Source organism: Pinus tabuliformis, chromosome 1_1 (assembly GCF_031772625.1).
Source record: "Pinus tabuliformis cultivar Carrire ecotype Pingquan chromosome 1_1, CPIR1, whole genome shotgun sequence".
Lineage (NCBI taxonomy): Eukaryota > Viridiplantae > Streptophyta > Pinopsida > Pinales > Pinaceae > Pinus > Pinus tabuliformis.
Window position 1 is genome coordinate 28569629 of NC_142297.1, and position 123629 is coordinate 28693257.

Sequence of the window (123629 nt, forward strand, 5' to 3'; positions counted from 1 at the left end):
AATTTTGCATGTTTGCCCTTGTCTTCTCTTCGTGAGTCCCACCCTAGAACTTTGTTGCCAACACAGAAATCCTCAGCCTTAGCTCTCTTATCAAACATCCTTTTGAGCTTCTCTTGCAAAATTTGAGCTCTGTCATAGACCTACTCTCTTGTTTGCTGAAGATGAATGGTCTGGTTGATTCTTCGTTGAATGTCATTTGGTTCAGCCTGAATCTCCTGTAACAGTTTGATAGTAGGAATGCCCAAAGATGAAGGAAATCTGACCTCCATGCCATATACTAGATCATAAGGGCTCATCCCAATGGATCTCTTTGTTGAAACTCTGTCTGTCCATGGGGCATTTGTGAGCTTTTTATGCCAGTTCTTCTTGTTTTCTTCTAAGATCTTCTTGATAATACTGATCAGGCTCTTGTTAGATGATTCGACCAAGACATTACCTTGAGGGTAATAGGTTGTGGAGTGTCCCAAGGTAATGTGAAATTTATGGCAAAAATTGATCATCTTTTTGGATTTGAAGGCAGCGGCATTGTCAGTGATGATTTTCTCAGGGCAGCCAAATCTAGAAAGGATGTTGGTCTCAAGGAATTGGGTAATGATGGAGTCATTGGCCTGTCTACATGGGATGGCTTCAATCCACTTGGTGAAATAGTCGGTGGCTGTTAGAATCCACTTATGCTGGCCTGAGGAAGAGGGATGGATTTCTCCAATGAATTCAAGACCCCATTGTTGAAAAGGCTTCTCGGTTGAGATGGGTTTAAGAGGCAAGGGCAACAGCTTTCTTTTGCCCTCAAAGATTTGGCATTTGTGGCATGAAATGGCAAACTTCTTTACATCTGCAAACAAAGAGGGCCAATAGAAACTAGCCCTTAATATTTTATCAGCAGTGGACTTCCAATATAGATGTCCTCCACAGTCCCCTGCATGGAATTCTTTCATGACATTGTTAGTTTCATTCATAGTCAAGCAATTAAGCAATATGCCTTCATGATTTTTCCAAAACAATGCACCATCTAAGACACAAAACTTTAAAGCCTTCATTTTCAAAAATCTTTTCTTGGTTCTGGACAATCCTGGGGGAGCAAACAGGTTTAACAATACAAAGCATATATCAGCATACCATGGGGATTGCAAAAAGGTTTCACTGATCTGTGGAGTCGCCAGCTCCTGTTCATTGTCCAGTTGGTTAATGTATAAGGCTTGAAAGTTTGTTTCGAACATCAGTTTGGCTAAACCTTGTCCCTTTATCAGCTTGGTTGGTTTTATTTCTATGTCATACTCAAGGATGTTAGCAATCCACTTGCCTCTTTTGCCTTCTAACCCCTCTTGGGTTAATATGTCTTTTACAACAGCATTTGGCACATAAGCAATCACATGGGAGTATAAGATATAAATTCGGAAATCTTTGATTGCTTTAACAAGAGCATAAGCCTATTTTTCCATGATTTGGTACTTCAAAGGGGCATCTCTTAAGGCTCGGCTGAAAAATGCAATTGGCTTTTCATTTCCTTGGTCATCCTTTTGCAAAAGGACAACATCTATGGTGTGCTCAGATGCAAAAGAAAAAATGATAAAATCTTTGTCAAATTGTGGACTTGTGAGGACAGGGGCTTGGGTTAAAGCAGCTTTGATATTCTCAGAGGCTTGCTTGGTTTCAAGAGACCATTTTACCTTGGCATCCTTTTTTAACATGTTGCTTAACAGTCTTATCAGCTCGGCTAGATTTGGAATAAATCTCCTTAGAAAATTGATCTTTCCAAGGAATTCTTGCAACTCTTTTATGTTTCTTGGATAGGGTATTTGGAGAATGGCTTGGATCCTTTCCGGATCAATTCTAATGCCATCCTTTGATATGATGTGGCCTAGTCATTTTCCTTCTTCAAGGCCAAACAAAGACTTCTTGGGGTTCAAGGAAATGCCATATTTCCTACATGTCATAAATATTTGCCTTAAGTGTTTGAGGTGCTCTTGATCAGACTTGGAGAAAGGGGTAAGGTCATCAAGATAGACAACCAAGAAATCATGGATTTCCTTGGCAAAGGCAATGTCCATTGCCCTTTGAAAGGTGGCACCAGCGTTCTTTAGTCCGAAAGGCATTTTAACATACTTAAATGTTCCCCACGGTGTGGTAAAGGTTGTCTCGTCTTGGTCATCCGGGTGAACAAGTATTTGATTGAAACCTGAAAATCCATCTAGCAAAGAGATTCTAGATGACCCCACTACTCTTTGTAGGATGTGATCCATCTTGGGCAAACGATAGTGGTCTTTTAGGGAGACTTGGTTTAAATTTCTTAGGTCCACGATTCAGACTAATTACATTTTTTTTTTTTTTAAGTTAACAGCAAATACAACCAGAAAAGAACGCATTGAAATTTCAAATTTATTTAGCACACACATTCCTGACACTCATTTCAGGAAAACATATCATGACATTTACATATGTTTAACTAAGATCAATAGTAATGAAATACATGTGTACCGTTCACCAGAAGGCAAGACTCCACTTGCTCTGTTGTTGCTGGTATTCCCTTGTAGCTGGTCACCTCCGCGAGTGAATGATGACGCACTTGATCCGAATGCGAAGACTCACCGGTTAACCTCCCAGCCTACTCCTTGGGTACTCTTCTTCCCCGCGGACCCCCGAGCTGCAATGGGGTTGTACAATGGAGACAAGCACTAGCTAGTAGAGGAGAGCACACCTTGGCTCAAGAGTCCCCTCTCTAAATCCTCTACCTCACCAAACTCACTATAGCTTCGTAATCACTGCTCTCACAACATCTCATCCATCCAACAATAGGGTTCCCAAAAAGTCCCTTCTTCCATGGCTTGCCCCTTCTTTTATAGGAGTCCTCATAGGTGACACTTGTCATGTCATGCATAATTAATTATTTTTTTTATAATTCAATAGCTTGATTATTCACCCACCCATGTGTCATTCTCACATCAAGGGTCTCCCAAATTATTTACTTAAATTTTTATTTAAAACTAATATTTTCCTCACCTCAACAAGATTCCTATTTCTTCTCCTAGTTGTCTCTTTATTCCCCCCTTTTATTCCTTAATTTGTGTTCATTACTTGAAGTCAATTAATGAGTCAAGATTTTATCCCCAATCTACTCCCTACTTTAACTCAGGTTATCTCCTAGATGGATATTCTTATGTTGGTTGTTGACACATGGAACTTTTCTACATTTCTCTAAATTAATTTATTATTCTCATTTTAATTCACCTTCCCCTTTTCTTAATTAGGTTTAAATTAGTTTAGGATTAATCTTTATCCTTACCATTATGTTTGTCTTTCCCCTTTTTCCTAATTTAACCACATAATCTTCCTAGTATTTTCCAAAATGGGAAGGGTAGAGTTTTTAAGGTATTCTATTTTAATTCTTCCTATGATCCTCCGTATTCCAAGTTTTATTTTTGATTTAATTACATTGGTTTCTAATCATCATTTACCCTTGATGTAAATTTACCTAGTTTTCATTCCTTGCTTATATTTATTTATTATTATTTATTTTTAATGATTCCAAGGATGCCAAGCTTTGGTTGTGCCCTTCAAGAACTTCCCTAGAAGTTCCAAGGGTGCCACACCTAATAGCTTATTTGTGATGTCAAGGGTGCCAGTTTGGTTGTGCCCTTCAAGAACTTCCCTAGAAGTTCCAAGGGTGCCACACCTAATAGTTTATTTGTGATGTCAAGGGTGCCAGTTTGGTTGTGCCCTTCAAAAACTTCCCTAGAAGTTCCAAGGGTGCCACAACTAATAGTTTATTTGTGATGCCAAGGGTGCCAAGTTGGTCGTGCCCTTCAAGAAATTCCCCTGAAGTTTCAAGGGTGCCACACCACTTGCCCTTCAAGCATCCAGTGATTACGAGGGGAAAATATAGTGCAACGTCATAGACCACTATCATCTCTTATGTTGCCTGCTGTAGTGAGACTAATGGTGTCGGGGATCAAGGAATCCGCCTTGATGCGCGCCCCCCGGTAAAATCCTCATGAGCGGCCCAGCTTTGGAACCTGCCCTTATGGCATCGTGATCTTCAAGGCGAAGGTGCTTCAACCCTTCCAGCCCAAGTCACGGCGGGAGTGCTAGTGGGTGAGATCAGGGACTCTGTCCCACCCCTCCCATGTAGTTCCATCCACTTGTACAACCCCATCACCCATATGTGAGTCATTCGGTCAAGCAACTAATCTGTGCCTGCAACCATTAATATATCATCATAATATAGTTAAACATATATGCAGATTCCAAGATCGACTTAGACTTTCAAAGATAAAGTAATATAAATTTTCATCAAACAAGGTGTCATCGACATGTCATATGCGAGTGCCTCTGATGGTTTCCTGCCATACTCAATAATCATCAGTAACAAGGTTTCTCAATGTTAGTCAATTATCATAATAGCATCATAAACAATTCCTGGTCATTCACATCATTGTCCATTGTAAGTCTGAACTAAAGGAAGTAGGTAACATAGGGGACACATCCCTCATGGCTATCATCAATAATCATCAATGGAAACATACATATTCATTAAGCTATCAACATCATAACATCGTCGAAATATACCTATCCATAAAATTTATCCTCATTATGCTTTTAGTAGAGCCTGCTTACGCATCCTTATCAGTCGAGCTATCCTGGAGTAGCTCTATGTGCTCTTCTACGTTGTAGCTCGCTGTAGAGTAGGCCGTATCGATGATTGATAATGGGTACCTGCCCTGCTTCATATTTCAAATAGAGACCAACTTAACTATATAATATGGCAATCATCAGAATACTGATAGATAAGATACATAACCATTCATGCTACCATAATATCAATGGAAAGCATTCATAAACATCACAATCATGAATGTCTCAATCGCTAATAATAGTGTCATGGGTCCAGATCTTCAATCTGAGGTCCTCGAAGAATAAAGTGTCTAAGATAATGTCGTATTAGGGTCAGGAAACTAGAGTGGGCACTACATACACCCCCTCTTAACAATGGACTTCGTCCCGAAGTCCTTAGAACATAAAGGAGAAACGGCGACACATAATCTTAGGAACCCTTCCTGAAACTCTTGCCAACCTTCTGGTAACAGGTATCTCTGATTTTTTTTTAATTAAGCACATTTTTTTTTTGCATAATTTAACTTTAAGTAAAATGTCAATATGTTGATTTACTAGCACAAAAATGCAATTAACAAAGCACCAATGAAGAGAATAACATGCCTTAGTTTTCACTAGATCAAAACCTATTAGACTGTCATATATCCAAGAAACATGATATCAAGGTCGACACAAACTAATTGCTTTGAATTTACAACTAACTGAATTATCATCGCATTACACCTCTTACTTACTATACAAGTCCATGCTGACACTGATCATTTCAAAAGAAGCACGTGCATGTTCTTCCTATATTCTCAATTTGCAAAATGTAACATAAAATACAGATTCCTTCACAAGCACATTAATAGTCTCATCTCAAAAATTCCATTATTCATACCTTCAACACCATTCTTGAATTACTTCAGCATTTTCAAACGTATAGCTACTTCTTGTATTTTATAAGAAGACACTCATGAGTTATACAATCTTTTTGGGAGTCTTTCCTATCCTCTATAAGAACAAACACATAAGTTAAATGCAATCTCTCTTGGAGCTTTTCCTTTACTTAGTAAGAAAACGTACATGAGTTAAATAAATACGATCTCACTTGGAGGTGTTATTCATTCACCTTTGTTTCTCCCCGTTTTTTTCATTTTTCCGTTACTTATTTTTCAATTTTCGTAATGGTATTAGAGCTATTATTAGAATCTTAGAAGACACTAAGGTTAAGAGCAATTGAAAACCTAGATACTAACTTTTTTTTTTGTGACAATTTGAGGCTAGACATTAGCTTTTCAATGAGAATTCGAGGAAATGTTATTTCTTTGACACTTGAAGTTTCTTTTTAATTTGCAGTCCATATAGTTTTTAAGATAGAGTTAGTATGGATTGTTCGGTATAGATTTGAAGGTAACTATATATATTTTAAAATGATTTGCAATACAATTTTTATTTTTTAATTTGTTTTTTCAATTTGTATAGATTTTAAGAGCATTGTATGGATTCCAAGAAGAGTTAAACAATTTATCTAGGCAAATATTAAGCGCCATGTAATAATCCAATGACTGTCTTACTATCTTTCCATCCCATCCATTGAATACCATATTATTTCAATCTAATGGAAAAGATTGAAAAGTGGTGATCTAATCACTCATATACTCACTGCATATTGCTTAATATTTTTCATTTATCTAATAAGTCATCATGCAAATTTTTGATAAGTTGTCATTTTCTTTATCTTATTCATATATTGGGCTTTATGAATTTATGAGTTGTGATAAACCTCATCATAGTCCAACTTTTCTACATTTTGTTATTTTTAAACATATTTTTCAATGAAATTTGTCAAAATTTTGTAGGGATTTACTGGAAATTCAAGTTTGAACTTTGAAATCTCCACAATTTGATTTCTCCAAGAGCCCTTTTAAGATATTGAATCCATTTATATAAAAAAAATGATCTAACCACCCAAAATTGTATCACCAAATTTCAATTAAAAATGATTGTATTGTATGTTGTGTGTTTTGACAAACATATAAGATTATACAAGAACTGCATCATACATTTGATGACAATCCATCCTTTTTTTAAGGAGTTAATTCCTTTTTATTAACTTTTAATTTTGTTGATGATCAAATTTCAAAGAAAATCATGGTGATCATTTTGTCCATTGTTATGTTGGAAGGTAGTCCATAGATGTGTACACGATTTGAGTATAGGGTTATTGATGAAGATATATATGAGAGAGATAGATGTTGTCATGTACAATCTGAGGATGATTTTGTCATGTACTAGCTTTTAATTGTGCACAAGTTTCTTAACAAATATTTTGATAGAAGAATATGACTTACTATTATATCATTTATTAAAGATTAAAGAGTCTTAAATTTGAAAGAATATGCACTCCTCCCAAAATGTTATTAAACTTTGAATACCACTTAAAATGATGAGCTAACCTTTAATTAATCCAATCAACTCGGGAGCAAGTAATTTGGCAATAATAGTGATTATGATGCATTAGAAGTAACATTAGTAGCTAATTTTGAAGGAAAAGAAAAGGTGACATGACTACAACAGGGTAGAAAGAAAAATTGACACAAATAATTTGGTTGATTCAAAAACTAGAAAGTTTTTTTTTTTTTTTTGAAAAACTTTGTCATAAGGGAAATTTTTGTCAAAATAAATTGTAGGATGAAAATCACAAGTTAGGGGCTGGTTAAATCAACCAAAAGCATGGCAATGCGGCTAAGCATATTGAAGAGGATGAAGACTGACCATAGCTACAAAAATTCAACAAAAGACCACTTTTGTCTTTTTCTAGAGCAATTTAGCTGAGTACTCTCTTCTTTAGTGCAACTCCTTGATGATTTCGTGGTTAAGAAAGATATATTATGTTTGAGTAATAGTCAAATAATAAAATGTGGTTTACTCTTTGCAATTAAGCTCCTCATCTAGCTCAGATCAAATATAAACTCTTTAAAGAGTGGATCACAGGCTAACTGTTCTCCAAGTTGACAAGATTGAGTTTGAACTCTAATGCAAAATGCATAGACAATTGTAAGAATAGTAAAACGCCTGGTGATTTGATACTAAAGGCTGTACCTTAATAAAATTATGCTGTTAATTGCTAAGGAGAAAACCTATCATTAAACATTGCTTTACAAAAAGGACAGTTTTCTGTGATTCTGAGATAGAGATGAATTATGGGACCGTCCTTGAAGCTATGTAGAATCCATCATTGATTTCTACATTTTCTTCTAATCTTCTGGAATCTTAAAACCACTCACACTTAAATGATATCTGAGCTATCTCGATAATCCTGATTTCCATTTTTTAAATATAGGGGCAATTATTGAAGGTACTGTCAGAAGCATACACTTGGAAAAGTTCATTCCAACTCCCTATCCTGGTTTCACAAAAATGGGCTCCAAACCTTAGGAGATATTCACAAGACCTTATAATTTTATCTTTTCTGCAGTCTAAGCTGCGCAAGCTAAATCTGTGTTGTCCACCCACAATGATATGATCCTTGCAGCTGCGTGGTTGTTATTTCCATAAAATGAACTGAAACAAAAAGATGTTAATGTAATCTCATATTTCAAAAGAGAGGAGATTCAAAAGGTGAGGTGAGGAACTAGTGTGGACTCCCGAAGTTGTTTTGTATTTTCTCTTGAGCTTGACACTTATCCTGGTCACATGTACAATGTCTGAAGTCTCTAGTTCATCCATCTTTCCAGTTTTTGATTGCTAAAGTTCAAGGTTAAACATAGAAAGCACTCCCGCGTATATACAACTTGAAACATTCCTTCCAAATTCCTCATCCCATGGAATTCTCACAGCAAGACAAGTTTAATCAAAAGAACACACATAACAGTTCAAAGTCACATGCCTATGGGGAATTCCCATCATGTTTAGGCCTCTGCACTAAGTCTCTGAGCAGTGAGGGCCATCATCTTTCAAGCAAGCAAGCTAGGTATCAGACGCAAGATTTGGCAGAAAACTTTGCTGTCCTGGCAGTGTCTTTTTTTATGCTAGTGTACACTTCCAACACTAGGAGGAAAACCAAGCACCAAACTATTCAAGTTAACTAGAGCCCTCATCTACAAGCACTCTCTCGACTCCGGCCAATTCTAACCTCAATGAAGAGGGGAGGATCATCATCTATAAGGAGGTTCTAAACACTAAGTAGGTTCTAAACACTAATCATTTTATTTAGGATAAAGGTAATGACACCATTGTTTAGAGTGGTCTTATCAATTTCAATGGAATTGACGACATCCCACATCTCTAGGGCATTACATGCGGCAGGAATGGTAGGAGCTTGGCCCGGATGAGGTGGAGGGGCCACCTCCATGCCATGAAGTGCTCTAAGCATTTGTTCTCTATGATATGGTTAAGTCTTAAAGATATCCATGAAATATTTATTAGACGAAGTGTATGAAAGCTCATTAACAATAGGTGAATAATCAGTTATAACCTTCAATGTTCAAAAATGGTAGTTGACAAAGACGAGCATTAGTAAAAAAATAGGCTGCATCCATCATGCACTACAATCCCTGTTACACATGCATGGACAGTACAAAATATTGTTTCAATAATTGGAAACACTGCCAGTCATTAAAACTGCAGCCTAATATGGGAAACATTTATGTATTATATAAGTTGTGATACCACACCCAAGTTGAGATCCATCAAATGCATTATGCAAGCCGTCAATCCAATAGCTCGAGATTCTATTCCATCTTTGAAGCGATCACTTTATACAATTTATATGATTACCACAAATCAATCAATTAGAATCGCATTTGCAATAATGGCTCTGCACCATTAGATAACAAGACTTCTGATTCGTCTAAACCCAGTCAAACATTATCTGGGTGATGAAATTCTTTGTATACATGCATACACACTGTTTACGAATGTGATGGTTTGTTGAAGAAAGCGAATCCCTAAGGGCAAAATTGCCCTAGGACATTACACATTCCCTGAACCACTCTTGGGGCCCTTAAAAGTCCTTGGCTCATGACCAAGATGACCATGGTCTTAAGGGACACTTTTTCTGAAATATGAAATGGAGTGTCAATTATTCTTAGGCAAAAGGGGATCCTCAGGTATATCGAGGTGGTTGACCATCAAAAATAGTCTCACAATCAAAAATTGGTTACATCATCGTTGTTTTACTGATGGATATTGTGTGGAGTGATGCTGCTATCACACAACATTTCACAAGGTACAATCATCGTTCAGTTTAAGTGAAGTATCTGCAGTCCAGTCAGATTTGACTCTTGAGCTTTCAACCAGGATTCACATGTTCAGAAGGGATATTTATTCTTTGCCACTTGGAGCCGAAGTGAATATGTTGGCACTCCTAGCTTATGTAAGCCGGGGACTGCACCATCCTAAATATGTCAACCTTGATGCACATGTTTACTGAATTTTTATGAAACATACACTGCATTTTCAACCTGAAAATATATGCATTTATAATTTAACACTTCCTATGTAGTCGTAGTAATTAGTGCAATATGCACATTCCTGTTCAAACAATTCCCCGCAATCTTTCAATTAATTCTTAGTCATTCTTTCTTTTCAGATCAACTGTCTCAAAAGTTAATCTAAGAAATCATATCAAATATAAGGTTGATGATCAGCTAAGGGATGCACAATTACATGTATGCCAACAGCTTCAACCATATTTTAAAACTAATTCTCTGCTATGTTATTTGCTTGCATCAAATAATGAAAGATTTCTGAGGGAGGCCTCGCATAAGAAGCAAAATAGAGTGAAAAACATTATTGTTGCAAAGCTCCATGTTGAGCCATGGTTCCATCAGTCAGTAATGTAACATACAAAAACAAAATAGAGTGAAAAACATTATTGTTGCAAAGCTCCATGTTGGTCCGTGGTTCCATCAGTAATGTAACATAAAAATGGTAGGCCTCAAGTGATAGAATTTTATTATATGCTTAAAAATGAAAAACCATAATAGCAGTACACACACTTGATGACGTCAAGAAAAATGATTAGTCAACTAGCATGACAAAATTTCTCCTTCACCATAAGTTAGTACAAGGATCAGTATACAGAAACCCTTTCATTCGCAAGGTAATTACAGCTACTCTACCTTGTATTTTTTGGATAAATAAGCAGATTGAGGGATTCTAAGGAATGAACAGTCTTGTACAGTCAACTCACAAGGTAAAGAAGTGCCAGTTACCAGAAACCTATTTTCTGTAATTCCTTTAACAATTTGTATGTAAAAACTTAGAACAGAAACCTATTTTCTGTAATTATGGAAAAATTCACCTGGAACTCATTTAACATTCCCATTTTACACGCATCAAATCTCATCTCAGAAAACGATGGAACATGACAGCAGTCCCATTTTACACGCATCAAATCTCATCTCAGAAAACGATGAAACATGACAGAACTGAGGCATACTTGACTTGGCACACAATCTGAAAAACAATCAATCCGCCAAAGGAAGAGAATTCTAATACAGTTCTAATGAAGGGGAAATTCACAATCAAGGCCAAGTGTTGTGACTCAAACAAAGCTTAACTGTGCTGAGAGGCCAGTAACAGTAAATCAAGAGTACTCAGGATGGAGGTGCGAGACCAAAAATAAAAAAAGGGCATCCACAGTTAAGAGGAGATCTAGCAAAAATAAAAGAAAATAGTGAAGCAAATGGGCGAAATCAACAAGAAGGTGATATAATTCATAATAGAACTGTCTTTTCTGGTCTAAATTGGATTCTTACAATTCATTATGTCAAGTACGGACGAAATCAACAAGAAGGAAATGCAATTCAGAGTCATTCTCCACTTTTGTGGCGTTTTGCATTTCATGCACAGGTTTTTTTTTTCTTTTTTTTTTTTTTAAATCAGCTACTCGATCTTTTAACTCATCAAAAAAATAGTGCAATCGGTCCAGACTGTGGCTTCCTTCTGAAAGAAGTGTCACCCTTCAAATTGCTACAGCATTTTGAGGAGTTATTTCCATCTCTAAGCAAGATACGGGCAGGGAAAAAAATTTCGGTCCAGGCAGCATGAAACAGTAGACCAACGGTTTAGAAGAATAGATGACTTTTTACTGCAGATTGTGAGAAGTGCATCATAACTGCCTCACTGCTGCATTTTGAATCTTGTTTTGTCCATAGGAATGATGCTAAATGCTCTTTATCCTTGCAATAGTAGCTATGTGATATTTGAAAGGGACTGATGCCTGTAGATCCTTGTGAGCATATCATGGATGGCTGCAAAGTGCAATATCTGAACACCTTTGATTAGGATCTGTGCATGCACAGGGCCACCATTAATCGAGCAACTCCATAGTCTGAGCTGTTTATTCTTTATTTCAGGCCATAGGGTTTTAATTTAAATAATTAGGGCATGAGAATTTTATCACAAAATTTCCCTAAATCTACACAATTTCACAAGAGGAAACACCGACAGTAGAATAAAAATGTACAAACCCCAGGAATGGAAATTGCAACTCCAATACGATTTTTATTGCAGGAATTTATAAGAGGATTTTTACATAGTATATTGAGATGGAACCTGTCAATGAGCTCCAGAGAAATTGCTCGCCAAAAAAAAGTGTTGAAAACACACGTCCCTTCCACTGGAAAATTGGCCAGGCAATGCGGCCCAGGAATTATTTCGTTAAAGTCTCAGAAGAGCAACTTGGCCTCTGATTCAGCCTTCCTTATTCCAGCGATTTTGTTTTCCAATTGGCTTAGAAATTCGGCCTTAATGCATCACGTAAATCAGCTCTGAAGATGGATTATTAACCACTTTTCCTCACAACGACTGGAACTAAAATGATTGTTCATCCCATCATTATAATAAATCTACAACTAAAACACTGAAAATCAGATCTCCAAACACAAGTTGGGAGGGTAAATCAATCTCTTGATTTTAGAGAAATACCCATATATAGCAAACAAAACTAGTCAAGCATGCATGGGCCCATAGGCTTCAAGGGTTCAACTTGGCTCTGATACCAAATGTAAGGACCACGATTCAGACTAATTACATTTTTATTTTTTTTAAAGTTAACAGCAAATACAACTAACATTTGCACCACATGTTGCAAAAGAAACGCCTTAAGGCAATGGCATAAGAAACATTAGCAATTTTGTTTCTTTTTATCATATGTTATGTTTTAGGGAGATTCCAACTAAGATATGTTCAAAGTGAAGGTAATGCAGAACACTTCACTCCAAAGGATTTATGAAAATGCTCTTCATTAAAATTCTAGAACCGTTATAAGTAAATGTTTTAAATCAAACATGTTCTTATTCTTTGCACACGTCTGTGTTGGGTGCGAAAGCACTCGAGCTCAGGTGGCTTCTTACGGAATGCTTCATTGCATCTGCTAGTGTAACTTTTCATTAAATTTTTTAATAAAAGGTTACCGTTTTTTTCCTTGGAAAAAAAAAATATCACCTTAATTCACAAGGCAATGGATAATAGTTTTTGTTGATTAAAAATTGGCCTAATTTTATGACGAAAACTTAATAGAAAGGCTTTAGTAGTAAAGGGAACATTAATAAACTCCCTCATTATTTGTTATATAATGTTGTTAATTTGGCTACTTGTTGCTTCTTATCCTTATTTTAATCATGTAATATGTGAAAACTATAAAATAATGGTATTATTTATTCTCTTTGGACCATTGTATTATTACCTGTTATTGATTCATGAAATTTTGTATCCTCTCTTTTTGTTCTTTTAATTTGTGTCATCCCAAAAAAATGTTTCTCCAATAACCTATATTATTGCTCATGAAATTTTGTATCCTCTCTTTTTGTTCTTTTAATTTGTGTCATCCAAAAAAAATGTTTCTCCAATAACCTATATTATTGCTATCTTAGCAGTGACATTGCCATTAAGTTTGCACAACTAAGTTTGTAGTTTCAATTGCAAATTTAATGCCTCCATTTTTGTTATATATGAAATTGATATTCATATAAATTGATTAATATAGATCTTCAAATAATTTATTTAAATAACATGTTAAAATATTTTTGAGAAATATAAGGTTTAAACATCTTACTCACATCAACTCATATCTACAGATTCTAGCAACATTTTATAGTTACAATTTCTTATTTTATAGAAAATTCTATTTTAACTATTAAGACAACAAGTACACTTGTCAACTCAATATAATAAAATAACATCTATACCGAACAATAAACAAACAACCATAAAGTTTATAAAGTGATAACTTTGTATTTTTATTTTATTTCATGTTTGTATCACACTAATAAACATGTTTATATTTTAAAGAAATTATTTGTATTAACATATGTATCTAACAGATTTCAAAGTATAAGAAGCGAGCCAACAACGTGGTGGACGTAAAATTTTTCTTTAGTTTTGTTGTACATAGTTTTTCCCTCTATCATTATCACACCTGCTCATGCTCACGCAAGGAATTGTCATCATAATTTAATTCATAATATAGTATTTGAAAAAAATATTCATAGATTGGAAATTTCAACGAACATGGCATACGTCAAATATTAAAATTTGAATGCGCTGAAGCTCATATTCTATTAACGAGAGACATATAAAAAGCCTTTAAGGTTGAAATTAGCAAAGTATAAAATAAACAGTTAATTCACTGATAATACTCTTTATCTTCTTCGTGCTGAAATTCAAGTACAATACTTTCATCCTCATCATTATCAATGTTTCCCTCATCTTTCAAGCAGCGTGACGATCCCAATCCATTTTATTGGATTTGAATAGCTTTATCATCATCTTTGATATTCTCCTTAACAATGGGAAATGTTTCCCTCATCTTTCAAGCAACGTGACGATCCCAATCCATTTTATTGGATTTGAATAGCTTCATCATCATCTTTGATATTCTCCTTAACAATGGGCAATTATGTATGGTTACATTTTCAAGTTTTGATATTGCGTTTTCCTTCCACACACCATTTGATGATATGATGCTCTGTAAGTGCTCTAAAGACCATTCCTTTAACATTGGAAAATCACCATTTCCAATGTCCAACTCTTTTAAGCCATGACAACTCCGTATGTGTAATACCTGTAAACTAGGTAGCCACATTCCCGATAGTAATGGCAATTTTAGAAATTTCGTCGACACTCCCGACAACAATACATGGTCAACTTTTGGAGTTTGGACATGGATTTTTTATTACACGCGTTTGATGTTCTTGAAAGACTCTTGAACTAGATTTATGACTATATTACCATAAAAGTTAATACAGCGTCAACATTGATTATAAAAGACCACACCAATTTATGACCTACCCAACCCATCTCAATGCCCACTGACCCAAAATAGAAAAATAGAAAATATAATTACTCTTTCATTACGATTCTTATTAGTCCCTGTTGTCCAGGCATGGACTATAGTAATCGGAAATGAACACTTTAGCATTATTAGTGCTGCTTTTACTCCTCACTTATCAACTATAAACGAAGTTTGTAGCCTTATCAACTATAAACGAAGTTTGTAGAGACATATTGATAAATCATGTTATTTGGCCTTTTCCCGAGGACCGAAGCTAATCCTGAAGCTAAAGCATAAGTTATATTTGTGTTTGCATGATATTTTCAAACTGGTAAAAATACTAAATAATCTAATGTTGGCGTTAGTTCGACAGCACTAAATGTTAGCTCCGCTATTTTGGATTTCCATGGGCTGCATGGTATAATAGAGTAATAGAGGCTCCATTGAGGAACTATCAGCCCTGCTTGTATGCCAGGGTACACCTGCCAGCTTCTACGCCTGCCACTCCTGCCTGCCACAACTTCCAGGTGCCATCTCTTATGTTTGCATGTAAGGAGGTGTCCATCAGGTGTCCATTGAATGGATGAAGACATTGAATGGATTATGCGTGAGCTTAGCATTAGCGTTCCTGAGTTTCTCAGAGGCTATCGATGCAACTTCCTTCATGGTGCTTGCTTCACTGGCAGCTATGTCCTTAGTATTCCTACTATCCATTTCTTCCAATTCAACATTTCTTTTCTGTCTCTTATTTTTTTCCTTTTCTTCTAAGTCTAGGCACCAGTCACATACATTTAAGCTGTCTGATTCCAACTGATCAGAGTACAATTTGCTGCAATATCTGCAAGAGTGGTGGCATATGCACAAACAAGAAAAACAGTGTATCATATCCATGCAGAGAAAAGAATATTAGACGCTATGATTCTTGAAATTGCTGTGGAACAGAGACTCACATATGTGTTGAAATCGAAATTGCTGTGAAATAGAGACTCATGTGTTGAAGTCGGTGGTTGCATCTTTGGAATCATGCTGGAGTTTCCTCTGTCGGTTTGATCCAGTGTAATGCATCTGGTTCAGGTTGGTTGTGCTTATGGTATTACGCGGCGGATTTCGGAGCCTGCTCGACGTAGGACTAGCTTAGTATTTGAAAGAGAAATCTGTGTTCAAATTTCCAAGTAATGACTTTGTTGTTTCTTGTCTCAGAACAAATCAACAACAGCTCGACTTGGTGGCAAACTGTTTCGGCTAGAACATATTAGAAAAGTGAAAAATACTTCCCTGGACTGGGCAGGCGATCTCTCAGAACTAGGCTCCTGTCCCCAGTGCATGCAAAGTGGAAGTGTATTTAACTCAAGCTCCCTCTCTGCGGTGAGATACAATGAACAAGGTGAGACTTCAAACCTCAATGGTGAGGACAAGTGTAATACATGCAACAGATTTTAATAAGCGTTATCTCTCCTGTCAAAATGGCCAGGTTATTAGTCGGGCTTAGACTTCGCAGAACACCTGCTAACCTGTAAGCGTTATACCTACCATGCAACCTGCGTTATATTCCACCTTATTTCTCTATTTCTCTTCGACCTAGCTTGGCTGGCTCTTCTGCCCTGCGTCTGGTTTCCATCCTTCTATAAGTGCAATTGCCCAATACGCATGAAAATTACTTGATGGATCTTCTGCCCTGCATCTGGTTTCCATCCTTTTTGTAATTGAGAGAAAATTACTTGAGGGATCTCAAATATTTTTAGCAAACAGATGCCCAGCACAGTAGCAAATCGCTGATGCCCAGCGCCTACCTTCTTCAACCGACCCCTCCCTTATTTCTTATCTAGCTCGAGCATGCTTGCATTTTAGCTAGCCTACACCCCCTGGTTCTACAGCGTGAGCGTGATCCAGTTGCCATCAATAGGTATCACCGTGTCAAATAGTGATATGTATGCATGTTGGTGCTCATCACTGATAGATACGTGGTTGTAACATGGGCCAGTTTTTACATTTTAATTCATATTTAATTAAATTAATATATTTCCTTTAATATACATGGTTGTAACATGGGCCAGCTTTTATATTTTAATTCATATTTAATTAAATTAATATGTTTCCTTTAATAACTAGTTAACTGTAACAATTATCACCATGCACTCTGTCCGATATTAGATTTCGGATGCATTGCAGGGTCTCACGACTACATGCGTTAAGTTTATACATGCACTCTGCCATATGTATTACAGGGTCTCGTCACCACATGTTCTGGCCAACATGATATTCTGGTATGCCAATGTCGATGGCCTAATATACCGAAAAATGATGGGATAATTCCCATTTGTTAACAAATTTTTGGGAACATTGGGCATCAGGGGTTCTGCGTGGATATTTCAATGAAGTGCCAATATTTAACTCGGTCAAGTACTAATAAAGCATTTTTACAGGTTGACTGTTCTATACAATGGGTGTACATCCTACAAGATGCAAAGTAAGATTTCCATTCTTTCACGCTTCTGTGTCTTTTAAATTCGGTTTTTTATGGAACCCATGTGTGAAAACCTCATCCTTGAAGTAGATTTTCATGCGTCTTAACAAGTCTGTCCTTGGCCATCTCCACACTTCGATAGATGAATGGAGGTACAGCATAGCCTTCCTTCCATCTATTGAATATGCACCTTGGGTGCCTTCTGATGTAGCCCCTACCTAAACTGGTCTAAATCCGCTTAGTACAAGCCATACCCCTTCGTATCTAAAATTAGTACATTCAGGTGTAAATCAGGCGGTTCCTAAATGGTTAGGGTAGTGGGCATCCTCACTTTTGTATCTGCGATTCTCATGGTCCTCTTTGGAATGTTGTTCCAATTCAACTTTTTACTCAAGTACAGCTTCTCAACTTTTTTACTTTTGTTCTTTCTCTTTCAGTTCAACGTGGTGAGGACATGAACATCCATCCCAGTTATTTTTGAACTTGCAGAGTAAACACTGATTTTCTTTTTAAAAAAATGGACTGAGAATTGGGATGGGACAAATTGGTCATCCTAATGTTGTCACACTGAATGTTATTCATGAAGATGCAAATACTTTGTATCTTGTGGTTAAGCTATGCTCTGTGGGACGCCTGATCAATGACATGTCCAAAAACAGATGCTACTCTCAACATCAGGCTGTAGAATTGATCAAAAACCTAATTTCCACTAAAAACGCAAAGGAGTACCGTCAGTCGGTAAATGACATCTGTTGATAAGTAACAGTGAACAATGACATGCTTTCAAAATTATGTGTATAAGAATATCTTTATATTAGATTTCCACCAGCATCTCTTGCTTGAGCCTTTTAATTTTCTAAGTCTTTTTGCTCAGCTTCAACTCCAACTCCATTTCATTTTTGATAGTGGACTCGTTTTGAATGTTGGCTTATAATTGAAATGCTTTTGTTGCATTTTGGTATCACAAAGCAAAGTCCTGGAAAGGAAACAAGGACAGAAGTACTGCGTAGAGGTGTATATTTCCTTTGCTCTATCCAATAGAGGGGTGCTTTTTTTTTGTGTCCCCTGATGTGAGATTTTAGCCCTTGGGCCCTGAACTCGTAATATTTTATGGAATCAAACTTAATACCATTTTTAATGTGAAGGAAAAAGAGGATTTATGGTTTTTGTTTTTGTTTGGTGCTTCTTATTATGTGAGCAACTTGTGTTTCAGCCCTTTTATATATTCTTATGCATAGCATATCTCTCTTATAATTGGAGACCTTTCTAGCCATTAATTCTTGCTTAGTTTTCCAATAGCTAAAGTTTTGGAAGATGGAACTTCAATAACAAGGTATTTGTCTTTTAAGAAGTTTTGCAAAAACTGATAGCAAGTTGGTGAGAGTCAGATTGCTGAATGGTCTCTTTGACAACAGCCATGGGTGCAACCCATTGAGATGCTACTTACACATATATGTAGATATAGATATCAGAGTCTAAATAGTGGAGACATGTAGAGCTAGAATATTGAGCCCCCTTTGATGAAGATTTTACTGTGTGATGAAGAGTTTGCCATTTTGAGGGCTCATGTTTACCATGCCTTATCCTTCAATTGTTTCCTTAATAAATACTGAGTAGTGACAATAAACTGATAGGTCTCTTCTACTGAGCATGCATTTTCTCTTGAAAATAGAACAAAATGATGCCCGAGATACCAAAATATCTTGGATAAGTGCCATATCCTAACCATTTATTATGCTATAATCATTCATCAAAACATCCCTTGAAATCTTGGAAAAGTAAATTGAAAACAACTCTACAGAAGGTACCATTTCCTCGCCATGCAATCATTCATCATGATTACACTTGAATGAGCTTAGGGTTAGATTCTATAATTGGTAAAAATATCCCTCAAGTACTTAGCAGGAGGCCAAGTTCTATGTATATGTGTAACCATATATCATTGTCAGATTTTAGGTGTACCTTACATTACAGAGCAGAAATAGCAACTCTGCCATTACAACCAACTATTTCAAGTAACATATCATACACAGATTTGAGGTAAAACCTATGTAAAGATGCATGACAGGGTGGCAAAAAGTAGGGAATATTTCTAATCAAAGGAAACATTCCCGTTGTCATACAATGAACTGATATGTTGCCAATATTATGCACAATTTTCTTTAGTACAAGCATGGTGAGGCAAATGCAAAAAACAAGTGAGAACAATCAGATTGCTATGGGGCTAGCCTGTATGCTACCCCTAGCATCTACAAAATACATACAATATCCTCTATACTAGGTATATGAGAACTTTTGGCAACCCTCTGACCATAGAGTTAATAAAAAGGGGTGTCATCCACATTTCTTACTAAGAAGCAACCACCACTGGCTTCTATTAGAAGAAGACACTCCCACTGGCTGAACATACTCCCTCAACTCATACATAGATAGCAAGTTGGTGAGAGTTAGATTGCTGAATGGTCTCTTTGACAACAGTCATGGGTGCAACCCATTGAGATGCTACTTACACATATATGCAAATATGGATATCAGGGTCTAAATAGTGGAGACATGTACAGCTAGAATATTGAGCCCCCTTTGATGAAGAGTTTACTGTGTGAGAAGATTTTACCATTTTGAGGGCTCATGTTTACCATGCCTTATCCTTCAATTGTTTCCTTAATAAACACTGAGTAGTGACAATAAACTGATAGGTCTCTTCTACTGAGCATGCATTTGCTCTTAAAAATAGAACAAAATCATGCCCGAAATACCAAAATATCTTGGATAAGTGCCATATCCTAACCATTTATTATGCTATAATCATTCATCAAAACATCCCTTGAAATCTTGGAAAAGTAAACTGAAAACAACTGTACAGAAGGTACCATTTCCTAGCCATGCAACCATTCATCATGATTACACTTGAATGAGCTTAGGGTTAGATTCTATAATTGGTAAAAATATCCCTCAAGTACTTAGCATGAGGCCAAGTTCTATGTATATGTGTAACCATATATCATTGTCAGAGCTTCAGTTGTACCTTACATTACAGAGAAGAAATAGCAACTCTGCCATTACAACCAGCTATTTCAAGTAACATATCATACACAGATTTGAGGTAAAACCCGTGTAAAGATGCATGACAGGGTGGCACAGAGCAGGGAATAATTCTAATCAAAGGAAACTTTCCCATTGTCATACAATGAACTGATATGTTGCCAATACTATGCACAATTTTCTTTAGTACAAGCATGGTGAGGCAAATGTAGAAAACAAGTGAGAACAATCAGATTGCTATGGGGCTGGCCTGTATGCTGCCCCTAGCATCTACAAAATACATACAACATCCTCTATACCAGGTATATGAGAACTTTTGGCAACCCCTCTGACCATAGAGTCAATCAAAAGGAATGTCATCCACATTTCTTACTAAGAAGCAACCACCACTAGTGTTACACAGTAATTTATCACTGCCTTCCTGTCAGTCACCCTGCTGTGTCCAGAAGTCACAATCACTAAGTGTTTGATCCCTGAACTGGCTTAAAAACCCATTTTTCCAAAGTTTTGTGCATCAGCGCGTCTGTTCCTAAAATAACCGCGATGACCAGCGCCTCACAGTGTATTTCGTGCGCTGCCATCGCGGAAGAACATCACTTTTCCGCGATGACGCACAGCGCGGCTTTCCCGTGTTCTTCCGCGCTGACATGACTTGTTCAGTTATTGTTATGTGCTGACAGCGCGGCAGTCTCCATATAATCCGCGCTGATCCAGTTTGGGCGAATTTGTTCAAACAACCAGCCTTCCAGATCTCTCCAGGCTTGGTTGTTAGCTTTGTGAATATCGACTCCCTTCTATGGCATGTCTGTTCGACCCTTTGCAACTACTCCCCTTGAAGATAAGCTCATCCTTCCACCTTTTTAGGAGACTCCTTCTCCTATATAAACTTCCACCATTACCATGAGCAGCTAGTTAGAAACTAGTGGGAACTAGCTAGACTTAGCTTGGATTGTACAGAGCTTGTAGTGCTCAGATTGCTGCTATAGGTTTGGTGTGTTAGGAGTGGAAGTGATTCATTGCTTGGGGAAGTTTGTTTGTGACATTTGTGTGAGAGAGAGAGAGTTGTTTGTCTTGGGAGAACCATCCTCAAAGGTGAATGCTTGAGATACATGCTGACTGATCCCTCCTGAGAAGTTTATCGACGTCAGAACATTTGGTTGTACTCTTCTCTATTCTGATTAATAATAGATGACTGCTATTATTGTTCCATTCTCGTTTGTTTATGCAATGGATAAATGTGAATTATGTCTTTTCTGACTGGCATATAGTTACTTTTACTAGATTTCACGCTTGCGTTTGCCTTCTCTTCGTGTGTGCAGGTGTCCGTTCGCGGGGATCGCGGAGGACTGTGACCAGCCGAAGCGAAGGGGCGAAGGAGACATCTCTTCGTCCAACGACAGCGCAGGAATCCAAGTAGGTGCTCTTTACTTCTTGTTTAATTGTAACTAGGAACATGCGTGGCAGCATTGTGTGATTGTTGCTAGACCCCTATTGGGCTAGTAGGGATCGCCTCTATCCATAGAGGGGATTTACCTCTCCAACAATTTGGCGACTCCGCTGGGGATCAGCCTTTTTGTCTCTTGAGTCCACTTTTGTGTTTGGCTTTGATTGATCTCTTTTCGAGTTTTTGGGATTGTCTTTTTGCTTATGAACTTTCTGGGCGTTTCTGGGAAGCATTTTTATCATTGAAAAGCTCCTGCCTTTGGTTTGGGAAGTTTTATTTCGGTTTTCCTTGTTTTTTGCTCTCAGCGCGTTTTATTTCGGAACAGTCGCGCTGACATCGCGACTCTGTTCTTTGGTTTTCTCTTCATCGCGCCTGTACGTCTAACAGCCGCGCTGACCTCGTTTTCAAGGGCAGCGCGCTTTATTCGTGTTCTTCCGCGCTGACATCGCGCCCACTCTTCTTTGTGATTTTGGTCGTCGCGTCTGTGTGCCTTATATCCGCGCTGACCTCGTTTCTTCTAGGGCAGCGCGCCTTTTCCCTGACTTTCCGCGCTGACGTCGCAAAGTTGCTAAAGGCCTCCCCCTGTCAGCGCCAAGTTGCTGAAGGCTACCCGCGCTGAGCCTGAAAAACTCATTTTTGTCCAAATTGACCTCCTAAACCTCTTGCTGTGACTTTCCCTTCTTCTCCCCACTTGTCTGATGACTTGTTTTTCACTCTCTGAACTTTGAACTGTTTGATTACGGAGCTCAACTCCATAGGGTTTCGTTTTGCTTGGTTTTGAGTTTGCAAACAACTTCCCTTCTCGCTGCTTGGTTCGTGTTTTCATCCTTACTTTTGCGATTACTGGATTGTGTTGGGTCTCTAATTGACTGGTTGCGACTCTGGTCCGTCGGATGTTTGCTTTTCTCTATTGATTGCGCACTCTGAACCCTAGGACATCTAGTGGCCGTGTGTGTGTCAAGCCTCCCATGAGGATCCCTGTTTGCTTGATTGACCAGCTCGTTCTAGACTCGTTTTCGCATTTTTTCAGTGATTGTCAGAGTGTATTGGATTGTGCTTCCAAGTGGTCTTTTTCGCTTCCTCCTTGCTTGCGATCCTTGCTTGTTTTGCAGAGCTTAGATCACATAGCTCGTGCATTGCCTTGTTTCCTTTTGATTTCGAGACTTTGGTTGAGTGTTTTCGGGAACTTTGTGTGCTCTCATTAAGTAGTTTACTTGGTGTTCAAGTTCCTCCAAATTCCTTTAGGTGTTTTATGTCACTGAAAAGAAAACGAATTAGTAGCTTGCTTTAAAATTCGAAAAGGAAAAGAACATTTCATTGATTTGCATTTTCAAAAGAAAAGTTTCCTTTCCTCGCTTTAGTTGCATTTAGCTGCTTGTTTGTTTGTATTCGTTTTGTTTAAAAAATTCTTTGCTCTCTCGTAGCTAGAATTCATCGAACGAAACGAAATTCTTTTGCATATAGATTGCATCTAAGTAATTGTGAGCGAACATACGATAGAGCTTGAAATCGAAACTTAATCTCAAGATCAACTATAAAATGAACCAAATGAATCTAAAAACGCATTGGAACTAAACGCAAATATTTAGAGGTCTAGGTTAGAGACGTGTTCCGGCGTCTTAAAACATAGTCACTGTTGTTTCACATTAGGTTGGGTGATTCCTCCTTCTGTGACTCGATAGTGGTCTAATACGGACTGCGCTCCCACATACCGTCGAGTATATAGGGAGACCCCACTAGGCTTTTATCCTTTATCCATAGGAAGCCGAGTCGGCCGCCCTACAATTCGCAATGCAGTGAACACAGCATTCACGAAGATTGACCACCCGTACCCTAAAAAGTATTCTGTGGTTTTGCGAAGAGTTTGGCACACCCTCTACCTAGAGTTCCAGAGCAGTCGCTTTTGATCCTTTTCGGACTCCCTAAACGAAAAGGTGCCTATGAGCGTCTTGTCACTTCGTGCTCATTAAACATTCGAAGGAGACTGGAGTCATCTTTTCGTCCTTTTCTCGACTCTTGAAACATGAAAAGGTCAAGTTTGGTTCCTGTGTCTTAAAAATTTATTCGGCCTCGATAACATCACCTGGTTAGATCTTGTGTGCGTCAGCTTGAGTAGGTTTCGTTTTCGTTTGCTATGGCAACTTTTCCAGGATTCGCCAACACAGGGTCCCCCTCTGATGGGAATCCAGGACAATTCCCTCCTCTTGGGAATGTTGGTGCTCCGTACATGGCGACGTTGTCCCTACCAGGGTTAACGGTCGGGTTGCCTGTATGGTTGTTTTCAACCTCTTTGGTCTCTACCGTATCGGCTGTTAGTCCATCAGTCCCTCCACCTGAACAACATCATGTTGATCCTAAGGTGGATCTCTCCCCTTCGACGCCTACTTCTATGTCTTCCTCTTGTACTTCGCCTGGTGAAACTCTCGATGTGGGTAACCAGGTGGCTAAGAAGAAGAAGAAGAAGACCCAGAGGAAGAAGTCTCATAAGGGAGAGCGTACACACACAGTCCCCCTCTCAAGTCCAGCTATCCACTCCAGTACACCCGAAGTCGGGTCACCTTCTGCTCCTCCGCGGAAGGTTAAGTTTCCTTGTCGATTATGCAGGGAGGACCATCTGCTTCGTGATTGTCCTGGCATTCCCAGGGTATTAGAAGTTTGGTCCCATGATCCGGCCTGCCCTTCATCGTCCGCTGAAGATCATGGCGATGCTACCTTATCAATTGGGAATGGTAAGGGAAAAGGGAAGATTCGAATCCCTTGTCGACTTTGTGAAGGAAAACATCCCCTTCACCTTTGTCCACTCATGGATAAAGCCTCTGCTGTGTTGGAAAGTCTTGCTGCTCCCCCGAATCCATTTCCCGCCGGTTATCAACGTCTTTCTACAACTGTAGATCGCGCCCTTGCTGACAAAGAGATTGCTTCAGATTCCTCTCTTGTCCAGGCTCCTCTTCCCGAACCTGGCTGTGTCCAGTCTGTTCCAGACCCGTCGTTGGTCGGAAAGGGTGTTGATTCGAGTTCACCTCCTCTCAAGCACTCTGTTTCGGAAGAGCAAAATTCTCATGTTCTTCTCGTCTCCTCAGATTCTCCTGCGCTTGATCAAGGTTCTCCTGAAACCTCTCCGGAGAATTTAGATTCGGTTCTTTCCGAGCAGGGGGGCAACCATATGGTTCCCCCACCAAGTAGTTCGGTCATCTCCTTTGATTGGAGTCGTTTGACTACCCCTCCCCTTCCATCCCATGTGCCTTTCTGGGTCACCGCCTATGCCTCCCATATGGCGCTGCCTGGCACTGTATTGGATGAAGGCGCATCGGTTAGTCTTATGCCCGTTACTACTTGGCAGGCTTTGGGTTCCCCATCGCTTGTACCTGTCGCACCGAATCTCACCGCCTTTGACGGAGGAACGAGTCAACCATTAGGGATCCTCCCGAAGTTTCCTATTACTTTGGGGGGCAAGACTGTCTATATAGACATCTCAGTTACCCAAGGTTCTTTAGACTTCAGTCTTCTCCTTGGTCGTGATTATGTGTATGCCATGGGAGCCCTTGTTTCTTCACTTTTCCGTGTGGTTTGTTTTCCACACGATGGAAGAATCGTGACGTTCGATCAATTATCGTTCGTTCGTCCACAAGCCCCTCCGGCGCACTCGTCCTTCCCTCCTGGCTTTCATCCACAAGTTGCATCTGCCTCGCCACAAATCAACTATGTGGCCACCTACCCTGTGCCCGTATCCAGCAATGTCGCCATCGTGCATAGTGTCCTGGGGCATTGGATCCTGACTTCCGAGATATTGACCTCCCACCGGGAGCGCCACTCTTGGAAGCCCCGACTTCCTATTCATTATGATGAAGTTCGGGTGGAGCATAGTTCTTTTCCGGTGTCAAGCTCCTTAAAAAATGAAACTGGGTCTGGTTCGAGCATAGTTCCTTTCCGGTGTCAAGCTCCTTAAAAAATGAAACTGGATCTGGCCGAGGATAGTTTTGATCTTGTGGCGACCTCGTTAAAAAACGAAACAAGGTGGTCGGAGCATAGTTCGCTTTCCTGTGTCAAGCTCCTTAAAAAATGCAACTAGGTGTCCGAGCATAGTTCCTGATCTTGTGTCAAGCTCGTTAAAAAATGAAACAAGGGTTATGAGGATAGTTCTTTGGCTGTGTCAACCTCATTAAAAAATGAAACACCTCCCTTTCCAAATCGAGTCTTTCCTAGATCTCGAGAGTGAACCTTCATTCCATCCACTTTGTTGAATGCAATGAAGCTTGGGGGGCATGTACCTCGTTTTGCGTCATTATGCTGGGGGCATGCGAACTTATAACAAGCATAGTTTTTCGTTTCAAGCTTGTGTAAACATGAAACCGAATCCAAGCAAAGTTCTTCACGGTTCAAGCTTGTGTAAAAATGAACCCATACCCGATTTACATCTCGTGATTGCCATTTTTATCCGCTGAATTCTGCTAGATGAGCCTTGGTTGTTTCATTCCATCGCCACCATCTCTTTGGCCGATCATATGCTCTCACTTGGTTCTTTATCCTTTCCTGAGGAACCGCAGCGATGAGTGGTTTTATTAGCCAGCCTCTTGACCATTACACGTTTTGAGCAGTTCCACCATTGCCGGAACCAGTTGCTACCTTTTATACCACTCGTTCCTCTAGGACGAGTCGCCTTTAAGCTCTTTTCTGACTCGTAAAATATGAAAAGATTGCCGAGTATTTTTCCCTTTTTGACTCGTTAAAGAGAATAAAAATGGAGGTCTTCTTTCAGCTCTTTCCCGACCGTTTAAAGATGAAAAGATTGCCGAGTCCCCCTCTCGACTCGTTAAAAGGAACGAGAGGCGGTCGCTTTTAAAGCTCTTTTTCCGACTGTTTAAACTAAAGAGATTGCCGGGTGTTTGTCGTTTCGCACTCGTTATTGGCTCCAAAACGACGTGCTTCTGACTGCTTTTTTACTTTTTCGGGTCGAAGAACACTATTTACGAAAAGTATTCCTCGATCGTAATGGTCGGGCGGTTCTTTCGAGCATAGTTTTATACTTTTTCGGGCTCGAGAGACACAACTGTACGAAAAAGGACCCCCCTGGAGTCTTCTTTTTTGCTGTCTTTTCAGGCTCTCTAAACAAGAAAAGACGCCGAGTTTTTCCTTTGTCAGGCTCGTTAAACATTTGATGACATCGGGTATTGTCGAAATGACGCTCCTCAAGCATATGCTATCCCCGTCAAGCTTGTCATCCAAAAATAATCGGGGTACCTGCCAGAAATGGTGGGGAAAATGGAACTGTAATCGTAGTCGTGTCGGCAGTATGTCGCTCTTGAACATGGCACTCTTCTGCTTCGTGTCTGGGTGGGACCATCTCATCTTATCTTTCACTGGCCTCCGTGGGTTTGGGTTATCCTATTTGACCTCTCATCTGCTTATTGCCCTGTCACCATGACCCTTACTCATTTGATGTCAAATACTGCCAGGCCCGCCACAGTGCCGCCGATATGTTCGAGAGAAGTTGACCTCTGCAATAATACAACCTCATCTGCTATCTCATACAAATCATTTTTCCTCTGTCTCGCGTCGATGATGTGGGAAACATTATGGCCCACCTTCGATCAAGGTCCCTTCCTGTCGACTTCAGCTCATTATCCGGGAAGGTGACTTAGAGACTCCCTTCAGGTGCCTTAGAGCCTGCATGCCTCAATGGCAGGTTCTTCGTGTTCGACGCGAGGTTTACATCATTGGCCTCCGATCGAATGATTCCGTGGGTGTTCGACACCAGCTCATTGATTCACATGCCGCGGATTGTACCTATAGTACCTTGAGGGCCATTGTCATTATTGGTGGTACCTCTCGCGTCTGTTAACGGTTCTCATCATTGGCCGGTAATCAGACGATGTTCATGCATGTTCGACTCCAACCCCTGTATTCACATGTGTGGACTTGTACTCTGTTCGGGTCGAGATGGAGCGCAAGACCCTGGATCCTTGCTCACTGTGGTCCAGGTTGCGATTTTGTGGATAATCATTACATGACTCATTGATGGATGGCTGCGCCCATACCTGAGTCTTCATGGATGGCTGCGACCATACCTTGTCATTATTATGGTCTCTTTAGCTGGGTGGCTGCGTCCATACCATAGACCAGTCTCGCATGTCTTTTGGATGGCTGCGCCCATGCCTAGACTGCATGTATATGATTGTCAAAGATTTTTCGGTACTTCCCGGCGGTATTCCAGTTCGGCGTGTGTTGTAAAGCATTTCACCCCTCCCACTCTCTCGATCTTCATGCTTTAGGGGGCATCTGTTACACAGTAATTTATCACTGCCTTCCTATCAGTCACCCTGCTGTGTCCAGAAGTCACAATCACTAAGTGTTTGATCCCTGAACTGGCTTAAAAACCCATTTTTCCAAAGTTTTGTGCATCAGCGCGTCTGTTCCTAAAATAACCGCGATGACCAGCGCCTCACAGTGTATTTCGTGCGCTGCCATCGCGGAAGAACATCACTTTTCCGCGATGACGCACAGCGCGGCTTTCCCGTGTTCTTCCGCGCTGACATGACTTGTTCAGTTATTGTTATGTGATGACAGCGCGGCAGTCTCCATATAATCCGCGCTGATCCAGTTTGGGCGAATTTGTTCAAACAACCAGCCTTCCAGATCTCTCCAGGCTTGGTTGTTAGCTTTGTGAATATCGACTCCCTTCTATGGCATGTCTGTTCGACCCTTTGCAACTACTCCCCTTGAAGATAAGCTCATCCTTCCACCTTTTTAGGAGACTCCTTCTCCTATATAAACTTCCACCATTACCATGAGCAGCTAGTTAGAAACTAGTGGGAACTAGCTAGACTTAGCTTGGATTGTACAGAGCTTGTAGTGCTCAGATTGCTGCTATAGGTTTGGTGTGTTAGGAGTGGAAGTGATTCATTGCTTGGGGAAGTTTGTTTGTGACATTTGTGTGAGAGAGAGAGAGTTGTTTGTCTTGGGAGAACCATCCTCAAAGGTGAATGCTTGAGATACATGCTGACTGATCCCTCCTGAGAAGTTTATCGACGTCAGAACATTTGGTTGTACTCTTCTCTATTCTGATTAATAATAGATGACTGCTATTATTGTTCCATTCTCGTTTGTTTATGCAATGGATAAATGTGAATTATGTCTTTTCTGACTGGCATATAGTTACTTTTACTAGATTTCACGCTTGCGTTTGCCTTCTCTTCGTGTGTGCAGGTGTCCGTTCGCGGGGATCGCGGAGGACTGTGACCAGCCGAAGCGAAGGGGCGAAGGAGACATCTCTTCGTCCAACGACAGCGCAGGAATCCAAGTAGGTGCTCTTTACTTCTTGTTTAATTGTAACTAGGAACATGCGTGGCAGCATTGTGTGATTGTTGCTAGACCCCTATTGGGCTAGTAGGGATCGCCTCTATCCGTAGAGGGGATTTACCTCTCCAACAACTAGCTTCTATTAGAAGAAGACACTCCCACTGGTTGAACATACTCCCTCAACTCATACACAGATAGCAAGTTGGTGAGAGTCACATTGCTGAATGGTCTCTTTGACAACAGTCATGGGTGCAACGCATTGAGATGCTACTTACACATATATGCAGATATATATATCAACGTCTAAATAGTGGAGACATGTAGAGCCAGAATACTGAGCCCCCTGTAATGAAGATTTTACCATGTGACGAAGATTTTACCATGCCTTATCCTTCAATTGTTTCCTTAATAAATACTGAGTAGTGACAATAAACTAATAGGTCTCTTCTACTGAGCATGCATTTGCTCTTGAAAATAGAACAAAATCATGCCCGAAATACCAAAATATCTTGGATAAGCAAGTTGAAATACTGAGCAGTGACAATAAACTCATAGGTCTCTTCTACTGAGCATGCATTTGCTCTTAAAAATAGAACAAAATCATGCCCGAAATACCAAAATATCTTGGATAAGTGCCATATCCTAACCATTTAATATGCTATAATCATTCATCAAAACATCCCTTGAAATCTTGGAAAAGTAAACTGAAAACAACTCTACAGAAGGTACCATTTCCCAGCCATGCAATCATTCATCATGATTATACTTGAATGAGCTTAGGGTTAGATTCTATAATTGGTAAAAAATTCCCTCAAAGTACTTAGCACGAGGCCAAGTTCTACGTATATGTGTAACCATATATCATTGTCAGATTTCAGGTGTACCTTACATTACAGAGAAGAAATAGCAACTCTGCCATTACAACCAGCTATTTCAAGTAACATATCATACTCAGATTTGAGGTAGAACCCGTGTAAAGATGTATGACAGGGTAGCACAGAGTAGGGAATAATTCTAATCAAAGGAAACATTCCCATTGTCATATAATAAACTGATATGTTGCCAATACTATGCACAATTTTCTTTAGTACAAGCATGGTGAGGCAAATGCAGAAAACAAGTGAGAACAATCAGATTGCTATGGGGCTGGCCTGTATGCTGCCCCTAGTATCTACAAAATACATACAACATCCTCTATGCCAGGTATATTAGAAATTTAAGAATGATTGAGTAGAAAACAACTGAAATCACTCCAGATTCCCACTGCCAAATGCGTTCGAATGAGGCGCCTACATTAACTGTACTTACTACTTATGCATGGAAAAGTACTCAAAATAGACAAAGGATCATGGGATTGCTATGCTGAGCTCTGTATGAACCCTACAAATTTGTCATTATCCTTTTCTTTTTCTACAATTGAGAATCTTGGGCATTCCAAGGAGGATAAGTAGGAATTATCGAATTTACAAATAGTCCATAAATACAACCATGAAGGCCATTATTAAAATAAGGACAATTAAGAATTGTTTGTTGCTTCATTAACATCGTATTTTCATAGCCGTATTTCTACAATATTCATATTTCTTGCCAAAACATTAATTGACCACTCAATGCTAATTAAATGCGGTTGCATGTATCAATGACTGAATTCTAACTGTTGTCATTGGTCGTGAGTGAGTCAGTCGTACCATGTAACATCCAAAAACAGACCAAATGGAGGCCATACTATAGCATTTCCATGACCTTTTGTATTATAACATTAGTATACAAATAACTATTTCAATAAGATGTACATGCCACCTCTCCAATAAGTTAAAGATGTACTACATGCAATCACCTTTTGTTAGATGCAGCTTGCTGGTTGCTCTTTGTGTAAGATGCACTTTGATATTACTGTTTTGGTAGTATTGGGGATGTTGGTTGCAAGACCAGTGTTAAAGTTTAGATATAAGATATGCTATTTTAGCTTTAGCTTTTGGAAATGCTACCAATGACCTAATGCCATGCCTGAAGAATTCTTAATAATTCCTAATGTCAATGGTGTGCAATTGCATCTCTAATGATGCATTATGAGATCACTGTGTCCACAGCTAACTTGGGACCTACAAAGTAGGCTTACTATATATCAGAAGCAGACAGTGGACACCATGTTCATTCCATATTAAGAGAGCAGACAGTGGAAACCATGCTCATTCCATATTGAGAAAGCCATAAATCAGAGCAATACCCCTACTTATATACCGTCTTGTATAGCCTAGCAGAGGGGATACCACCGTATTAATTCATGTGTAGTAGTTAGCAAGGTTACGCCAAGTTATTAGTCAGCTGTTAGAAGAACGATTGGTTACTTTATGGATCTTCTTGAAATTGTCTTTTATAGTTCGTGTTTAATTATGTTAGAGTGATAGGTTCATTGGCTTATAGAGGAAGTATGTGAAACTTTTAAGACGCTATCTTAGAGGTGGATCCACCGAGATATTGTAAAAGACCAATTGAAAATAATAAAGTCAAGTATTTTTCGAGACATTGTTATCTATATGGAAATAGTAAGGAAGATAAACAAAAGTGAAAGTTATCAAGCCTAAGCGATCATACCTTGTCATGTGAGGAGACTCGGGCAGATTAAATGCTGACAGCGCTTGTCGAGTCAACGTTTTTTTGAGAAGGGCACTTCATCAGTATGAATATCATCATGTTGGTGAATCACTAATATTGATGCACTGATTGGAACAGTTGGTGAGGCCAGCAAATCCCCAATTGGACCTAGTTCTAGACAGTCCGCAGTTTGATCCGCCAAGTCTGCCACTAGCGGGGATGGAAAATGCCCCCTTCCCACCAAAAACAGGTCGTACTTGTTGTTCTTTGCAATTGCCAGAAATGAATGCACCGTGTTGCTGATCACCTGCTCTTCATACACAATGGGTTTCCCTGCATCACTACCATCAGATGAGTGGGTTTTCTTCGTGATAGGGACTAAGGCATCTTCATCCAGAATACTCTCATGCTCTCTGTTCATTTCTGCAGTGGAAAATTTGTACTGTTGTTGTGTCTCACGCTCATGGGCGGGCAGAGGAGTAAGGTTGACGAGAGTGTGGTTGAATTCTGTTCCAGGCAGGAACCTTATGACTGTGAGCGCAATGCCTGGATGCTCTGCCATTCTTCTTCCAAACACCAGAGCCTCACGATCATCTGGACCTCTGAAGAAGAGAACCGCAATGTTATGGTCTACATTGGAAGGCACCACCTGGGACTGATCCCCGAGGACCCTATCCACCAGGATGCCGACTTAGCAGGGTGAGTTCTTCAATATTTTCTCGTTCACCGTCCTGAATCCTAGGTTCACAGACTCCAGGACACCATCAACGCGCTGGTATTTGTGGAAAGGGAGGACGATCATGGCGGCCCGTTTCTGGTCCGCAATTTTGCAGATATCCTCATGCATGTCCTGAAATTGAGAAATTGCTATCATGGGTCTAACCGCCACTTTGTTCAGCTGTCCATACGCCTCGAATGCAACCACAATCTAGTCTTCTTCTGATCGGTTGTGGTTCGAAAACGGAAGACCATTTTTCCTTGCCTTTTGAACCATCATGATGGCAGAAGACCTTTCGGACAACTACACTAGGTGCATAATGTAGAGGCGCAGGGCATATTTTCCAACCCCTCTGGAGGCCTCTATTAGGTTTATCATGGCTGGGATGTTCCTCGAACCATGTACACAGGCTACAATTCTCAACTCATCTGGTTTATCTCTTTGTATCTTTCTGTGCTTGTATGGGACTTGTTTCCATGCTGGTTTGTATATGGCCATTACTATTGGGATCGTGATGAATGTCGTGACCAGAGCCATCAATACAAGGATTGCAAATGTTTTGTCATTCAGCACCTGTTAAAATAAAACAAACTAGGAAATGATAGTCTTGTCCAGAAGATATGGAAATCACAGATCAAATATATTGCTCTGTTAAAGAAATAGATGATAGGCAACTAATACGCAATTCATTCATCGCAGAACCTAAAAGTAAAATAAACTCCAAAAGATAACCTCAGGGATCATACTGGGAAAAGATGGTGCTCTGTATGTCTCTACCCATAATACTGGAAAAACTAGTAATAATTTAACAGAAATAAGAGGCCATACAATATGGGAGGATGCTGAAAATTTCTTCTGTCGCTCATTCAACTCTTCCCTGGGTGCTCTGCCTCCGAAAAAAACCCAGTGAGGGTTTCACGAACCCTTCTTACTGCTCAGGTTTCTGGTGGTCTTTCCTCTTTCTTCAAACCAACAAATCCAAAAAGCCTGTAACATGCATGATGAAACTGAAACGGTATTGAAACTGAAACTGAAACGGCATTTAAACTGTTAAAACTGTGAAAATGTATTAAAACTAAACTATGAAACTGTATTAAAACTATATTAATCTGACGGCACATTATTCTTGAATCGTCTAACATTTGATCGGATGGTGCAGACTTGTGCCAAGTGGCAATTTTGGGTGTTCATTTCAGAGGGAAATGCCTTACGGCGTAACCAGAAAAGAACGCATTGAAATTTCAAATTTATTTAGCACACACATTCCTGACACTCATTTCAGGAAAACATATCATGACATTTACATATGTTTAACTAAGATCAATAGTAATGAAATACATGTGTACCGTTCACCAGAAGGCAAGACTCCACTTCCTCTGTTGTTGCTAGTATTCCCTTGTAGCTAGTCACCTCCGCGAGTGAATGATGACGCACTTGATCCGAATGCGAAGACTCACCGGTTAACCTCCCAGCCTACTCCTTGGGTACTCTTCTTCCCCGCAGACCCCTGAGCTGCAATGGGGTTGTACAATGGAGACAAGCACTAGCTAGTAGAGGAGAGCACACCTTGGCTCAAGAGTCCCCTCTCTAAATCCTCTACCTCACCAAACTCACTATAGCTTCGTAATCACTGCTCTCACAACATCTCATCCATCCAACAATAGGGTTCCCAAAAAGTCCCTTCTTCCATGGCTTGCCCCTTCTTTTATAGGAGTCCTCATAGGTGACACTTGTCATGTCATGCATAATTAATTATTATTATTATTTTTTATAATTCAATAGCTTGATTATTCACCCACCCATGTGTCATTCTCACATCAAGGGTCTCCCAAATTATTTACTTAAATTTTTATTTAAAACTAATATTTTCCTCACCTCAACAAGATTCCTATTTCTTCTCCTAGTTGTCTCTTTATTCCCCCCTTTTATTCCTTAATTTGTGTTCATTACTTGAAGTCAATTAATGAGTCAAGATTTTATCCCCAATCTACTCCCTACTTTAACTCAGGTTATCTCCTAGATGGATATTCTTATGTTGGTTGTTGACACATGGAACTTTTCTACATTTCTCTAAATTAATTTATTATTCTCATTTTAATTGACCTTCCCCTTTTCTTAATTAGGTTTAAATTAGTTTAGGATTAATCTTTATCCTTACCATTATGTTTGTCTTTCCCCTTTTTCCTAATTTAACCACATAATCTTCCTAGTATTTTCCAAAATGGGAAGGGTAGAGTTTTTAAGGTATTCTATTTTAATTCTTCCTATGATCCTCCGTATTCCAAGTTTTATTTTTGATTTAATTACATTGGTTTCTAATCATCATTTACCCTTGATGTAAATTTACCTAGTTTTCATTCCTTGCTTATATTTATTTATTATTATTTATTTTTAATGATTCCAAGGATGCCAAGCTTTGGTTGTGCCCTTCAAGAACTTCCCTAGAAGTTCCAAGGGTGCCACACCTAATAGCTTATTTGTGATGTCAAGGGTGCCAGTTTGGTTTTGCCCTTCAAGAACTTCCCTAGAAGTTCCAAGGGTGCCACACCTAATAGTTTATTTGTGATGTCAAGGGTGCCAGTTTGGTTGTGCCCTTCAAGAACTTCCCTAGAAGTTCCAAGGGTGCCACAACTAATAGTTTATTTGTGATGCCAAGGGTGCCAAGTTGGTCATGCCCTTCAAGAAATTCCCCTGAAGTTCCAAGGGTGCCACACCACTTGCCCTTCAAGCATCCAGTGATTACGAGGGGAAAATATAGTGCAACGTCATAGACCACTATCATCTCTTATGTTGCCTGCTGTAGTGAGACTAATGGTGTCGGGGATCAAGGAATCTGCCTTGATGCGCGCCCCCCGGTAAAGTCCTCATGAGCGGCCCAGCTTTGGAACCTGCCCTCATGGCATCGTGATCTTCAAGGCGAAGGTGCTTCAACCCTTCCAGCCCAAGTCACGGTGGGAGTGCTAGTGGGTGAGATCAGGGACTCTGTCCCACCCCTCCCATGTAGTTCCATCCACTTGTACAACCCCATCACCCATATGTGAGTCATTCGGTCAAGCAACTAATCTGTGCCTACAACCATTAATATATCATCATAATATAGTTAAACATATATGCAGATTCCAAGATTGACTTAGACTTTCAAAGATAAATTAATATAAATTTTCATCAAACCAGGTGTCATCGACATGTCATATGCGAGTGCCTCTGATGGTTTCCTGCCATACTCAATAATCATCAGTAACAAGGTTTCTCAATGTTAGTCAATTATCATAATAGCATCATAAACAATTCCTGGTCATTCACATCATTGTCCATTGTAAGTCTGAACTAAAGGAAGTAGGTAACATAGGGGACACATCCCTCATGGCTATCATCAATAATCATCAATGGAAACATACATATTCATTAAGCTATCAACATCGTAACATCGTCGAAATATACCTATCCATAAAATTTATCCTCATTATGCTTTAAGTAGAGCGCATACATATTCTTTACTACCCTCATCATAATTTCAAATAGAGACCAACTTAACTATATAATATGGCAATCATCAGAATATTGATAGATAAGATACATAACCATTCATGCTACCATAATATCAATGGAAAGCATTCATAAACATCACAATCATGAATGTCTCAATCGCTAATAATAGTGTCATGGGTCTAGATCTTCAATCTGAGGTCCTCGAAGAATAAAGTGTCTAAGATAATGTCGTATTAGGGTCAGGAAACTAGAGTGGGCACTACACATTTGTTGTATGATTAAATTGGAGTCACCTAGAATGAACACTTTTGTAGCTCCTAGAACCTTGAGCAGTTTAAGGCCTAAAAGGAGAGCCTCATACTCTGCCATGTTGTTGGTGAATTTGAAGTTTAGTCTGTAGGCATGGCCTTCTGCATGATTGTTATGTGTATTGTGAATCCATACACCTGCCCCTGCTCCCAGCTTATTAACAGAACCGTCAAACTCCAAATACCATGTGATGTCTTGCTTGTGGTTAGTATTAAAAGTTTCAGTCATTTTAGGATTGGGCAGATTTGAATTTTCTATTTGGGGAGGTTCTTCTTGTATGCTGATTGCATCAATTGTTTCCGTAGTTTCAAGGTTATGGACTATCGATTCTTCATTTATGCTTATCTTTTGTTGTAAAGCCAAAGGCTTATCATCAGTTAGAGGACTTGTTTCATCATTAAACAAAATAAAAGAATCCATAGCAGAATGGATTGAGTAAATTGGAAAGTTTTGGGGCTTTTCCTCACTACTTACCACATATTTCATTAGTGTTTCCCTATACAGTCTCTTTAGGTGCCCAAAAACAGATATAGTGGCATAAGAGAGGTCTAATTGGAGAGATCCTTAAAGTTTTGCTCCCCATGATCTTGATAGGAGCATACCATACTTTGGTGGAATGTCAGCGACCACTACGTCCATTAGGATTGTCTTGTTGGGAAATTGGACTAAAGACACACAAAGGTCTTTGATTAAGCCTAAACACTTGACCTGACTTGAGTCAAAGGAGAATAAGTCTTTGTAGGGTCTTGTAACATCAAGGTTTAGTTTCTCCATTACAGCTTTGGGCATAAGATTGTGTGAGGCACCTGAGTCAAACATAGCATTGTGCAATACTTTATCATGTATGTGCAAACTGATATAAAAGGGTAGAACAGATCCATATGTTGATTTTTCGTTAACTTCAGGGCCAAACAGCAATTCAGGGGTATCATCTAAAACATTTACATCATCCTTGACCTCTGGCATCTAAAGTGACTTTGAATTTGTTGCCTATACACATCATGTTTAGCAAGTTCAGATAAAGGGACGGATATCTTAAGTTTGCCAATCTCTGCTTCTAAGTTAAATGGTTTCTCCAATGGAGTCTTTGTGTTAGCAGTAGCAGATTTCTCCTTTTCAAGTGTATTTTCTGCGTTTTCCTTTTGATTATCAGCGTTATGGTGAATGATACCTTGCGGTATTTCTGTTTTGGGAAGGTTTTTAGGAGTGTTGTTCAAATCTTCTTTTGAGGAAGAAGGTGGCAGAGGCTGATCAATAGAAGGCTGCATGTCTGTTATGTCCTCTACAGTCACTTGATGCGGGTTTGGGACAGTTACCTCAGTTGGTTCTGTTATAATAGCCTTGCCTTTAATCTTGTTGGGTTGTTTGCCCTTCTTTGGGTTGCTAGGTTTAGGAATATCAATGGTTCTAGTTCTCAGCTTATATTGTTTGTGGACCTCATACACAGCAGAATCATAGCCTTGTTTAAAATCAAAAGACTCTCCAGACTTGGTCTGAAATTGATTAACATCATGGTAGTCTTGGTCTTCTTGGTCTTCCTTTGATAGGAAAACTTGTTGGTCATTTTTCAAACCCATTAGGTTTATGTGAGTGTCTTCTATTGGTTCACTAGATGTGGATGCTTCTGTGTAGTTTTCTTGGAAAGGAGGCCTAATATCATGGTCGGGACTAGCCCTTCCAACATTTTGGTTTTGATTCTTTCTGAAATTTAGGTTCCTTATGGTATTTGGCTGTTGTCCTTCCCATGATGATTTCCTCTCAACACTCTCTACTCTGTCTCCCAGCCTATGCATGCCATTGATGATAGCGTCTAGATTTTGATCTAAGGCTGAGGGTTCTTCCTTGAAGGTGGTTCTTCTCTCAGTTCTAGCTCTGTTTCTTTTGGCAATTAAATTTGCCTCCACAGTGACAGCCACATTTTGCATTTCGGCAAGGCTGTTAGGGGCTCTTTCCTTTAACTGGTAGGCCATATCTGGGTCGAATCCATCAGGGAATTTATACAAGGCAAGGTCAGGTGGAGGCCTTAAGTTCTGTGGTATTGCATTATAGACATTATTGAATCTTGCACAATAGTCCAAAACAGTCTCTTGAGGGCCTCTTTTAATTGTATCGTATTCAGCTAGTATGTGCAAGGGGTCTTTCTTTTTCTCCCATCTGTTGATAAATGACTGGTATAAGGCTTCTGGGTCTGCTATGGAATTGGCTGGGAGTGCTCTAAACCAAGTCCTGACATCGCCTGTCAAACTTTGGACAAAAATCTTCATTCTCACACTATCATCGTCAATCTCATAGCTTTCAAAGTAATCCTGCATTTTCTTTGTATGTTGAAGGGCTATGCAGGCACTTGTGCCATCAAAATAAGTTATTTTAGTCTGGTAATCCTGAGGCATAGCCCCGGGATTAGCAGGCAGTTGTAAAGGTGCATATCTGTTAGCCATATTCACAGGGATAAATGGAACAACAGGGATAAATGGAATAGCTGGAAGAAATGGGATAATAGGAGTAGTAGTGGTAGTATGTGTAGTGAATGGAGGTGTGGAAAAGGTGTTTGGAGAGGTGGATGAAGAATAAGGGGAACTAGGCGTTGAACGAAACAAAACTTTGACAGGGGTTGGAACACAGCTTGGCTGAACTATTTTAGGGCTAGAATCAGCAAAATCTTCTTTTCGCTCTAATTTCCTGAGGTTCCTTGGGATTAAATTCAGATTTTCAAAAGCAGCTGGGGGATTTGGGTCTGGATTTGACCTGGTATAATGAGTTTTCCTCTTGGGAGCCAGCTTCTAGCTTGTTTTTGGGGATTTTTCTAAGAATATATCGGTTAGAAAGGAACTTTTGAAGGTCTGGTTCTTTCCCAACGGAGCTTTCCAACTTGATTTGTGAAATTATCTGAGGATGATCCCCAGTGGAGTCGCCATTATGTTATCACTCAGGTTGTCCCTAAAGCTCCTTAAAGGGATACGGCCGAGGTAACCACAAACCAATCTTCGGACTGCAGGTTCTAGCCCACTTGCAATCAGAGAGGGCTCTCTCTTAATGATTTAGCTTTGTTGATGATGATTTTAGGCTAGTTATTGAGTTCAAGGGGTTTTGTTTGTGTTTTGGTGGGAAGGAGGATGCTTTCAAGTAGAGAGGTAATGCATAGTGTGGTAAGTTTCAAACCATTGGGCATGGAGTCATGGAGTAGGACTGCTGGTGCATTTTCTTGGTCACAAGAGAGAAATATGGAGCAAGCTAGCTGCACATGAAACAATGATTCAAGCTAAAAGGATGGAATGAGGGCTAAGGAATGAGAGGCAACAAAGAATCTCTCATTCAGCTTAACAGCAGGAAGGTGAAAGAGCTCTATCTAGGAGCAGTCAAGAATCCCTAGATAACTGTCAAACATGGGTGAATTAGAGGAAAAATGAGCCAAAGGGAATTCATATTCATTACTAATTCAGATGAAAACATAAAGAAACAGCAGACATTGAGCATAGAGTGCAGCCAAGCAAGTTCTAAGCTAATCTTTCTTTCTGCTATTTAGAAGGTGATACATGTATAATATGAGCATATATCAATGAAAACAGAGGTAAGAAGCACTTATTGAGTCATATTGCAGCACAAGAATTCCATATTCATTCTTCAACCATTAAACAAACATCAAACAGTCCATCCTCCAGGCTTTTCAGCAGTCTTTGATTAAGGAAAACATCCAGATATACAGAGCGAGTCTCTAGTAGAGTGAATCAACCAACAAACCCTTTAAACAATGAATTAGGGTCGTTTATATAGAGAAAGATATCCAAAATATCTATTACAGCAGACCTTAAACAGGTCTGAGGGAAATGAGTTTTTTAACCTAATCTTATCCTGAAATTAATGCAAGAAGATATTTATTTGAGCTGCGCTGGAGGCAGCTGCGTCAAAATGAGTTAATACTACGTCCTTATGGCTCTGTGTTGTTCATTTAGCCATAACTATGCTTTGGGCTTTGATCCCCTGCTCTTGAGTGGTTTTGATATGCATTAACTGTGATTTGAGAGCCCTAAATGGCTTCACCGCTTTCTTTGACTTTGCTTGAAGGCCTTTAATGTTCACCTGCTTTAGAAATAAAGGTTTCCACTAAGATACTTAACTGATACTCTCTGTTGCAACACTGATACTCTTTGACATGAAGCTGGGCTTTATCTCTCCTCTGATACTCTTTGTCGCTTCAATCGGGCCACTTCCTCTCCCCTGATATACTCAAAACTGTCAAATCGCCTCTTTCTATCCCTTCCACGCAAACATAACTGCTGCAAATGCTTTTCATGGCTTTTTTAGAGTGCTATCGGCGCTGGCCGACTGAATATGAACATACATGAAGAAATCCTGTCAAATAATGGAGGAGGAATGCAACCTGCTAACTGTGCTGGACTGAGGTTGGCTTTTAAGCCTTCCATTTTGATCAAATTTTCTTAGCGATGCGCGATTAGCGGAAAACTGCCTTAGCTTTTCATTCCGGGCATCCTTTGTTGTGATTTTCGCCCTTCGTGCCTTTTTCGGTGATGACGTCAGCAATGGGTCCCGGTACGGCAGGGTGACGACGTGGCAGATGACACGGTGGCAGGGAGACAGAAGGTGGTTTGTGGTTTTATCGGACCGCCTCCTGTACGAAAACGGTATTTGTCAAAGCCCTTCCGATGCAATAAAAAGCGGACAGGTGTCTTTTGTATGGCGGAGAAACCGCTTCGCCATCGGAAGCTAACGGTTGAACGTCGGGTTGCCTCCGAAATCGCCGAGAGTCGTCGGATGGGGAGGGCCCAATCCGACGGTGGACGGAATGGAAAGCTGCGGCTACAGTAATGTACGAGGCCCACTCGAATATTTAAATCGCTATATAATGCAGCGGGGGTTTAGACTTTGGGTGTATGGGTTTTATATGGTTATGCGTCGGGGGTAGAGTATTAATCATTTAATCAAATGTTTAAAACAGAACCCGAAAATGTGAGCGCGCGGGATAAAACAATGAGGTTTATGGGTAAAAGGGGGAGGGAATGGTTATTAACTTAACCAAATGTTAAATTAACCCCAGGTTTGAACTCGGAAGGGTTCATAATAGTCCCAAATGGACTATTATTCCCCAAGACTTGATTATATGGCTATAGCGCCAGGGGATGGGAATATGTAATATTTTTGGGATTTTATATAGCTTTTTGTATAATAGGGGATAAGGAAATGATCTAGGGAGCTAGATAATAGAGTTAGGAGTTGATATGAATTTGTGAGGTGAAGTGTAGGGGAGAGGCTAAGTTTGTGAACTGAAACTTAGACATAGGAAGTGAATGAACTGCGGAGAAATGACTTTTAGACGAGAAATGTGGCTTCTCTTCACTGAAGAAAGTCAAAGCTTGACTTAGTTTTTTACAACAATGAAGTGATAACAGGACTGGTTAGGCAGATCCCAAGGTCCTCAAGGGGATGTTAGTGAGTGATTTGGGGAATAAGAAGAAGGGGGAGTTAGACATGCCCGGCTTGAGCTCCTCCAAATGAAAAAAGTGCCTCATAATTGTGATCTGAATAAATATAACACTTGAAAACATGAAATGGATCACATAGCTTGATTCTGCAACCACAAAACTACTTACCCAGCCTACTTACCTAGCATTTTTTCTTCCTTTTGGTTTGGGTGCACTTGAACTAGCAAACCAAACTTTTCATTCTTTTCTTTTTACTGTCCTCCTATCTACATGTACGCTTATTTCATCCAGGAGCTCAGATTAAGCTGTTGAGCACCCTTGTTTCTCTACCTATCTACAAATCTGCCAAGATTAAACAGTTTGGACAGATAATGATTCTCTATATTCTACAACAGGAAATTGAAACCTAGGGAGACCAAGATTAAGCTGTTTGGCCTTCCTTTTAACAGAAAATTCTTCAAAAATGGAATAACTCATCAAAATTGGAATACAGCAGTGGCATTTAGACTAGCACACTTTCATGGCCTCTTCTTTGGCCTCTTTTGGAAATATGGAGCATTGCAGCATGCAAAGATGACATATTTGGCACTTTCAACTGTCAATCATGAAATATGAACACCTTTCGCAATAGGAGGCTAACATCCTACATATATTACAAAACGTTTAAATATGCGCGGGCCCCTGTCATTTCCAAAACCCCGCAACTTTAAACGTCCCGACCGCCGTCCGATCCAGGACCTTAAATTTAACGGTGGGCGGCGATATCGGAGCCGCCAATCTGCCGGAGATTAGCATCTAGGGGATTGGCGGTATTACTGTCGTACCCCCGCCACGCGTCAACCTCCTGGCGTGATCGGAGGCCCCCCTCACAATACTGCCTCGTGCTAAAAGCGGTGCAGGGAAAACCGTAAACCGCCCTCCACATGTCCGGTGACGTCAGGTCCCTGTCACCCTGTGACGTCACGACACGTCGGCCCGCCGCTGCCCTGTACCGCTGCCATGTCATCCGCTGACATCAGCGCCCCGCCACCGTGTCACATGCCATGTCACCTTACGCGTCACATGCCACATCACTTTCCGTACCCGCTACGTGCCAAAATACGTCATGTTCACGTCATCCCCGAAAAGCGCCAAAAGCGCTAAAATGCCCAAAATACATTAAAAAGTTGTGAAAACGACTATTTTGTTCATTTTCTATTATGCGCTAGTGGAGCTGCTTGCATGTGTTTTTTCAATCAATCAGCTATAAACGTGCACAGTCTGTCACCCTGCGAATTGGTCTCCATAGCTCGACCCCTCAGTTCAGCATTGCGCCTATCAGTTGCCCTCCGCGCCATAAAAACAGGTATTTACCCTTTATTTACCCATAAACCCTATTTTTCCGCAGTTCTCCATTGAAATCGATTGAACATCTGCAATTTCACACTGCATGCACTCCAGCCCCTGAAATTCCACTTGTAAACTCACTGGTTGACCCCCTGTTCAAGAGTAACCCGGCAAATTTGCCCTCCTCTGCAAATTCACTAAGTAAAACGCATCTTAAGCTCGTTTCTGCCGGTAGAGTCTCCAAGATGCCTATCAGCTAAGTGCATTGGTCAAATTTCTCTGCCAAGAGTCCCTTTTCTCTGTATAAACTAGTCTCCTAAGTTGCCTTTGCATAATGTGTTCTTCCTGAGAATTTTTACCCGGTGAATCTGTTTCATATCGAAATTCAATCCACAGATTCCTTGGGAAGAGTTTCATGATCCTTGTTCTATTGTCAGTAGTTGTACTCAAGCTAAGTTTCAGGTCATAGACACTCAGAATTCCAGAATGGCCACTCCAGCAGCCTTAAGCATCACTCCTCTCAATGCACCTCACAAGGAACTTGAGGCATTGCCTTTAGCTGATAGGGACCACTTAATTCAAGATTTGGTTGGGGACAGAAATCACTTACAGTCCTTCTGTCAGCTGAGAAACAGTTACCTGAATAACAGGATACTTATGGCATTTGGGAATCAAACTTGCCCATCTACTTCCTCCCTTCTGTCAATGTTTTCCCAAAAATTATTCGCCTCTGCTGTGAAAACTATGACCCAAATCAAAGAGCAGTCAAGTCTCCATCTGGGAGCATCCTCTTTCAAATAACTCCTGACTCCATCAACCAAATGTTAAAATTCAAGCAAACTTAGCTCCTGGTCCCTCTCTCTATGAAATTCCTGCTTGATGAAGGTCCTAAACTCTCCAGCTCTGAGATAGCCCGAATTGCCAAAGTATTCTTGAGAGCAGATCACCGGCCTACAAGGCCACCTCCTTTTCTCTATATAGATTTCAATGAAGTGGGCAAATTACTAGTTGATATGATATCCTATGTACTAGGTTTCAAAACAAGTGAGCACATTGATGTAACTATATTGGTCTTCTAATCTGCATTGAGCCCAGGACAGCCCCCTGCTATCAAGTACAATTACGCCAAATTCATCTCCAATAAGATACATGACCAACTAGTGAAACTGGATAGGGAAGGAGTCTTCAAATACTCATCTTACATTTATCATCTATTCATGTATTATCAGCCACACAGTTTTCAATGCCCCATCAAAAGATTGGACTCCAAAGGAGAAAAGAGGTCTGTGATTTTCTGGACCTCGGTCTTTCATGAAGTCAAGAACTCCCCCTACTCTTACTGTGAGTTTATTGACCTGTTTGTCTATCCAGTCTCTTGTCTCCTAATGAGAACTCCTCCTACCAGGCTATCCTATGACATGCAGAAAATATTGTAGCTTTCAAAAAACTACAAAATAGGTGACTGGTACTTTTACCAGGATCACACTGTCATTAGGATATATGGCTGTGAGCTCTATCCCTACAGGCTGCCAAGATATGTACCAATGAGACTGTTTGCCTTGGAGTATTACAGGAAACTCATCAATTCAGATTTAACTCATTTTCACAGTGCCAAGAAAAAGGCTCGCTTGAAATTCAAAGACCAACTAGGCCCCTTTCTCATGAACAAAAAAGAAGGGTGGCAAGAGGCTGATAAGATATTGACTAAAAAATTCAGATTAAAAAGGAGTTTTTGGTGGGTCCCTTATGACCTAGATGGCTTTATCAATGCCAGAAAAATAAAATATAGGCTATCAGCCTATGAACATTGCAGAATCCCACATATTGAACAATATGCAAACCAAGATGAGTGGCTGGAAGGGACACTAGTTGAAGAGCTCACCCAAGAAGAAATAATGGAGAAAAATATGAAAGATTTGGAAAAAATTCTTGACTTGGGTTCTGTTGAGCAGATGATATTCAAACTGCCACAACAAGTTGGAGAAGGCTCATCAACTGCTGCAGATCTACAATCTGCCCAAGAAAGGTCTACACCAGCAACAGGTACATCAAAAGGCAAGGAGCCAATGGAGGCAGAACAGGAAACAATGACAGAACAGCCAGCCACCTCAAAGGAGCAGGGTCAAGGGCAAGCCCCTCCACTAAAAACAGAGGCACCATAGATTCCAGCGTTGCAAACTCCTCTTAATGAGGACAGAGGCAAGAAGCGGGATAGGGAAGAAACTACACCTGCTAGTGGCTCAACACAGCAACCCGAAACCAAAAGACAAAGAGTTGATCCTCAAGTTGATGACGAAATAAGTGAAGAAGTCATAGAAATCCTAAGGAGAGAGAGAAACTAGCCAGCATACACCTACTAGCTCATTCCAGCAAGCACAAGAGAGGCAACATGGTATGGAGGTGTCCTCCTCAAGGCAGCAAAGTGCGCAGCAAGGTGCATAATCATCTGGCATCAAAGGAACCTTTATGGAAATCAAGGCCCAAAATGAGTTGCTAAGAGTACAGCTGTATGACCAATTCCTCAAGACAACACCCTCCAAATAGTAGAGATTGATGGCAGCCTATGATCTTAAGGAGGAAAAGATGATTCTCAGTCATTTTAAGCCTAAGGTGCCACAGCCACAGACAGCTGCAGATTACATAAAGACAAACCTGGAGGTCCTTGCCAAGGACATACACCCGATGGATCAAATAGAGCTACACAAGCAAACAGGCGAAATGGTCTATGCCACCCTAGCAAACAAGGTTATGCTGGCCCATCAATTGAAGGAATCATTGAAAAATACAAACACTCAATTGGATTTGGAGAGAATGTCTTCCTCGGCCAAAGATAACAGAATAAAGACATTGGAGGAAATCATTGTGGAACTAGGACATGATCCTAAGAAGGATGCCAAAGGCATCCAGGCCCTCATAAAGAAAAAAGAGGAAGATATTATTGCACTCAAAAAACAGATAAGGCTACCTACAACCATGCACCCACAAACTGCAAAACTGGTACAAGAAAAAGAAAGTGAAGATACAATGGATTTGCTGATCAGGATGAACCAAAGAATAATCCAAATGGAGCAAGAATTGGAGAAGGCATTGCAAGGCAAGCAGGGAGAGTCGACCTCCCAGCCACTAATAACAGCTCCAACAGTTGCCACTCTTCCTCCCACACAAGCAGCAGCAATCCCTCCTCTTATCCCAGCATCCACAACAACTACATCAACTACAGATGCTACAGCAGCAGCAACAACAACAACAGCCCCAGAATCTAGCATGAGTATGGAAGAAATGATGAAAGCAGTCAAAGAGCTAGAAGTTCAGGTGACAGAGGTGAAAGAGACCAAAAAAAAGTTGACCAAGCTATAGCCAAGCTATGACAAGTCCAAGATGACAGTGGCTGAGAAACAAAGGGAAATAAAGGCCCTGAATGATAAAATAAAAGCCTTAGAGAAGGAGCTTACCTTGGATAAAACTCTAGCTGAAATCAAGAAGATTTTGTGGGCCAAAATTGGCCAGTCAATCACTGACCAATGGTGATCAATTCAGGCCATACATGAACAAATAGAATTGATAGGCCTAGCTCAATTTGAGACTCAAAGGGCTAGAACAGCATTGGGAACTATGCCTGAGCAGGCTAATAGAATGATTCACTTCCTGAACACTCATACCAAAGAGGAGTTGGCAGCATTAAAAATCGGTAGCAGGACAGATACTATTCTGATAGCAAAAAGGGTGCTGACCCTGAGGAGTTTTGTGCAGACCCTAGAAAGAAAGTGCCAGGAAATGCAAGCAGACATAGATGATTTCAAGCTAAAGCTAGCAACATTGCAGAGAAGAGGATTACCCAGTTTATTAACCAGCACTGGAAGGCTATTATCCTATGAACACTATATTAACAGAGTAAATAATTATGTGTCCAATCAAATTACAGCATCCTCAAGTACCTCAGAAGAAACAGGGCCTCCCTCTGGACAGAGTCTTTATGACAAGCTAGAAAATCTGTTCTACATTGAACATGAGATAAATCACCTGTTTGAGGTTCAGCCCAACTATTATAGATACACTGAAGCTGATGAAACACTCGTAAAGATACAAAGACATCAGCTGCCTACAGAGGATTGGTGGCAGGCAATGCTGGAAATTCTACCCAGGTAATTTGATTTCTGTTCCTTTCTTTTTGATCAGCTACAGGTCAGCAAATGTGGGCACATGGGTCACCTATCAAAGAGTAAAAAACAACAGAAAAAGAGAGTCATTCTATGACTGCGGTTCATTAATGCAAAAACAAAGCACTGATGACAAGGCCAGGCAGCTAAACAGCAACACAGCTACGCAGCAAGACAGCACACACAAGCACACAGAGTAAAGACGCGGCTCCAGCCGTCTCACTCAGTGTAAAAAGTCAAAAATCTCTGACAAATGGGAGAGCTAGCTCACCAACAGTTACTGCAGCATTTATTTATCTCATTCACTTCTTTTGAAGAGTTGGTGAAGAAAGTTATTGCATGAAGACTTATCTACAAGATATTTTGTATATCATTTTTGTATAAATACCTCCCCATAGAATGTATTTGGGGTTGGTGATTTTCTCTCTGGACTGCGCTGTAAATTCTGAGACCCTTTAAATACAAATGGCTGTTGAATTTCACTGTTTCTGGACCGTCTGAAGGTGGATTTGATGTTCTGGGACCTGCTACAGAATTCCTGTGTCTTTCTATGGATCAATAAGTTATTCTAAACTGTGTTTTGTGCTTTCTGTGTTTGAAAATTTCATATATGTTTCATAATCTTAGTGACAGAGAAAAAGAATAGCCCAGAATTTGTTTAAATACACTCTGTGTTCAATCTCTGCTATTAACTATGTTTTCTTCAGAGTTAGTCATAAATAGGAATTCTTAGTTGCTCCTATTTCCACTGATTCTTTCATTTTGAACACTGCTTAGGAATTCTTAACTGCTCCTAGATAATATTCAAGCACCTTCCCTCTGCCAGCATAATGAAAGATTCTTTATTGCCTTTCATTCCCTGACCCATTCCATCAATTTCCAGATTTTAAAATTTTTCCTAAATCGATTATCTTGCTCTGTAGCATTGCCTTTTATCAAAGAAAACACTCTCAGCTGTCCATTTTCATTGACTCCATTGCCCAATGGAATAAACTGTTTTACACTTGCACCACAGCTCTGTTTGAAATCACCATCCAAAAAATTTAAAACCAAACCCTGTTCATCATAACTAGCCTAAAATATCTCAAAACAAAGTTAAATTATAAAGAGAGAGCCCTCTCTGATTGTAGATGGGCTAGAATCTGCAACCCAAAGATTGGTCTGTGGTTACCTCGGCCGTATTCCCTTTGAGGAGCTTAGGGAACAACCTGAGTGATAACATCATTGGCGACTCCACTGGGGAATTGAATGACTGTTTGTTAATGTTGTTTATTTTCTAAAACTGCAGATGGAGCCTGAAGTCAGCCAGGGAGCCTCTGAAACTGTTCTTGCTTTGCATTTACAGGAGTAAGTAAAAGCTGCTTCAGTCAATCTCCAGCCTAGTTTTAGTCTTAAAACAGCTGTCTCAAAGGTTGGATCAGTTTCCTTGTTTCAACACATCTGAAGGAAATTCAAGCTCCTATTTTTCATAACCTTCCTTCAAAACATTGTAAAATGTTGCATCCTTTCAAGATATTTCCTGATAATACCAAAAATAAGATTTAGAAGCTGGCTCCAAAGAAGAAAACTCGGTACACTAGGTCGAATACTGATCCAAATCCTCCAGCTGATTCTGACAATCCAAACTTGATCCTAAGACATTTAGGAATCAAGAAAAATAAGAAAATTCTGCTGACATAGACCTTGAAACAGATCAGCAGAATGTTATCCAAACTCCTACTAAAGCATCAGTCCGTCCTCACTCTACTGCTGCTTCCCCTAGTTCTTCATCCACCTCTCAAAGCACCTCGTCCACTCCTCCATCCGCTCTACATATTTCCACTCCTTCCCCTGCTGTTCCAGCTGTCCCACTCCTTCCCGTTGTCCCATTTATCCCTGTAAATATGGCTAACAGATATGCTCCCTTACAGTTACCTGGAAATCCAGGGGCTATGCCCCAAGATTCTCAAAGTAAAATCACTTACTTTGATGGTACAGGTACCTATACAGCCCAACAACATACAAAGAAAATGCAAGATTATTTTGAGAACTATGAAATCGATGATAATGATGTGAGAATGAGGATTTTTGTACAAAGTCTAACCGGAGATGTAAGGATTTGGTTTAGAGCACTCGCTGCAAATTCTATAGCTAATCCCGAAGCCCTTTACCAATCATTCTTAAACAGATGGGAGTAAAAGAAGGATCCTTTACACATATTGACCGAATATGAAAACTTGAGAAGGGGCCCCCAAGAAACCATCCAAGACTATTGTGTCAGGTTCAATAATGTCTACAATGCTATTCCTCAGAACCTTAGACCTCCACCTGATTTAGCCTTGATCAAATTCCCTGATGGATTTGACTTCGACATGGCATAGCAGCTGAGAGAAAGAGCCCCTCCAAGCTTAGCAGACATGCAAAATATAGCTATTAGTGTGGAGGCAAATCTGATTGCTAAACGAAATAGGGCAAAAGCTGAAAGAAGAACGACTTTCAAAGAAGAGCCGTCTGATTTTGAGCAAAAATTAGATGCCATCATTAAAGGCATGGATAGATTGGGTGATAGAGTGGAAACCATTGAAAGGAAATCATCCTGGGAAGGGCAGCCAAGTAACACAGTAAGGAACCCAAATTTTAGAAAAAACCAAAGTCCAAATGTTGGAAGGGCTGGCCCGGATCAGAACATCAGACTTCCATTTCAAGAGAACTATGCCGAAGCCTCAACATCTAGTGAACCAACAGAGGACCCTCACATTAACTTAATGGGTTTAGACAGTGAACAATAAGTCTTTCTAACCCAAGTAGACCAAGAAGCTCATAATGTCAATCAATTTCAAACTAAGTCAGGAGAGTCATTTGACTATAGAGAAGGTTATGATGCAGCTGTGTATGAGGTCCATAAACAGTACAAACTAAGAAGTATAAACAGTGGACGTTCATGAACCCAGCAAACAAAAGGACTCCAAGCTACCCAGAAAGGCTAAAATCAGTGACACTCCTAAACAAATTCTCCCTAAACCAGCTCCCAGCCTAAACAGCACAACTGTTGAAGATATTTCAGACTCACAGCCATCAAATAATCAACCAGATTCCTCCTCTTTTCTAAAATAAAATGCAAACAGATCTGCTGAAAATAATTTCAAAACAGATTTAGTTCGGACCAACACTCATGATGAAGAGAAGGTCACTCAAAATTCGGCTGAAAAAGAAAAGTTAGTTGTCCATAACACAAGAATTCAAATGGAAAAACCTTTTAACTTAGAAACAGAAATAGGCAAGCTGAAAATAGTCATTCCTCTATCTGAATTGGCTAAACATGAAGTTTACAGACAACAAATCAATAGGTCACTACAAATTCCGGAGAATAGGGATGCAGTCAATGTTTTAGATGACCAACCAGAATTGATTTTTGGTCCGGAAGTAAATCGTAAATCGGTAGATGGAGGAGTTCCTCCATTCTATGTTAGCCTAAACATTCATGACAAAGTGCTACATAATGCAATGTTTGATTCAGGAGCTTCCCACAACCTAATGCCCAAGTCTATGATGGAAAGACTAGACCTGGATATAACAAGGCCCTACAAAGACTTGTTCTCATTTGATTCCAGCCAGGTCAGGTGTCTAGGCCTAATTAAAGACCTTTGTGTATCTTTAGTCCAATATCCAGCTAAAACAATCTTGATGGATGTGGTGGTAGCTGATATTCCACCTAAGTACGGTATGTTTTTGTCCAGATCTTGGGGTGCAAAGCTCCAAGGGTCATTGCAACTAGACATGTCCTACGCCACTATTTCAGTCTTTGGACAGCCAAAGAGATTATACCAGGAAACATTGATGAAATATGTGGTTAGCAGTCAGGACAAACCCCAAAACTTCCCCATCTATTCTATGCATTCCGATATGGATTCATTCATTTTATTCAATGCTGACATATGTCCTAAAGCTGATGTCAAAATCCTGAAAACAGCACAAACAGAAAGCATAAATGAACAATCTATTGCCCAAGATCAAAAAAGTTTTGATGTGATTGATACAACAAAGCAAAATGACATATCATATGAGTTACAAGAGCCAAACCTTCCCACTCAACAAACTTCCAAAACTACTAAGGCTAGTCTTAACCAAGAAATCTTATGGTACTTAGAGTTTGATGGGTCTGTGAACAAATTAGGAGCAGGGGCAGGGATTTGGATACACAACATGCAAAATGACCATGCTGAAGGTCATGCATATAGGTTAAATTTCAGATGCACAAACAACATGGCCGAGTACGAAGCCCTTTTGTTAGGACTCAAACTGATCAAAGGTCTAGGGGCAACCAAGGTTTCAATTCTAGGGGATTCAGATTTGATTATCCAACAAATGAAGGGAAATTTTGTTACCAATGATCTGAGGTTGAGAGCTTACAGAGGGGCAGCCATTGAAATACTTAACACATTCTCAGAATCTCAACTCACCAAAATTCCAAGAAAGCACAATTTACATGCACATAGTTTGGAAACTTTTGCCAGCACTTGCAAGCTTCCTTTTGAGCCCAATCACCACTTTACTGCCGAAATCGAACACAGACCTGTTGTACCAGATAATGTCAAAAATTGGCAGGTCTTTGAAAATGATACACAGATCAACAATTTCCTCACTTTGAAAGAGGAATTCTCAAGTATAAACATTGATACTAGCACCATTGATGATCAACAGCAAGTAGACAGAAGTGAGCAAAGTATATCAGCTGAAACAGCAAATCTAATTTTGCATCCAACAACCTTTGACTGTAAAAATTTACAAGAGCTGAAACAAACAAGTTTTAATCAAATAGTTGAGGAAGAATCTGAAAAAATTGATCTGAAAGATAATTTTCTGCCCACAGGCTTAACTCCTTTAGAGGATATATTTGATTCAAACGACATTCCTAGAAAGCCAAAAATGCAACCACTAAATGCAGAAATTGAGGACTGCAACATTGGGACCACAGAAAATCCCAAAATGGTAAAACTGTCCAAGACATTGCCACCTGATAAAAAGCTGAAATACATTGAGTTGTTTAAAGAGTTCCAAGATGTCTTTGCTTGGAGTTATGAGGACCTAAAGTCCTATGACACTTCTGTCATTCAACACACCATGCCCTTGAAACCAAATCAAAAGCCTTTCAAACATAAATTAAGAAGAATCAATCATGTGCTCCTTCCCTTGATTGAGAAGGAAGTTAAAAGGATGTATGAGGCTGGAATTATTGCACCCATAAGATTCTCTGAATGGGTATCTAACTTAGTGCCTACTAGGAAGAAAACGGGAGAGATAAGACTGTGTGTTGACTTAGGAAATTTGAACAAAGTCTCTCTCAAAGACCATTACCCTTTACCAAAAATGGATCATATCTTACAAAGGGTAGTAGGGGCTTCTAGGATCTCATTATTAGATGGATTCTCATGATTCAATCAGATTTTGGTCCACCCGGATGATCAAGACAAAACTGCCTTTACAACACCTTGGGGAACCTTCAAATATGTCAAAATGCCTTTTGGACTCAAAAATGCAGGGACCACATTTCAAAGAGCAATGGACATAGCCTTTGCAAAAGAGATCCATGATTTCTTAGTCATATACCTTGATGATCTCACTGTTTTTTCAAAATCAGACCAAGAACATTTAGAGCATCTGAGACAAGTGTTCCTAATTTGCAGAAAATATGGCATATAATTGAACTCTAAGAAATCACTGTTTGGCCTAGAAGAAGGCAAACTCCTAGGTCACATAATTTCAAAAGATGGCATTAGAATTGACCCGGACAGAATTCAAGCTATTATCCAAGTCCCTCATCCAAGAAACATCAAAGAACTACACGCCTTTCTAGGTAAGATCAATTTCCTAAGGAGATTCATTCCCAATTTGGCCGAGCTAATAAGACTGTTGAATAATATGTTGAAGAAAGATTCTAAATTCAAATGGACCATAGAAGCTAAGCAAGCCTTTGAGGACAGCAAAACAGCCCTAACAAAAACACCAGTCCTCACAAGCCCCAAGTTTGATAGAGATTTCATGATCTTTTCCTTTGCCTCTGAACATACTATTGCTGCTGTCCTATTACAAAAAGATGACCAAGGGTGTGAGAAACCCATTGCTTTTTTCAGCAAAGCCCTCAGAGATGCTCCACTAAAATATCAGATCATCGAAAAACAAACTTATGCCCTTGTAAAGGCCATCAAGGATTTCAGAATTTATATCTTGTACTCACATGTGATAGCTTATGTCCCTAATGCTGTGGTTAAGGACATTTTGACTCAAGAAGGGATCGAAGGTAAAAGGGGCAAATGGATAGCCAACATTCTAGAGTATGACATTGAAATCAAACCTACAAAACTGATCAAAGGACAAGGACTAGCCAAGCTGATGACTGAAACTAATTTTCAAGCTCTTGACATAAATGAACTGGATAACGAACAGGAGATGGCGACTTCACAGATCAATCAAGCCTTTTTACAATCACCTTGGTATGCTAACATGTTTTTTATTGTTAAACCTGCAAGCTCCTCCAGGGTTATCCAGGACTAAAAAGAGATTCTTAAAAATGAAAGCAACAAAGTTTTGTATCATAGATGATGTGTTGTATTGGAAAAATCATGAAGGTATTTTTCTTAATTGCCTAACATTGGATGAAACTAACAAAGTACTTAAGAAATTTCATGCAAGGGACTGTGGAGGATACTTGTATTGGAAGTCAACAGCTGATAAGATTTTAAGAGCTGGTTTTTATTGGCCCTCCCTGTTTGCTGATGTGAAAAAATTTGTAGCTTCTTGCCATAAGTGCCAGATTTTTGAAGGCAAGAAAAAGTTGTTGCCCTTACCCCTCAAACCCATTTCAACTGAAAGGCCATTTCAACAATGGGGTTTAGACTTCATTGGGGAAATCCACCCTTCATCCTCTGGCTAGCATAGATGGATTTTGACAGCCACAGATTACTTTACCAAGTGGATAGAGGCCATCCCTTGTAGGCAAGCCAATGACTCAATCATCATGCAATTCTTAGAGACCAATATTCTTTCTAGATTTGGCTGTCCGGAAAAGATAATAACAGACAATGTTGCTGCCTTCAAATCCAAAAGAATGATCAGTTTTTGCCACAAATACCACATTACCTTGGGTCACTCCACAGCCTATTACCCTTAAGGTAATGGCCTTGCAGAATCCTCCAACAAAAGCCTCATCAACATCATCAAAAAGGTCCTGGAAGAGAATAAAAAGAATTGGCATAAGAAGCTTGTAAATGCACTATGGGCAGATAGGTTGACCACTAAAAGATCTATTGGAACCAGCCCATATGAATTGGTTTATGGCATGGAGGCAAGATTCCCTTCATCTTTGGGGATCACAGTGATAAAGTTGTTGCAAGAAATACAACAGAGCCTAATGATATTCAGAGAAGGATCAATCAAACAATTCACTTGCAGCAGACAAGAGAGGAAGTATATCAGAGAAGTCAAGTTCTACAAGAAAAGCTAAAAAAGATGTTTGAAAAAAGAACCAAAGCATAGGATTTCTTCATTGGGGACAAAGTTTTAAAGTGGGATTCTAGAAGAGAGGATAAAGGGAAGCATGGAAAATTTGATTTCCTTTGGAAATGACCATTTGTCATTCAGGCAGTACAAGGTAACAACACTTATTTTCTGAAGAGTTTGGATGGCACAGAAGCTGAGGATGGGCATATCAATGGGTGAATGCTCAAGCATTATTTTGATCCTGTCTGTTGAAAAAATCAGCACTGTATTTTGTACATATTACTGTTTATTTTCTGCACTTTATTTTACAGCAATAAGATAAGGAATATGAAGCAGATTTTGAGGAAAAGGCTAAAGACTGTGTTACCTTTGGTATTACATCTTGAGTCCAGCAAAAGGAGTGAAAAAGAACAGTGGGGATCTGCAAATTAATGACAAACAGTCAAACAGAGACAGAGCCGTAATTTTTTCAATCAGCTTGTGGGAAAAATATACATATTGCAGTGATACGGTTTTGTTTAGTTACAGCAGAAGCAAATTTCAGATTGCAGCAACAGCTGAACACAAGGCAATCTGACCTGCTGTTCTTGGCTTTTCATCTGGAAAAGCCATCCCCAAGTGGAGCCACTGTTAGGTTCCTATACTAATAGGTTTCATTTTTCATGATTGACTGTGGAAGTGCCAAATATGTTCATCTTTCCATGTTGCAAAGGTTCCATATTTCCAAGAAATGAAGAAAATTTAAAAAATGAAAAGAGGGTATGCCCTAAAAAAAAATCAAAGGGCAGGAAGAATGAATTGGCCAGAAAAAATGATAGAAATGAACCCCAACTAAAAGGCCAGGAAAGTGTGCTAGCTCAAATGCCACTACTGTTCCATTTTTGAAGAGTTGCATTGTATGCAATCAGTGATTTAGTCACATTTGATGGATGGTCCAACACCTCAATCTAGCCCAGTCCATATTTGAATTTACTGTTGTAGAATAGAGAATAAAGATCTGTCCAAACAGTTCAAGCTTGGCAGATGACTAGATAGGTAGTGAAACAAAGGAGCCCAACTGCTTAATCTAGGCCCTTGGAAGAGATAAGGGTAGATTTAGATAGGAGGGCAGCCAAAAGAAAAGAGGAAAATCAGGGTTTGCTAGTCCAAATGCACCCAATCAAAAGGAAGAAAAAATACTAGGTGTAGGCTGGGTAAGCAATTTGAGGTTGCAGAAACAAGGTTATGATCACTTTTTGTCTTGTCAAGAAAGGCTCATCTCACCAATGACTTTGGTACCATGGCAGTTGTTTGGTTGCAGAATAATGGAAGCATGACTAACTCCCCCTTTCATTCCCCTAGAAATCACTTACTGACATCCCCTCAAGGACCTTGGGATCTGCCCAATAGTCCTGTTTCACTTCATTCTAGGAGAAATACTAAGTTAAACTTTGAGTTTACTTAGTGAAAAGAAGCCACATTTCTTATGTAAAAATCATCATTCCACACTTCTTTCATTTCTTATGTCTAAGTTTCACTCCACAAACTTAGCATTTATCCATGTTGTTTCATTCCACAAGGTCATATTAACCTCTAACTCTATTATTTAGCTCCCTCAAACATTTCCCTATCCCTATTCTACAAAAAACTATATAAAAACCCTAAAAAATACTAAATACCCCCACCCCTTGGCACTATAGCCATATAAACTAAAGTTTGAGAAACATTGGTTCATTTGGAACCTATGTTTAACCCTTCCGCGTCCAATTACTTGGGATTAATTTAACATTTGGTTAAATTAATAACTATATTAACCCCCCACACATAAACCGTACCATATTACACTCCACGCTCATATATTTCGGGTTTGGTTTGATATTTGATTAAAAAAATAAATTATATCCCCAGCGCCGAACACACAACCCATATAACCTATGTTTTATACCCCGCATATATTACAAAACTTTTAAATATGCGCGGGCCCCTGTCATTTCCAAAACCCCGCAACTTTAAACGTCCTGACCGTTGTACGATCCAGGACCTTAAATCTAACGGTGGGCGGCGATATCGGAGCCGCCGATCTGCCGGAGATTAGCGTCCGGGGGATTGGCGGTATTGCTGTCGTACCCCCGCCACGCGTCAACCTCCCGGCGTGATCGGAGGCCACCCTCACAATACCGCCCCGTGCCAAAAGTGGTGCGGGGAAAACCGGAAACCGCCCTCCACATGTCCGGTGACATCAGGTCCTCGTCACCCTATGACGTCACGACACGTCGACCCGCCGCTGCCCTATACCGCTGCCATGTCATCCGCTGACATCAGCGCCCCGCCACCATGTCACATGCCACGTCTCCTTACGCGTCACATGCCACGTCACTTTCCGTACCCGCTACGCGCCAAAATACGTCATGCTAACGTCATCACCAAAAAGCCAAAAGCGCTAAAATGCCCAAAATACATTAAAAAGTCGTGAAAACGACTATTTTGTTCATTTTCTATTATGTGCTAGTGGAGCCGCTTGCATGTGTTTTTTCGATCAATCAGCTATCAACTTGCACAGTCCGTCACCCTGCGAATTGGACTCCATAGCTCGACCCCTCAGTTCAGCATTGCACCTGTCAGTCGCCCTCTGCACCATAAAAATAGGTATTTACCCTTTATTTACCCATAAACCCTATTTTTCCGCAGTTCTCCATTGAAATCGATTGAACATCTGCAATTTCACACTACTGATCAGGAGCTCAGGACCAAGTGTCGTAAAATGGTTAAAAATCAAAGTGCTCAGAACTGATTTAAACCTGAACGACCGGATAAAGCTCGTCTTCCTGATTCTTTTGCCGCAAACAGTTCGAAAAACGGTCGCCGTATGAGAAAGTTATGCCAAAAACAAAATCGCCCAATAACCCTTAATTTTTGAATATTTTTCAAAAAAATATATATATTAAAAAAAGATTATTCCGCAGAATATTCTTTGGAATATTCCATTTGGGCAGCCAATCACAGGCTGCCACGTGGCAGGTCTAGAGGCTGCCACGTGGCCCAAGATGACGTCAGCAAGCATGTATGGGCGCATTTCAAAATTGTTGGACGGATGGAGGATCGAACCCGTGACCTCCTTCCCACAAGCCAAACGCCTTACCAACGCACCAATGGAATCAGATTTGACTTGTTGGCAGAGTTAAATATATTAAAAGGTTGTATTGCGTTTGGGCCGGGCACCGAAGGGGGCCAGCCCCTAAGGGCCATCCCCCATACCACGTGACCTCAGGCCAAGAACCAGGCGCCAGGATTTAACCGTTGGCACGGAATCCCATGCAAACAGCCAACCCGAAATTTGCGGTCACATGCAGAGTTAAACTGCAGTTAGCCAGCGGTTATGGCAGATTTAGCGGATCTGTTGGTGGTGGCGCCAAATTTGGCGGCCGCCCCATATTTAGCGGGGTTATCTGGCAGTTAGCCAGTTTTAGCTGGAGTGATTTTAGGCCAAACTGGCAGTTGGGAGTAAATGGCCATAACTTTGGCTAGGAAAGTCCGTTTTGGACAATTTGTTTTTTGATTTTGGGTCTCTTCGACCTTCTGAAGCCATTGGCATAGGTTTCACAGCCATCTGAGGTCATTTGCAGGTGTTTTTTCTTTGTGGAAGTTCCAGGAGCCACTAGGGCCAAATTAGTTTGGGAGCTGCATTGGGAATTGTGCAGCCAATGAATGTGGAACGAAGGTCATTCCTGAAGTTTTCCAACATTCTGAATCCATTTCTTCAGCTCGTTTTTCCTATTGAGGCATTTTTTTCACTGTTTAGCTTCAGGGAAGCTTTCAGGGCCACTAGGGCCATTTCAGTGCTTGAGCTGTTTGGGGGCTATGTTCATCCATTTTTGGTGATTCAAAAGCCTATGTCTGCTATTTTCGACCTTCTAAGTCTAATGGCAAAGGTTTTAGAACCAATTGAGGTCATCTTCACCTCAAAATTCTCCATTCAAGTTTAAAGGGCCACTAGAGCCAATTGTGGAAAGTATTGTATAAGGTACAAATTCATTGTTTAGTGTTTGGGAAAGAGCATGTTTAGCTAATTCCTATCTTCTAATTCTGTATTTACAGTCGAATCTGTCTTTCGAGACCCTCATATTCTTGTATTAGCCTTTGTAGCATTTTTAATACAAGAGGACAAGCCTAGTTTGAGAGGTTTGGTCCAGCAGATGTAGCCCAGAGGGGGTGAACTGCTTTATCATTTTGATATATTTATTTGCTGAAGATGATATGATAAACAAAACTGATATAAAATTTTAAACATCAAATATATATAACTTGCATACACACATAATCACCTATTCAGCTGCAGAAAGTTATTTGTCTTATTCCGCAAGACCTTAAACTTCAAGTATGTGTATGTCAAAGACTTCTAAGTGTTTACTTTGTTATTTCTTTAGGCAGAGCCTGTAGAGGGCCAGGGAGCCTCTGGAACTCATCCTCTCTTTAGAGGTGACATGTCCAGTGAATGCCCCTACAGTCTATCTCTGTATAAGAAATAAGAACTTTTCACATTTTCAGAGGTCACTTGGAGTGTATAACTCACATTTGAAATTATGGGAAATGGATACCTTGCACCCTTAAACAAGTACATTCCATTTTCAGATCAAGATGGTATCAGAGCACTAGGTTTGCTTGACTGACATCACTAGCTTGATTGTGTAGCTTGAAAGGTGTCTTAAGCAGTGTTGAAGATTGACTGCTTTATTATTCTGCAAACTACTTGTTGTTTGAGTTTGTTGAAGCTCTTTTGTTCATTTTTATAATGACAACTTCCATAAGTGAGTTCTCAAAATCATCCTCCTTCACAAGATTTTTTGATGAAGGCTTGAAGCAAGAATTTTTCATCATGATGAATATGGTGAGAGAAATGTATGAGGATGAAAGAAAGAGCTCTAGACTTCAAGAGCAGTTGAATTCCATGAGGGAAGAGAAGCAGTTGCTTTCTGACCAATTGCAGGAAATGGAAAGCCAACTTCATATTGCAAACATGAATCTGGAAAGGATGCATGAATTGGAGACACAACTCCTTGTTGCCAAAGAAGCCTTAGCCAAGTATCAACTTGAAGAAGAGGTAAACAATTCTAGTTTGTCTTCAAATTCTTATAAGAATGTTTATGTTGGTTCTTTTGAGAAACATACCAGAGGCATAGGGTCCAAGTTGATGTCCAAAATGGGATATGAAGGAAAAGGATTGGGCAAACATGCACAGGGTATAGTTGAGCCAATAATGGTTGGGGTAAGGCCTAATAATTTGGGTCTTGGCTATGGACAAGCTTATGGAGAATGTTCCAAAGCAACCATGAAGGCAATTGAAACAGTTCTTAGAAGGAGTTTCATTTCAGGTTCTCTATCTCAATGTCGTAAAGGTTGTATCCTTGAGGAATGCAATAGTTTGAAACATGCTTTGCAGGAAGAAGGTGTGCATAAGCATGCACTTGAACAAGAAAGTGGTGAAAGCTCTAAAACCATTGAAGGGATTGATGGTGTTCCAAAAGGAGCTTCTTCTTCATTTGATTCACCTCCTCATGAAGGTAATGAAGGTGAAAGAGAAAGGTATAAATCTGATTTCAATCATATTTCTTTTGATCGTGTAAAGCATGGAAAATTTCCACATAAGCATTGGAAAAGAATTGCCTGTTCTTTTTGTGGTTTGTTTAACCATAATGTTTCTAGATGTTGGAAAAGAATGGCAACATACAGGAAACTTTTGAAGGAAATGAGGCAAGAAACCAAAGTTCCATTAAACAATGCAAATCATGCTGTCAAGAAGATGAACATGTGTTGCACTTATTGCCATAAGCAAAGACATACTGCTGAAAGGTGTTGGACTATGAATCCAACAATGCTTCCACGAAAGTTGAAGAAATTGGAGAAAGAGTATGGCAAGAATGGGAAGGAAGTTTCCATCATTGATATGTGTCAGGATGATACACATGTTGATATCGATGTGCAGTTAAAGGAAGCGCCTTTGAAATGGATTGGTAAGAAATGGTTAGAATTCTTATCCAATTAAAGTTGCATGTCTTTTGATTGAATTCATTTCTTGGTTAAGGGAATGCAAGTTGCAGGATGGAGAAGTTGAGTATGAAACGCACTCTATCGTAATGAAAGTTATATTCATTTCAGCTTTGAAAGTACATGTACATGTGATTGAGGATCTTGTACTTATGATTGTATTTAAGAGAAAGTTGAAGGATAAACTGCATGCATGAGAATGATATGCATGAGCACAGGGATCATGATGATTTCCTTGTATTTTAAACATGTATGTGTGATTAACTTGAAGGGTTGATTACTTTGTTTTTAACCATGCATGTAATGTAATATTGACTTGGAAAAAGTTAATTTGATCTCCAAGATTGTAAAGAGGAGAAATGATGAAGTGTTTCATCTTTGTAAAAGCCTTCTCATTTGGGAGGCAGCTCTTCTTCTGGAGCGGAGGTGCCATGGATGGGCATCGTGACAATTGATAAGGCTGAACGGAAGAGGATATTTCTGTTCCTCAAGTGTTGTACAGTTTAGTTCAGAGATTCAGTAAGCTTTTGGGGACCAAAAGCCTTCTCATTTGGGAGGTGTGATCAGGAGCTCGGGACCAAGTGTCGTAAAATGGTCAAAAATCAAAGTGCTTAGAACTGATTTGAACCTGAATGACCGGATAGAGCTCATCTTCCTGATTCCGGCGTCGCAAACGATTCGAAAAACGGTCTCCATATGAGAAAGTTATGTCAAAAACAAAATCGCCCAATAACCCTTAATTTTTGAATATTTTTCAAAAAAAAAAAAAATATTAAAAAAAGAATATTCTGCAGAATATTCTTTGAAATATTCCATTTGGGCAGCCAATCACAGGCTGTCATGTGGCAGGTCTGGAGGTCGCCACGTGGCCCAAGATGACGTCAGCAAGCATGTATGGGCGGATTTCAAAATTGTTGGACGGATGGAGGATCGAACCCGCGACCTCCTTCCCACAAGTCAAACGCCTTACCAACGCACCAATGGGATCGGATTTGACTTGTTGGCGGAGTAAAATATATTAAAAGGTTGTATTGCATTTGGGCGGGGCACCGAAGGGGGCCAGCCCCCATACCACGTGACCTCAGGCCAAGAACCAGGCGCCAGGACTTAACCGTTGGCACGGAATCCCATGCAAACAGCCAACCCGGAATTTGCGGTCACATGCGGAGTTAAACTGCAGTTAGCCGGCGGTTATGGCAGATTTAGCGGATCTGTTGGCGGTGGCGCCAAATTTGGCGGCCGCCCCATATTTAGCGGGGTTATCTGGCAGTTAGCCAATTTTAGCTGGAGTGATTTTAGGCCAAACTGGCAGTTGGGAGTAAATGGCCATAACTTTGGCTAGGAAAGTCCGTTTTGGACGATTTTTTTTTTTTTGGGTCTCTTCGACCTTCTGAAGCCATTGGCACAGGTTTCACAGCCATCTGAGGTCATTTGTAGGTGTTTTTTGCTTCGTGGAAGTTCCAGGAGCCATAGGGCCAAATCAGTTTGGGAGCTGCATTGGGAATTGTGCAGCCAGTGAATGTGGAACGAAGGTCATTCCTAAATTTTTCCAGCATTCTGAATCCATTTCTTCAGCTCGTTTTTCCTGTTGAGTCATTCTTTTCACTGTTTAGCTTCAGGGAAGCTTTCAGGGCCACTAGGACCATTTCAGTGCTTGAGCTGTTTGGGGGCTATGTTCATCCATTTTTGGTGATTCAAAAGCCTATGTCTGCTATTTTCGACCTTCTGAGTCTAATGGCAGAGGTTTCAGAACCAATTGAGGTCATCTTCACCTCAAAATTCTCCATTCAAGTTTAAAGGGCCACTAGAGCCAATTGGGGAAAGTACTGTATAAGGTACAAATTCATTGTTTAGTGTTTGGGAAAGAGCATGTTTAGCTAATTCCTATCTTCTGATTCTGTATTTACAGTCAGATCTGTCTTTCGAGACCCTCATATTCTTGTATTAGCCTTTGCAGCATTTTTAATACAATAGGACAAGCCTTGTTTGAGAGGTTTGGTCCAGCAGATGTAGCCCAGAGGGGGTGAACTGCTTTATCATTTTGATGTATTTATTTGCTGAAGATGATATGCTAAACAAAACTGATATAAAGTTTTAAACAGCAAATATATATAACTTGCATACACACATAATCACCTATTCAGCTGCAGAAAGTTATTTGTCTTATTTCGCAAGACCTTAAACTTCAAGTATGTGTATGTCAAAGACTTCTAAGTGTTTACTTTGTTATTTCTTTAGGCAGAGCCTGTAGAGGGCTAGGGAGCCTCTGGAACTCATCCTCTCTTTAGAGGTGACATGTCCAGTGAATGCCCCTACAGTCTATCTCTGTATAAGAAATAAGAACTTTTCACATTTTCAGAGGTCACTTGGAGTGTATAACTCACATTTGAAATTATGGGAAATGGATACCTTGCACCCTTAAACAAGTACATTCCATTTTCAGATCAACTACATGCACTCCAGCCCCTGAAATTCCACTTGTAAACTCACTAGTTGACCCCCTGTTCAAGAGTAACCCGGCAAATTTTCCCTCCTCTGCAAATTCACTAAGTAAAACGCATTTTAAGCTCATTTCTGCCGGCAGAGTCTCCAAGCTGCCTATCAGCTAAGTGCATTGGTCAACTTTCTCTGCCAAGTGTCCCTTTTCTCTGTATAAACCAGTCCCCTAAGTTGCCTCTGCACAATGTGTTCTTCCTGAGAATTTTTACCCGGTGAATCCGTTTCATATCGAAATTCAATCCACAGATTCCTTGGGAAGAGTTTCATGATCCTTGTTCTATTGTCAGTAGTTGTACTCAAGCTAAGTTTCAGGTCATAGACACTCAGAATTCCAGAATGGCCACTCCAGCAGCCTTAAGCATCACTCCTCTCAATGCACCTCACAAGGAACTTGAGGCATTGCCTTTAGTTGATAGGGACCACTTAATTCAAGATTTGGTTGGGGACAGAAATCACTTGCAGACCTTCTGTCAGCTGAGAAACAGTTACCTGAATAACAGTGATACTTATGGCATTTGGGAATCAGACTTGCCCATCTACTTCCTCCCTTCTGTCAATGTTTTCCCAGAAATTATTCGCCTCTGCTGTGAAAACTATGACCCAAATCAAAGAGCAGTCAAGTCTCCATCTGGGAGCATCCTCTTTCAAATAACTCCTGACTCCATCAACCAAATGTTAAACTTCAAGCAAACTCAGCTCCTGGTCCCTCTCTCTATGAAATTCCTGCTTGATGAAGGTCCTAAACTCTCCATCTCTGAGATAACCTGAATTGCCCAAGTATTCATGAGAGCAGATCGCCAGCCTACAGGGCCACCTCCTTTTCTCTATATAGATTTCAATGAAGTGGGAAAATTACTAGTTGATATGATATCCTATGTACTAAGTTTCAAAACAAGTGAGCACATTGATGTAACTATATTGGTCTTGTTATCTGCATTGAGCCCAGGACAGCCCCCTGCTGTCAAGTACAATTACACCAAATTCATCTCCAATAAGATACATGACCAACTAGTGAAACTGGATAGGGAAGGAGTCTTCAAATACTCATCTTACATTTATCATCTATTCATGTATTATCAGCCACACAGTTTTCAATGCCCCGTCAAAAGATTGGACTCCAAAGGAGAAAAGAGGTCTGTGATTTTCTGGACCTCAGTCTTTCATGAAGTCAAGAACTCCCCCTACTCTTACTATGAGTTTATTGACCTGATTGTCTATCCAGTCTCTTGTCTCCTAATGAGAACTCCTCCTGCCAGGCTATCTTATGACATGCAGAAAATATTGCAGCTTTCAAAAAACTATAAAATAGGTGACTGGTACTTTTACCAAGATCACACTGTCATTAGGATATATGGCTGTGAGCTCTGTCCCTACAAGCTGCCAAGATATGTACCAATGAGACTGTTTGCCTTGGAGTATTACAGGCAACTCATCAATTCAAATTTAACTCATTTTCACAGTGCCAAGAAAAAGGCTCGCCTGAAATTCAAAGACCAACTAGGCCCCTTTCTCATGAACAAAAAAGAAGGGTGGCAAGAGGCTGATAAATTATTGACTGAAAAATTCAAATTAAAAAGGAGTTTTTGGTGGGTCCCTTATGACCCAGATGGCTTTATCAATGCCAGAAAAAAATATAGGCTATCAGCCTATGAACATTGCAGAATCCCACATATTGAACAATATGCAAACCAAGATGAGTGGCTGCAAGGGACACTAGTTGAAGAGCTCACCCAAGAAGAAAGAATGGAGAAAAATATGAAAGATTTGGAAAAAATTCTTGACTTGGATTCTGTTAAGCAGGTGATATTCAAACTGCCACAACAAGTTGGAAAAGGCTTATCAACTGCTGCAGATCCACAAGCTGCCCAAGAAAGGTCTACACCAGCAACAGGTACATCAAAAGGCAAGGAGCCAATGGAGGCATAACATGAAACAATGACAGAACAGCCAGCCAACTCAAAGGAGCAGGGTTAAGGGCATACCCCTCCACTACAAACAGAGGCACCACAGATTCCAGCGTTGCAAACTTCTCTTAATGAGGAGAGAGGCAAGAAGCGGGATAGGGAAGAAACTACACCTGCTAGTGGCTCAACACAGCAGCCCGAACCCAAAAGACAAAGAGTTGATCCTCAAGTTGAGGAGGAAATAAGTGAAGAAGTCATAGAAAGCCCAAGGAAAGAGAGAGAAACTAGCCAGCATACACCTACTAGCTCATTCCAGCAAGAGCAAGAGAGGCAACATGGTATGGAGGTGTCCTCCTCAAGGCAGCAAAGTGCGCAGCAAGGTGCACAATCATCTGGCATCAAAGGAACCTTTATGGAAATCAAGGCCCAAAATGAGTTGCTAAGAGTACAGTTGTATGACCAATTCCTCAAGACAACACCCTCCAAACAGTAGAGATTGATGGCAGCCTATGATCTTAAGGAGGAAAAGATGATTCTCAGTCATTTCAAGCCTAAGGTACCACAGCCACAGAGAGCTGCAGATTACATAAAGACAAACCTGGAGGTCCTTGCCAAGGACATACACCCGATGGATCAAATAGAGCTACACAAGCAAACAGGTGAAATGGTCTATGCCACCCTAGCAGACAAGGCTATGTTGGCCCATCAATTGAAGGAATCATTGAAAAATACAAACACTCAATTGGATTTGGAGAGAATGTCTTCCTCGGCCAAAGATAACAGAATAAAGACATTGGAGGAAATCATTGTGGAACTAGGACATGATCCTAAGAAGGATACCAAAGGCATCCAGGCCCTCATAAAGAAAAAAGAGGAAGATATTGCTGCACTCAAAAAATAGATAAGGCTACCTACAACCATGCACCCACAAACTGCAGAACTGGTACAAGAAAAAGAAGGTGAAGATAAAATGGATTTGCTAATGAGGATGAACCAAAGAATAATCCAAATGGAGCAAGAATTGGAGAAGGCATTGCAAGGCAAGCAGGGAGAGTCGACCTCCCAGCCACTAATAATAGCTCCAACAGTTGCCACTCTTCCTCCCACACAAGCAGCAACAATCCCTCCTCTTATCCCAGCATCCACAACAACTACATCAACTACAGATGCTACAGCAGCAGCAGCAACAACAGCAGCCCCAGAATCTAGCATGAGTATGGAAGAAATGATGAAAGCAGTCAAAGAGCTAGAAGTTCAGGTGACAGAGGTGAAAGAGACCAAAGAAAAGTTAACCAAGCTAGAGGCAAGCTATGACAAGTCCAAGATGACAGTTGCTGAGAGACAAAGGGAAATAAAGGCCCTGAATGATAAAATAAAAGCCTTAGAGAAGGAGCTTACCTTGGATAAAACTCTAGCTGAAATCAAGAAGATTTTGTGGGCCAAAATTGGCCAGTCAATCACTGACCAATGGCGATCAATTCAAGCCATACATGAACAAATAGAATTGATAGGCCTAGCTCAATTTGAGACTCAAAGGGCTAAAACAACATTGGGAATTATGCCTGAGCAGGCTAATAGAATGATTCACTTCCTGAACACTCATACCAAAGAGGAGTTGGCAGCATTAAAAATCGGTAGTAGGACAGATACTATTCTGACAGCAAAAAGGGTGCTGACCCTGAGGAGTTTTGTGCAGACCCTAGAAAGAAAGTGCCAGGAAATGCAAGCAGACATAGATGATTTCAAGCTAAAGCTGGCAACATTGCAGAGCAGAGGTTTACCCAGTTTATTAACCAGCGCTGGAAGGTTGTTATCCTGTGAACACTATATTAACAAAGTAAATAATTATGTGTCCAATCAAATTACAGCATCCTCAAGTACCTCAGAAGAAACAGGGCCTCCCTCTGGACAGAGTCTTTATGACAAGCTAGAAAATCTGTTCTACATTGAACATGAGATAAATCACCTGTTTGAGGTTCAGCCCAACTATTATAGATACACTGAAGCTGATGAAACACTCGTAAAGATACAAAGACATCAGCTGCCTACAGAGGATTGGTGGCAGGAAATGCTGGAAATTTTACCCAGGTAATTCGATTTTTGTTCCTTTCTTTTTGATCAGCTACAGGTCAACAAATGTGGGCACACGGGTCACCTATCAAAGAGTAAAAAACAGCAGAAAAAGAGAGTCATACTATGACTGTGGTTCATTAATGCAAAAACAAAGCACTGATGACAAGGTCGGGCAGCAAACAGCAACACAGCTACGCAGCAAGACAGCACACACAGGCACACAGAGTAAAGACGCAGCTCCAGCTGTCTCACTCAGTCTAAAAAGTCAAAAATCTCTGACAAATGGGACAGCTAGCTCACCAACAGTTACTGCAGCATTTATTTATCTCATTACTTCTTTTGAAGAGTTGGTGAAGAAAGTCATTGCATGAAGACTTATCTACAAGATATTTTGTATATCATTTTTGTATAAATACCTCCCCATAGAATGTATTTGGGGTTGGTGATTTTCTCTCTAGACTGCACTGTAAATTCTGAGACTCTTTAAATACAAATTGCTGTTGAATTTCATTGTTTCTGGACCGTCTGAAGGTGGATTTGATGTTCTGGGACCTACTACAGAATTCCTGTGTCTTTCTATGGATCAATAAGTTATTCTAAACTGTGTTTTGTGCTTTCTGTGTTTGCAAATTTCATATATGTTTCATAATCTTAGTGACAGAGAAAAAGAATAGCCCAGAATTTGTTTAAATACACTCTGTGTTCAATCTCTGCTATTAACTATGTTTTCTTCAGAGTTAGTCATAAATAGGAATTCTTAGTTGCTCCTATTTCCACTGATTCTTTCATTTTGAACACTACTTAGGAATTCTTAACTGCTCCTAGATAATATTCAAGCACCTTCCCTCTGCCAGCATAATGAAATATTCTTGACTGCCTTTCATTCCCTGACCCATTCCATCAATTTCCAGATTTTAAAATTTTTCCTAGATCGATTATCTTGCTCTGTAGCATTGCCTTTTATCAAAGAAAACACTCTCAGCTGTCCATTTTCATTGACTCCATTGCCCAATGGAATAAACTATTTTACACTTGCACCACAGCTCTGTTTGAAATCACCATCCAACAAATTTAAAACCAAACCCTGTTCATCATAACTAGCCTAAAATATCTCAAAACAAAGTTAAATTATAAAGAGAGAACCCTCTATGGTTGTAGATGGGATAGAATCTGCAACCCAAAGATTGGTTTGTGGTTACCTCGGCCGTATTCCCTTTGAGGAGCTTAGGGAAAAACCTGAGTGATAACAGATACATTGGTAAGTTCCTTAAGGAATAGACAATGGATATGAGGTTTAATCAAGAATTTCCAATTAAGGTCAAGATTGACCTTAGTTAATTGGTCAATTCTTTTAACAATTTCAATCATTTCTTCAAACCATTTTTTTACAATTTCTCCACATCTAGTAGTGAATCATATGGACAACTAGATATCAAACTTGATTCAAGTAAAGATTCTATAACAGACTCTACTAACGTTATAAAAATCATGTGTATCACTGACCATCTTCTTTACCAAACGAATCTTGACTTTCTAGATTTTGAAAATAATAGGCTTCTGCATTTCATCAATTTCAGGAAAATCAGATTTCTTTCCCTCGATGTTGTTATTCCATTTCAATAGTATTTTTAAGTCTCATTTGGAAACATCATAGTAGGTATCCATCTCAATTAATTCATCAGTTAACGCATCTTCCATCTTGCACTATGATTGTATCAAACTCAGCTTATCACATAAAATATTTTGTTTTTTTGGAGCCGAAAATTAAGTTGATAAGCTTGTTTCAATTTGGCTAAATGAGGGGTTCTAGCATGCATTTGTTCTATATTCTACTGTAAATATTTCACCTATCCATATTTTACCTTCATATTTTTTGCATCATGGATTTGGTGTGTATTAAATTGTCTTTGCAACTCTGTCAATTTGATATCCCTTTTATTTAGTTTTGCATGTAATTGTGGTTTCAATTGTTCCCTTTCTTTTAAAAATTCTTGCTCCATGGAAGCTATTTTTTCATTCTTTTACTTTACTAATGCATGTACCTCTACTGCTTTTTCAATAGTTGTAGAGGCATAGGTACCTATAAACTAAGTCAATTTACCAAGTTCATCACTAGGGGTGGTCGATGATCCTTACCAAAGAACTTCAAGAGAAGTAGCGTGAGGAGATTTTTCTAAGACCAATTCTTGAGATGCTTCTAAATTTTTATTTTTCCATCTCCTTCTCACTATATATTTATGAATTTGGCTATAGAAAACATCCATAGGAGGAATCTTCTCAATATTGAGGAAGATTTCAAAGGTAGGATTGATAGGGATAATTTCCACACCAGGATTAGTAGCCAAAGGTGTTTTCTCTAGTGTTGATTGTTCTAAGAGAGTCTCTTACACAATACTAGAAATATTTTGTGAATCTTGTTGTTGGGAAGAAATCGACTTCTCGTTGTTTGTGATTTCTTGTGCGCCTTCCCTTGGCTTAGCAATGATTTGCTCAAATCCTTCCCATACCTTTTGTAATTTTGGGTCTTTTGTGTGAGCTAGCACTTCAAGCTTTATAGAACTTGTTGTCCCTATTTTTTCTTGTTGAGTGGAAGCCATAGTGTTTTTCAGGGATGTGCCCTTTTCTAAAGGAACCTACAAGAAATTCATAGGAAAAAGGGACAACCTTGAATTCCTGGAAGTCAAGAACTGCTCCCACTCTTTCACTAATGGTTTTCATCAACACTTTTAGGATTGTATTATATGAGAAGGCTTTAGCAAACAAGTCATAAAATGTATATTACTTATGAAAAAATCACCTACTAGCAATGGCAAGAGGGATTTGACGTGCTACTCCATCGGGATCATATGCTCTAGCACGAATGGTGTGCAATTTTAAAGCCTCTATGGATGTTATTTATTTTTATGAATGACCATAATTTCTCAGGTTATAAATTCTGATGGGAAGAGGACACTGAAGCCATACCCTCTTGTTACAATCTTTTAAAGCTTTAATTATCCCATTGGCTATTGTTTGGTAATCCACCTTTATGCATAATAATTTGTCATGAATATAGAGGGGTAGGACATATTGTGCACTATAGCTTCCCCAAACTCTGAAAGTAAATAACTCTTCAGCGAACCAATTCTCAATTTTCTTGAGGCTATTTATGGTTTCGGGAGAAATTCTTGGTGGCATTGCTTCAAAAAATATTTCATAAGTAGGAATAACAATCTGATCACAGATTTCGTAAAAATGATCAAGAAAATTGGATTCCCAAATAAAACTGTGATAAATGTGAATTATGATAGGATTAGAAGGAGCCCATTTCCATCCCATGGTCGGGAAATCCAAAGAAAAGCAAAGGCAATCCATGATGTAGGCAAACATATAAAATGGGGGAATCATGTTTTCAGAAACATTCTAAGAGCTACAAAAGGTTAGAATATGTTTGCTAGAATATCAAACAATAGAGTGTCCCAATTAAAAATGTAACCCTCAAATGCCCTATCAATTAAAGAAAAGAAAGCATCGGGAAATACAAAAACATTGGGGTAATAATATAATCTGCATATCATGGTGGAAATTTGATTGAAGGCGTAGAAACCGTAGCTATAAAATGCTTATTATCTTCCTCTATTTTGTGTTTGTTTATCTATTTCTTCCATTAGCTTATGGAATCAAAAACATGTCTATGCTTCTCGACGAAGTCTTACACACACTATTTGTTGAAACTGCAATGGGTTCAGAAAAATGGTACATAAAATGGAGTTCTTATGGCCTGCAAGAGATAATCACGATTCCCCCTTTGGTTTGAATCCTTAATTCTCTAATATTTGCAGTCTCAACTAACCACCTAACCATATCAGTGTAGGGCATTAATCTAGGCCTTGTTGCAATTCTATGCAATAAAGATTTTACTGTGTCTTGAGGGGTTGCCTCTGAGGTAGGTGTTTGGTCGTCATTTGTAGCAACCTTTATTGTAACCTGAGCTCTTCATCCTAAAATTATTTGTAAATATGATCCCATTAAGAGTTTCCTAAGTCTCTTGTATAGACCGTTTCTGTGAAAAGAGATGCATTTGGAATCTTTTCATTTACAACTTCACTATATGAGCCAGAGGGTTGTTGTAGAGGAGCCTTTTTTTTTTTTTTATATAGTCATATTCATTTCTTAAGAGCAAGAGGTATCAGAGCTCACCTACAAGAAATTTTGGAAAGAACTGAGAAAATTAGCTCGTAGGAGAGAAAATGGGAGAAACAATGGAAATGATTTCTTAATTGGCAGTTTTTATTTTCATTAAATTAACTAGCTCTTATCATAAATTTTCAATTGCAAAACTATAATTGGAGCTATTGATTGATTGGAAAATAGATATGCAGTAGGTTACATGAAAGGAGCCATGTTAGGGTCCAGGATTTAAGTGCCCTAAAAGAACTGTAAACTGCCATTTTATAAAATAGTCATGTTTTTGGGCTTATGAGTAGTAGAGGAGACAAAGTGGACATAGTAGTCTGGAAGGGAGAGCCTAAATACAATTAGAAAAAGGTTTTGGGCATGAGATGTGTGGGGTGCATAGAATGGAGAGAGAATTACCCAGAGTTCATGTTAATTTGGAAGCTCAGTGACAAATTCCAACCATGAGACGAGATTCCTCTTTTTTAGAGGACTAATTTTGACTATTGAAGCCCTCAAATTGGACAAGGGAAAGTGTATTTTTGAATTAAAACCCACATGTGCACATTTGATCAGGTTGAACCTAAAGAAAATTGGGCACCCTTGGAAGGTTATAGATACAAGTGACCGCAATCTCATTTGGAAACAATCATTATGGTCATTCTTCTTCTTTCTTTGGTTTTGGTTGCACGGTTTTAAGATGGTTCGTGGAAATTTTTCTCTCACAGGTATGAAATTGCAGGGTCTGAAGCTCACACATGTGTTCTAGGGTTTTGGTTCCTATCAGAAAGCATGAAATAAGGAAATTTTGGTTGTAAATATAGGCATGAAGGCCTATGTGTGCATTTCAAGGGTTCTAACCGCACACACGACATTGTCTCCATGTGGTTGGGACCTAGGATTTTGTTTTATCAATTGACTGCAAATTTTTCTCATCGACTACAACGTTTGATAGTTGACCACATAAAATGAAAGTTGATTGAATGATTCTGAAATAGGGTTTTGGTTATTGGCATTTGTTGGGCACGGGATCCCCCAAGGGAAGTTTTAGGGTTTAAAGCCCAGATTTTGACCAAATCCGATGTAAAGACTCCGCATTTTGTGGGCGCGGAGCGCAAGATTGTAAATGAGTCATAGGGTTGTCCACCCTCATATTTGTAATGTAGTGTCAGCGTGAGAGTTCTTCCCATGGTCCGCAGACCATGGGATTGTATAAATAGAGCGACGCTCTAACTTGTAAAAGTAGTTAATGAAATCAAATAAGGAATGATGGAATAGAAGAATTGGGTCTGATCGAAGTGTAAAGTCGTGTCTTTGGGTCATAGAGTAGGAGAAGGCTCTGCAGCTATGTGCGCAGAGGCCTAGTAGTCCACAGTTGAGTGCGCGGACCATTATAGATGAGTGCGCAAGGTGAGTCGAGTCTATAACCGTTGAAGAAGTAATAAAGAGGAGTTTCATATCATTTATGTGTATCTTTTTCTGTTTTATGCATTAAAGTATATTGGGTACGAATTGTGAGTTTACTGTTTAATTGTTGTGCGAAATTATATGAATGTGCTAAATAAGCGAATATAAGATAAGTATCTGTTTATGCGAAGTTAACTACATTTATAAGAAGATAAGTAAGATCCGCAATGTGACTTAGGGAAAGAGCGCAAATCGCTGCATTAGCAGTGTGAAATCACCTCAGACCCTGTGTCATGCGGAAAGAGTCAATTTTGCGGACAAAACCGACCTCCCTAGAAGCTAAGGCTTTCTAGTGACAGACAAGACAATCAAGCACTATCTTTCCCTAAATATGCATTTAAAATAAAAGCAACCAGGTGTTCAAGTCTTACCTTTAGTCCAACGCTGTTTGTAGCAACCAAGCCTCTTCGATCCAGATGAGCCCCTTCTCCTTGAAGCCTACATTCACTAACAAGCAAACGATTACATAGCACCTGAATAACTCATATAATAAAACATATTCATCATAAAGACCAAGGAGTTTATGAAACAAATTATATATAACAACTTGTTGAGAAAAATGAACTTAATTGTATTAATTGGAAACAAAAGAAACCTTACAACCAGTGCCTTGGTGTTGTGCAGGTCCCTCCCAGGGTCCAGCAAGAGTTCTCCTCTACTTTGATCAGCTCACCCACTTCCAAATGAAGCTAAGAAAGGATTGGAATCTCTCCTCTCAAGCTTTATAAGGGAGTCCTAATTTCAGCAGCATCTACCCTTAGGAATGTTCAGCTTTCAACCTCCCCTCCCTCTGGCCCAATGCTTGTATTTATAATGCTTTGGAGGAAGTTAAACAGGTCCACCATCAATGGGATAAGCCCCTATTTCAAAGGGATAGTTCCCCTCTTCATGGGATAAGTTCCTCTTTCATTGGGATGCATGAACCATCTAGAGGCGCTCAATCCACATCAAACCATCTTCTAGAATGCTCTAGAATCGACCGCAAGTAAGTTTTTTGAAGTAAAACTTGCGCCTTTTGACGTTTATAGGGGTACGCACCCACCCCTTTACAGACAGAGCATACAAGTACGCAGGTATTATGAACTTGAGGTGTGTGCACGCAGGTAAGAGTAAGAGAAAGTGCGGAACCAGAGTTATATTGAGTTTTTAAAGGCTTTCTCTCTTTTTTGGAGTTTGACATGAGGAGCAGAGGTATAAGACTTGCCAAGGAGGATAGTATGGTTGTTGATGGAGCCATACTGACTGCAATAGTCATGGTGACAAATTTTAGTGTAACAGATTGCCCCCTAAAGTGCGAGGTCTGTAGTAGATTAGGGTTTCATATCATCTAGGAAGGGTGAAGCACTTTATCATTTCGAGGATTATCTTGTGGAGAGCCCAGTTGGAACCTGCAAATATTCAACACAAAATACATATATGAGATCATATCATCGCTGAGGTAGGCATTCCCATACTCAGATCAAAAACTTAACTAACAAACTAACTACTGCTCTGACATAGGAATGATTTCGCAATACATTATAATCATAGACACATGTAAACACAGTATGGACGCAGCTATCTATTTATGATTATTCTACTGTATAATGAATACAAAACTCCTCGCAGCCTGGATGGCGGAAACTAGATCCAGGGTCTTCATTTCTACTTCCCGAAATAGTACGATTCTATCCATGCGAATAAATGAGTTGATGTCGAACATGGTAGAAACCACTTGATTACCAGTCAATGATGTAAACTGTTAACAAGTGTGAGAGAGACCACCAGTGATGTCAATGGTTCTCAAAGTACCCAGTACAATCCATGAGATGTGAATGAATGTGTTGATGTCGAACATGTCACGGAATCCTTCGATCGAAAGTCAATGATGTAAACTGTCGTCAAAGGCGAGAAACCTGCCATTGAGGCATGTAGATTTCAAGGTACTGATGATTCCTAGATCATCTTTCTAGATAATGTGCTGATGTCGATAGAAAGCGACCCGTTGCAGGCAAGCCCACAACACGAAATCATAGATCAAGTTGAAGAAATGTAGCTGTAAGGACTGACTCAGGGATGGTCAAGATGGATGACAAATATTTTGCAGATGAATGGTTTATTTGCAGTGACCTTTTGAACACATAACGACACAACAGATGGCTTGGTGACAATTGACCCAAAGTTAATACCTAGAAACCGGCTGAAGACTTTCAATGTGGTTTGATCAACTGTTAGGCAAAGGATTTCCCAACCCAGGTGAATGAAAAGTGTCGTGTTCAAAAGTGGTGATAAGGTTTTTCCGAGACAAAGGATAACAAATAGGCTCATTTTCCTCTCTTTCCCCCACCATTTCTGGCAAGTACCTCTTTATCTTTTACAAGCTTGAGGAGGATAACATTTGCTTGATTATAAGCTCATCCTTCGGATGAGTCCAACTTAGTTTAGATTCAAACCCTAAGAAGGAGTGGTCCGTTCCTGTTTGTAATCGAACAGGTCCTTTACTGTGAAATTTTAACGAGTCTAGTATAGGAGAAACTCGGCGTTTTTCAATTTTAGAGTCTGAAAAAACTTAAGAAGACTCCAGGGTTGACCTTTTTCGTAAATTTGTGTCTCCCAAGCCCGAAAAAGTATAGAATAATACTTGAGAGAACCGCTTGATCTTTACGACCAAGGAGTACTTTCATAATTAGTGTCTCTGATTTGAAAAGTAAAAAGCGATCAAGGACACGTCGTTTTATTTCCAATATCGAATTTGAAACGACAAAAATCCGGCAATCTTTTCATGTTTTTACGGTCAGAAAAGGGTTGTAAGAGGACCGTCTTTTAATTCCATTTTAACGAGTGTAAAAGAAACGCTCAGGTATCTTTTCATGTTTTAGGAGTCAGAAAAGGGCTTAAAGATGACTCTGATGTTTTTGTTTGTAAAAAATGACAATTTTCCCTGAAAATCCTTTATCCTGCACAAAAACCAACACATTACTCATACCTGTTGAAGATAGATAAAAATACTTTGAAAAATACTTTTTCATGGTGAAAAATAAACAAATTTACCATTTATTTACCCAAAAAACCTATAAAAAGGGCTTTTACCAATTCATTTTTACCATTTTACTGTTGAGGAGAGAAAAAGGGCTTTTGGCAAGAAACTTCCCGTGGACATTGCGGAGAATCCGACCATCGAAACCGAACGTCGTCTCTTCCAGGTAATTTTCAACATCCTCCTCTTTAATTTCATCCGTTTAGAATTCTTTTTAAGGCCCCAGATTTCATTTTTGGGAGGTTTTGGGGTTTCAAAGACCGCCTCTCGGCGTACGCAGGCACCACACTAGGGACCCGCGTACCCCGACATTTTCTCAGTTGGAAAAATGTCGGGGGTACGCACCTTGCCTTCAGGGACCCTGCGTACCCACGCTCTGTTCCTAAAGGCGGGGTGCGTACTCCGCGCAACAAGTTTTTAAACCCTAAATTCTCCAAAAAGGACCAAAAATTTTTGATTTCATGGAATCTAATGGATGTTTTTTGTCATGTAGATTGTTCACCATGCTCGATTGGCACGAGAGAGAGCACGAAGATGTTGATTTGGCCGCCATTAATCATCAACCATCAATCGATGCTTTGAAGGCATGCGGCCTTTATAAATACTGGGCCATACCTGGCATGAGGGCCCAAGTGAGCTTTCTAGAGTGGCTGGTAGAAAGGTGGAACGTTCAGGACTAGTGTTTTTATATTGGAGGGCACCAGCTTGAGATGGAGCCGGCAGATATCTACTTTCTCATTGGTTTGCCCAAGAGAGGCGAACACTTGACTCTGTTCGGGACTAGGCCAAGTGGCCAGTCTGTCGCTAGTCTCCGACAAGAGTGGTGTAACACTCAGTCTCAAGAGAAGGGGATAGAGATCAAAACTATATCCCGTCCTGAACTTATGGTGATTGTCTTTACAGTTACCAGACTTTGCGAGGCTGCCACTTTACACATTGCCACTGGATCCCAGATACGGATGGTGATTGATTGCTATCGAGGTACCATTTTCAACTGGTGTGATGCTGTGTTGGCCAATGTAAAAGTCCAACTGACTAGAGCCAAAAACGGACAGCTAAAGACCTTTGGTTATGGGGCTTTAGTTGTGAGTTTTGGCTTAGAGAGGGTTCTGATGCTGATCCCACAGCAGCTCACTGTTGAGGCTGGGCTTCCTCGAGAGCCCAAATTGATGCGTTGGGTTGCGGTTATGGCCCGTCATCCTGATGAGGGGACGGAGGTTGTCCGATTTACTCCGGAGTACTTTCACTGGTTAGAAGACCAGATCTTTTCTATACAGGATTTTCCTTATGCCGGAGTTGATTTTCGTGGAGATCCAGACATGGTTCTTCCACCGGGAGAACAATGGGATGATACAAGTAATTCATTTTTCACAAGTTTTTTAAACTATCTATTTTTTTGTTTGTTTTTATATCGTCTCAAAAATTATAGTAATAATTTTCAAAATGCAGATGTAGGTCCACGACGTCCAGCCAATCTCCGGCCTTACGAGAGGAGACTACCAGTTGCAGCAGCACCGGCCCCACAGGACGAGGCCACAGAGACTTTGGCTGAGTTGGAAAGTGACCTAGAGCGTCTTACAGCAGATATACCGGAGACTACCATAGATGACATTCCAATCAGGCTTCAACGCTATGTAGTCGGGGTCCCAGGACCTTTTAGGAGGTTCTTGTGTAGGGTGGCCCGTGCAATGGTGTCATATAGAGATCATCACCAGTGATTGGATGGTCGTTTTGTAGACACATGTGACATTTTGGTTTTTTGTACTTATCATTTTTGCCGATCATAAGGTGTTTTTCAACCTATGATCGAAGACGATGTATTTTTTGACACACTCCTATCTATATATATATCATTATTACCGGCTTATCTTGTAAATCATGTTATGAAATGGTTTTAAATTTACATGTATGATTATTGCAAATGTCTATTTAACATTCGAGAAGCAATTGCATCTGCTAATGTATTTAAAGACCTTGGAATATGTTGATATTCAATGTAATCAAACTCACGTTCCAAGAGACGCACTCTCAAAAATAACCTTAATAACACTGGATTTCTAATGGCATACACTCTATTAAGTTGTAATACAACGAGTTCAGAATCTAACCTCACTATCAAACTCCGAATCCCAAATGAAATAGATTCAGACAATAACTCAATCACTGCACTGTATTCCGCAATGTTGTTTGTTGTTTGACCGAGGCTCACCCCATGCATAGAAACTAACTCGTCAAAGGGCGAATAGATAACCCAAGCTGCGGAAGAGATATTCTGTGTACTACGACAAGCACCATCAGCAAATCCAATGTATGTTTGGAGAGGCATCGACATCTGCAATATCAAGAGTAAAACCAAGATAAGCCAGAATAACGACGAAAACACACTCTCTAAGCTAACACACTGTCTAAACTAACAAACACACCAGCTAGAAAGAAAAACTAACCTAACTAAAAATCTCCATACCCATTCTTCTAAGCATAATACCTCTTCAAGTAAATACCATTTCTGGGTTTACCTAAAGAGTCCCCGTCAAAGTCTACCAACTCATAGGCCCCTTTTGCTAGCTTTCGCTTGACAATGTAGGGCCCATGCCACATAGGAACGAATTTTCCAGCACCTAATTTATCATTAGCTTGATCATACAATAACACTAGGTCTCCTTCCGAAAAATTTCAAAGGGTCACATTTCGATCATACTGAGCTTTCATACGTTTTGCGTGAGTCTCGATCGCCAATGCATCATTACGTCGATTCTCATCTAATTGAGCTAAGTATAATAAACGCTTTTCCTCTTCGGAAGTAGCTAGAAGTAACTTGATGGCCATTTTCAGTGACGGGATTTCGCATTCAATGGGTAGCATAGCTTCCAAACCATAAACTAGTTGGAAAGGAGTGAACCCTGTTGATGTTTTTACTGAGGTTCGGTACGCCCAAAGCGCTGAAAATAACATGTTGTGCCAATTCGATCGATGAATACCAATGATTCGTTGGATCATGATAACTAAAACTTTGTTGATAGATTCAACCAGACCATTCGCTTGTGGATAATAAAGAGTTGAACTATCGTGGCAAACCAAGCTGGCCGGTAAGTTCTGTCATCATAACGTTTCGAAAATGGCGCCCATGGTCAGTGATTATCGCTTGTGGGACACCAAACCTAGCAATTATATGATTGAACACGAAAATTGCAGCTGTCTTGCCGTCTGCCTCGAATGTAGGCATCGCCTCGGCCCACTTAGTAAAATAATCTACCGCAAGGATGATATACACATGCCACCCGGCCGAGTGAGGGTTACATGTAATAAAATCGATACCCCATTTGGCAAAAGGACCAACGGCAATTATAGGGTGGAGAGGAGCAGGTGGAGCGCGCATCTTTCGATCAAATACTTGACAGTTGTGGCATTTTCGGACCGCAATAATACAATCTTTAAACAAGGACGGCCAGAAGTAGCCAGCGCGCAATATGTTTTGGGTTGTGGCATACCCAGACATATGACTGCCACACGCTCCAGAGTGATAGTCATTCAAAACCATTTCAGCTTCCTCATGTGTTAAGAAACGTCGAAAAACCAAGTCCACCCCACGGCGATAAAGAGTATCTCCAATAATTTTGTATTGTTGGGACTGGAATCGAATTTTCCGATGTTCCGACTTTGAAACTTCGGGCTGAAAGAATTGGGTTTGGAGATAGACGATGATATCCCCATTCCCCGGATCTAAAGTGCTGATTAGAAACAAAGATTTGTCCGCAATGGGCTCCTCTGCCACAGTTTCCGTGTCAGCACGCGGGAAGTCACACATTAACTCTGCAAAAACTAAAGATTTCTTAGACTTAGATTTCTCAAACTCCAAGTCGAACTCCTGCAGGATAACAATCCATTTAGAGTACTTGCCCCCTAGCAATTGTTTGGTCAAAATGTAGATCATAGGGTTGCAATCCGAAATGACTGTAGTTTTACGTAGTAAAATGTAGTGACGAAAACGTTGGACATCCTGAACGGCTGCCAATGCCAATTTCTCCACATGTGAGTATTTTAGCTCAGTTGGATTTAACGTCCGACTAAGGTAATATATCACATGTTCCGTTCCGAATTCATCTTCCTGAACTAAGACCATTCCAATGGTGGAATGGGAGGCGGCGAGATACAAAAAGTAATCCTGGTTGTAGTTGGGAGGATGCAGCAATGGTGCATGGGTCAACGCGTGCTTGAGTGCATCAAAAGATTTCTGAGCTATCTCATCCCAAGAGAATTGAGCGTTCTGTTTCAACAACCGTGTAAAACCATTTGTAACCTCGGCATAGTTAGGAATGAATCGTCGTAAAAAGTTTGCTTTCCCCTGCAAACTTTGGAGTTGGCAAAGACTTGAAGGGGGAGGCAATTTGATGATAGCTTCGACCTTCGACGGATCAACGCGAATGCTGGCTTTTGAAACTACAAACCCCAGCAACCGACCCGTTTCTATACAGAAGACACATTTGTGTGGGTTCAACCGAATACGATAATGCCTACACCTTATAAAAATTGCACGTAAATGGACAAGGTGATCAGCTCGATGTAATGAATGAGCAGGCAAATCATCGAGATAGGGTTGCACAATGTGCTTGATGTCATGAAACGCATAAGACATCGCCCTTTCAAAAGTTGCTCCGGCATTCTTAAGCCCAAAAGGTAATTTGCAATAAGCAAATGTCCCCCATGGACAAATGAAAGCCGTTTTTGGTTGATCGGCAGGTAGAATATTGATTTGATTGTAACCGGAAAAACCGTCCATAAAGGAAAATATTTCACTGTCGGCACAATCATCAATGATTTGATCGATATAGGGTGTTGGGTAGTTGTCTTTTGGACAAGCTCGATTAATGTCCCTATAATCGATGCATATTCTTATTGTTCCCTGTTTTTTGTTAACCGGAACAATATTCGATACCCAATCCGTTAACAAGATCGGATAAATGAAACCTGCTTTCAACAGTTTTTCAACTTCTGCTTTAATTGCAGCCGCTTTTCGTGGGTGAATCTGACGCAAACGTTGCCGGACGGGTTTAGCGTCCGGGTAAGTCTTGATCTCATGAACAACAATCGCGGGATCAATTCCTGGCATTTCCTCATAGGACCAGGCAAACACGTCGTGGAATTCTTGAAATAGGGCCTTGTATGTCTGAATTTCGTCATCTGTACACAAGGCACATATATGAATGTTCTCAACAATTCCAGGCTTAACTGAAATGTCAATGGGAATAGTTCGAGAGATGTTTCCCAAATTTAGCTCTGAATCAGGATGTTTCATGGGATTCTGAGCTTCCTTGACATATTCAGCTGTAAAAATTGATGAGAAATCATTTTCAAAACGATCATCCTCAAGTAAAAACGAAGATCTGTGATGGAGATCTTCCCATGGTAAATCATCTACACATAGGACTTCACGAAGTTTCTCGTCAGATGAAACAACTTCGGGAAATGTTATTAACTCAGAGGTTGATGTGAAAAGTGATTCCTCACGGACCACATTCATTAAGTCTTTTTCGATTGAACGCGGATCGGTAAAAGATTGCACGGCTTCATAGGCAATTTCATATGGACTCAAAGGCATAGCATCACCAAATGAGTCTATCTCAGATTCAGAAGGAACGATCCAAGGATCGTCATAAAAAATGGTGTCTGATGTAATCATATGAATGGATGCAAATGAATACAATGCGTTGATAGGAGGAAAAGGAAAAGTTCCCAGTAAACCGGCATCTTTAACTAATCCTACTCCAACATCCTTATATGGGATAGTCGTTTTACCGACATGCTGAATACTCTCTGAAGAGGCTGGGTCGGATGAAAAGTAAGCCAGCTGGTCTATTGTTACGATCTTGCCATTATGTGGAAACTTTATTACTCGAAAGACCGATGAAACGACCGCTGTCATAGCGTAAGACCAACTTCGACCCAAGAGAAGGTTGTAGTCTAAAGGGGCATCAACCACCTCCACATCTAGACTAACGGTTTTTCCTTCAACCCCTATAGGCAAATCCTGTAGAATGCCAAAAGGATGAAACCCACGGCCATCAAAGGTCTTAAGAATTGTCGGGGATTGATTTAGTGAAGGAGAACCAAGCGATCTCCAACATTGTATCGACATAATACACGTAGAAGCTCCCTCATCAATTACAGTCCGATGAATAGGCCTGTTTTTTACTATCACTGGGATCTTGAAAGCCATTTGATGAGGCAAATGCGGTGTATTGTTTTCTAGATCAAAGATTATTAGGTTCGGGTCCTGAACATCAACAGCTCCTATAGCCGACAAAAGTAATTTACGCTGTGCTGAGCATGATTGCAGCACTTCCAAAGCCGACATTGCTGAGGGTGAAACAGCTAAGTCCTCAACAATGTTATAATTCTGGGCCGCTCTCGCATGTGGATTGAAAGCAGACTTTCGAAGTATACCCTTGGTGGGCGGTTTGATTACTAAGTTTGGATTAGGCTTCTCGATCTGTAGTGGATTGGAACCGGGAGTTGAGGTTGATGGATTAGAATGAGAAGATTCTGCTTCTTTGCCATCAACAGGACTTTTACTACCATAATCTTGCGATCGAGTCGCAATCCTTACATGGGACATCATCAATATGGGTTCTTCATTGGCATTCGAGGAAGAACCTATCATCTTGCTATCTTGATTTGGAAATGGATCCCTCAAAACAGCAGGAGTTTGGGAACCTTTGACAATATTCGCAACCTCTGCTCGATGAGGGCAGTCTCTTGTAAAGTGTTCCTCTTCACAAATAAGACAAGGATATCGAGGTTTGCGTTTTTCGTCATTGGTTTCCGATTTTTCAGTTTTCTCCTTTGGAGTTTTGTCTGCTTTATTCTTCTTCTTTCCTTTCTTCTTTCCACCGGATTTTGATTTAGCTGTAGATGACTCTACAACGTGAACATCGGCGGAAACCTCTGCAGAAGAATCTCCTGTCGGGGAATCAGGCAAGGTTATGATAGGAGAAGAATTCTTGGAGGATTTCTTCTTGCTTTTAGTGTTCACCGTACCAATCATGCCATCAGCAGCATGAGACCCTGACGGAGCAGCAGCTATTTGATTTGACTTGGGAAGATCGGGGATCTTTTCGTGTAACGTACCTGACTGAGTATAAACTAAGTCAAGGTACTGTGCTTGAGCAATCACTTGCTCCTCAGTAACTACTCTGGCCTTAGCTACATCTTCAGTAATCTTCGGTAACAATGATTTAACAAACCATTCAGCTAAGATCTGGTCCGGGATAAAAACTTTCACTAACCGCCTTCGACGTCTCCATTCATGAATATGATCGGAAATATAAGTGGACGTCGATTGCTTTAATGAAGTTAGTAACTCCATGCCATTATCATATCTGACCGGCAACTGAAAATGAGTTAAAAACGAAGTAGCTAACTGGCTAAAATTATAAAAAGAGGCCCGTGGTAACTCGATATACCACTTGGCCGCAAGACCAATGAGAGTGCGCTGGAAAAGACGTAAGCGGATCGAATCATCCGAGATGGAATTGGAGGCACACCAGAGGTGGTAAGTCATCACATGGTTCGACGGGTCCTCTCCAGATTTACCTTCGAACTTGGGAATGTCACTGGGCAACTTATTCGGCATTGGCGGCCAAAACGGAAGATAATTAATTGGATCGTTCGTTAGGCGCGACAAATCAGGCAAGTCCAAAGTTGCGATAAACGGTAACTGCCGATTAGGATCCCTAAAACTCTGGGTCACGAGACCAGCCCTAGGAGGAGGATATCCGGGATAACTTGGAATAGGAATCGCGTTCGGGATATTGTATCCTCCCGGAAAACCAGGATTAACCGGACCGTACTGGGGTTGTTGTGGTTGTTGATAAGTGTACCCAGGATACGGTTGATACTGATAAACTGGCTGCTGGACAGCAGGACCGAATTGGTACTGTCCCTGGTACGGTTGATAAGTGAATTGTGGTTGACTTGTGACAACCGTACTTAAACCAAGTTGTCCTACAGGCATCTGAACCGTAGTTTGAATCGTGGATCCAGACGATGGTAAAGATGTCTGAGGAGTAGATACAGGAACAGTAGAAACCGGAGCTATCGATACTCCAGAAGTAAGTGGGGTAGATTGAACAAATGTCGCGGCAGTTGCAGCAGTCATTTGAGATGGAGTACTAGGTGCAATAGGCCCAGACTGAGAAACTACCGAAGGTACAGAAGTTTGAATATTAGACTGGACTGGTTGCTGGGGTGAACCAGAAACTAAGGGTTGTCCAGTTTGAGATGACAACTGTACATTTGGCTGCAACACCTGTTGAATTTGCGATGGATCCCACACTATTTTCATTCCAGGGTATTGACCCATAACAGGTTGAGGATATTGAGATCCATAACCGGGTTGAGGGTAGGATTGATAATTGAAAGGTACATTTCCCGTACCTTGAACATAAGATTGACCTTGTGGTGGTTGGAAACCTTGATTCGAGTACTGACCTTGGGGTAGATACCCTTGAGGCATGTACTGATACTGGAGTTGACCTTGAGGTATAAATTGATACTGGGGTTGACCTTGGGGTACATATTGAGTCTGGGGTTGACCTTGAGGAATGTATTGTACCGTAGGCACGTACTGTCCTTGAGGTTGCCCCCCAGATGCAAATTGTGTACCTTGAGGTTGCCCCCCAAGCGTTAATTGAGGCTGCCCCCCAGATGCAAATTGTGTACCTTGAGGTTGCCCCCCAAGCGTTAATTGAGGCTGCCCCCCAGGCGGTAACTGGCCACCTTGAGGTTGAGAATTGGGAATAGAACCTGACATCATAAGAACGCCTTCTACGCTCAACGGCTTTGCACCATTGCTTCCAGTGAATAACCCTTGTTCAATGGGTTGAGGAGATGCTCCCGAAAAAGTACCAGAAAGTGCCTGATACCCAGAGGGAACAGAAGGACCGCCGTACAAAAAAGATTCAGGCGATTGAGTAAACATGGACGACTGACCAGACATATTTACAAGAGTATAAAGACCTCTAGGTGGATAAGGAGCACGAGGTGGAGAAAAACTTAACCCTGGGTTTTCCAAATAATTAGTTAAAGAAAGATACCAAGTAGTACTTCTGGGTGGACTGTAAAAAATTGATTCACGCTCCCTTAGATCAATAACAGGTTGATTTTCAGGGATAGGGATGCCTATTTCTTCTTCTGGAGCAAGTTCTTCAATAGCTATCAAACCAGAAGGAAGATTCTCGGTGATTACTCTTTCTACCCTAGGTGAATTAGGAGCACTAGAAGTTGGAGAGACAAACCCCGATGTTGGAGTAACAGGCTCAGATATCTCAGGTTCTTCGCCTATATCACTAGTAGATGAAAAGCTACCAGCAAGTTCGGAAACCGAAATAGCTTCAGGATTATAACCTGTTTCTAGAGTTTGGTAATCAGGATGAACAACCAACGAAGACTCTCCTTCTTCAGGTGACCCTACTTTACTGCCACTAGGAGTTACGAGGACTTTCAAACCTTCGTAATGACCCGGGACTTCTTCAGGAGGTTGGCCCCGAAGTCTACGGGACTTCCTCAACAAATCAGCCACGGTTACAACCTCGGGAGACTGGCCCCGAAATCTACGGGACTGTCTTGGTAATTCAGCCACAGCTAAAAAAATTTAACTACTGCACACGCAAACAAAGTAAAATCTCAAAGCAAACCGCCTAAAGTCTCTAAAGAACCAAACAAATTCGAATCACACGCCTAAAGAATCTAGGGCGTCAAACCACAAACAAACAGTAACTTTCCGGACCGAAAACACTAGTTGGTGATGAAATCCAACATCGCAGAATTCAGTACAGAAATGGCGGGTGGAACAGTTACCCCGGCAACCTGCTTAATGAATAGACTGGACCAAGTTCCTCCACTTTAACCGTCTCGAGTGAAGTGAACCCCCCAGAAAATCCAAGTGAGTCTAGTTGACGTCTGCTCCAGGTACAGTGGGATCTTCCCTCCACCGTCACCTTAGGAAGAATCCTAAAGATAATAGTCACTAAGGTCACCAACAGCAACAAATATACCTGGGGGAACAGTCTACGATCCGATACGCACGCAAGGGCAGAGTAACAAGCTCAATCCCCTTGCCGGCTCCTTGACAATAATCCAAGGTTTACCGACAAGTGACCCTAGGCTCCTCGACAATGGTTAATCCGAGGTTTACCATTTGTAGTACGTGCATATCTGGCGTCGTTCCCAATGAAGGAGGATTGATCCCCTCACTGGTTCGGACACGATCTCGTGCTTCTCCTTTAAGAGGAGCTTTCCCATAGCATAAATGTAACAATTGGATTTATCCTACCACAAGATAAGCTACTTGTTTGTTTTTACTGTCTTGGAGAGTTAATTATTCTCCTACTCCAAGACACTAGCCTGATCTATGTTGGTGTATCAGAGCCCTAGTAAATAAAAAGTTACTAAGTTAATTTTACTTTAAGAGTTAATTTTTATGGCTTTTCTTTAGGACAATAGGTAGCGGAGATGAAACTGATGATGTGTAGACTTGACTCAAATCCACTAAAAAGATGCACCTAGGATGAAAAAACAATCTTTCCTTTTCAATGAATTCCCTAGCTAAGAGAGTTGGAGAATGCAAAATTTATAAAGACAACTTTCTGAGCAATGAAGATCAAAGAAAAAATCTCTTTATCTTTTCCAAAGCACACAACACAAGACCACTAATTATTTCACGAAAACTTCCTTTCTCTTTTCAAAGACTTCAAACGCTACTAAAACAAGCTTTCTTCAAAAGAGATTTTGTATTTTTTCTATTTTAACAAAGCATGTAAAACTACTTAACAAAAATCAATTTTAAAATCTATGAAAATCTAAGAGAAATTTTCCTAAAAGCAAATCTAATGAGGTAAAAGCCTACAAAATATAATTCCAGGTTGTTTTACTCAGTTACAATTCAACCAAGGACTAATTCATGCAGAATCATAAATCAGTCAAAAACAAAAATAAAAAAAAAACTCTTGTTCTTTTTCTTAAGAATGAAATTCACAGCTTAACAAACAAGCCTTCTCGAAATTCCGCAAAGAGACAACACAACAGTAGGTTTCTCACAAAGGTGGATTTTACGAATGGTCTAACTCCTAAGAAGACTGAAAAGACCAGGGATATCCAAGGTTTTTACAACTTCTAAAGCCAAAGTCACTACAAGACCATACAAAAATCAAACCTAGGGCTAGAATTTCTATGAACCTCACTAAAACCCTCGATGCTAATGAAACAAGCTTAGATGAAAACTTCTGACAGGTAACCAGCAGATCTGGGCAGCAACAAATAAGCTAAAAACAAAATCTAATAGGTAAAAAGAAAAAAATTGAAATTTTCTAAACTTTTGACAGAGTACGCAGGCAGCCCATTTGCACAGGTGCGGCCAAGCTCTGTGTGCAAAGCAGAAGTGCGTATAGGTACGCATTGTGCTTAACGCAGAGGGTGCGTACTGCTCTCAAAAACAAGAAAAATAAAAAACTAACTCAATCCTAAGCTATTCCACTCAAATTCACAGTCATTCAGTCAAAAACTAGAAAGAAATCGACTTTTCTCAAATCAAAGTATCAATCAAAAGAGAAATCAATCAAATCCATGGATCCCCAGCGGAGTCGCCATTTTGTCATGCGGAAAGAGTCAATTTTGCGGACAAAACCGACCTCCCTAGAAGCTAAGGCTTTCTAGTGACAAACAAGACAATCAAGCACCATCTTTCCCTAAATATGCATTTAAAATAAAATCAACCAGGTGTTCAAGTCTTACCTTTAGTCCAACGCTGTTTGTAGCAGCCAAGCCTCTTCGATCCAGATGAGCTCCTTCTCCTTGAAGCCTGCATTCACTAACAAGCAAACGATTACATAGCACCTAAATAACTCATATAATAAAACATATTCATCATAAAGACCAAGGAGTTTATGAAACAAATTATATATAACAACTTGTTGAGAAAAATGAACTTAATTGTATTAATTGGAAACAAAAGAAACCTTACAACCAGTGCCTTGGTGTTGTGCAGGTCCCTCCCAGGGTCCAGCAAGAGTTCTCCTCTACTTTGATCAGCTCACCCACTTCCAAATGAAGCTAAGAAAGGATTGGAATCTCTCCTCTCAAGCTCTATAAGGGAGTCCTAATTTCAGCAGCATCTACCCTTAAGAATGTTCAGCTTTCAACCTCCCTCCCCCTGGCCCAATGCCTGTATTTATAATGCTTTGGAGGAAGTTAAACAGGTCCACCATCAATGGGATAAGCCCCTCTTTCAAAGGGATAGTTCCCCTCTTCATGGGATAAGTTCCTCTTTCATTGGGATGCATGAACCATCTGGAGGCGCTCAATCCACGTCAAACCATCTTCTAGAATGCTCTAGAATCGACCGCAAGTAAGTTTTTTGAAGTAAAACTTGCGCCTTTTGACTTTTACAGGGGTACGCACCCACCCCTTTACAGACAGAGCGTACAAGTACGCAGGTATTATGAACTTGAGGTGCATGCACGCAGGTAAGAGTAAGAGAAAGTGCGAAACCAGAGTTATATTGAGTTTTTAAAGGCTTTCTCTCTTTTTTGGAGTTTGACATGAGGAGCAGAGGTATAAGACTTGCCAAGGAGGACAGTATGGTTGTTGATGGAGCCATACTGACTGCAATAGTCATGGTGACAAATTTTAGTGTAACACCCTGATTAGGGTTACGCGAAGGTGATTATAACAGAGTGCGAAGACCTCACAAGACAAGAGAGTGCGTGAAGTGACCTGCACGAAGTCATTCCTGGTTGGACTAAGTCGACCCTTCAAACATCTCAAGGGTGCGGAAACTTGGTTCCAACAATCCCCCATACTGCTTCGAGTGAGACCTCAGTCCGCACTCTGCGGGCTGTTGCCGAAAGGGCCAGTAGTACAAGGATTTGTTTGGCTAATTAACTCCGAGCCTGGGTCAGGCCCCCTCAAGCCAACAAATGGTTCTGTTGCCAGGACTGAAATTTGCATAGAGATGTCTGATGTCATATTATTGGAATCCAACAAAGAAGGAAATTGAAGGTTGGTTGGACAAAATAATTCACGAGTTCGCGGCACAGGAGAACAGGAACCCGCGACTGTCAAAAGAAGAGTGGTTAGACTGCTACCTGTACACAGAGATCCACGAAATCTTCTTCACATCTTTTCCCACTGAGCTGTACGAGTGGATCGCGAAGCTAGCAGATAGCCAAGGAAGGTGGAAGCTTGACGGTCCTATTGTGTGGACCCTAGAATTGGTGCGCAAATTGGAAGCATTGAAGGATTAGATCACGCACGCCGTTGACCACTGGCTCGATCGAATTATAGGAGGATTCATTACTGAGTTTGCAGTTAACACATCGGTTAGCTATAGCGAGGCAGAGCGATGCTTTCTCAAAGGACCGCGAGGTAAGTATGTAAAGTCTTTGAACACTTGGATTAAAATTTTATTGTGCGAGAAAAGGGTTATGTAGTTACCTTGATGTCTAGAGCTACGCGAAGCGAAAAAACCTACAGAAATGAGGGAAGTAAGGGACCAAAGAATAGCCCTTTGATTTCACCTCCGCGAGGGGGCAAGGAAGAGCTCGCGAAGGTCTCACCGCGAAGTGCGATCAATCTGATAAGGCAAAGAATCCCGTGAATACCACCCCCACCCACACTGCCACCAGCTTCACCACCATCACCTCCATCTTCACCCATACCACCACCACCGCCATCACGATTCAATATGGCAAGCACAGTGAAGTTTCCTGTGTTCAAAGGTTTGGGGAATGAGGATCCGGACCAGTTCTGGTTCGTGATAAGAGCTGTATGGGAAGTGCAAGGAGTTATAGATGAAAATATCAAGAAAGAGACACTGGTTAGTGCCCTGCAGGACCACGCGCTGACCTGGTATATTAAGTACTCCAATGATGATCCAAATGCAAGAATGACAGAGATCCAAAGAATGCTAAACAGAGAATTTAGCAGGCCGAAGTCTGAAGCACAGTCGATCATTAGATTCAAGGATATCACGATGCTACCCGGTGAAACTCCGTGGGAGTTGGATCAGAGGCTGAAGTGTATGATTCGTGGAGATAATATGAATCTGACAGATGGACAGCACCGTGAATGGTTTTTAGCGTCACTAATGCCACATCTGAGGAGCACGTTGTCACAACAGAAGTTAACAACTCAAGCAGAAGCCTTAGAGATAGCAATGAGGCTGCATGAAACCTCGATGCAGGATCCTAACTTTGGAGTTCAACAGATCCACGCGCAGTTGAAGAACTTATTCCTCGAGATGCAGAGTCTGAAACAGGACCGGACAGCTCGACCAAAAGTGCATGAAGAGGTGTGGTGCGTAAAATGCAAGGTTCAGGGCCATGATAAAGACCATTGCCTGGTGTTCGCGAATTACCTCACGGGAGGAGGACCGATGCCGTTAAGGCTGGAAGCACAAGCAGGACCGAGTGCAGTGCCTGCTTTGTGGTGCGCAATTTGTCAAATAGGAGGAAAGCATGCTACAAACAACTGCCATTTGTTACAGAAGTACACACAGAATTCGCAGCAATTGTTCTGTAACTTTTGTAGGTCAGTGGGACATGATGAGTGCAATTGTAGGAGTTATGAGTTGATGATGGACAGAACTCCCACCTACAGAGTTCAGGTTGAAACGTGGCCCCTAGACTAGAGTGCACGAGTGGCACGAACAGGATTTTAGGGGCGCGGACGAGACCGAGGTGGAGGAGGACCAGGAAGAGGTCGTGGACAGATAATATGCTACAATTGCAGAGGGCCAGGACATTATGCCCGCGATTGTACGAACCGAACGCGCCCATCATATCTGTATCATACCTTGTTTGATCATGAGACGGAAGATTGTCCTACGCTGATAGCTAGGATACGCGACAAAGGAGGTCTAACACCTCCCCCGACTCAGAACCTGCAGATGATGAGGTCTGAGCCGCGCGAGGAGGATCCAAATGTGAATATGATGCTCCGAAGTGGAAACGTGACAGGAGATGACAAAGGCAAACAACCAGAAGAAAGTACTTAGGTTCACAAAGCTCCGGCGAAAGAAGCAGAGTTTGATTTGGAGCGCTCTAAGGAAACCTTTATGGAAGCTAAGAAGAGCTTCATTGATGCCTCCACTTCAGGAAGCAGAGATAAATCGGAGCCGGAGATGAACCCATCTATGCTTACGACGTTACTAGAAACATGCATGAAGTTACTGCGTGACAGTAAGGCCGTAAAGGGGTTACAGGAACTCATTAACAGATGCACTGGGACCGTGCCAGGAGAATCGTGCATAGTCTGAAAGATCAGAAAACACAAGACAAGAATGGAGAGAGAGATGAGGCTAACCGCGCAGATTGGGGAATACGAGATGGACCAAGGAGTTTTGGATCTAGGATCAGATGCGAATGTCCTGCCAAAACAGATGTGGGAGCGAATGGGGAGGCCTACGCTGCAATGGTCCCATATTCAGCTGCGAATGGCGAACCAACAGAAGATAATACCCATGGGGTGATTATAGGGAATCACTATGGATGTTGAGGGAGCGAGCGCGCTAGCAGATTTTGAAGTGATAGAGATTATTGATGACAACAATCCCTACCCCGCACTCTTAGGAATTGATTGGGCCACTAACATGAACGGGGTGATTAATCTGAAGAAGCGCAAAATGATCTTTGAAAATAAGTCACTACACATAATCATACCCTTGGACCCCGCCGAAGGATGGCGCTATATAGAGCCAGTGCATGACTACGAAAGTGACGATGACTTGGATTGCGTCTATAGGATAACAGTGCAAGACCAAGACCAGGTAAACCCTACCACAAATGGGCGAATTTCGTGGGAGCACAAAAGCTCTTGTACTTCAGATTCAGATGAGGAGATAGAGCAGTGGCAGAATCGTTACACGAGGTAACCACATTAAACTATAATATGATGACAATATTGTTGCACTATGTATCAACGGAAACAATAGATTTACCTACTTACGATGGATTAGGAGAGGTAGTGCTTCCCTGAACAGATTTAAAAGAGAGGTGCCAGAGAAGCAACAATTCGAAGCCTTGAATTGGGTACTGTGCGCTACGTCCGCGAGGTGGTGGGGTACGCACAAAGGAAACGTTGATGATCGGCGCACATGTAGGAGGATGATACGCACACGGTTTGGGAAGCATATGGGGCGGCCGACAGCTAGATACAATGGCTAGGATGGTCCGCGTGCACATCTGTCAAGATGGGTACAGACCTATGGTAAAAAACCTTCGCGGATACACACAAACTGCGCGTTGGAAGAGATGGTCAACAAGCATGTGTTGGGGGGGGCAATCGCACAATTGGATTTTCAGGTTGGAACGACAGAATGTGGAAAGAACGAGCGTGCAGAAAGCTATCCGCACGGAAGCCTTTCACAAAGTGTGTGGAGCGCTGAACAAGGTATGTAATGCGCAGCGAGACGATTAGGACCTGTGCGTGCCAACAATCCTATGGGCTTATAGGGCAACGTGCAAGAAACTAATGGAACAGACGACTTCTAATTAGCCCTTTGGAGTGAATGTTATAATGCCGATGGAGTATATCATGCCTAGTCCACAGATAGCAGCGCCCCCGGATATGACAGTTTGCAGAGCCTCGGAAGAAGGGATCGCGCAGTTGGAAGAACTCGATGAAGAACACTTGGGACCTGATGAAGAGATACAGTAGGGTAATCTTAGGCTTCAAGAACTCATGAAGGAAATAGTTTGGTTGAGGGACAAAAGCGCCATGGTGGAAGCAGAAGTCAAGAAGCTTGAGGAAGGATTACAGAAGGACTTTCTTGATAAGCAAACCATGGTGATCAAACAGGATGCGCGCGAGTACATGGACGAATTTAGGGACTACCAACGAGAGTTGATCATTTTAATGCCTTGGATTGGACCGTATGTTACTAAAGGGGTCACCAATGGTGGCGCAATGTAGATGGAAAAGTGCGCAATGGAGATAGTAAAGTTAGAAGGTGAACTTTTCCCAGGGAAACTGAGTGATGGTCGGTTGAATCCATATACAGGTGGCATGGCCACCTGACTAGCCATCGGAAGCACAGTCTTAGTGCCCTAGACAGTTGAAAAGAGGTGCGGGACTATAAACTACTCTACCTAGGAGCTGCGCGATGTCAGGGCTACGTGCAGGCACGAAGTGTCACAGGGTCCGTGACGGCGCAAGGGTAGCTGCAAGTGGTTACACAGCGTCTAAAAAGCAAGGTTGTTGAACCTGCTCTGGCTGCCGCATTATCATCGCGCCCCAGTGACTATCTTCGTCATCAAGAAGCTGCTCTACCTGGTGCATGATGGGTTTTTGTGGATGGAGGAGTCCATCCCCATCACAGACCACCTGATCCATAGAATTACCCGACTCCCTTGTAAATAGGAAGACCCAACAGACATTTTGGAGGGTAAAAGCAGTGATTTAGCTATCGCGGAGGCCATGAAAAATAAATATAAGCTGGTAAAGAAAAATAGGGGATACGTAATCTCCAGTATCAACGACAAGGCATTCAAAGTCACGACTCAGATACTGGCAGGTAAGGTCATGCGGAAGTGTCACGCGGATGAGGTGCCCATGCCAGTGGTTGCACTTGCCAAGAAGTGTGTAGAGGGGGTCTAGTTTAACTGTTCTAAATACCTGTGCCAGGAGTTCCTGGAACAGGGGAAAACCTTCCACTATGCATGTTTTCTGTTGTCCATAGTGCTGGTGGCTGGGGAATTGCCTGAGGACAGCTAGTTCCCCCCAATTGTGAGGGATCTCCCAGAGGCCGCGAAGTACGCTTCGTTGTGGGCCACTAAAGACGCGCGCAGGATCCGAGACAGTAAAATATTCTGGGTGTTCATGGAGATGAACATCAAAATGGGGATTAACCGCAAGCCACGGTTATCGCCCACTATCTATAACAACTTACAAAGCTTCACAGAGTTTAAGGCAGACTTCCATCACGTCTACATTAGGGCACGCAAGGACCCCGCAAAGATGTGGAATGAACTACCATACATGGCCACGGATGATGTTATCTTCGATGTACTTGAGGCGTGGTTGCTGGTGTGCCGCGCTCCAGCCATCTTCACGGTGGAAGCAGGAAATTTTGCTGCACATAAAAAGGAGGAGGAAAAACTGTGGGTAGCGTAGTTGGCAGAGAAGAGAAGAAAAGAGGTAGCAGCAGTAGAAGCACAAAAGGTGGCAAATAAGGAGCAGGAGGACCGGAAGTCGCCTTCGCCTGAGCAGGAACAAGAAATGGAGACAAAGACAGAGGAGGGTGGCGCGAACCCCGAACCAGCATCTACATAGTTGAAGCGCCAGTGCCCGAGAGAGCAGATGGGGCAGTGGAAGAAGTCAAAAGCCTCCAAGACTTCATTCGACCTGATCACCCTCACTGAGGGAGATCTGCATGATATAGGGGAGAAGGTGTTTGACGTCACCACGGAGGTCGTCCAGCAGTTGGTGAAGGAGAATTAGATTGTGTTTGGGGGCCTCCGGGCACAGATTGAGGAGTTGCAGGTGTGCACTCCTCAGGTTGATACTCTCTCAACCAGCCTCGTAGTAGGAACGGTTGCGGCTGAGGAAATGTTGTGCATTTACACTATCAACACAATAGTGCAGCTAGAGGGGGCACTAGTTATAGAAAATGAAGCCGACAAGCCTATGGTCAATGTGTTGAAAGGAGTAGGGATCAACATCGCTGCGGTCCCTTGGGAGACACTCTATGTCCTGCAGGACAGAGTGACTGCAGAACTGCAGACCAGGGAGGGTCGCGCATTATAGGTGTTGAGCGAACAAAGAATCAACATGGACCAGTTGAGCTTGCAGCATGACGGGGTCATGTTCCAAAACAAGCAGATAGTGCAGGTACTTGAAAAAACCTGCCAGATGGTCCCTAAGTTGGCCATCCCATCAGAGGCGTGAGCAGAGGCACGCATTCAAAGGTTAGCAGAAGGGGTTCGTGAGGCGCAAGACGAGATGGCCAAGGTTCAGTTGGAGTTGAACCTCCAGATAGCAGAGCTACAGTTGAAGGCGCAGTCTTCGACTCCTCTAGAGGTGAGGGAACAGTGCACCAGGGCCATCACCATGGGAATAGAAGAGATCAGCAGTGCAATGAGGGACTGCACCAAAATGTTGGAAGAATCATTCGAGGTTCTCACTGCTCTACAGGAGGACACAAACATACAGCGCTTGGAGACAGAGGCGCGTGAGCTGCAGTAACAATATGATGACATAAAAGGAACCGCGCAAGCGATGGCCCTTATACAGAGGCTCGCGCGGCTGTAACAAGCCAAGGCACTTAAGGAGCAAGTAGACGCAGCACGGCACAAAGAAGCGGTGTTAAAGGCGCACGTCCAACCATGGATTGATGAGGCCTTCGTCATCATAGCAACGATTGAAGGCAAGCTCGCGCAGATGCAGGGGACGCAGGAGCACATATAGGGAAGTAGTTCAGATACTGCAGTCTTTGAACAATGCGTTCAGGAGATACAGCAGGAAGTCGCTCAGTGCGCTGCCGATCTCGCAGTGGTCCAAGCAGAGTTGCGAGGTCTCCACGCAAAGATCTCTGCACTGACTGAGTGACTCGAAGGCGAGTCACAATGTTTTTGTTGGGGACCTGTTGAGCGCGAGATCCCCCAAGGGAAGTTTTGGGGCTTAAAGCCCAGATTTTGACCAAATCCAATGTAAAGACTCCGCGTTTTGTGGGCACAGAGTGCGAGATTGTAAATGAGTCGTAGGGTTGCCCACCCTCATATTTGTAATGAAGTGTTGGCTTGAGAGTTCTGCCCATGGTCCGCGGACCATGGGATTGTATAAATAAAGCGAGGCTCTAAGTTGTAAAAGTAGTTAATGAAATCAAGTAAGGAATGATGGAATAGAAGAATTGAGTCTGATCGAAGTGTAAAGTCGTGTCTTTGGGTCATAGAGTAAGAGAAGGCTCTACAGTTGTGTGCGCAGCGGCCTAGTAGCCCACATGTAAAGTTTTGAAGATGTTCTATGCTAAGAGCAATTTCACTTTTCTCACAGCAATCATACAAGTAGATAAGCAAAATGCAGATAGAGCATATAAGCAGATCTTACAGAAGACAAATCAGAAACAAGAAAAATGTATGTGTTCGTTTCGGCAGTCAACAGGATGCTTCAACCAGCAAAGTCTCCTTTGGTCAGCCAGCCCAGCATGTGTCACAACAATCCTCCAACCAGTAGATGAGTCAACCCAAGTCAGTTGTGTTGTTAAATTCTCTCCAGCTTTTCCTGTATATATATACATCAATGAGGGTGTGTGACACATCTGTTGGGCATGTGAGCCTACATTACAAAACGGGCTGACCTTGCACATATAATTTATTAAGAATAATAAATTCAAAATATAAGTTCTGCTCATCGGATTAAGACTATTTTTATATGGATTTTACACCTCTCAGAAAGAGGAATCCAACAAAAATATTAGCCTCTTAATCTGAGCATCAGAACATGGAGTTTGGACATAGTTGTCCAAATTTAACACTCCCTCTCAACTAGGGAGAACTCCATCTATTTGTGCAATTAACATCGTGAGTCATCCCGCCGAAACTTGCTTTGCTGGCTTCTTTATTTCAGAACAGAAGTGGGTCAGTCACAAAGACATCATTCCCCGACTGACATAATCAGTCCAGAGGTCCCAGACCTCACAAATCTTGATCCCAGATCAAGTGGTTGGACCATGCCATCCTAGATAGAGAGTACGGCAATCTCTGATGCGTCCATCAGTCTTTGCTAATAGTCTCTAGCTTTTCCACACCTCATTGGCCAAATGAGAGGTACTTCCCATGAGCCCTGAACTCAATGGGTAGGATGCATACGGGGCACAGATTAAATGAGTGGCGAACCAGCTCAATAATCACAAGGGTGGGGCAGAAGCATTATGAGTGCTTATAGCTCCGAGAAGCTATCCCCAAAGCCCCCCAGAGCTCCCAGAGCTCATCGTCCAACAGGACCCACATCATAGGGTCTTTCCACGACACCAAGACTCTCACGGAAGGTTAGGAACTTGACCTTCCCCAGGGGCTTAGTGAGAATATCCGCGACCTGCTCATCAGTTCCTATATGATCGAGCCTTACGGCGCCTCGCTGTACCATATCCCAGATAAAGTGGTACCTGATATCAATATGCTTGGATCGGTCGTGGAACACAGGATTCTCAGTCATACGAATCCCACTCTGATTATCACAGAGTATTACAGTGGTATCTAGCACATGTTGGAACAGCTCACTAAAGAGCTTCCTCAACCAAACTGCTTCACAACAGGCCATACTAGCAGCAATGTATTCGGCCTCCGCGGTGCTCAAAGTCACCGACTTCTGCTTCCTTCTCATCCATGAGATCGAAGCAGAACCAAGAATGAAACAACATCCAGATGTGCTCTTACGATCCACCACACTGCCAGCCCAATCGGCATCAGTATATCCCCGGAGTATCACACTCCCGGCAGTGTATCTCAGCCCATGGTTTATCGTGCCCCGAAGATATCTCAAAAGATTCTTGGCACCAACCCAGTGAAAATGATGAGGCTCAACCATCTGTTGACTCAAAGTATTCACTGCAAAACATATGTCCGGACGGGTGTTCACTAAGAACATCAAAGCTCCTATGAGATGACGATACTCAGCAGGATTGGCTAAGATAGGCCCTGCAGCGCTGCCACTCAACTTCTTAAAGTTGAGTTCCATTGGTGTCGACACGGACTTACAGTCCACCATCCCAAATCTTTCCAGAAGCTTCACAATATGCTTTCCTTGAGAAAGGAAAATCTCTCCAGGTCTCTGCCAGACCTCCAGGCCTAGGAAATAGTGCATCAGTCCTAGGTCTTTCATCTCGAACTCAGCAGCAAGCTCTCTCTTACATTGATGAATGAGAGGGTCATCACCTGTCAGGAAGAGGTCGTCCACATACAGCACTAGAATGAGAGGCTTTCCTTCCACAACCTTAAAGTAAAGGTTTGGATCAGCATTGCTTCGAGTGAAGCCCAGCTTCATCAAGTAACTATCCATCCTCTCATACCAAGCTCTGGGTGCTTGCTTTAACCCATAGAGGGCTTTCTTCAACCTGCAGACATAAGTGTCTCGATCTTGAACTTCAAATCCCAGAGTTTGTTCTACATACACCTCTTCCTTTATTGCACCATGCAGAAAAGCGGTCTTGACATCCATCTGATGAAGACTCCATCCTTGCGTAGCAGCAAGGGCTATGATGGATCGGATGGTGGTATATCGAGCCACAGGTGCAAATATATTGTCATAGTCAATTCCTTCCTTTTGAGAGAAGCCACGGGCAACAAATCTTGCCTTAAACTTTTCAGCACTCCCATCAGGTCCATGTTTAATCTTGTAGAGCCATTTAGTGGTGACAACAGATTTGTCCTTCGGTCTCGGGACCACATCCCAGACATCATTCTTCATAATAGCCTCATATTCTTCATGCATAGCATCCTTCCAGACTTGATGCTTGATGGCTTCCTCAAAAGATCCAGGTTCAGATTGTATAATAGTACTCATGGCAGCTAGATACCCTTGGTATCTACACGGCTTCTTGCTTTCTCGGAATGTTCCCCTTGGGGCAGCATGACCCTCAGCATCTTCGAGGGTGTCCCTGATCCATGATGGCCTCTTTCCTAGAGAAGGGGAAGGATCAATAGGGTCCATTGGCCCTTCAACATCAGGCATAGTCTCATCCTGGGGTTCTTCCAGATTTCCAGGTCTTTCTTCATGGTTTTCTTCAGATCTAGGAAGATCTACTGCTTTCTTTAGGGAAGCATCTTCGTCAAAAGTGACATCATGGCTTATCTCTACTTCCCTTTGACCAGGTACATAGACTCTATATGCCTTAGAAGTCTCACTGTAGCCCACAAACATTCCTTTCTTCCCAATAGCATCCAGCTTACTTCTCTTTTCTTTCGGCACATGAAAATAGACAGGACATCCAAAAATTCTAAAATGTGAGACATCAGGTTTCTTACCAGAGAAAACCTCTTCGGGAGTTTTGGAGTCCAAAGCGGAATGAGAGCATCGGTTTTGAATGTACACAGCAGTATTTGCAGCTTCTCCCCACAGAAACTTTGGAAGAAGCTGGTCACATAGCATGGCACGGGCAGCTTCCACAATAGTCCTATTCTTGCGTTCAACAACACCATTCTGCTCAGGAGTATATGCAGTGGTAGTCTCCCTCTTAATTCCAGCTTCTCTGCAAAAGTCTTTGAACTCATTTGACTCATATTCAGTGCCATTGTCAGTCCTCAAAATCTAGATCTTCTTTCCGGTCATATTTTCCACCAAGGCTTTGAAGGTACGGAACCACATGAAAGCCTCATCCTTCTTCTTCAAGAAGTATATCCAGGTTTTGCGAGAGAAGTCATCAGTAAATGTCATATAGTAAGAACATCCCCCCAGGGATGTTACAGGCAACATACCGGAAAGATCAGAATGGACCAGTTGCAATATCTCAGATGTCTTGGTGACACTTGAGGGGAAAGGTCCCCTTGTATGTTTTCCTTCAGCACAGCCCTTACATACACCTTTATGATTATTTCCAAAATCAGGCATCCCTGTCACCACCTTCCTTGCTTCGAGAAGAGCCTTGTAATGAAGGTGTCCAAATCTTCGGTGCCATAGTTTGGTTTGACGGATATAAACCGAAACAGCATCACAATATTCATATGATGGGAGGGCAGCTCCAAACCGAGCTCACCCAAAAATACTTTTATTAATAATATAATTTCCATAAGTGCGCCAACAGCACACGGCAACACTTATATTTTTACAGAAGGCGTACACATGTATGCATGAATTCCTGCTCAATTTCCGAGCGCATCAGAACCGAAGTACGTCCTTCACTTCAGCGTCATTGCCTAAGTGCCCAGCACTTATACAACCTGCGCATCGATTTATACCTCTGTCCACACGTTGTTCCAACAGACCTCCGCTGTTTTCTCCAACCACGCCGGCGCATATATATAAACCTGCATATATATTACGTCCATGCGTAGTCTCCACAGACCCGCGTCTTCCTTCACTGTCTACTGCAAACGCCCCGACGTACTCATATAAACCGGCATACATATATTACAGTCCCCGCGTTGTCTCATCAACGAGTCTGCTGTTTACTGTCCACGCGTCCGTCTTTTAGCGAACCTGTGGTCGTGGTAGATCCTTCTCCACGTGTCTATTCACCGATAGACCTGCAATGTCGTATAGACTGGCTCTCGAGATCAACCTCCGGTTTAATCGTCCAGCCGAAGCGTCAACCCGACAACCTACTGTACATGCAGACTTCCGCGCGGTATATTTCTGTCACGTGACAGTCCACCGAATATCTGCGTTTCTCTACAGATACGTGACAGACCACCAACCATCCCACGCAAGCCACGCATTCAATCCCAGAATTCGTTAGTTTGCTGCAACCGTATAGTCCTCTGCGTGTTTTACCCGTGAACACCAGTGTTCATATAATCCACGCAACTACGCGTCCACAGCTACAGTCCAAATTCTATTGTTTAATAGAGACAACCCGTAAGATATTTCTTCTGCGCTGCCTTCCGAATGAACCCGAGCACTCTTCAGGTCTGCGCAACCACATAACCATCCGTGCCCTGTTCCACCGAATCTCAGGCGAGATCTCTATGCGACCACCGCACATTAGAACTGCGCCATTATTCTTATGAGACCCAAGACCGAATGATTGATACTTCTCAAATGACCGTGTTATTTATACACGTATTGCTATCTTTTCAAAGGACGCCTCCATCCATGGCCGACGTCTCCATCAGTAAATTCGTTGGTTCTGCATCAGAACAGCACTTTATAATCACTGGAATATCATCAAGAATCCTCGCTGCTTACTGTTCCCGGTCCACGTGTCTACCTGCCGGTAGACCTGCGTAACCCGCTCTGCCTTATAAACTTCTGTCTACGTGACAGACCTTCAGCCAATTGTCCGATACGTCGAACTATCGCCTGCTGCCCACGTATATTTCCTGTGCTTCTTCTGCGCAATAGATCTCTGACCACGCGTCGTTACCCGACTGCTAAACTGGCGTCTATCTTTGTCTGTCCACGCGTCAGATTATCGACCCCCTGACCAACAATCCCCGACTGCTCGCTGCGTACCCCAGCCAATTTCCAGGAACCGTCGATCAATTATCTGTATAGTCTTCCGCGCTATAGGTTTCTGTCCACGTGACAGTCTACCGAGTATCCACGCTCCTCTGTAGACTTCTGTGACAGACTACCGACAGACCCACACAAGTCATGTATTCAACCCTTTGTCAGAATTCGGCAGCCCTCTGCGCGTCCACCTGTGAACATTATCCACGTGGTCCTGCGTTTATAACTGTAACCCGAATTTTATTGATCAATGGAGACAACCTGTTGCGCTACCGTCCGAATGCATATAACCACATGACTGATCTGCGCAACCATCGATTCATCTGCTCATCGTCCCACCAATCTCAAGCGGAAACTCTATGCGACCACCGCATAGATTAAGCGCATTAGAACTGCGCTCTTCCCCTTTTGAGATCGAAGACTGAATGATTGATTGCTATAGATAGAGTTTGTCTTCACCTCAGCTTTGATACCATGTAAAGTTTTGAAGATGTTCTATGCTAAGAGCAATTTCACTTTTCTCACAGCAATCATACAAGTAGATAAGCAAAATGCAGATAGAACATATAAGCAGATCTTACAGAAGACAAATCAGAAACAAGAAAAATGTATGTGTTCGTTTCGGCGGTCAACAGGATGCTTCAACCAGCAAAGTCTCCTTTGGTCAGCCAGCCCAGCATGTGTCACAACAATCCTCCAACCAGTAGATGAGTCAACCCAAGTCAGTTGTGTTGTTAAATTCTCTCCAACTTTTCCTGTATATATATACATCAATGAGGGTGTGTGACACATCTGTTGGGCATGTGAGCCTACATTACAAAACGGGCTGACCTTGCACATATAATTTATTAAGAATAATAAATTCAAAATATAAGTTCTGCTCATCGGATTAAGACTATTTTTATATGGATTTTACACCTCTCAGAAAGAGGAATCCAACAAAAATATTAGCCTCTTAATCTGAGCATCAGAACATGGAGTTTGGACCTAGTTGTCCAAATTTAACACCACACCTAAGTGCGCAAACCCCTGTAGCTGAGTGTGCAAGGTGAGTCGAGTCTGTAATTGTTGAAGAAGTAATAAAGAGGAGTTTCATATCATTTCTTTGTATCTGTTTCTGTTTTATGCATTAAAGTATATTAGGTATGAATTGCGAGTTTACTGTTTAATTGTTGTGCGAACTTATATGAACGTGTTGAATAAGCGAATATAAGATAAGTATCTATTTATGCGAAGTTAACTATAGTTATAAGAAGATAATTAACATCCGTAGTGTGACTTAGGGAAAGAGCGTAGATCGCTGCCCTGTAGCATGAAATCACCTCAGACCCTGATTAGGGTTACACAAAGGCGATTAAAACAGAGTGTGAAGACCTCGCGGGACAGGAGAGTGTGCGAAGTGACCTGTGCGAAGTCATTCATGGTTGGATTAAGTCGACCCCTCAAACATCTCAAGGGTGCGGAAACTTGGTTCCAGCATCCCCCCATACTGCTTTGGGTGAGACCTCAGTCCGCGCTCCACAGGCTGGTGCCGAAAGGGCCAGTAGTACAGGGATTTTTTTTGGCTAATTAACTCCGAACCTGGTTTAGGCCCCCTCAAGCCAACAACATTATTGGGTTCATATCAAGATGTTTATTAGTTGATTTTTCTGCACAAGTTGATGATTGAAGATATGGATGAGCGTATTATCTTTTGCTAAATCATTCAATGACAGTCTAATAAGAAGAAGAATTTGAAAGAGTTTTCCCCATAGTGCTTTTTACCCTGGTCTCCGACCAATCCTGGTGTCCCTATGTGTGAATTATTTTCTTCTATTATTCCTTTATGTTTTGTTGCATTGATGATGATGTCGTTCTTTCTACATAATTGCATATCATTGTTGAATAATGTTGTAAATGTGAAGAATGATATGATGTTATGGGGTGAATTTAATATGGAAATAATGGAATGAAATTATCAAAGAAATGAACATTGTAGCCCTAAGAAAAATTGACATGGTATTAGAGTTGGGTTGAAGAAAACTCATTGAAGATCGCCCCCCTATGAAGACACCTTTGACGGAAGCATGAGAATATGGAGAAGACCTAAAATAATTCTAGGGTTTGAAGGAAAGCCTAGCAAATTTGGTTATTAGGGTTTGATGGAAATTATGAGGTTAGGGTTTGGGATAAACCCTAGTTTATGACAAATATTTGAGATATGAAATCCAGAAACCCTAGCATGATCAATGTGGAGATGTTCAAGCACTTGTAACATATTTGATGAAGCCCTAGATGGGATAGTCTCAATTAGGCCTTGGTTATTGATGAAGTTTATGAATATATTGAAGGCAACAATGTTATAAGGTCAATGGACACACACAACTCTTGAAGGTTGGTTCAAGAGGGATATGATCGCCTCTCATTGAATATAACTATTTTTCGATTTATATTACTTCTTTATGTATTTAATTTTTTTTAGATTTATTGATTTGATCAATGATTCTTCCTGCATCTATATTTGAGTATTTGGATACTTCTAACCTCTTGATAAGATGTGATAAGTAGATCCTTCTTGAGGATCACCTGAAGTACAGGAAAGTATGGCTAGCGCAAGAAGAGAGGAGCTAGTGCTGGAAAGGAGGCACATGATGAAAAGTTGAAAAAATCCTCTAGCTGTTGGCCTTTTGGCACAGGTGTGGAGCTACGGTACAGGCGTTGTCCTTGATGGCAACTCTCTTTGATGACAGATCTCAGTCCAGACTACAAGAATGAAGAGAATTTTCATATACGCAGGTTCATTAAGCCCAAGTTGCGTATACACGCCGGTACGCTATATACTAAGTCGCGGATACGCAGGATCGCTATATACGAAGTCACGTATACACGCAGTATCATGAACAGAAAAGAGCGTACATGTCGAGAAGCTTCCTTTTGGTCCGTGGTGGTTAGTCCTCGGTACTTGAGCCTATGTTTTTGACCAAGGTATCTCGACAGACGTGTTGATCCCTAGTTTTGAAGTTGTTGGTATTGGATTACTATGGTTTTGGCCCGTGGTATTGAGCAAGGCCTAAGACTATAAAAGGAGAAGAAGATCATTAGGCAAGTGTATTGAAAAAGTCTTGAATATCTGATAAAGAAAGAGATCTAGTATGCAGGTTCTGGGTTGCTTGATCTAAGCTAAGGAGAGATCACACCGGGTGATGGAAGACTAGATCTAAGGATAGATCGGGATCAAATGGTTTGAAATGAACTATCGGTATATGGTTGATTATGCGTATTTTTAGATCTGCATACTGACGCAATGTTATGTTCTGGGTATGACTGATGTCTGGTACAGCTGCAAGTTATGAGAAACTATTTTTAGATATGTACGCAGGTTGTCCTTGGTAAAAGCGCGTGTATACGCGGGTTGATCTCATTGAAGTAGCGTATATCTTTTGAAGTTCAATTTTTGGGTTGCAGTTGGGTCTGACTGTTATTGCAAAGTTCTGTAGCCTGCTCTCTATTCTGGTGACTGGGTGTTGACAGGGTTTCAGTGGTTCAGTGATTCAAAGATTGATGATGCTAGTATTGGTTGTTTTGTGCTTCAATGATCTGTTATGAAGATTGATGAATTGTGGTCTTCAGATTGTAATGTTGTGCTTCAGGAATATCCAGTCTGAAAATGTATGAAAAGTGGTACCTGAAGGAAAGAAGATTGTAGGCCAGCACCTACGTACTAGTATCTTGGCTAGTACAAGAGCAAAGGGGGTTGGAGCTCCCTTCCAGGAGAGTCAGGAAAACGAGAGAAGGTTGTAGCCTTCTGCAGGTTGTAACCTGCGTAGTGGTATAAGGCTGCACCAGTACAAAAGATTGTAAACTGAAGTTTCCTATTAAATAAAGGTAGAGACGACTTGCAGCAGGTGGTTTTCACCCACATTGGGTTTCCACCTTATATCATGGTGTTCATGTGTGTGGTTTTTGTGTGATGATCTGTTCTGTTATACTGCACCTGTTTACTATTAATATGGTTAATAATGTCCTGATGCATTTACTGAAGATAAACTAACTGAATCTTAAGATTTCTGGTTATACGCTGGTTGCTTTAGACACAGTAGCGTGTACACGCTGGTTCACTTAACTGAAGTAGCGTATATGTTTCTGAGTATGAAATTGAAAAAGTTTTTCTGATAATACTGATTCACCCCCCCTCTCAGTATTATTTCCAACAATTGGTATCAGAGCAGGTCCTTCAGAGAAGCTTGATCGCTTGAAGGTAGATCGTTCATCATGAGCAACTACGAGAGAGAAGCATCAATCAGGCCACCGGTTTTTGATGGGACAAACTTCAATTATTGGAAGGTAAGAGTTACTGCCTATCTTCAATCTCTTGGTACAGAAGTTTGGGATATCGTAGAGACAGGCTACACTTTTCCTTCAGCTACTCCTACAGATCCAGCCGAGAAAAAGAAATATGAAACAAATGCGAAAGCAGTCAGTACTCTATTAGGATGTATATCCCAATCGGAATTCATGAAGGTAATGCACTATAAATCCGCAAAAGAAATATGGGACAAAATTGTCACGAGCTATGAAGGAGACGAACAGGTAAAGCGTGCTAAACTTCAAACTCTCAGGATTAAGTATGAGACTCTCAGAATGTATAATGATGAAAGTGTGGCTAACTATTTCCTTAGGGTAGATGAGATTGTTAATTGCATGAAAAACTTGGGAGAAGAAATAAAAGAGGCTATTGTGGTTGAAAAGGTTCTAAGATCATTGTCCCCCAAATTTGAATCTAAAGTGTCTGCAATAGAAGAAAAGGAAAATCTACGAACTCTTACTATGTCTCAGCTTCACGGAATTCTAACTGCTTATGAAATGAGAAAGGGAGGTCCATCAGACAGAAGAGAAGCTGCTTTCAAGGCTTCAGGCAAAGAAGATTATTATGAAGCAAGTCACGTGCCAAAAGATGAAGAAGAAGAATCAAATTTTGTCAGAAATCTTCAAAGGGGTTCTGGAAGATTCAGAGGTAAGTTACCTTTTAAATGCTTTGCTTGTGGAAGAGTAGGTCATTACGCTGCCAAATGTCCTCACAAAGATAAGAATGACAAGGGAAAGGAACCGGTTAGATGGAACAAGAAACAGAATGAAAAGAAGAAAAGCTATTACACTCATGAAGATAGTGATGGTCTTTCAAATAGTGACGAAGATGAACAGGGTAATAGATATAAACTTTTAATGGCTTTTGAAGATGATGACTACATGGATGCTATAGATGTAGAAGGCTTTTGTGAAGAAATGAATAATCTCAAAGTTTGCTTAGAAGAGAAAAGTGCTATTATTGATTCTCTACAATGTCAACTGGCTGAAAAGGAAAAACATCTTGAAAAATTGGAATGTGAGATTGTTTGTCTTAGAAAGGAGATTGAGAAAACAAAAGCGATTAATCTTAAATTTGTTAAAGGATCTGAAACCCTGGATGAGATTATCAATGTGCAGCGTTCTCCTCTGATCAAGACAGGTCTGGGATATAATGGAGAAACATCTCAAGCTTCTATTTCTAAAAGTTATCTTGATGCAGCAAGGAGGAGCGAGCAAAGAGCAAATAAAAGTAATCAGGTGAATCAGGGACAGTTTACCTCAAGAACAAATAAAGACTATCAAGAAATTCGGGGACAAGCTGCCTTAAGGACAAACAGAAGCTACAATCAGCCACAGGTAAAATCTTCCCAATTTGCCACAAGAATGGATGCCAATAGAAGCTACAATCGGTTGGATGATAGATCTGATTATCGCAGAAATTTCTTTAATGGCCAATGTTTTTCTTGCCATAACTTCGGTCACAAAGCAGCTCAATGTGTTGCCTACAAGACAATCATGACTAGAGAAGCTCAAAAGCAAAGAAGTATGACTGGAACCATGAAAAGGACTTATAACAACTTTTCGGTTCTTGAAAATGAAGTTGAATGCTCTATTTGTAATAACTTTGGTCATGAAGACTCTGAATGCAGGAGCAGGTTCTGGAAGACAACTCAGAAGGAACAAACCTCAAATGTCAGAACATGGAGAATAAAGGAACCGCAACCAGAAAGATGTGGGATAGCCTTTTATGCAGAAGGTCAAGAAAGTCTATGGTACATTGACAGCGGATGTTCGAAGCATATGACAGGGGACAAAGAAAAACTTGAATCATATGCCGCATTAGAAAAGGGAAAGAAAGTTTCTTTTGGAAACGATATCTCTGCAGCGATAAAAGGAAAAGGCGTTGCTCAGTTGAAAGAGAAGGTCAAAGCTGGAAATGTTTTGTATGTTGATGGATTGAAGCATAATCTTCTGAGTGTCAGTCAGATGTGCGATCAAGGAACAGAGGTAATATTTAGATCAAATGGATGTTGTGTTCGTGATCTTGATACAGGTGAAATAGTGATCAAAGGAAGAAGGACTCCAAATAATCTATACATATTTGAAGAAAAACAACAATGCTATTTGAGCAAGGATGATGAACACTGGCTATGGCATCGGAGGTTGGGGCATCTAAGCTTTTCACAAATAAGGAAAGCATGCAAATATCAGGCAGTTCGTGATCTTCCAGATATCAAAATTCCAGACAACACCATATGCAAATCATGTCAGTTTGGAAAGCAAACCAGAACTAATTTTCCTGAGAAGGAAGGATCAGCTAGCATGCCTCTTGAGCTAGTACATACAGATACATGTGGTCCATTCAGAAAAAGAACACCTCGAGGAGAAGAATATTTGATATTATTCATTGACGATTTCTCCAGGTTTGTCTGGTTAGGACTTATGAAGCACAAAGATGAAGCATTCGAAAAATTCAAATCCTTCAAAGCCTTGGCTGAAAATGAATCAGGACACAAAATTAAGTGCCTCAGATCTGACAGAGGTGGGGAGTTTACCTCGAATGAATTTTTCGATTTCTGTGAAGAACATGGGATAAGAAGAGAATTCTCTACAGCTAGAACTCCTCAGCAAAATGGAGTTCTGGAAAGAATGAACAGAACAGTCCAACAAATGGCTCGTGCTATGCTTGATGAATCAGGTACTCCCGCAACTTTCTGGGGTGAAGCTGCACATGCTGCGGTTATTATTCTCAACAAAACAAATGTCCGAGTAAACAGCACTCAAACCCCTCATGAGCTCTGGTGTGGTAAGACTCCTTCAGTGAAGCACTTCAAAATCTTTGGGAGCAAATGTTATATCAAGAATACTGATGAGCAACTTGGCAAACTTGAACCAAGAGCAGATGAAGGCATTCTTCTTGGTTATTCTCCACATAGCAAAGCATACAAGTGCTACAATAAAAGACTTGGCAGAATTGTTGACAGCATTGATGTTGTGGTTGATGAGAAGGGATACATTCCTAGGCGAGTTCATCATGAAGACATCGAAGAAGATGAAGGCTACCCTCAAAGACAAAATGATGAAGAAGAAGAACCTCAAGAAGAAGAGGAACCTCAAGAAGAACCAGAGGAGCAGACAAGAATAGAAGAGAAGACTCCATCCAGATATGTTCAGAAGAATCATCCAGAATCTCAGATTGTGGGGCAGAAAGAAGCAGGAGTACAAACAAGAAGAACAATTGCAGAAGCTTCAAGATATTTGGCATTACTCTCTTCCACTGAACCATAAAATGTGAAAGAGGCATGCAAAGATGAATGTTGGGTCAAAGCAATGGATGAAGAACTCGAGCCGATCGAAAAGAACAACACTTGGGAATTGGTTCCTGGACCAAAAGATAAGAATGTCATAGGGACAAAATGGGTCTTCAAAAATAAATTGAATGAAAATGGAGAAGTAATTAGAAACAAGGCCAGACTTGTTTGTAAAGGGTATGCGCAACAAGAAGGAATAGATTTTGAAGAGACCTTTGCTCCTGTTGCAAGACTTGAGGCCATCCGAATGTTCCTTGCTCTCTCAAGCTTTCAAAGCTTCAAGGTATTTCAAATGGACGTGAAATTAGCCTTTCTGAATGGAGACTTAGAAGAAGAAGTATATATTGAGCAGCCAGATGGTTTCATTCTTGAGAATGATCCAAACCTTGTATGCATATTGAAAAAGGCTCTCTATGGTCTCAAACAAGCTCCAAGGGCTTGGTACTATCGATTGGACAAATATCTTCACCAACAAGGCTTTTCAAAAGGGTCAGCAGATAGCAATCTCTATATAAAAGTTGAAAATAACAAATTGCTAATACTTGTTGTGTATGTAGATGATATTATCTTTGGCAGCAATGAAGAGGCTATGAGTCAAAACTTTGCCTTAGTTATGCAGAAAGAATTCGAAATGTCATTACTTAGAGAATTGACATACTTTTTTGGATTGCAAATCCAACAAAATGAAGGAGGTATTTTCTTGTCTCAAACCAAGTACCTCAAGCAGATCTTGAAGAAGTATGGCATGGAAGATTCAAAGCCAGTATGTACCCCCATGGTTACAGGATGCAGCCTCAGTGCAAATGATGAATCAGCAGCAGTTCATCAACCAACTTATAGATCCATGATTGGGAGTTTGCTTTGTTTGACAGGTACCCGACCAGATATTATGCATGCAGTTGGAATTGTTGGAAGATTTCAAGCCAACCCAAAGGAAACTCATCTTCAGGCAGTCAAAAGAATATTCAAGTATCTTCAAGGGACTCAAAACTATGGCTTATGGTATCCTAGAGATACAGATCTCACTCTTCATGCTTACACAGATGCAGATTGGGCCGGAAGTGTGGATGACAGGAAAAGCACAAGTGGTGGTGCATTCTTCATGGGATCCAGATTAGTATCTTGGTTCAGCAAGAAACAGAGTTCGATTGCTTTATCTACAGCTGAAGCAGAATATGTGGCTGCGGCATCTTGTTGCACACAACTTCTTTGGATGATGCAGACCTTGCAGGATTTTCAAATCACTTGCACTCCACCTGTCTCTATCTTATGTGATAATACAAGTGAAATCAGCATTTCAAAGAATCCAGTCATGCATTCAAAGACCAAGCACATACCAATCAAGTATCACTTCCTCCGGGAACAAGTGCTTGAACAAAAAGTCAAGTTGGAGTATGTTCCTTCTAAAGAACAAGTTGCTGATATTCTCACAAAACCACTGCCCAGGGAAACTTTTGAATATCTCAGACAAAAGCTGGGAGTAGTTGATGCTTCATCCTGCTATTGAAGCTTGTCTGTTCTAAAGAAAAGTTGGTATACGCGTGTTGTATAAGGGATATCCGCATACATACGTTGATTTATGCAGGTGAAGTCGCGTATATGGAGTTCTGAACAGCAAGGGCAGACTCTGGTTGGAGAAGGTCTGAGATGGGTATGCCAGAATCCTTCAGGCACAGTTTCAGGGGGTGCAGCAGGCACAGTTTCAGGGGGAGCAGCTTAAAATCTAATAAATCATTGTTGGCATTTAGATGCTTTTGGTTCTAGTTCACAAACTATTGTTGGTTTCAGGAGAAGGAGCACAGAAGGAAATCTTGGTTGCTGATCTAAAAGATGATTATCAAATGCTACTGATGACTTTCATAAGTCTTGGTCTAGATTTTTCGTTTCTATGTCATATATCTCTTTTATGATATCTCTTTTATGGTGTCAAGGTCATGGAACGGCCTTTGTTGGTTTCCCCACTATGCCTGGGATGAATGATGTAATGTATTTGGTTGTTATATGTAAATTTCTGATATATCCCCTCTTGGTTGGGAGTATGGATGTATGTATTGAGTCTCTTGGTGATAGGAAGGTCCTTTATGATGTATAAGTCTTGGTTCTCTTTGAAGAACATCTTTTGCAAATCTTGCCTACAGTCAGGGGGAGCATGTTCAGCACAGCAGAGCAGAGATATCAGCATGTCCTTAGGGGGAGCACAGCCCTTTTTCCCTTGATGACAAAGGGGGAGAATGATTCTAAGGATCTTGGGGTTGCCATCAAGTCCAAAGGGGGAGATTGTTGGCTTTTTGGCACAGGTGTGGCGCTACGGTACAGGTGTTGTCCTTGATGGCAACTCTCTTTGATGACAGATCTCAGTCCAGACTACAAGAATGAAGAGAATTTTCATATACGCAGGTTCATTAAGCCCAAGTTGCGTATACACGCCGGTACGCTATATACTAAGTCGCGGATACGCAGGATCGCTATATACGAAGTTGCGTATACACGCAGTATCATGAACAGAAAAGAGCGTACATGTCGAGAAGCTTCCTTTTGGTCCGTGGTAGTTAGTCCTCGGTACTTGAGCCTATGTTTTTTACCAAGGTATCTCGACAGACGTGTTGATCCCTAGTTTTGAAGTTGTTGGTATTGGATTACTATGGTTTTGGCCCGTGGTATTGAGCAAGGCCTAAGACTATAAAAGGAGAAGAAGATCATTAGGCAAGCGTATTGAAAATGTCTTGAATATTTGATAAAGAAAGAGATCTAGTATGCAGGGTCTGGGTTGCTTGATCTAAGCTAAGGAGAGATCACACCGGGTGATGGAAGACTAGATCTAAGGATAGATCGGGATCAAATGGTTTGAAATGAACTATCGGTATATGGTTGATTATGCGTATTTTTAGATCTGCATACTGACGCAATGTTATGTTCTGGGTATGACTGATGTCTGGTACAGCTGCAAGTTATGAGAAACTATTTTTAGATCTGTACGCAGGTTGTCTTTGGTAAAAGCGCGTGTATACGCGGGTTGATCTCATTGAAGTAGCGTATATCTTTTGAAGTTTAATTTTTGGGTTGCAGTTGGGTCTGACTGTTATTGCAGAGTTCTGTAGTCTGCTCTGTGTTCTGGTGACTGGGTGTTGACAGGGTTTCAGTGGTTCAGTGATTCAAAGATTGATGATGCTAGTATTGGTTGTTTTGTGCTTCAATGATCTGTTATGAAAATTGATGAATTGTGGTCTTCAGATTGTAATGTTGTGCTTCAGGAATATCCAGTCTGAAAATGTATGAAAAGTGGTACCTGAAGGAAAGAAGATTGTAGGCCAGCACCTACGTACTAGTATCTTGGCTAGTACAAGAGCAAAGGGGGTTGGAGCTCCCTTCCAGGAGAGTCAGGAAAACGAGAGAAGGTTGTAGCCTTCTGCAGGTTGTAACCTACGTACTGGTATAAGGCTGCACCAGTACAAAAGATTGTAAACTGAAGTTTCTTATTAAAGAAAGGTAGAGACGACTTGCAGCAGGTGGTTTTCACCCACATTGGGTTTCCACCTTATATCATGGTGTTCATGTGTGTGGTTTTTGTGTGATGATCTGTTCTGTTATACTGCACCTGTTTACTATTAATATGGTTAATAATGTCCTGATGCATTTACTGAGGATAAACTAACTGAATCTTAAGATTTCTGGTTATACGCTGGTTGCTTTAGACACAGTAGCGTGTACACGCTGGTTCACTTAACTGAAGTAGCGTATATGCTTCTGAGTATGAAATTGAAAAAAAATTTCTGATAATACTGATTCACCCCCCCTCTCAGTATTATTTCCAACAATTGGTATCAGAGCGGTTCCTTCAGAAAAGCTTGATCGCTTGAAGGTAGATCGTTCATCATGAGCAACTACGAGAGAGAAGCATCAATCAGGCCACCGGTTTTTGATGGGACAAACTTCAATTATTAGAAGGTAAGAGTTACTGCCTATCTTCAATCTCTTGGTACAGAAGTTTGGGATATCGTAGAGACAGGCTACACTTTTCCTTCAGCTACTCCTACAGATCCAGCCGAGAAAAAGAAATATGAAACAAATGCGAAAGCAGTCAGTACTCTATTAGGATGTATATCCCAATCGGAATTCATGAAGGTAATGCACTATAAATCCGCAAAAGAAATATGGGACAAAATTGTCACGAGCTATGAAGGAGACGAACAGGTAAAGCGTGCTAAACTTCAAACTCTCAGGATTAAGTATGAGACTCTCAGAATGTATAATGATGAAAGTGTGGCTAACTATTTCCTTAGGGTAGATGAGATTGTTAATTGCATGAAAAACTTGGGAGAAGAAATAAAAGAGGCTATTGTGGTTGAAAAGGTTCTAAGATCATTGTCCCCCAAATTTGAATCTAAAGTGTCTGCAATAGAAGAGAAGGAAAATCTACGAACTCTTACTATGTCTCAGCTTCACGGAATTCTAACTGCTTATGAAATGAGAAAGGGAGGTCCATCAGACAGAAGAGAAGCTGCTTTCAAGGCTTCAGGCAAAGAAGATTATTATGAAGCAAGTCACGTGCCAGAAGATGAAGAAGAAGAATCAAATTTTGTCAGAAATCTTCAAAGGGGTTCTGGAAGATTCAGAGGTAAGTTACCTTTTAAATGCTTTGCTTGTGAAAGAGTAGGTCATTATGCTGCCAAATGTCCTCACAAAGATAAGAATGATAAGGGAAAGGAACCGGTTAGATGGAACAAGAAACAGAATGAAAAGAAGAAAAGCTATTACACTCATGAAGATAGTGATGGTCTTTCAAATAGTGACGAAGATGAACAGGGTAATAGATATAAACTTTTAATGGCTTTTGAAGATGATGACTACATGGATGCTATAGATGTAGAAGGCTTTTGTGAAGAAATGAATAATCTCAAAGTTTGCTTAGAAGAGAAAAGTGCTATTATTGATTCTCTACAATGTCAACTGGCTGAAAAGGAAAAACATCTTGAAAAATTGGAATGTGAGATTGTTTGTCTTAGAAAGGAGATTGAGAAAACAAAAGCGATTAATCTTAAATTTGTTAAAGGATCTGAAACCCTGGATGAGATTATCAATGTGCAGCGTTCTCCTCTGATCAAGACAGGTCTGGGATATAATGGAGAAACATCTCAAGCTTCTATTTCTAAAAGTTATCTTGATGCAGCAAGGAGGAGCGAGCAAAGACCAAATAAAAGTAATCAGGTGAATCAGGGACAGTTTACCTCAAGAACAAATAAATACTATCAAGAAATTCGGGGACAAGCTGCCTTAAGGACAAACAGAAGCTACAATCAGCCACAGGTAAAATCTTCCCAATTTGCCACAAGAATGGATGCCAATAGAAGCTACAATCGGTTGGATGATAGATCTGATTATCGCAGAAATTTCTTTAATGGCCAATGTTTTTCTTGCCATAACTTCGGTCACAAAGCAGCTCAATGTGTTGCCTACAAGACAATCATGACTAGAGAAGCTCAAAAGCAAAGAAGTATGACTGGAACCATGAAAAGGACTTATAACAACTTTTCGATTCTTGAAAATGAAGTTGAATTCTCTATTTGTAATAACTTTGGTCATGAAGACTCTGAATGCAGGAGCAAGTTCTGGAAGACAACTCAGAAGGAACAAACCTCAAATGTCAGAACATGGAGAATAAAGGAACCGCAACCAGAAAGATGTGGGATAGCCTTTTATGCAGAAGGTCAAGAAAGTCTATGGTACATTGACAGCGGATGTTCGAAGCATATGACAGGGGACAAAGAAAAACTTGAATCATATACCGCATTAGAAAAGGGAAAGAAAGTTTCTTTTGGAAACGATATCTCTGCAGCCATAAAAGGAAAAGGCGTTGCTCAGTTGAAAGAGAAGGTCAAAGCTGGAAATGTTTTGTATGTTGATGGATTGAAGCATAATCTTCTGAGTGTCAGTCAGATGTGCGATCAAGGAACAGAGGTAATATTTAGATCAAATGGATGTTGTGTTCGTGATCTTGATACAGGTGAAACAGTGATCAAAGGAAGAAGGACTCCAAATAATCTATACATATTTGAAGAAAAACAACAATGCTATTTGAGCAAAGGATGATGAAAACTGGCTATGGCATCGAAGGTTGGGGCATCTAAGCTTTTCACAAATAAGGAAAGCATGCAAATATCAGGCAGTTCGTGATCTTCCAGATATCAAAATTCCAGACAACACCATATGCAAATCATGTCAATTTGGAAAGCAAACCAGAACTAATTTTCCTGAGAAGGAAGGATCAGCTAGCATGCCTCTTGAGCTAGTACATACAGATACATGTGGTCCATTCAGAAAAAGAACACCTCGAGGAGAAGAATATTTGATATTATTCATTGATGATTTCTCCAGGTTTGTCTGGTTAGGACTTATGAAGCACAAAGATGAAGCATTCGAAAAATTCAAATCCTTCAAAGCCTTGGCTAAAAATGAATCAGGACACAAAGCCTTATGTTCTGGGTATGACTGATGTCTGGTACAGCTGCAAGTTATGAGAAACTATTTTTAGATCTGTACGCAGGTTGTCTTTGGTAAAAGCGCGTGTATACGCGGGTTGATCTCATTGAAGTAGCGTATATCTTTTGAAGTTTAATTTTTGGGTTGCAGTTGGGTCTGACTGTTATTGCAGAGTTCTGTAGCCTGCTCTCTGTTCTGGTGACTGGGTGTTGACAGGGTTTCAGTGGTTCAGTGATTCAAAGATTGATGATGCTAGTATTGGTTGTTTTGTGCTTCAATGATCTGTTATGAAGATTGATGAATTGTGGTCTTCAGATTGTAATGTTGTGCTTCAGGAATATCCAGTCTGAAAATGTATGAAAAGTGGTACCTGAAGGAAAGAAGATTGTAGGCCAGCACCTACGTACTAGTATCTTGGCTAGTACAAGAGCAAAGGGGGTTGGAGCTCCCTTCCAGGAGAGTCAGGAAAACGAGAGAAGGTTTTAGCCTTCTGCAGGTTGTAACCTGCGTACTGGTATAAGACTGCACCAGTACAAAAGATTGTAAATTGAAGTTTCTTATTAAAGAAAGGTAGAGACGACTTGCAGCAGGTGGTTTTCACCCACATTGGGTTTCCACCTTATATCATGGTGTTCATGTGTGTGGTTTTTGTGTGATGATTTGTTCTGTTATACTGCACCTGTTTACTATTAATATGGTTAATAATGTCCTGATGCATTTACTGAAGATAAACTAACTGAATCTTAAGATTTCTGGTTATACGCTGGTTGCTTTAGACACAGTAGTGTGTACACGCTGGTTCACTTAACTGAAGTAGCGTATATGCTTCTGAGTATGAAATTGAAAAAAAAATTCTGATAATACTGATTCACCCCCCCTCTCAGTATTATTTCCAACACTAGCTGCCAATAAGAAGGTGCACAAGTATCTAAATACTACAAGGTATATATGGTGTATTTTTTTAATGTTATGTTTCAGCTGTAAATATTGGATGGCAAGATAATCCATAAGGTATGATGGAAATATCACCTTCATGAATGACTCATATATCATATGAAAGTAAGTTTGATTCATGGTACTGATAATGATATGGTTCACTTGGTATTGTAAAAGTATCTTACATTATATTAGGTCATGATAAGGCTACTTAGAAACATTTATCCTTTGATATATTGGTATACTTTATATTTGACAAGCGTCGTTTTTTTAGACATAATGGAGTTTATGAACTTATAAAGAAGGCTAGCACACTATATATATGGTAGATTGATTCTATTTGTGATAAGCACAATAACCATTATTATAGAAGTGTAACAATAAGATTGATATTCGAGATCATCTTATTGACCTTGTGTAAATTTTTTATAAGCTCGGTGAATTGGATAATGTGATGATTGGATAATATGATAAAGAAGTGTAGTGATAATGATCTTTGAAGTATCATGATACACATGTCATCTTCCCTAATCATATGACTCTAACCATTGATGAAATTTTGATGTCATGTTCATATGTGATGATGAAGTAGCTAATGTTGACATGTTATAACCATGATGAATATATGTGCGAGAACCTGATATAGTTAGATTTCATGATCTAACCATTTTTCTGATGCTTGAAAATATTATGATTGATAGGTTGATGACTTGAATAATAATGTCTAAGGTTGTTGCACATTTAGAGGGAGAATATATCCATAATATCCCTACACCTATTATAATTTGGATAGAAAATTATTTACTGTTGAGGTATGATTTATGGACATGAATAAACTAAATATCTGATATTGTTGGTCTGCAACAATTTCTATTCTGAGAAGAGAGGGTTTCCTTTAGTTTAAGCCCCAACCACATGGAAGCAAGAATATCGGTGCATTTATAAGCCTCTCGGCCACACAAAAGAAATCCTATGTGTGTAGTTATGCCCATAGGTCACAAAATATGAAACCTCATGCACAAAATTAGAAGTGATCCTGAAGCATGAAAGTCATATAGATATGGAGCAAGCAACAAAAAGTGCTATGAGCAAGAAATTTTGAATTTTTTTACTTATTATAGAGAATATGAATGTGTTGACTAAACTTGTGTTTACAGGTGACCAGAATATGCATATCAATATGTCATTTCGATTCAACCATTGAAGCTAGTGTATGGCAGTATTTGATAACAGTTACAAGGGTTTGATAAGATTTGGTTGATTGGTATAGATGAGCAGCATTTGGAGTTTTGACATGATTCTTGATGATTCATATATATATATATATATATATATATATATATATATATATATATATATATATATATATATATATATATATATATTGTCTTATGGATTGATTGAATTCACAATGATAACAAATTAGGGTTTTTACTTGATGACTAATGATTTGACTTGAAAATTGATGATTTGCCTTGATGAAAGTTATAATGTTGGAATCTATTTTGTATTGGCCTCATTGTTTTTGGAACATTGGTTGAAGTATAAATAGTTTCCCCTAATGGATAAACAGTATAAACAATATAAATATTGGTTGAATGGATGGAACTTATATGACTTGTCCCTGATGTATGCATTCATATGTAGTGACAGAAATAATTCATAATATGATTATATGGATGGCCTGATGAAATGACAATAGATGAAGTCATGACTTTGTACATGGATGTGATATCTACTTTATACTTACTCTGAAGATTTTGACACAATGATATTGGCAGAACCTTTTATGATTTTGACATTAGCTTTGATTTAGCATCTAAAGCTTGATAAGTTGACTTAGTTGATTTGATTGATATTGATTTGTTTAAGGTTGATCATATTGGTTTGGTCAAGTGTTATGCTTCTGGATAGCATTGTATCATTTGAAGCAAGCTTCCCGAGCCAGGTATGTATGCATTGAAAGTTACCTAGTTAAGCGAGGAAGATGTGTCAATCCAAACCTCTACTTAAAAAGTGGTCCAAGGTATGACTTTGATTTTCGTTTTATATGTTAACGATTTATTCTTGACAGTTAATGAGCCTCTAATGATCAAAGTAAGAGGGAGATGGCCTCTAAAGTTCGAAATGAAGAATCGTGGCATGATGAATTATGCTGTAAAGTTGGGAAAATAAATTCTATATTGTGAAGTTATTAAACAAAGTGAAAATGTAAATATGAGGACATTATGATTGAATTTCAAGAATTTATGAAAAGATATTATTGAACCTGACTTGGAAACTGATAGTTGATTGAAGCATTGATGTTTCACCCATATGTATATGCGTGCACGCATGTGTGTGTGTGTGTGTGTGTGTGTGTGTGTTTGTTTGTATGTGTGTGTGTGTCTTTTGCATAAAACCTGATTGAGTCGCTTCATACACATTGGGTTGCCACCAAGCACACTTCGATATATTTACATGAGACGATCAATTTTTGGTTTGATATATCCTTCCTATGATATGTGACTACATCGATGTACCGATATTGTTTGGGATCATTATTGATGAACAGGGCCACATTTGGGTGTTGCTTTAGTATGAGATCTGCCATGATAGTCTTGGATGAGGATTCCATAGCTTTAAGCATGACCGAGTTGAGTACAATGTTGTTGGCATGACTAGCTATGAGGCAGGTTGAAGATGCTCTCTGGAGAGTTGTTTGAGCAGGTTGCAGATATGATAGGGATACATTGTGATAATGTTGAATAGGATCTAAGTGGCAGATAATCCTGTATATAGCAAGGAATTATATCTCTTTATATTTTGAGACAATGTTTACGTACAAGACAAGCTTAGGCTTATGGTTTCCACCTCCACGAGAGGGAGGATGAATAAGGTATCCTTCTATGATATATATTTTTGTTCTAAAATAATATTTGATTTGACGTCTTATATGAATAGGATACTACTTCTATTGCAATATGATGATTAATACGATATCAGATATGAGAACGATCATATGTTTATGATATATAGAGAGGAGGACTGATCGAGAACACTGAGCTAGCTCATCTCCCCTGTTTGAGCTCCCAAGGTGAGGAATTGAGATGGAAGGCTCCTGGGGTTGAGGGATATTTGGACAATAGGGATGTAGATGTTGCTCCCTTATATGTTACCCATAGGGTTGGAGATGTTTCTTACCTATATTGGTATTTTAAGAGTATACCTTAGTTGGTATCATACCCAAAAGCAAGGCTTATTGGGAATACCGCTCTGAATCTGGCCAGCGGGTTGAGAGTGTACTTGGAGGTGTACAATCCAAGATAATTATGATGCAGGTGTTCTACAACATTTCTTAAGGGTAATTGTTGGGAATATTTGTGGGCAATAGGATGGGTTGAGATATGTTCCCCTACATCACCTATTGCTCGATATGGGGTTGAAGATGTTTCTCCTGATGAAATTTTGGGTTAAGATGTGCTCCCCAATGTGGTTCTAGGTTCAGATGTGCTCCCTGATGATACGTTATCTGATGTTTCCTGGGTGGTAGCACTGGGATTCCCACTGGCAGTGATTCTAAGTTGAGATGTACTCCCCGATGTAGTTTCAAGTTGAGATGTGCTCCCTAATAATGTTTCAGATTGAGATGTTCTCTCCGACGTGATAAAAGGTGATAGCTTAGGCTCCCCACCTATGTAAAATTCTTCTTCTTCTAGATTCAAGAATGTTCAACATATGAGTAGGGACAATCAATAGATAAGAAGGAATAAGAAAGATATGAACCTAGATGAGCAATGATGAGATTTGATGACAAGATACTTGAGATTGGATATGATTTGATGATAGGATTCTTGCAATGATTACATGACATAGTTTGAATTTATCGCTAATTGAGAGGAAGTGTTAATTTGGTAGCTCAGTGACAAATTCAAACCATGGGATAGTATTTCTCTTTTCGAGAGGACCAACTTTGACTATTTAAGCGCTCAATTTGGATAAGGGAGTGTGTATTTTTGAATTAAATCCCAAATGTGCACATTTGATCATGTCAACCCTAAAAAAAAATAGACGCCCTTGGAAGGTTATAAATAAAAGTGACCTCAACTTCATTTGGAAACAATCATTACGATCATTCTTCTTCTCTCTTTGGTTTGGCTCGCATAGAGTCTGGCATAGTTCGTGGAAAATTTTCTCAGACAGGTCTGAAATTGTAGGGTCTGAATCTCACACGTGTGTTCTAGGGTTTCAGGGTCTGAAGCTTGCACGTGTCTGAAATTTCAATTGTAATTGTAGGAATGAAAGCCTATGCATGTGGTTGAAGGGTTTTAGTTGCACACATGACACTCTCTCCATGTGGTTGGTACCTAGGGTTTAGTATTGCTCGTTGACTGTAGAGTTCGGTAGTTTACCGCAGACAGTGACAATTGATTGTGAATTAGGGTTTTGGTTGTTGGCATTATTTGTTTCATATCATGATTTTGATTAGTTTATTTTGATGGATAGGTTTATGATTCAAGATATGGATCCGTGTACTCCCTTTTATTGAATCATTCAAAGAAAATCTAATAAGAAAAAGAATTTGAAAGGGTTTTCCCCATAGTGGGATTTTCCCTGGTCTCTGACGAATCCTGGTGTCCCTATGTGTGAATGTTTTTCTTCTATTGTTCCTTTATGTTTTGTTGCATGGATGATGATTTTGTTCTTTCTACATAATTGCATATTTTTCTGAATAATGTTGTAAATTTGAATAATGATATGATGTTATAAGGTGAATTTAATATGAAAATAATGAAATGCAATTATCAAAGTAAAGAACAATATATGCCTACGAAAAATTAATCGCAGAGATGCCCAGAAGGAATTACAAATGGTAATTCAAAAATTTACAGGCTTTTGGGTTCACGGGTTATTGAAGAGTGGTCACATTAGCCATATGATAGTGTGGAAGTATTATATTGACAAGAGTGGGGGCCAAACCTTTAATGCGCACAAGTTGAAACTTGTGATGACGTGGAACCTGCATCCCGCATGCCTGAAAGATTTTGAAATTAGAGTTTAAAGAGCTATGGTCTTCTAGGTACTAGAGTGCCTTCTTGTTAAGTCAAAATATTAAAAAGAGCATTTTTTCAAAGGATTTGGTAATAGTGGTCAAGGCTACGGTGGTTCTCAAAAGGAGAATATTTTATTATATTAATGTGTTTTGAAGCAAAAAGAGTTTATTTAATGGTAAATTATAAACTTAAGAAAAACAAAAAGGTCCCCATTATTATTATGATCAACAATTAAAGGGGGTTGTTGTTTTCTACAACAACATGCAGAGTGGGTTACCTTTATAGAAAAAATTGTTATTTAACCAGAAGTGCAGCAACGTCTTCATCTACTAGGTAATTTCATTTTTATTGAACTTAAATTAATTATCATGTTTAACCTCTATTAGGAATTAGTGATTTACATGATTTATTCACCCATATCACTAAAAGGTTCTTATTTTGTTGAAGTTATATTCCAACGAAGTTTTCCAACATTGGTGGCAACCAAGGCTTATGAAATTCCATTTTGAAGGAGTGTTTCTTTTTAGAACAACTTAACGAAAAATATTTTATAATGGATAAAATTGTATTATATCCAAAGAAAACCATCGTGTGGAAAATATAGAAGGAAATGCATAGGATTTCTTAATTTTAAAACTAAAATTATTTTAATTTCATAGTGAATGATTAATTTACTCCTTAAGGCTAGTACTCCATTTCATACACCTTTTCAAATTGCATATCTTGTCTAATTCAACAATTTGGTTTTTCTGATCCTAGCACATCTAGGGGTTAGAATAGGGAAAATTGTTAATCAGTGGATCTAATGGGTGGCCTTACTCACAATCTAGCTTAATTGAACATTGGCTAAAGTTATTTTTCAAAAAGATTTGGATATGGAAAGACATGGATTGATGGTCATAATTATGTTCATGTTATAAAACATCTTGGAATGATAATGGGGAATTTTCCTTGTAGAGATAATTCTTTATTTAAATCTGAATTAAATTCAAATTGTGATTGCTTTTTTTAGCACTTAGTTTTACTATCATCCAATTGGAATCTTAATATGCTGAAAACTAATTATGTGTCACTTATCCTCGCTATGTTTTTTTTCGTTTTTTAGGATCATTTTATTGATTAATTAGTAAAATGTGGTTGAATTAATTGACCATATTAGATTTGGCATACATTTATTGAATTATGGGTGATTGGAATAGGATAGATTTCAGTTCATTTCATCTTGATTGTCAATTATTTTCCACTGATAAATATTATGCAGCATAGCTTCCATTTCATTTGAACATGTTGACATTCAACTTTGAATTTTTGTAGGGCTTGCCTTAGAATCACTTCTTGGGGTCATAGCATTGGTAGAGTCTAACATTAAACACTCTAAGGTAATTATTTTATTTATTTTATTATTGGTGATTTTAATTTTCATAATTTAAATATGTTGTACAAATTGAATTAAATAATGTTCCATTAAAATTTAGACTGTTATTTTTAGGTTAGTTTATGTACTTCTAATTCTTGGTTAAATGAAAAGTTGTATACAATAACATATGACCCCAATGTGTGTTTCAACTCCAACAAGTTATACATGCAATATGAATTCATTGGACAGAGTTCAATGTTATTTTAATTTAGTCATCATATTCGCATTCGTGTCTCATGTTCTTAGGTGCATAGTGACAAAGAATGATTATTAGGTTGCTAAGAATTACTCTCACTACTATAGATAGGGGGTTTTAAGACATTCATTTGAGAAAAAATTGTCATTTCATCTTAAAATTATTATTTTTTCTCAAATAATTAATATTATTTTAATTATTTTAAAATAAAAATTATTTCGCTGTTATGTTACCTTTCCCTGCTCAAGATATCCAAATATGGTTTAAAGAAAATCCTAGGGTTTAATATGTGGTTATTTTACGCCAATTGAGGGCTTATAGGACAGTATTTTCATAAAATATTACAGATGCCAAGACTTTATTCTGGACATATAAAAGTTTGTTAAGAAAACATATGTGAAAGTGTAGGTTGTATTCAGAGAGGAGACATTCAAAGAGGAAAGTGTGTAATGTATGAATGAGATTATATGAAGTGGAAACTTTGAAAAGTATCATTCAAATTGTATGCCCCCTCATCCAATTTGGATCTTGCCCTTTACATTAACTTGTGCCCATATTTTAATTCATGTTAAATCCGACTATTTATCTGCATCTGGTATTTCTCTCAGCGAATTGAAAAGTTGCAGTTTGAGCCCAATTTATTGCCTAGGTGTTTATATTGGATTTTGATCTAGTTACCATTTTTTATTTATAAGAAAAAAAGAGCCCAATTGATCCATAAGCAGCCAATAATTGAGTATTCATTGTAGTAGTGGCATTTTCATTAATATATGATCATTGTGTTTTGAAAATATCGCCTTATTTTAAAATGGGCTCAAAACACAAGCCCATGGTTCCTCAAGAAGTTGTCCCTATTATTGTGGAGTTGATATCCTTTCGCTCATTATGTCTATGGAGATCTTTCCCTAAGTATAAGGGTGTCGGTGTTTTCCCTTACGATCCCTTGTGCAAAGGACTGAGGTTAAGAGGGGATACCAATATTGTTGTGCCTATGAGGCCTACTTTGGTTTAAAATAA

The 123629-nt window shown here is 40.3% G+C and overlaps 1 pseudogene; it reads right to left on the minus strand.

The window, feature by feature from the left end:
- Nucleotides 1–31729: 31729 nt before the first annotated feature.
- LOC149211434 (cation/H(+) antiporter 19 pseudogene) lies at nt 31730–93474 on the minus strand (annotated as a pseudogene).
- Between the last annotated feature and the right edge of the window lie 30155 nt (nt 93475–123629).